The 144,179-nt window shown below is 46.6% G+C and overlaps 1 protein-coding gene and 3 long non-coding RNA genes across 10 annotated transcripts in view; 2 read left to right on the top strand and 2 right to left on the bottom strand.

Annotated features, from left to right (window-relative positions):
- Positions 1-23,452: 23,452 nt before the first annotated feature.
- On the top strand, positions 23,453-24,209 carry Gm34703 (predicted gene, 34703). Its single transcript, NR_166857.1, has 2 exons — positions 23,453-23,792; positions 23,898-24,209. It is a non-coding gene; the product is annotated as a predicted gene, 34703 (long non-coding RNA).
- Positions 24,210-38,239: 14,030 nt separating this feature from the next.
- Positions 38,240-127,973, bottom strand: Gfra2 (glial cell line derived neurotrophic factor family receptor alpha 2). 3 transcript variants are annotated; one of them, NM_008115.3, is made up of 9 exons: positions 127,186-127,973; positions 121,994-122,308; positions 116,508-116,591; positions 92,008-92,362; positions 51,764-51,873; positions 50,943-51,083; positions 49,664-49,836; positions 40,771-40,824; positions 38,240-39,706 (listed from the first exon to the last, which is right to left on the bottom strand). In NM_008115.3, the coding sequence occupies exons 1-9, from the start codon at positions 127,223-127,225 to the stop codon at positions 39,584-39,586; spliced, it is 1,395 nt and encodes a 464-aa protein (NP_032141.2). In that variant the 5' UTR covers positions 127,226-127,973; the 3' UTR covers positions 38,240-39,583. The 3 variants fall into 3 exon arrangements, with proteins under 3 accessions (NP_032141.2, NP_001289023.1, NP_001289024.1); NM_001302094.1 differs by lacking the exon at positions 121,994-122,308; NM_001302095.1 differs by lacking the exons at positions 116,508-116,591; positions 121,994-122,308.
- Gm34588 lies at positions 76,261-93,795 on the top strand. 5 transcript variants are annotated; one of them, XR_003950988.1, is made up of 5 exons: positions 76,261-76,439; positions 76,882-77,134; positions 77,428-77,558; positions 87,937-88,102; positions 93,357-93,795. It is a non-coding gene; the product is annotated as a predicted gene, 34588 (long non-coding RNA). The 5 variants fall into 5 exon arrangements; XR_001781333.2 differs by having other exon boundaries at positions 76,261-76,356; positions 76,882-77,558; XR_001781335.2 differs by lacking the exon at positions 76,882-77,134.
- A 16,152-nt stretch (positions 127,974-144,125) lies between the features above and the next one.
- The window catches only part of 2410012E07Rik (RIKEN cDNA 2410012E07 gene), a 21,022-nt gene continuing 20,968 nt past the window's right edge, over positions 144,126-144,179 (bottom strand). The window contains exon 4 of the long non-coding RNA NR_045939.1: positions 144,126-144,179. This exon is cut by the window's right edge and continues 959 nt beyond it. This is a non-coding gene — a long non-coding RNA (RIKEN cDNA 2410012E07 gene).

Raw genomic sequence — 144,179 nt, 5'->3', positions numbered from 1 at the left:
CCGCTTTACATTTTTAATAATAATATCTGGTGCCATAAAATGATCATTTGCAATAATTGCTAGAAGGAGTAGAAAACGATTAAAACAAAATAAAATGCCACAAAAACCACCCACACCTACTCAAGTATTCTGGAGAGCATGAAAAATAAGCACAAAATAAGAATCTAACGTCTAGGAATCTATTTGTAACAATCTAAGATGTAGACAAGGATGTATGAGCAGAGTCTTACTGCCATATTATCTATGAAAAATTAGAAATAACCTTCGTGTCCATAAACTGAGGACTGGCTGGGTAAGCCCACCGCACATCCACAAGGCAGACTACTGAAAGTGTCTAATCTCAATGACAGAGGGAAGGTCACAGAAGGTTCTTGTAGACAAGCATGGCAACAAGCACCTAAAACCTCGGCACTTGAGGGACAGGAGTATTATAGTTTCAAGGCTAGCCTGAGCTACATAGCAAGACTGCTTCAAAACAACAGCCATAATAATCTGAAATTCAAACAAAGCTACAAGTATAGACCCAGCAACAGGCACGAAATTCTGTAAGAAACGGATTGAACATGGAAACAGCTCTAGGAAGAATCTTCAAGGTATTAATAACACTTCCCCCTAGAGAGTACAATGGGGTTACTGAAATTGTTGTCTTTATACCAGTCTGCATTTTTCAAGTGTTCTATATTAAATAGATTTTTACTCTTTCAGTTAGAATTCAAAGCAACAAAACTTACTCACAAAAGTCCAGGAGAATCTGCTCCTGGTGTTTTACTAAAAGGACATGGTGTCAATCAAACTAATGGGCATGGTGTCAATCAAACTGCCTTCTAAATGCTTGCATCTATACCTGTAGTTACCATCTCAGCCTTGGTCCAGAAAAACTTATTTCTATAGTGGATGACAGTTAATGCAGAGATTCATTACTGTTCAAACACTAAGAGCTAGTGAATGTTGTTCAGCCCTATTTGGAACATTAACCCACTCCCTCCAAGGCCTAGGAATATGAAGGAAAAGGAGGCATAAAAGTTCCAAGAGCTGGAAGATAGGAGGAGCAGTATGAAATGTTCTTTTGGATATAATATGAGTAGCATTTGCAATCATAAACACACAGAAACTGGGGATACCTGCACATGACTTGTGCACATGTATGTGCATATGCGTGCACACACTCACACACTCACTCACTCACAATGTAGGAAGGAGGTTAGTTGGGAGAAAACACGATCAGACGAGGTAGAAAGCTCAGAGAAGGTAAAGAGAGCCAGTGTGATCACAATTCTTTGCATACATGTATGAAATTATCAAAAATTTAAAAGTGAAAAAAAAAAAAAAAAAAACCCCGATCCTCCACTATCCTGGGACAGGGAAATTGAAAGACTCTCTAGAAAGTGTGCTGTAGACTGCTAGCCCCTCTTTCTCCAGCACTAACCAGAGACAGCAGGATTATTCACACTGATGGCCACACTGCCACTCGCTCACCTGAGGGGACGTCCCGGCTGGGCTCCTCCTGCCTGAATAAATCACAACAGCCACACCAAGCCTCACTGGCTGCGTGTATCCGTGTACATGGCCTTGACTGGATGCTCATAATTGCTCTTCTCTACTCCCACATGTGTGTGAATGTGTATGCGCACACACATGCACCTGCTACCTCCTTGGATGTGGCCAGAATTCAGAGCACCTTTTTCTCAAATATTTCCAACCCAAACCCTCAGCCAGGCCCATCTCTCAGATCTGCATACACACCCATCCTGTTGCTGTGTTTCTTAGTCCCCCCCAACCCAACATTGTTCTTCTGACTGATATCACCCTGACTCCTGAATGCTAATTCCTCTCTTACTTTGATTACAAGCATCTTAACGGACCCCCTGAAAAGAACACCAGCATTGGGCATGGCCAAGGAGCACACCATGCAGAACCCCACTCATGGAGATAACAAGACCATTTGGACCAATGAGGAAGAAAGGGAATAGATTCTGGGCACTGTGGCGATGTAGCAAGGACTTCCTGGGAAATTTCTGGACAGCCTGAGCTCGGAAGAGACAGAAAGGTAGGAATCTACAAAGCAGTAAGAAGGTTTCCAAAAGGGGACGTTCTAAATGAAGGCAAAGGGACCTGGAGCAGCTGGTATAATGGGACTCCTAAGTGGTGAGCCAGCACTGAGTAGACACAAATAACCAGGGAAGGGACCAAAGAGGGAAAGGAGTTTGAGTGAAATTAGTCCATAAAGAACACTGTGTCTCCTACCAAAGTACTGGAAAGGACCACCAAGCCATGTCTACCCGAGCAGAGCCCCTGGGTCAGTTGGTTCTCAAACTTTCTCATGCTGTGACCCTTTAACACAGCTCCTGGTATGTTGTGACCCCCAGCGAGAAAATTATTTCATTGCTATTTCATAACTGTAATTTTGCTACTATTATAAATTGTGATGTAAATATCTAATATGCAACCCCAAAAGGGTCTCAACTCACAGCTTGAGAAACACTACCCTAGAGTCTCTGCTCGGGTTCTTTTTCTCAACCAGTGCCTACCTCCTTGGCTAACTCCTTCAAAACATCCTGTGGACAGACAGTAGTCTCCAGTTCACATCTGTCTGACTTGTGCCTTCCAGGTTTCTCTCCACCTCTGGATTCTGAACGCTGAGCCTGCATACATTCTCTGTGTCCTGGCCACCTCTCTGAACCTTCTCTAGTCAGACTATCATCCCTGCCTCTCCCAAGAGCATCCTCATCAATGCCACCAATGTTGTCAAGTCCAAGTTCAAATCCCAGTCTTCATTTTCAGTTGATGTGTCAGGGACAATTCCCTAGCGTGCTGACCCTTCTCCCTTACACACTTTCACTGAGAACCTTCTCAGACTTGGAGCCTTCCTCCACCTGGCCACCTTCCCTTCTGAAGTCTCCTTTCCTGGTTCTTCCTCAGCCAGAACTGTTAATACGGCCATGTCTGAGGACTCCGTATTTGGCTTCTTCTCAAATATCCCTTGCCTATTATGGCATGCTCATCCTAACTCCTGAGCTCCTAACTCATGCATCCAATCACCTGTGTGAAATTACTTGTGGCTGTCACATACTTATTCAAATGTAGGGCAACCTCAACTGAACACCCCTGCCTCCACCCCAAGCCTTCTCAGAATCCCTTGCCCTGTTTACCCCCTTTCACCTAATGTAGACTCCACCTTCCAGGTGCTCAATAAACGTTAGAGCTATAGAAAACCTTTGAACAGAGAACACAGTGCCACAGATTCAAGATCTTGGATCTCAGCAACAATTTTTTTAAACAAGATACAATACACTCTAACCTTATTGATCAAAATATAAACCAATACAAAAAAATGAAATGTAACTTAAATGGGAAATTATATTTCTGTGTGTGTGTGTGTGTGTGTGTGTGTATGAATGTAATACATAATTTCCAAAAGACATATCTAGAATATACAAGGAACTTTTAAACACTGGCAAGGCAGACAGCCAAAATGTTTAATGGAAAAAAGAAAAGGGAATATTTTTTAAACAAAGATAGACATAGAAACCGGTCAGTGCACATGAAAATCTAACAGATCTCCCCTTTTTGTTATCATGGAAACACTCATATAAAAACATTATGAGATGTTTCTGTGCACCCATTAGAAAAGTAAAAACAAAAAGAAACAATACCAAGTGTTAATCAGCATGTGAAAGAAACACAATGCCCATCTGCTCATAGCAAGATGCTAATGGCACTAACACTGAGACGGCTTAGCAGTAGCTATTACAGCAAAGCTAGAGCTGAGACTACGGTTATTCAGAGGGTTTATCTAACCTGCACATGATCTTGAGTTCTATCCCCTGCATAGCATGACAAAATAAAAAGTCAAACCACTTGTGTATCCTGTAACACTGTAGTTCCACACTTTAACATGTACCTATCAGTGTCTACATATATGTACAGTAAAGGAAACATACAAGGACATTTGAGGATGATCAATGACAACAGTTGAAACCTAGGAGCAATCTTGACTATCCACACAAGGTAATCCTATACAATGAAGAATGACTTGCTGATACATGCAAGATCATAAACAAATGTAATTTTAAGCAAATAAAACCGGATCAAAAAGAATACATGGTGTTTGAGTGCATTTACATTAAATTGCAATGGAGACAAGATTGATCTACATTGTTACAGCACAAATCAATGGCATCTGGGAATGATCCTGTAGACTTCTGGGAGTTGATCACATCTGATTTCTTGATCTAGATGGCAGCTTTGTGCATAGGTTATCTGTACAGTTCAGCATCTTCTATTTCTGAGATTGTGTCTCTCTAAGTTACTCAAGGTGTCTTTGAGCACACTCTGTAGCCCAGACACCTGAAGTTACAATGCTTTAGCCTCATGAGTAACTGGAACTAACAGGACTGGTTAACTTTTAGCATCTTCTCTGGGTTCCTTAAGGAGTGTAACTGAGAAACCATTCTGTGAGTGATTTACTGAGGGAGGTATACTCAGGACATGACAGAGGCAGGACAGGGGAAAGAGCCATGCAGGATGTGGTCTTCTTTGGGTGATTTATATATAAATCTCAAGATATACTGAGGGATGGTTTGAAGCCCACCTAGAGTTTTCTCCTTCCTACTTATAAACACTTCATCAGCAAAGGCTGACAGCCTTAAAAAGCTTGCAACTCGGGTGTCCCATTGTAAAAACTGCATTATTCACCTAATGTAATTGTCCTCTGGGAGGCTTACTGCCTCCTTTTGCTAACCTAGGCCAAGTCTTGGAAGCTTCTAGCCTCCATACAGTCTTATCTAGGTCTAGAATGGTTTCAGCCCGTAAGATTTACTGTTGAATAAGCTCACCCTTTCTAGTTCTTTCTGGACTCTGGCTGGCTGGTCAACTCAGCTGTTCTGGCTCAAACATCTCGCCAAGCTGATTGATTCAATCTGGCTTCTCTCAGCCTCTGAGTGAATTGATCTGCTTAGCCTCATACTAACTTTGGTGATATGTTCTAATCATCTGGCTTTTTCTGTTTTCACCTATGCCTAGCTTGTTGTCTCTTCAAACTCTCCCCTCTCCCCTGTCTCCTCTCCCCCCTTCTCCCTTCTCTCCTCTCTCCTCTTCTTCCTTCTCCCTCTCCCCTCTCTCCTCTCCTCCCCTCTCCTCCTCTCTCCTCCCCTCTTCCCTCTCTTGCATCTCTCGTTTCCCCTCCCCCCTCCTCTCTTAAGTCACCTCTTTCCTCTCTCTTCTTGTGAGAGTTGGGCATATCCTGTTCTGTCAAATCTTTCTCTGATTCATCACTTTGTCTGCCACCCAATTAGACATCACTTTCAAACATGGGTGCTTCCTTCTACAAACTAATTTTACCTTCATAGTTTGAGATTAAAAGTATGTACTCAAGGCATTAAAGGTGTGTGCTAAGGCTGAGCCACACCACAATTAGGAACAGCATTTTTCGGTAAACAACACAATCCCAGGATCCACAGTATGATCAAATACTCTGCAACACCCTATGGTATAGCCACTGCTTCTTTAGGCAGCTCACTGGGTTAGCTTCAGAAGGTGGTCTTCTAGGTGGCAGCAGCACAGGCAGAGTGCAGTTCAGATCCTGCCTCAGTCACTGTTAATGGTGCCATGCATCACTTCAGATGGAGAACCTTTCAGACTGAACAACAGGCTCTGCCCGTCACCTCTCCAGTGACCCCTCCTACTATTCTCCATGCAGCCACCCAGTTCTTCCCTTTGTCTTCTAGCAGCAGAGTGCCACTGCCAGTTCTCAGACATGTCATCTCTATTCCCCTATTTTACCCTGGCCTTTTTCTCCCTGTCAAGACCTCACCCCAGCCTCCCACAAATGGAAGCTATGCTTCCTTCCTCGAATCTTTCCTAGGATGTGTCATCCTCCTTGAGGCCCTGGCTTCTGAATTTGAACCTCTTCTTGTCACCATCCAGGGCCCCAGCTCCTCATCGTGGTATTTTTTTCTTCTGTAGCACTTACTATTCTCTGGATACAGATGGGTACACACACACACACACACACACACACACACACACACACACACACACACGTACCGCACATTTAAGAATGAACTACACAGTGCCTTACTCTGTTTTGTAATGTTGCTTTATGTCTCAAATCTCAGAGCCTCCTTGAGCTCTCATGATAACAGCTAACCAAAACCAAGACTCACTATTTGTTGACTAGGAAAGCAAAATCTTCTGCTCCTGGTTAAGTGTCTAAAGGTGTTCCTCCCATATGACTCTCTGTCCCCATAATCCTTGCTGAGACCATATGTGCATCCGCCATCTGCCATGGCAACCATTGGACTGGGTGCCTCCCCATTCATATAAGCGCCCTGACTGCATTGCTTAGTAGGCAACCCTTGGGTTCAAACCTCAGAGTGAGCAGCTAACACATCTCTCCTGACAGGCCCTAATTCAGTGCTGGGTGTAAAGTCAGAGCCCAGTGAGTACCTGTGGGAGAGATGGAGAAATTAATTTAATTTAAAAGGTATCCACAGCCATAACTTCAAATTGCCAATGAAGGTATATCTTCTTCACCATTAAAGCGATTCAGGAGATTTCAGGGGAGAAAAAAAAAATAAATCCCGTTCCCACTAGCGAGCATAGGTAGTCAGTAATAGCCATTAACTGTAGGCAATTCATTCTACTTTTAAAAGTTCATTCCATGCTTAAGGATGTTGGCCATAGATAACGAATAGTCTAGAGCAGAGGTCAGAGGTCAACAACCAGCTCTCAGGACAGGCAGAGGTGGCGGCCACCTTTCCGTGATGGATGGCAGCAACCTTCAGCTTCTAATTGCTTCAAAAGAACACGCATATGATGGCAGCCTGAAATCACACACATGGGGAGAAAGAGAAGGACAAGCAAGTGGGTCAGTCAGCAAAACCAGGCTGTCTTGAGAAATAGAAGACAACCACATCCCTACTTCCCTTCCCCACTGACTTCTTTAAGCATCTCTTTCCTAAGTCATTAATAACTAATTTCACAATCTCTGCATCATATGACAGTCGTAAAATATTGCCTGCACTTTTCCCAGCAACTTTTAGTATTGAGCCAATAATTGAATCCAAATTATCTATTAAGTTAATTCTTTGGTAGACAATATTTCACACTTGAGGTCATTTTTCACAAGTCCTCTGGAATGAAGTAAATGTACAGGCAGTGATGACGTTTCCTTTCCTGAACAAGGAAAAATAAAATTGCTGGGTTCCGCCTGGAGGGTGTCAAGCTGTTATAAATTCTTATTTTTTTCTTTTTGCTGATTAGAGCTAGCTCTGTGTCCTCAGACACCACCAGGATGCACATCGCTTCTGTGTGGTCTGTGTCCCAGCTGCAGCTGTCCTAGGCCGTTGAATCAGATGTCACCCTCTCCAGCCAGACTCCATGAAGACTTTCCTCTTTTTATTTTATTTATTTTAGATAAATATAGATTCCGATTGCCCTTGTAGAGTCCAGCCAATCCACATTTCCTTTTTAAAGGGCAAGCCTCCCCCTGACATGGTCCCTGGAGCCATGTTTATGCCAGTGGCCCCATTTCAACCCCCTCCCCTGCCACATGGCTAGCCAACACTGATTAGACTTGGAGGAACACCTGATGAAGACTGAGCAGTTCATCTTACAAGAATTAGAACTTGGGGCAATCAGCCAGATTGTGTGGGCTGCTTAAGTTAAGGATATAGAATATATATTGTGAATACAGAATATAATTGTGTGGACTTTGCTTGGGATAATTGCCTCACAGCTCTGGGGTTTCTTGGTCTAGAAGGGTTGGAAAGAGAAAAGGGGAAAGAGCGTGATCAAGTGAGAGGGATAAAGACAACACAGACATGTGAGCAGGTCCCCATGATGGGACACAGGGACCAGAGAAGAAGGGTTGGAAAGGGCACTAGGGACCGTGGGTCCAATAGATGCCTCCTTCTGCCTTCAGAGCCATTATACCAAGCATCTTTACATGGTCTGGAAGGAAAAGAAAAGAAAAGAGAGGGAGGATAGGAGAAAAGGAAGGAGAAGAGAGAGAAAACAAGAGTAAAGAGTGGGGAAAGGGGACGAGGGAGAAGGGAAGAGGGGAAGGGAAGAGGGAAGAAAAGGAGGGGTGAAGAGGAAAGGGGAGGAGAAAAGGGAGAGGGGGGAAGATATGGTGGTTTAAATAGGTATGCCCCATAGACTCATGTGTGAATGTTTGGATCATAGAGAGTGGCAGTATTAAGAGGTGTCGCCTCGTTGGAGAAGCGTGTCCCTGTAGTGACGGGACTGGGGTGGCTTTGAGGTCTCTTAAGCTCAAGTTCTGCCCAACGTGGGACAGTTTCCTTCTGCCGCCTTTGGATCAAAATGCAGTACTCTCAGCTCCTTCTCCAGCACCATGTCTGTCATGTTACCAGCCATGCTGTTAGTGGACTAAACCTCTGAAAGTGTAAGCCAGCCCCAGTTAAATGTTGAATTATGTGAGCACTGGGAGCAGAGGTGGACCCTACATACCTCTCAACAAAAGACTGAAAGATAAGAGAAATCGGAGCTAAACATTTTGCGGAGACAGAGCCCGAGGGCTGGGTTAACAGAAGAAACCTGCTTGCATGGTTTCAGGCATACTGTAGAACCATCACCTACATCTCCCAGGCGCCTGGTCTTTCTCCCTCTACCCAGCACATCCAGATGGATCCTAGCTCTCAAAGTACCACCAGCTTCTTCCCCACACCAGGAGCCACCTCAAAGCAAAACAAAGGGACTCTTCATTCATTCATTCATTCATTCATTCCACACAAGCTGAGCAAGTCCCACATGGTGCCCTGACTAGGCAAGCAGCTTCCTGTTCACCAGCAATTCACAGGCAAGACATAGCACACTATTAAAGGACACTCTTTAGAACATTCCACACAGTTGTATCTGTGATCAAGTTCCCATTGTTAACAGAGAGGTTTTGTCACAATCTGCCAAGAGAACTTCGCTCTTGCAGTCCACACATGCCTCAGTTGACCCACTCCTGTGTGGCATTTTCCAGTTAAAACAGTGATGCTGTTTCCCCAAGCCAGTTGGTGTTGGTTTAAGATGAGCAGTCTTTCAAGGAAGTCTCGTTTTACTTCTGGGTTCCTGAGAAATATATTATGATGATGGTTAATGCTACAAATGGATGTGGGATTTCCTCTGCTTGTTATTAGAATGGTTATACATAGGTGGTGAATGCTATCAAATTATTTTCTTTCCTTTGTTGTTGTTGTTGTTGTTTTGTTTTGTTTTGTTTTGTTTTCTTCTGTGTTTCAAGATAGTTTCCTTTTGGTTCATGAAGGTGGTAAATTGAGTGACTTCCAATGCAGTTAAATCAGCCCTGTGTTCTTCAGGTAAACCCACCAAAACAGTCATGGTGGGTCTTTTTTTTTTGCTTGTTTGCTTCCTTATTTGTGTGTTTGTGTGTGTGTGTGTGTGTGTGTGTGTGTGTGTGTGTGTGTGTGTAAGGTCATGTGCACCATGCAGATGCAGCAGTCCTCTGGAGGATGGCAGAGGGCATCAGATCTCCTTAAACTGAAGTTGTAAGCAGTTGTGAGCAGCCATGTGCGTGCTAGGAATGAAACCTAAGTCCTCTGAAAGAGCGGCAGCAAGAGTCTCTAACCACTTAGCCATCCCTCTAAGCCCAACAGTGATTATTTTCATAACCTTCTGGAGGGGGGTTAGATTTTTTTTTTTTAATCTGGGATTGTTCTTACTATATTAGAAAGTAAAAGGGATCTAAAAAAATTTTTTTTTCTGCCTTTGATTTCGAGTGACGATTACATTTACTCCACTAAAAGAATTGGTATTTTTAATTTTTTCTAATGAAGCTTCTCTGAGGTGAGGGTTATTTTCTCCCCCATGTGCTATGGACTCAGCTGTAACCCCAGGGACCCGGGTCTGAGAGAGGGGCAGGCTGGGATCTAGATTCTTTATGATCTGGGTGTTTTGCTCATTCTTTGCAACATTGGCATTTCTCAGCTTTACAGAGAGGTCATCTATGTTCTCCAATGTATTTGTGCTTCATGGGATGTTTCCCAAGTATTATTTTACTATTTTTTAAATCCATACTGTCATTTTCATGTCTTCTCTGGTTTTGGTTTTATTACATCATCTTTTTTTCCTGTCTCACTGTAGTTTATCTATCTTAGTAACCTGAAAAGATAGACCTACAGCCAGCGTTGCTTCTGAGCTTTCTTTGCTGTAATTTGCAAGTCACTCACTTCCACCTGTACAGTTAGTTAGTTATTCTGTCCTTCTTTTAAGTGTTTTGTACACTCTTTCAGCCTGTTGTTTTCATTCTCCAGACACGGGTCTCTGGTTGTGGAATGGAGGTTGGCAAGTAATAACTGCGTCTTCATGGGTACCATGTGATACTTGAGGCCTTTCAATGCTGTGCACTGACCAACTCGGGACACTTAAGCTTCTCTTCATCTTCATCATTTCTTTTTGAAAAGACTATTCAAAATCCTTGCTTCCAGCTATTGTAGTTTTGTTGTATTTTTGGTCAAAAACCTTTATATGATGTTGATCCTTCAGAATTTATCGAGGCTGCCTTTGTGCCATAATTTATGAGCATTTCTGTGAACATTCTACAAAAGGGTGTATTTTCTGTTAGCGTTAAGTCACATATTTGTGTGTAACAATACACTTATTTTCAAGCTTATTAAACAAGTTGTTCAAATCTTCTATATAGCTAATAAATTTGTCAGCTTGCTCTATAAACTTGTGAAGAGAATATGTTTAAAATATTCAAATAAAACGGTTGATTTATTTATTTCTCTCACTGTTTCTGCATCTACTTTTTATAAGTGCATGCATGTATATTAACTCAGCACACATAGACAGCTTTCTTACTAGGTGTGTGTGTGTGTGTGTACATATATATAGTTTTTATAGTGTGATCTTTGTGTTCCTTTTATTGGAATATAATTTTTTATTTCTCGTAGATTTTTCTTCTGGTTCACATTAGCTTTCTGCGTCTTCTGTTCTTTACAGCCCTTTTCATGTCTCTGACAGAAAGCTTAATCCTAAATCCCCTGTCCTGAATCCCTACTTAAGTCTCCAACTTTGTGTTTTGGTGTGTGTGTGTGTGTGTGTGTGTGTGTGTGTGTGTGTGCTTTTCTTGTTCTTTTTATTGATGTTTGCCTGTTTTATTATATTCTGGTTTATTTGACTTTTATTTCCTGTTTGTTTTCTGAAGAGAACAAAAGAAGGTGTGGAATTGGAATGGATGAGGAAGAAGGGAGGACCTGGGAGACAAGGGAAAGAAAACCTTGTTCACAGTATGAAAAAAAAATCTAGTTTCTATGATATATATCTGTAATTTGAAATTTAGGTCCAATCCATTTACATTATTGTAAATTCATGTTATATTAGAAGAAAGCTTGCTGTCTTCTTCCATGTTTTCCATTTCCTGCTCTTTTTCTCTGGACAGATAAATTTTCCCTCTGCTGATCCAAAAGTTCTAATCTCTCTTTTTATGGAATTAATTTTATCTAGTTCTTTGAACCAAAAACTGCTAACACCCTCTCCTGCCCCCAACCCCACCCTCACAGAAGGGACTCTGGCCAGCTGGAGCATGGTGAGCATGGCTCTGGCAGGCCTTGCCTTTCTCCCTCATTCCTCCTGCCTTGCTAAGAACCACTAGATTACATCCCTAAAGCTAGCCAGCACAGGCCACTCTCTTATTTGGCCATTTCCTCCTCCTGAGGCTAACTACCAAGGTCTAGCTATCAAAATATTGAAGTCAAAATCCCCCTTTGGCTCACCTAATGAACATGCCAAACTGAAATCAAACACCTCTTCCTAACACGGGGTCTCCCCATTGTACCTTTATAAACTGCCACTTTCCTATGTATCAAGTCTGTCTTCTCTCAATCCAGAGTCAGCCCTTTATCCCCCAGGACACATTCATGCCCTTTCCCCTCTCTCCTTTTCCCTTCTTCTTCCTCATCCTCTGTCTCCTGTGTTTGTCTCTTTCTCCTTGCCCTCTGTCCCTCTGGGGCAAATTAAATCTCCTTTGTGCTGAGAGTTTGGTCTTGGGGATCCTGGGCTGATATCTTTCCCTATACCTGCTGCCTTCAAAATCAAAGGACAGGGAGTTGGGCCAGAAAACTCCTTAAAACTCAAGGCTCACCCCCACTGGCTCCTCCCCCCCCCCACATCGTGACCTCACTTCTGAAAAGGTCCACACGTTTCCAAAAAGTGATACCATCTGAAGATGTGTGAGCTCAAACGTGTGAGTCTATTCAAACCATGAGGCTGACACTGACTAAATGCCACCCTTCTCTCCTCAATCCACAAAACTCTGTCTGCCATGGCCAGTGCTCATTAATACCACTACCATTACCTCTGTGTGAGAAAGTGTGTCTCAGCCCTGGCCTCTATCACCTCATGCATACTTCCCACAGGCTGATCTCAGCCAATAGTAGCTGAGTATAGCAAGGTCGCTAAGGCAAATCCAGGCTGGCAAGATGCAAGACTCACTTGGGGATGTCTCTGCTTCCCGGATTCCTCACTAGCCCTGACAGAGCCACTGTCTGAGGCTGTCCCACCTTCTGCTCCTTCCATGGGGAGCCAGATCCCTCATGGCATCTTCTCAGTAAGCCTTCATGGACCAGTGCCTCTGATTGGTCCACTAGTAGATTCTAACTACCTGGAGTTGCAGTAATGCTTAATCTGCAATCATCGGGGCTCAGTGAAAGCTAGTCTCACTCATGTTACAGTCTGTGGACCTAACATCCCCACCTCTAATCCAAGGGAGCTAAACAACATGCTACCCCAGCTCCTGGTAGCTCTGATTCACAGAATTTATTCCTCTGTTGGCTCCATCCTCCACCCCATTCTAGCAACTTGCTTTTCCTTAACCATTTCCTTGGGGTTCTTTGGATGAGAGACCAACAAAGCTAGAGCCTTCTCTGGCCTTGCATGTAAAAAACTTATTTCCTTGAAAACATTGTAAGACTTCAGTTTTGTCTCAGAGATGTTGGGGTTCTAAGGTGCCCACCTTCCTTTCTAAACACCATTACCATTGGCATAAGACGAGAAAAAAGAGCTGTGTGTGAGAAAGCCAGATGGTGGGAAGAGGAATCCCCCCAGCAGCAATCTCATGGACAGATGGGGACAATGACATCTCGACGGATACCAGCATGAACAGTTGATGCCAAAACCAGATGGGTCTGCCCCTCCTCCACCTTATACCTACAGTTCACATCGCAGCTCCCCAGATACCTAGAACACCGGGTATAAGGATAAACTAATGCAACACATCAGACTGAGAGAAGGGCAGAGCAGACTTGATCAGGAAGGAGCATCATGGGTCGAATGGACCACCATCCCACCATAGTGCCTAACTAAAAGATAGATAAAGAGTAGAAGTTTCCAGAAAAATGTCTCCCCGGGGTATGGTTTAGCAGCTGTCCAGATGCCCTGCTAGATTCTCATCTGGGTGCTATGACCAGGTCCTCTCAGCCTACAGCCTTTTTCAACTTAGACCCCATCACACCTCATTTCTTGGTCTTGGCCGTCTCAATGGCAACCTACAATCTCTGCCAATCAATCAGCATGAGCTTCTTCCCAGGGTGTGGTGCACAGCAACTCCAGTTCACTCTGGTGATGACAGGCAGGTGCTCTCCCTTTGCAGATTCCCTCCCTACCCCTCCCTGCACAGGAAACTCCTGCTTTCCTCATCCCACATACCATGCAGCAACCCAAGGGCCGTCTATGTCCCACCAGATCCAAAAGCCCATCCAAGACCTCAGGGACTGCCTTATCTGTCCTGTGACCTCTTTGTGTGGCTCTGCCAAACAGTAGTAGCACTATTCCATTCCCACCTTCCAGGCAAAGTCCCCCTCCATCCCCTTAATCCCCCCTCCCCCCGAGAATTACTGGGCACTTAGGGGAAGAGTGCTAATAGGAAACAGTAGGAGAACAAGCGTTGGTGCAGGCGCCTCGCTTCCTTTCCTTAATTTACAACAAACCACCTCTGTTTATTGAGCTAGTAACATATTTGAACACCGACTCATAAGAGGCCCTTCTCACAGACACCGTATATCTGGCAAGTAATTCCCCTTCCACTGAGGTGTGTGTAGAATTCAGTGCAGGCAATTTACAAGGCTGTGTGGGGAGACACTTGAGCTGTGAGCTGTTTGCACAGCAGCCAGAAGGCCTGTCCTGTAAAGGAGTGGCCGGCTCTGCGTGAGCTCTCATCCCCGGGGAAAGCCCTGTGTGCAGGCATCTAGGAAAGTGGATGTGCAGAGGGAGTCTTTCTAAGGGGATGCCTGGCCATCTTCTCCTAAGCCTCTTTCTGGCCTCTACTGACCACATGAAGCAGGCCACACAAGTATGGTCACCTCTATTATAGAACATGGCGAGGGAGTACCATGGCGGGCCCATGCCAAGGTGTACCCCGGAGAAATCACACCATGCAGCAGATCTTGTGTAAAGGGGATTTATTGGGGGAAAGGAGAGAAGAGTGAGGACCTGGGAAGGGGTAAAGACAGGTGAGCAGTGAGCTAGGAGAGCAGAGAGAGAGAGAGAGAGAGAGAGAGAGAGAGAGAGAGAGAGAGAGAGCACTCTGGGGGCAGTCCTTTTATATGCAACACACACCTGCTGCACCTGGCAGCCCCAGTAGGTGATGACATGACATGAGCTGTTGCTAGGTCCCTCAGCAAAGCCTGGTAGAATCACCTATACGTTGACAACCTCCATTTTACAGATAGGGAAGCCAAAGCTAGAGAAGCCAATAGTCCCTACATCTTCTGTTCATGGTTTGTCCCCGTCCCCGGGATAACATTCACACGCTCCTTCTCTTGATAGAACATGAAGGAGAAAACAGATAGTGGTGATCCCCTCTTTTCTCTGCCCCAGAGGATGGAAGAGGAGGCAGGCAAGTTGATCTGATGCGGGAGAGAATTTCTTATGAACAAGAAAGATATGACCAAAACTATCACACACACACATGCACACACACACACACATAGTTCCCATGACCCTAAAAAAACAACAAAACAAAAGAAAACTGGAGTGGTTACTATACTTCCCATTTTACATAACTTAAAGTTTAACTTAAAGTTAAACTCATGTTCCCAGTCTTTCCACTTCTTTCTAACCTGAGCCTGAGTTGGGGGCACTTGTGAGCAAGATGCTTTTTTTCCAGTGCCGCTGGCCAGTACAGCAGTGTTCACATTCAAGGTCAACTTTGGATATCTTTTGGGTTTACTCTGGAAGGCAGTAGGGGTGGGGTGGGGGCTATACAGTGCAAGGAACACCCAGAAAAGTAGGGACTGAAAACAACGTAACTACTTAATTTTCATTCTCTCTTCCTTGCGAAAATACAATAGCCCATCTTCTCTAAGGAGTCTGTTGTCCCAAGTCCAGATACCCCAATACCAGGACACTTGCAGACCTTATCCCTCTCCTTCGGACCATAAGACTCTCCAATAGTTCAACAAGCTCCTTTATGTAGGAAGAGAAGGGGCTCCAGCAGGCCCAAGCAGGCAAGCACGGCTCTGGCAGGCCTCCACCTTCCCCCATTCCTCTGCCTTCTAAAAAACCATTAGATTACATTCCCAAAGCTAGCCACCAAAGCGTCACCCCTTATCTGACCACTTCCTCCTCCCGAGGCTGACTACCAAGGTCCAGTTATCGAAATATTGAAGTCCAGCAGTCAAAAGCTCCCTTTTGGTTACCCTAATTACTATGCCCAATTAAAATTCACCAACTCATCCTAACACTGGGTTTCCTCTTTCCCTTTATGAACTGCCACTTGCTTGTGGGCCACCTCCATCTCCTCTCCATCTAGAGGCAGTCCTTCTTGGTCCCTCCCAGGCAAATATCCCTTCCCCCATCTCCCATGTTCCTTTGTCATCCTCCCTTATCTCTGTCTTCTGTCTTTGTCTCTTATTCCCCTGACCTTTGTTACTCTGGGGCAAATAAATCTCCACTGTACTGAGAACTTGGTCTTGGGGTGTCTTGTGCCAATACTGGTTCTTTCAGGGACCAGTGGTTGGGAAGGTATCTATTACAAACATCCAAATATTGATACATCTTTTCTATTCATTTATTGTCCAAATATTTAGATTCTGTGGGAAGACTGCTTCAGACAAAAAGAAAGAACACTGTGTGTCTCTTCTTCCAGAACTTGTTATGGTACCTGTGTTGGGGACTTAAAGCACTGATGTGATTGCTTTTAGAAAGTCAACTGTCCCCCATTTGACTGAAGTTTCTTGGAAGAAGAGCCACTGTTCCTAGGCCACTCCATCCCCAGTGTTCCTTGGCACACAAGTCATTCAACTGCCTGTTCTTGGGAGTGGGGACAGGTGATAGGGAACTCACACAATGAGGAACCTATTCTAGCAGATCTAAGGAACAAAATGAGGGTCAAAAGGAACAGAGCTCCTAAGAGGGCCAGAGCAAACTCACAGAAATGTACAGAAATTTCCAAAGGCATCCTTGGCTGCCCACAAAACTGTCTACTGTGAACAACAGTTACCTAAAATTACCTCCCAGGACAGTCAATCTAACTGTTTCCCCTTCCAAATATGAGGCCGTTCCTACATCCCTGCTTGATCCCTAACCCCACTCCCCACCTCTCCATCACTGGCCAAGTTGATGCTGAAGGAGGGAAAGGGAAAGAAACAGAAGTAAAAGAGGGTAAACAGGGCCCCATTGGCCCCCAGGGGTTGCTGAAAGGCCAAATACCCTCGGAAGTTAGAGCCTCAATCTCTCTGCATGTTTGGCTTTGGAAGCTGGGAGCACAGCCAAGAGGGGGCGGGTGGGTGGGGGCCCACAGGAAGTGGGCCTGCCTTCCTGCAAGCTTACATAAAAGAAACTGCAAAGTCTCCTTACAGATGGAGTTGAAGGTTGACACAGCCTTTTGTTCTGCCCAGGTGCTGATGGAGCAAAGTCAGACAGGACAGCCAGGCAGAGTGTGGCTGCAGTGGCCATGGGCCACGTTCTGCACTGGGCTTCCCAGTACCGGCTCTGCCCTGCAGCCTGTGCTCCATGATACAAGCACCCCAGGACAGCTGGAATATAAGGCACCCCAGCCCCAAAAGGCATCCTTCAGAAGCAACTACCATTACTTCATGGAGTTGAGAGCTGCTATATCCTATCTGAGGGCTCCCCATCACGCCAAAGCTTTCTAGAGAGAAGACACTGCCGTAGAAAGCAGGCAAGACTGAGTCCTGGCAGAAGAGCCTCTGGAGATATCCCAAGACATCTTCCATTTTACTAGGGGGAACTGAGGTCAACAGGGGAAAGGAGGACCACCCCAGGTCTTACAGCTCCTACTCCATCCTCCATAAGATGCCAGGGCAACAACAAAGTCAGCCAAGCAAGGGATGTCAGGGTTATGATCCAGGCCAGGCAGGGTGGCAGGGAGACAGGCTGTTCTTGCCAGTGCCTCCCACCAGATACCTACCGCAGCCTGGGGCTCGGCAAATCCCATCTGCCTCCCAATCTGGGCTGTTAACAACTTACTCCAAACTCCCAAGTCTTTCCAAGACAGATTCCCATGAGTCCTTCAGGACCTCCTGGAGAAGCAGGAAGGAAACAGACATTTTTCTCCCACGCAAAGAAGAAGCAAGCGACAATAACAATCAGGAAAGGCAAAGAAGAAGAGTATAGGCCAAAGGTCAGGCTCTAGGGGGTACAGAAAAGAAACTGCTCAGGACTCCACAAGCCTGACTGGAAGGTGCCTTGGCCTAGGCCTCTTCCTTGTCCTCTTGGCAAAGTGCTAAGCTTCTTAAGAATTTAAGGTGCTAATGCCTGATCCCAGGTCTCCTAATAGCATCTTGACTTCTAGATATGCTCTTTGAGACCAAGACCAGCCTCCTGCTCTCAGCCATGTGGAAAGTTCCCTGTCATGAACGTGAACAGAAACGAGCCTATGTGCATACATGTAGAGTCCAGGCTGACAAAGACTCAAAGCAGCGGATACAGCAGCTGCCACCCAACTATACCCAGGACAGAAAGAGTGGACCAAGAAAGGAGGAGAAGGGGAGTCACTGGAGCAAGAAATTTCCTTAGAGTCACAGGACTGGCCTGTCTGTACCTTAGCTGAGGGCCTGTGCTCCTGGGAGGGAGAGCAAGACAGAGAGGGCTCACTCTCCTGGAAGCCCCTACTGTTCACTCCTTCTGACCAAGGCCAAAGGTGAAAGCAGGATAGCTTTAGATGCAGGGAGAGATGTCTGCAAACCTCAAAAGAGGCCAGAGGAGGAGAGACGGGAGTTTTCCAAGGTAAATCTGGGGTTAAATACAGTTACACACTTAATAAAATGCATTGAATACCCTTCTCTTCCTGTACATCGAAGAAGATTAAAATCCTACAGAGTACACTGGCTTGCTAGAGACAGCCATCCCACAAGTTTCGTGTGTTCTGCAGATGGAGCCCGGCCCCTGGCAGTGCTGATGGACATCTAGGGGAGGGAGTAGGATGTTGCTATAGTTGTTCTGGAATGTTCCCCAGGCTTTTGTGCTAAAGGCTTGGCCCTCAGCTGAAGGCACTACGTGAAGGTAGTGGAACCTTTAGGAGGCATGCTCCAGTGGGAGGAAGTTAAAGCACTAGATTATGTCCTTGGAGGGGATATCAGGATGGGGGCCTTCATTCTGTCTTTGCTTCCAGGACTCTGTGAGGTAACCAGTGTTTCTCTGGCTGCCCTCTTCCTGGCAGCCATGACAGTCTGCCTCTCTACAGACTTCAAGCAAACATGAATTGAAACCTCAGATACCAAAAGCCATAGTAATTATTCTCTCCTTATAATTGATTTGCATGGGTATTTTGTCATGGTGAGAGAAAGCTCACAGATGTTCACACATCCATCCGGGATGTAGGATGCAAGTTGAAGGATCTTGGTGCTGAGAGAATGTCTTCTGTCTGGTTCCTTATGACTTAATGGGCCTCGAGCAATGAAGTTTCTTATGTTTTTCTGCACCTCTGTCAGATGGTAGCCCTGGGAAAATGCATGTTTGGACGACTATCACAACTGGGGCACTGGGACTCTGGATTAATTTCAGCAAGTTGCAAGTGTGGAGGTCAGGGGAAGACGTCAGGTGTCCCAATCCATCCCTCTTCTACTGATTCCCTTGAGCTGAGGTCTAACCTGGAGCTAAGCAGCCAGCAAGCCTGGCAATCGTCTCCTCTGCCCTTCCGTGGTACTGGGATTACAGGAGCAGGTCAACACCCAGACTTTTCTATGCCTGCTTTGAATCTAAACTCAGATCCTTATCCTTGCACAACAAGCACTAAGCCATCTCCCTGGTGGTTCTTGATGTGAATATAAATACAAATGTGTGCACATGGTAATATTTCTTCTCTTTATTTTATGAAGCCAGTGATGTAATTCACATGCTCCAGGTCAGTAGGTTCTCTCACCTAACAGAATACCCTGGAACTTCTTTTCTGCCTCTGCAGCATTTTCTAATCCTTCCAAATACTCTCATTCATCTATCCCCCGTCAACAGGACAGAAAGCTCCGGGAGTTCCAGTCTTCTGGGCTATGGGATGACTTTGTGTATGTGTGGCTTTACACCAGTGCAGCCAGACACAAGAGGATGGGTCCTCAGCAATGGAACCAGAGGGCAGACACATTTGTGGCACAGTAAACATTACTGCCATTCTCCCATAGCGAAGGGCCTTTGGTTTTACACTCATGCTGCAATAGAGGAGACTCATGCTCTCCAACTTTGCCAGCCTTGCATTTTGTCAAGATTTGGGGGGTTTGCCCACCGGAGAGGTAAGAAATGGAATCTCTCCGTGTGGTTTTGATTTGCATTTCTCTCATCATGAATGGGCTACTTGCGTATTCATGGGTAAAGGGCATTTGCATTTCTTTCTTTGCGATTTCAATGTTCATGTCCTTTGACCATTTTCCATTGGGTTATGGATCTTCTCAATTTCTAAATCTTTTTATACTAAAGGGATTAGTGCTTTGTGATATGAATTGCAAATACTTTTTCCTCACATTGTCAAATGCCTTTTGACTGGATATGGCGTCTCAGATATGGGCAGAATGTTTCAATATATATGCATGTATTCAAATATATCCATCATTTTTATGGCTTCTAGATTTACACCATACTTACAAAGGCTATCACCATCCGTGACCCCCCAAGTTTTCTCACACTGCTTTTACTTCTCTCGTTTCTACCACTTAAATCTTGGCTCCATTTGAGAGTTTTCAAAATGCACAGGGTAAAGTATGAAGGCAAACTATTTTTGTTCCTGAAATGGCTTCTCTACTGTCCCAAGATCATTGGTTAAGGTTCTCATTTGCAGGATCTGTGGTGAGGCAGAATAAAATGCCAGTCACACAGCATGAGGACCTGAATTTGGGTCTCCAGTACCCACATTTAAAAGCCAGAAGCTATAAACTTAGCGTTGGGAAGGTATGAAGAGGTAGATACAGGTGGATGCCTAGAACTCATTGACCAGCCAGCCTAGCTAAATCCACAGACTCCAGGTTTGAGAAGAGATCCTGTCTCAAAATCAAAACTGGCAAGCAATCTAGGAAGACATTCAACATCAACATCTGGCCTCCACATGCACGCAAGCATGCCTGTGCTCTCTCCCATCAGCACCATCCCCCACAACACACACTCAAATTTGCCACACTGACAAGGCATCATGTGTACCATTGTTTTCTCACACACTGTCCTAGTTAGGGTTTTACTGCTGTGAACAGACATTATGACCAAGGCAACTCTTATAAAGAACATCATTTAATTGCGGCTGGCTTACAAGTTGGTTCAGTCCATTATCATCAAGGCTGGAGATGGCAGCATTCTACATCTTCATCTGAAGGCTGCTAAGAGAATACTGGCCTCCAGGCAACTAGGTATTAAAGCCCACACCCATAGTGACACACCTACTCCAATAAGGCCACACCTCCAAATAGTGCCACTCCCTGGGCCAAGCATACACAAACCATCACACACATAAACTGGACTTATCTTGGTTCTGCTATTCAACCTCACCAGCCTACCTACCTGTCTGTGCTGATACCACTCTGCCTTAATGAGTAAGACTGCACCATGACGTCTGGTTGTCTCATCGGACTAGTCTCTCCACAGTCTTCTCTTTCTTTTTCACATATGTCTTGCATGTATTGCCTGGTTATTTTTCAGCACAAAGTTTAAAATGCTTTGCCCAGCTCTGAGAGGATGGAGCAACTGCGAGACAGACTTCTGTTGTTACGATTTACCCAGCCTGTATTGTTCTGCTATCGTAACAGAACAGGCTGGTCCATTCAGCGCTATAACAAAATACCATAAGCTAATTTATAAACAACAAATGTATTGTTCATTATTATAGAGGTCAAAAAGATGGCAACGGATGGCAGATTTGATGGGGTTTGACCTTCCTAAGAGTACTTTCTGTGTCTCCTCACATGGAAAGAGAACGTATAGAAGCATTAATATCAGGCCCCCATGATATTCCTCATGTAGTGGAACCATACATAACACTGATGTTGAAGTAAACATGATACCAAAATGGGCTTTGAGATTTAAAGGTTAGAGAGAGAGGTATTTCTGCATTGCAGAGTTGAGTTTCACTGCAATACTGAAGCCCATGGACTAAGTTTCTCCTTCTCTGTGCGTTTAAACTGTGACCCCCATCTGACAAGATCTTCCCCTGGCATCTAAGCCTAGGAACCATCAGATTCTAACTGCATGCCCAGAGTGGCAATTCCCTCAGCTCTCTGCACACTTGCCCATCACTTGTACCTGGTCTTTCTCTTGGCATGCCACACCTGCTGACCATCTCCTGCTTATTGGCCCAGCTTCGTATCCAGCACTCAACAAACTCAGGAAACTACTTGAGCCTTCCTCTTCACCAATATTCATTGACACTGAGCCGTTGGAATGATTGTTTTTATATTTCAACTTAACTAGGCTACAGAGCACTTAGTTATCTGTCTATGTCCATGAGGGTATCTCCAAACGCCCTTGGTGTTTAAGCCAACAAAGGAGAATTCTGCCCTTTTCAATATGATTTGGCATCATATGACCCACTGAGGACTCTAAAGACTAGAAAGATAGAGGAAGGTAGAGTGCACTCTATTGCTGAATGTCTGGAACGGGACCATCAAGGCTTTTCTGGTTATGAGCTCAGACATACTAAATGCTCATGGATTTCAAGCCTTTGGACATAAACTAAGATTACAACACTGGCTTTTCTGCTTGTCCAGCTGCCAGATGGCAGACCATGAGATTTAGCCCCCATGGTCATGTGAATAAATTCCTTATAATAAATTCCCGTTTCTGTGCTTCCTGTTGCTTGTTTCTCTGATGGACCCTAATTGGAGCACCTCATTGGAGCACCCAGAGCTGTGTACTGGGTCCTTCTCTTTGTATTCTATCTACATTGCCTTCATCAAAGGAGGTCTTCTCCATTAAACTCAGAGCTTCTCTGACACAGGCTTCATTTGTATTCTAATCGTGACATGTAGGAGATATACAATATATGTTTGTAAAAAAATAAACAAGCAATCAAACAGATGAGGAAAAGGCCCTGGTCGTAAATCTCTTCCTTCCAGCATGTATATTAATGCAACTAAGTGACGTTGGACATGGTGTTTGCTGTGGAACTCTGTTCTCTCTCCATGCCATGCCTATTGCTGACTTAAAAGCAAAACAATGATGGCTATTTGCATGGGATCCTCACAAGATCGGGCTCACTAACCTTCTACCAAGGAAACAGAGAGGACAGCTCGTGAGACAGTGCACACAGCCCTACATCCTCCGACATACAGTTGACGAATAATTGCTGAGTAGGGAAATCAATTCCTCTTGGGTGATGTAGCATCCCTTAAATTGCCCATGTTCCTGTAAGTAATCCTAATTAAACCCAATCGTTCACCAAACTAGACTTGGATGGAATCATTTCTTTATTCTCTTCTATGTGCCCTATTCAAGGTGAATAGATTTCTGTCCCCATCTCCCCACGAAAAGTTATCTGATGATATAAAACACGTTTCAGCCTCAGTTTCCATGCCTATACAATTCATATAATACTAAAACACCCTCCGCGCTATTTATACGATTAAATAAGAGAACACATGCTAAATGCCTGGCCTGCTATCTGGTGCCTGAAAAGCACTGAATTAATAGCTACTGCTATCACTGCCACTAATGATAGTTCAGTTAATAGAGTTCCAAGCTTGAGCATCATGTTCAACAAAAAGATATGCAACTGGGCTCAGGTGTCAGGGACATTTGCTACAGACAAGGGCAGGTAGGTACTTAGTGCTGTACTCTGCTCCTTTCCAACATATCATCCCCTCTCCAGCTGTGGCCCAAGCCAGATGTGCAGAGTTCCTGCCGCTGCAGACTCAGGGTTTCCTGGTGCACCACCCCTCCCCCTTTCCAGCAGGTGCCTGCTCACAGAGAGTCTGAGGACATCACAAAGCTTCTGCAGTGTGAGTTAGCACCCGGGCAGCCCTGGAAACCCCCACAGGGAAGAAACACCATCACAGAGAGCCAAGAACTTTCCAGAGCATTCATCAGAAATGCTTGCTGAACAGCAAACCCCAACTTCACATAAGGTCCCACCGGAAAACTGCTGACAAAGGCCTGGTTATGTAAGTGAGGCGGCGGGTAATTAGCACAACTGCTCCCCAGAAGAAGAGGAAGAAACAGCCCCTCGGGCCCCAGCTCTGTCGTCTAGAAGGAGACTGCGGCAGAGTTCCTGTGTTAGGCCAAGAATCAGGCAAGAATTTTGCTCCCTGGATTGTATGAAATTAGAAAGTGTCATGTCAGACGACTGCCTAACCCAAAGGAAAAAATGTCAGGGTTCAGGACTCTTCTGGGAGGTGAGTCCCTGTGCCGCTCCATTCTCTGGATAGGTGAGAAGGAAAAGCCAGTCTGTGGGTGTGGATAAAAGACTCTGAATAAATAAATATCTCCCTGTATCTCAGGCCAATAGGGAGTCTCAAAGGACCAGGAAGAAGTTGGCCATCAAGGTCTGAGGAGGGGTGGCAGGCAGGTCACCCCCAGCATTCTGTGTGCCCACCTGCCTCCTGAACTCAGGACCATCTTCCAGACCTCCTCTGTCCCAGAGCTCCAGGAGACCGAAACTTGCTGCATGGATGCAGCAAAAGATGATGCCTTCCTCCTAACTAGGAAGGGTGGGTGGCCAGCTCTCCGCCATGTGGAGTGAGTTACTGCTGGATAATAAACTGGTGAGTGCTTCATAAAGAGACGCTGAATAAATAGGCTGTGCTTTAAAAGCTCTTGAGTATGGGTTTAATTTTATACTGAGAGTCACAATTTGAAGGCTGATAAATGCCGTCGGTGCCTATGGCCAGGGTGGACTCGGGAGAGAGGGGAGGCGTGTGTGTGTGTGTGTGTGTGTGGACCCACTCAGGCTTCAGTCTTTCCTCTCTGCATCACTAATACAGTCTTTCTGCCCCTGCCTTGTTGGAGTCTCTGACTTTGAACGCAGCCTTGCAAACAAACCAAAGCCTTCAAAGTTGACCCGTAGTTTTCCCCTGGAGCCATCAGATCATGTCAGCCAAGGGCAAAGGTGCCTTCACCAGAAGAAAGTGAGGCCCTTTCAGCTCCTGCGGGCAGGACCAGTTGGGGTCAGACACAAACCATCTTAAAAGCAAGCAGCAGAGAGGCACCGCCTGCTCCGAATAATCCTTTGCACTGTTCCCCCAGACACAGGGTAGAGAGCACTGACCAGGCTCCAGGCTACAGTTCTTGTCCCAGCTCCACCACTGACTGCATGGAGGGAAAAAAAAACCCACCTCCATCCTAGTATTTAACCTTTCTGACTCTCAAGCTTCTCTCATATAATCCAGCTGCAAACAGCTGCCCAGTCAGTCTCACATCATCCCTGTAAGGATGAGATGAGATCAGACAGGAAAGTGCATTTTGAAAGCAGAGCTGCATATGGCTCATTAGTCTATCTACTCTCCAGACCTCGCTTGCTTCCCACCATTGCCTTTGCTGCTTCTGGGTAGGATCAGAAACCGCTACTGTGAGGACCAAGCCAGGCTCCATGTGCTGGATGAGGGTTTCTGCTGGTAGACAGGGCTGGCAACACAAAGGAGGAGAAACATGCTTGCCTAAAGCCAGGGGCCCTGAGTTGTAGGGCCAGCTGTGTCAGCTCAGCACCTCGCACACTAAGGGAGTCAAAGTCAGACCCGTCGTCATGTCATGGCTGCTACCACGGCTCTACTCTCCACGTCAGTAAGGAACACTCCTTGCCAGCACTGTTTCTTCTATAATCTGAAAACCAGATGCCAAAGGTTGCATACAAGGAGCAGCCTGACTCCAGGGAGCTGACATTTACATCAGGGTGCTGGGAACCCCAGGGCACCTCTCTGATAGAGACATTCTGTTCCATCGTAAAGAATCGCTGAGAACTTCCTAAGGCCCAAGTACTCTGTCTTCTACTCTCTTGTTTTTGCATCATCTTCTACCTGAGGAAAATATCATTATTGATATCTTATCAATCGATATCATCGAATAAATATCCATAAGTGTACTGAGCCCCATTGACTTGCTGGCTCGAAGCTGCCAAGAAGGTTTTGCACAAAAGATACATAGTTACCTCTTTCTGTAGACCACCACAACCCTATGGTATTAGTAACATTTCTTATTACTATGCAAAGATGTCTGACAAAAGTAAAATAAGGAGGATGGTTTATTTCTGTTCCTAGGAAGGTACAGTCCATCACAGTGGGGAGGACATGGTGTCAGGGGTGTGAGTGGTCATTCTGAATCTGCATTCCGTGCACACCGGTACGTTCCGGCACTACAGTCACTTTCTCCTATTGACTCATTCTTTTTGTTTGTTTGTTTTTGTTTTTGTTTTGAGACAGGGTTTTCTGTAGACCAGGCTGGCCTCGAACTCAGAGATCCGTCTGCCTTTGCCTCTGCCTCTGCCTCCCAAATGCTGGGATTAAAGGCCTGTGCCACCACTGCCCAGCTCCCCAGGCCACTGGATGGGGCTATCCACATTCAGAATTCCCTGTGGAATTTCCACTCCTGCCTGTTGAAGTCTTTGACTTCCGGACCCAGCCTTACAAACAAACCAATGCCTTCAAAGTTGGCCTGTCCGTAAATCCCCACAGGTTTTCTTCCTTAGGCGATTCTAAATCCTGCCAAGTCGACAAGATGAACCATCCTCCCTGAATAACTCCTAACAGCTTTAAAGTTGTGTTTATAATAGAAGGTAAGTACCTGTAGCTTCATGGTCCAGAAAGGGCTCTTGATCCTCCTGCCCTATCACATAAGTGCTAGAATAGCAGACATATGCCGTCATGCTGGGCACTACACTTATTATAAAAGATCAAAACCCACAGATGAAAAAGGAACGGAGAACTGTACGAGAAAGCTGAACTAAATGCATTCTTTAACTCTGTTCACTCAGACATCTCTTGATGCAGCAAGCACGCCTTGAGCATGTCACAAGTTTCAGATACTTCATGTTTTATGATGGTTGTCATAAGGTGGAAAACACAATCCCTAGCCTGGAGGAACCTAAAGGGGTGTGTGTGTGTGTGTGTGTGTGTGTGTGTGTGTGTGTGTGTGACAGAGAGATACAGAGAAAAAAGAAAGAAAGAAAAGAAAGAGAGAGAGAAAGAGAGAGAGAGAGAACAACAGAGACAGAGAGTTCTTTGTGTTGGAGGACAGAAAACAAAGCTATCAGCCTAATAGTGTTCAGTTTAGAGGTGAGCCTGGGTCATCCAAGGGCACTGAAGCAAGCCTCCCTCAGCCCTGGGGAATCAGAGGATATAGCTAGAAGGATGTGTGAAGAGAGGTTGGGTGGGGCATTATAGGTCTAGAACCAAAGTTTAATTTGAGTTTCCCAGCATCAACACACACAAGGGAAACACAGTCTGGTCCAAATTGGTCTCACATCAAATATGACGGCTTTTCCCATGCTAAGTGTACCATCACATACATCAGAATTGACGGGACACTACCTGGAAGAGAAAGTGTCCAACAGAATGAGTTTTCATGCAATGTGGCTTCCCAAGGAATTGCCATGATCTACAACATCTCCCAACAGGACCATGAGTGGGAGCTGGGATATTTGTAAGCCCACACTCATGGAGGGAGTTCAGTTAATACATCCCTGCTTGGCTTCCCAATGGTTGGACTTAACTCAGCAACTGAACAGAAGTGAAAGATTAAATGCCAAAGGAAATCAGAAGGGAAGCTATGTTTTAAGAGCCTGCTGTGCAGCAGGCCCTGCAGCTGGTACTGCACATATATTAGCTCATTTACATCCTAGCTCTTCAAAGTTCATGTCACGAGTAACAAATTGAGACCTTCAGGTCACTTAAAAACCGAGTTGGTCTATGTGGTGAGCTGACCAACCTCAGCTCTCATCCCTGCCATGCATTCCAATTTTCCTGAACTCTTTGTCCCAAAACACTTATTTGACAAAGGAGGAAACTGAGGCAGCCAAAAGTTCAGTGACCAGGACCTCGATTTCTTGAGCCCCTGGAAGATAACTCTCTCAGCAGGCTTTGTCTTGAAGGAGTGATGGCTCCTACGATTTCTACAAATGCTGCTTCTCTAGGGAACTTGTTAGGACCTATGCCTATCCCCGACTCAAAGACATGGCCGCTTCCAAACAGCTGAGGGCCATACCGAGAATGCTCCCCAAAGGATACATAGGCTCATCCTAGGTCCTATCTGAAGGGATGCAGAGTCTCCAGTCCTGTCCGAGTTTTATTAGAAGGTATCTGCAATGCGCAGGAGGGCGCTTGAAGCTGCAGGAGTAGGGAGGTGGTTAGGACCCTCCCTCAGGATGCTTCTGACTTTCCAGCCATTCTCCCTTTGATTTCTCTCCAAGTTCATGGTCAAGCAGTTAAGGACATTGTTTTAAAGCCAACAAGAGACTTAGCAAAATTCTCCACTAACTGCAGAGGCTATCAAGAGAGATGGCCCAGACCAGCAGGTTCTCTACTGTCCCAGAAGCAGGAAGACAAATACACAGCCCGCAGCATCAATCTTCAAAGTGGCTTCTCCTAACCTCTGCCAGATCCTATCGTGGTCATCATGGTCACCTCAGGCTACCAACAGCTGGGCCCGGTAGAGCAGGTCTGGGTTCTATGAGCTAGTCATTTCCCAGCCTGTTAGCCAATCAACTTTCCCCAAAGGAACTCAAGCTTTGGTTCAGAGAGCTGCAAAGGATTCTACCCACTCTCTGAGAGTTGCCACCAAAAGGCTTTTGACTTTTTGTATGTACATTCACACTGGTAAACACACAACCCCTCTCTCTTCCCTCAGTGCACACTCAATGTGCAAGAGGCTGAAAACAAAACTAAACAAAACCCTGTGGTAACCTGGACACCTTTCATGCTGTAGGAGGCAATACCTTTAGAATCCTCCTCCCTGGGTAAGGGACAACATGGTGTCATACACACACTGAACACATTCAAGAACATAGCTGTTAATGAATACAGGAGGCTACAGACCTAGAGCTTGCTCTCTTCTCCTTTGTCTCCAACACATGGAAAGAAGCCCCAGATTTCCTTTAGCTAACGTTTTGCCCCTTTGCCTCTGATTCCCAACCCTTGGCTCCAAAATGATACCTGTATGTCCCATTATAAACTGTCAGGAGCCATCATTATCATAAGGACACTGTTCACCCGAGGAAATCTATTTATGAAGTTTTGTTTGTTCACCGGGCACATTGAAATGCTTCATTTTGATCATCCTCAGGAGATAGTGTCTATTTCCTTTCCATTTCAAGAGGCAGCTGTTGATCTGTTATAATGGCCTGGTGACTTCTAACAAGCACCTCAGCCCTCTGTGATGGCCTTCCTCAGTCACACACCCTGACGGAGCAAGATGTGGTTTTTCCCTCCTGTTGTCATCAGTAAATAAAACCCAACTGTTTCCTTCTTCCCCAACTGGCAACTTAACCCTTGTAGGCCCAGGCGCATCACTAAGCTCCCAGTATATTTACTGAGTAAAGCGGCTGTGATTCAGGGCAGGCACACAAATAAATTCAAGAAATCAGAATGCACAGGGACATAAGGCCTTTGGCCTGGAACGTGATGTTGTTAGTTTGTTTGTTCATTTAGTAGGAAGGGGAGGCTAAGGCAGAGGGATGGGATAAAGGATTAGGGTGTCTGAGAGCCTGATAGGAATGTGGACTCTTGGCAGCAGAACTCAGCAGATCCTGCCTAAACATGTATCCAAGACTGAACCAGTGACCATCCTCCCACCCTGGAGAGTCTGCTCCAATCTTGTTCCTATCCTGAGTCTACACTTATGGGGCTTTGCTGGCGAGACTTAAACTTTCATCTTGTCCTATGTAGAAGAAAAGCTTCCTAAGCACATTAATCATTTTCTATGAGACTGCGTGGTTTCCTGCAGCTACCTACAAGGCAAAGCTATTTTCCAGGGCAAGAGAAAATATAAATTAGCTCCAGAGTCCTAGGTTAGCCCTGGTGTTAGCCTGCAGTGAGACAGAAGCTCTGGACTGGTGTCAGTTATAAGGAAAGGGCTAGTTCAGAATCCTTGGTCCTCTCAACACGCTACCTGAGCCCTGTGCTGGAATTCCCTGCCAGTCTGTACTAACCTTCTTTCAGTTGGTCAACAAATAGTAGCAGAAACCTCTCTCTCTCCTTAGAGCTCCCATTCCAGGAGCTAAGCATGAATCTTGAAAAGAAAAATTAAGAATGACCTCTTGGAATTTACATTCTAGTGAAAGAAGGAAAGAAGGTAAGGCAGAGAGAAAGAGAGAGAGAGAGAGAGAGAGACAGAGAGAGAGAGAGAGAGAGAGAGAGAGAGAGAGAGAGAGAGAGAGAGAGAGAAGTCATACACTGCATGGTGATTTTAGTCGATGATAGACTACATATGTGGTAATAAAGGTACCATGAGACTCCACTGAGCTGGGGAAGTCCTGCCTCCTATTCATAACAGCTGTCATGATGCCAGAGGGCAGTGCACTGCTCCTGTCTGTGGTTGAGATATAAACAAACCCACATAAAAATGCAAAGCATACAATTGTGCACAGTACATAACATTTGATAAATAAGACTAAACAACTGTTCCTGCCTTATGTGTCTGCTGTCCTTTTATTGCTAGTTTAGAGTCTATCCCTCTGATAAACAAACGGTTGACTATGAATCAGCATGCCCTGTTGCTTCAGCAAAAGCCTCCCTCAGCAACCAATTAAGTGCACCTCTTGATTGTGTCAAGAGGTCATGATCACCAGTAACCCAGACTGTGTAGAGTTAGTGTCAGCATTTGGTGACATTCACACAAAAAAAATGGCCTCTCAATGCATATCTTGGAGCATAACCCCTATCATTAAATAGTGCATGTCTGCATGTAAACACGTTTGCATACATGGTCTGTCAAAAGGTGGTTAGTATTCAAGAGAATAATTAGGAATAAGAAGTCCTGAAAAGGAGAAACGAGAGAGGTATCCTGGACAGACAAGGTCTCTTAAGTAGCTGACATTGAGTGAGTAGCCCCAGGAAGTGAGGGGGAGGGGGTCACTGTCATGAAGAGTATACTACCTGAATGGCATAGCCACAGCAAAGGCCAGGAGGTGACATCCCCAGCTTGTGCAGGAACCAGTACAGAGACAGCAATGGCTGGAGCAGAGTGTACAGGGAAGGCAGCTGTCAAAGAGGTCAGCAAGGTCACACCGGAGCCAGAGCAAAGAGGGCTTCATGGTAGGCTGTGAGGTTCGCTCTCCCGTCAGAGATCATTTTATTCTTTAAGTGAGCCTCCCTTAAAACTTTCCAATTAATTCAAGTTAAATTTGTGAAGTTTTGCCCCAGCTTTTAGCTTGGGTGCAAATGCTGTGTGGCTCTCTAAGTGGAGCCCATCACAAGGTGCAACCTCAATGAGGCATACCTAAGGGATATGGACTTACTGACCTGCCAGCTAAGACCCAAAGAGGCACAAGTTCACAGGACTCACTGTACCCAACTTTCCATTTGTAACAAGACCTTCTAAAGAGGGTGGCTGTGTACAAACACTCCTTGGATTGCCTGGGCGTTTTCTGTCTCTGCTCCAGACCCACACAGTAAGATGCAGAAAGGTAAGTTTAAGAAGCTAAATAAGGTGTCGTCACTGTTATAATCAAACAATATCCCTGGACCACTTCAAGCTGCCAAAAAGGTCAAGCCTCCATTGCAAAGAGAGCATCAGTTGGTCAAGTGCCTGGATGCTATACACACTTCCCAGAGGCAGGGCTGTACCTTGATCCCTTGCTGCAGTGGTGACGCCATCACCAGCTTTCTAACAAAATGAGAATTGTGAGTAATTTCAGGTCACTGGGTCTCTCAAAAAGCCCTTTCATCTTTCTTGGTGGATAAATGTGAAGGATGGATGGAGCCAGCAGGTGTCATCCCACGAGATCTGTTCAACCAACCAGGCTGGATGTGGGCTTTCAGACAGAACGGAGGTGAAAGCAGGTCTTTCATTGTCAGCCTCCTGTGGATTGTGAGCAAGGAGAAGGAAGGCTGAAGACAAAGCAAAGGAGTTTTTTCCTGGAAGCCTCCCTTGGGTGGCAGGTGCTCCAATGCCTTGAGTCACACTCAGATCCTCCTCCGTGGTTGTGCAAACTCCTGCCCAGAGAAATGTATCAGGGGCTTGATCATTCTCTGTCTGAGTGGGCCACAGCCAGAGACTTTGTGACCTCTGACTATTAGGAAGTTTACAAGCCAAGGTACACACGCAAGTGTCTACTCCCCCTGGTAAAGAAGCCCCAGCAGCCTCTGGAGGATCTCAGCTCCAATGAGACGCCAGCATCCGCCTCCTTAGACAAAGCCATCTTGAAGGAGGAGGGAGAAGTCATCGAGGGAAGTACACAATTTGTCACCTATACCTACAGTGAATACTGGGACAGCCGTCCAGAGCTCAAGACTCGTGGAATAAAAATTGACACAGCCAAGCGGAGTGTCACTGTTTACGGAAAAAAAGATGAATTCTGTCTCCTTGCAAGTCGTTCTGCAGTAGACCAATGAGTTCAGCAGCTGGCAGCATAGATTCAGAGCCCTATTGCGGAAGAAACCTGGTAAACACTTGTACCCTCTGCCCTCTCCTTTTGCAGACCAGGAAGGTGGGGTCCAGGGGGTGACTTGCTGAGAGCCTTGCAGACATACCCAAACATCTCTGACCATCTTCTCCCCTCTAGTCCCTAACTGGCAGCTGTTCTTGCTGGAGGCAGCCATTCTTATGCCAGCACACACAGAAGCCTCTGTGCCAACTGAGAAATGATGAGCTTGCTATCATGAAGCCCAGAGCAGGTGCACAGATGGATGAGTTGAGTGTGGCTGGATCTTAGCCCCATTCACACTGATGGACCAATGTTCCAAGATAGGGGCACAACCTCACAGGGCTGTGCTCAGCCAGCCCCCATGTGCCTATTCTTTCACTTGCATCCCTTGCCCCACTACAGCACCACTCCTCCTTGCTTTCTCCATTACCAGAAAACCAGTGAATTCACATCCCTTCCCATGCTAGCTGACCCACCACATCTCTTCCTCCACCCCATTCCCAGGCTTATGTCAGCCCCATTGATTGTTCACCACTACTTGCCACCAGGGAGTGGTGTTCCAGCTGCTTTGCATTGAGAGCTTGCATTCTGAGAATGTATTGAGATTGAATGGGCAAACTACATTCCATGGGCCAAAGGGAGCCTGTGTCTGTTTTTGTAAATAAAGTTTTATTGGCACATAGCCTAGTCTGGTTTTGATACCGTGCCTGTGACAGCTGTTGGGCTACAGCAGCAGAGCTGACAAAATAGCATGGCCCACAGAGTCTGTTATGTTTCCTTTCTGGCCCAACATAGAAAAAAAATTGCTAGTCAAGCTTGGTGGTGTGAACCAGTAACCCCAGCCCCTTGGGAAGATGAGGTGGATAGAAAGTTTAGGGTCAACCTAAGCAATTTAGTGAGTCCCTAACCTGGTTCAAATAATTTTAGTTAAATATAACTTGGTGGTACAGTGCCTGCCTATAATGCATTAGTCCCTAGTTTCAATCCCCAGTGCAAAAATAAATAAATAAAATAAAATGTAAAAATTAACTTATTTATCACAATCTAAAGAAACTATTAAGGGACCCAAAAGCTCACTGGCTAAGCTAATGTCACCAGCCAATAGATGCCAAGATTTGATACAAGATTGAATCTAGAACATCCTAGATTCCCAAAGGACAAAATATCCTTTGATATTTTATGTATTTAGGCCTTCCCTTCTTGCCAGACTTGGAGAAGGGCACACAGACAAGCCCCAAGAAGCCGGATTTAAAAGCCCAGGGCTCCCTCCTTGCAGAAGCTCCTGAAAGCCCACAGTCTTGTAAAGACTTCTCTGTTCTTGCCTTAGGCCCAATGAGGTACCACATGGCAGTCAGCCTCCAGTAGGCACTGATTTTCCCAGTAGCTCATTTCTGTTCTAATCGGTGCTTCCTGTTCTCAGTTCTAAGCTGGTACACTTGCCCAGGGAGTATGCCCTCTGCCTACATGCTTGGAGAAGGACCAGCCAATCAAAGGACTCAAGAGAATGTGACATTTGGATGCTCTGTAGCCACTGTCCCTAGTGACTCTCAGATCAAATCAACTGTAATTTACAAATAACACAAGCATGTCTGCTCTCTGCTCTCTGCTTTCCCCACTCTCCCTGCCCTCCCAACTCCAGTTGGCAGGGCTTCCAAGAGCAGTTCCCTGGAGCATAATGACAGTCATGTCCCTGTCTATTCCAGGGAAATCATAAAAAGCTTCTTAGTATGTAGAAAGGAAGGAAGGAAGGAAGGAAGGAAGGAAGGGAGGAAGGAAGGAAGGAAGGAAAAGAAAGAAAGAAAGAAAGAAAGAAAGAAAGAAAGAAAGAAAGAAAGAAAGAAAGAAAGAAAGAAAGAAAAGAAAGAACAGAGAAAGAAAGAAAGAAAGAAAGAAAGAAAGAAAGAAAGAAAGAAAGAAAGAAAGAAAGAAAGAACAGAGAGAGAAAGAAAGAAAGAAAGAGGAGAGGCTCCAAAGGTGATCTCAAGCAATGAGCCTAGACATCAAGGTAGATGCTGAGGGAATCAGAGAGGTCAATGATATTGGCTCCCAGGTGAGATAGTGCATGACATAGAGGCCATTATATGCCAGGCACACAGAGTATCCCTAGCAATCTTGACCATTTCTAGAAAGCCAGCTTGATATCATGATTTCCTAGATGAGTCAAATCAAGGATGTGGGACAAGATATCCTAGTTGGTTGGTGGCAGGTTTAAAATTCAAAGCACATCTCTCTAGTCCCAAATTCAGTCTCTCTCCTCTTAAGCATCAGCCCTCAAGACATGAACAATCTAAGGTCAAGAAAGCAGGATCTCCGTCCATCAATTTCTTTCCTAAAGGGTCTGTCTTCCCACAAAATACATTTCCCATCAAGGCCATTAATCTATTCCAGGAAATCTGAGATGGTGATACTGACGTGGATTACCCATCTCCACTCTCACCCCCAAAGGCCTTAAGCCAAGGTCCTTTACTACTGAGTAAAAGCCACCTTCCCCTTCTCTTTTCTTTCAAGTATACATCATGCTTGATTTTATGATGTTTGTAGTACTCCCTCCCCATTGCCCTGCAGGCTCCTTAAGGTATACTCAGCCCTGTCTTCTGATGATCTGGTACCCATAGCTATGCAAATGATGAGGATGGTGGAAAGGGAGAGAAGGATGCAGCAACAAGCCCCTAGAAATGACTGTCCCTAGCTAGGAAGCTATGGGCCAGCATGAGCAGGTCATCTATACAGTGATTCAATTCAAGCTGACTGCCTGGTGGGACAGTTGAAGCACACTTCTGGTGCTAGCCACTGATTTTGAGCCTGAGTCCTGCCACTCATCTTCAATATCTGAGACATGGTAGAAACATCTCTAATTCAGTATATATAACAGGGACACAGCATCAACCTGCCTGAGTCCTGATGGATGGAGGGATAAGTTTCCACAGTTCCAAAATAGCATCTTGCCCAGGAATACATGAGCATTTGTAAAATCTTAGATATGCATATTTCAAAGCCTCCTCGTTGTGTTGGGTTTTGTTTTCAATAATCCTATTATGATCCTTTCAAAATGCAAGAGTGTCTTTTCCTGCCATGGAAGATACAGCATAAAATCTTATTTCGCCTTAAAAACAGAATATGCCAAACAACATTCTCTTGAATTGATGTTCTGCACAGCTTGTATTTTGTTATATTATGTGTAGGTAGTACGTTTGTGTGTGTTCACATGTACACATGTGTACGTGTGTGGAGGTCATAGGTCAATGTGGGGTCTTCTTTGATCACTTTCCATCTTATCTTTTCAGACAAAGTCTCTCACTATCCTTAGTGTCTTACTGATTGGTCAAAGTGGCCGACCAACAAGCCCTAGGAACCCACCTGTCTTCTTAACCTCAACACTGTGCTACTGATTAACACCATCACAAACAGTTAATGTGGGTGCTGGAGATCCAAACTCAGGTTCTTATGTGTGCATGGCTACCATTATACCAGTGAGCCATCTCTCTAATGAGCATCGCCCCTTGCTAATGTCTTTATTAAGAAGATTGCAAAGCTATATTTATTTGTAGGAGATGCTCAACGTAGCAAGACTGGGTTTTCCGATCAACATTTAAAAGTTTCAAGCCATCAGGTGGTGGTGGCACATGCCTTTATTTCAGCACTTGGGAGCTAGACGAAGGTAGATCTCCAAGTTTGAGGCCAGCCTGGTCTACAGAGTAAGTACCAGGACAGCCAGGGCTACACAGAGAAACTCTGTCTCAGAAAAAAAAAAAATAAGCCATTCCTCAGTAAACTGGTCATACTGTCCATGTCCAGAATATTGGAAGTGTGTCTAAGGAGTGGTAGACACACTGTTCAGAAAACTGATTGCTTAATGTCAACCTGAGCGTTGGCTTCTCCACTGCTTCCCATTGCTGTGTCTTTCTTTCTTTCAGAGCTCATTTAGAGTCATGAAGTACAACCCGCGTGCTTGTCTAATAGAACTTTGTAGGTGAGGCTACCAAGGTTGAACAGGATGACAAGATTTCCCATAAGTGACCTACCACAATGAATACCATCTGTCTTATTTGTCACTTTTCATTCCAAATGGCTTTGACTTTTTCCTTAAAATTTTAATCATTTTTAGAAGATAAACACCAACCCCCATGGAGACTCATAAGAGTGGGAAACAGCCCATGAATACGTTTACTTGTATTAACATGGAGTGTGTGGTTTGATCCTCTGGCATCCTAGCCCACTTGGTAGGGCTTGAAAAATTCTGGACCAAGAATTTCTCCAGCCAGGAGGCAACCCTGAAACTTTGCTCTTCTGGAAGCAAAGGAAAATCTACCTCGTTTGGACATTGGCAGTCCATAGCTAAAAACCAAAATACATACATGCATACACACACATGCACACACACAAAGAAGCAGCTTTGGAATAAAGTCAGACTATAGCAAGTGGCATAGCAATTGCCAGGGATCAGCAGGCATGGCACTGGGCAGCTGAAGCAAACCAGGGGACTCTTAGTGGGATCCTGGTGATGATATAAGGCCACCACCCTGGCTTGCCAGTATCAGGAGGGTCTTTTGGACACATCATAGCCTGAATATCATGTGCAAAGCTTGTTTCTAGGAAGCAACAGTAAAATCAGGTTTGAGGCCATCCCTGGGAAACCTGTTCTATTTTTCCTTGCAAAGGCAGGGTTTGGGGACTTGGGAATGAAAACAATTCCCCTGTGACTAGTTTCAGCATAAGGTAGAGATCTGGCTGTGAAGATCACAAGGTCAGAATAAGACAAGCAGCCTTGCTCCATGATGCCTAGAACACCGAGCACATGAACACTGACTTCCTCAAACCCCCACTGCAGGCTTCTTAGACCTTCAGCCTAGTCTGGTACTGCAAGAACGGAGGCCTGATGAGTCCAGAGCCAACAGAAAGCTGAGATCCAGGCTCTCGTCTGAGTATAACCATCCATGACAGATGTTTCCCCAGCAATCGGGGAAGCATTGAGCTGCTGCTTCAGATTTGCCATGGTCTTGGCACAGAGAACATGAGCTGCGGTAACCTTGCTGACAGACACATTCTCTGGATGAGGAGTGTTCAGGAACCAGTAGCTAAGAAAGCTAATGTCATAATGTCTGGTGACTTCGGTAAGCACCCAGGGATCTAGGACACCAGATAACCTCAAAGCAACTTAAAATTGCCCTCTGGGTCCTTCTGCCTGTTCCTGGTCCCAGCCTCTATCTCAGTGCCCAGGCTCCAGCATTCTTTAGATGTTCTCTGCTTTCTGCTCCAACCTTCTTTGGATCACCTTACAATTTTGTGAGCCCCCATCTTCCAGGGCCTTCAGGATATCCCTTGTAAACCTTTTTAGTCTTTGCTGTTTACAAGAACCATGTAGTCTCAACTGGCCATCATAGTAAGGCAGAGGTGGCTGGGATGAGGGCTGGTTGGCCCATTGTCCTTCCTCTAGGCTGAAACTGGAGCATAACATGCCAGTGTCACCATTGGGAACAGATGTTACTAACATGGTACAATCAATAAGAGTCACTTGAGCAGAACCAGGACTGAGAAACTGAAAAATGATGTCACCCAACAGGGTGACAAGGCAGGATCACAGGCAGTCCTGAAGACATAGGCTAGACTTTCTGTGTCCATCCTACTGAGCACACACACACACACACACACACACACACACACACACACACACAGAATCCCAGTATCCAACTAGGATCCATATGGCAAATGGAAAAAGATGGACAAAAGGGATAGAAAAAAGTGAGGGAACCTGCTTGCTCTTTTGTACCCCAATCCCCAAACACTAAGAATCTTTCTGTGGTAAGATTCAAGGATTAAAGTTCCAGTCACACATTTCAGGTTAGACCAGAAATCCTAAGGATATACCACTCCATTATATATAAAGTAGACAGGACCACCCAGGCTCCTTAAAAATAGACACATAACACAAGACTGATGTCAGGGTCTCCCCTTCAATTCTCCCACCCCACATCTATCCCTACTCTCTTCCAATCACCCAGCCACAAACATCAGTGTTGACTGGGAGGGTGAGACCCCACAGACTCAATACAACCACGGACCTCAGACCCACCAAGCAAAAGAAATCTCTTATGTGAGTCCCATCCACCATTAACACCCTGACATGTGGGCCAGACACACCAGTGCATACACACATGCCAGCACACACATACACATATAATAAAACATTCCCCCAGCTGAGCAAGGCCCTCAGGTAAGTGTTCAGTAGGTGGTGCTGGGCCAAGAACAAAGCATAGGCAAAGACACACGGGAGTGAAGCACGGGGCAACTCGCTTCCTAGTACGTTTATTGGAGCTTGGTTAAGAGTGAATGCAATCGGGAGTCCCCGGCCACAGCCCCATCAGCCCAACTGGACCAGAGCTCAGGGGTCCTGGTACCTTTCTTCCCATCATAGACAACATTATTAAAAAAAATAAACTTTACAATAATACATTTTCGCTCATCTGTAGGGTATTATTTCCATAGTTTTGTTTCTTTTTTTTAAAAAAATGAAAGAAAAATCACAGGATATATGTATATGGATATACACATATGTTGAGAAAAGAGATCCAGTATGTACAGACAGTGCATGAATGTCTCAGAAATGAGGAGAGAGAAAGCAGAAACAAGGAGAAGAGAGAAGGGGCAAGCTTGGGAGCCCACCAGAGTGTTCTGTACACACGTCCAGCTAGGGTGTCCCCAGCCCCGCTCAACAGCCCTTCTCCCCAAGAGAGACCCGCCAAATGGACCCACAAAAAAATTCAAAAACAAACAAACAAAAAAAGCCAACAGAGGATCATCTCTTTTTGACTTCAAGATTCCTGGCATGAAGGAGGAAAGAGCATCTTGGAGCTGGTACCCAACCAAGGCTTGCTTGTTCCCCAAAGAAGCTTCGTCCTGTAACAGCTCCCAACCCCACCATGCTGCAGGCACCTCGGCCTGGAGCAACCCTGGGGGTCCCTACCCCAGACTCAGATCCACTAGGCCCCATAAGGGATAGGGATGGCAGCAAACCGTTTCCATCTTTGAAGCCAAGAGGAAGAGGTGACAAGGTCCTTGTGGCTAGCCCTGCTCCTTGCTGACTGAAACTCTCTGCGAACCCTTGGGCAGGTCCCCAGAGTGGGCAGCCGCAATTGTCCTTTCCCCAGTCCACACCAGGCACAGCAACGTTCCTTCCACAGCAGGGTCTCATCTGGTCCAGAGAGAAAACACCAGTGAAGAGAAAAAAGTCTCTCAAGAGCCTTGAGCCCTCGGTGCTGGATGTCCCTTGTAGGGGACCTCTGGGCAGGCTTCTGACTGCCCGCCTGCTTGTCTGTTTGGTTTAGAAAAACTTCTCCAGAGAAGAAATTTGGGAGGAGAAAGGTTCAGAGGCAATGTAGGGAAAAAAAGTGTTTTTGCAAGGGGAGTGTGTGTGTGTGTGTGTGTGAGAGAGAGAGAGAGAGAGAGAGAGAGAGAGAGAGAGAGAGAGAGAGAGAATATGTCTGTGTGTGTGTGTCTGTGTGTGTGTGTGTGTGTGTGTGTGTGTGTGTGTGTGTGTGTGTGTGCATGTTTCCATTTTGTCAGGCGGGAGTTCGTATCTGGGTTGCTTGAAGAACTTTCGTGCTGGGTTCCAAAGGCCTACTGGGCCAAGGTCACCATCAGGAGTGGGAGGGCAGTCAAGGCAGTCGACAGTCTGGCTCTGCAGGAGCCTGAGTAAAGTTTGATCACCTTTTTACTCCCTGGGCTGATATTTGTCGTGAGCTGATCCATGGCAGGCAGAGGAGGAGACACAAACAAAGAAAACAGAAACCTATCAGTAGGGCTGTGGTCAAACAAAATAAAAAAAACACACCAGAAAACAGCTCTGAGCCTGCCTCTCTAGCCACACAGAGACCCTCCCTTGCTTCTCCCTGGCACTCCGAGGACAGGGCTGTATCTATGGGTAACTGGGCAAGACAGGAGCAATTGTTGGATTCTGTCTCTTCTAAGCCTTAAAGCAATGGGCAGCCATCTCAGTAAATGGATTGGCACGCACACACACACACATACACACACACACACACACACACATTGGGGATAGGGGTGTGTGCCCAAGGGAAAAATAAGAAAATAGGCATGGTGGCATGGTGACTTGTAATCCCAGCATTCAGGAAATGGGGATAGGAAAATCATAAGTTCAAGGCTAGCCTTGGGTACAAAGTGAGTTCAATGCACCAGTAAAGGACCATAAGATAAAATCATATTTCAAAGTCATTAAATGAACAAAAAAGATTCCAGAGAGATAACCGGGCCCTTCAAGGTCCAGTCCATAAGGGCCTGATTGTTGACAGAGGAGAAGGTCACCTTCACCCTGCTCCTGATTGCTAGGATGCTCTTCCTCTACAATTCCCCTACCCTGCACATCTGACAGCTTCTCCCTTACCCTCCTGCAGAATCTTGTACCACCCTTCTCTCACCTAAGTTACCCTGGCCTATGAGTCACTCCTATACCCTGGGCAAGGGGCTCCTTCAAGCATCTGGGTCTTTCTCTACTTCTATGCCCTATAACCATCACAGAACTAGGGTAAATCAAATACTCAACCCATTTGTCTTGGAGGAAACTGGGGATGGGGGACAGTTTAGAGTAGCTACTTGTTACCCACAAGGAGACACCCACACCACCCCAGAAGAGTGAGTTCTCATTCGGGCCCGAGTGGGGTCAGAAGTTCAGCTGACCCAAGGGCTCTAATTCAAAGTTCTCCTAAATAACAGTTCCTCTAGGCCAGCCTCAAGTACCCATCCACCACCACCACCACCATCACCCCCACCCTTGTGCCCCTACTCACCTCTGTGAAACACATGCTTAACTCTTTGGAGTTGTTGGCCTTCAGCCCTTGCTCCTAGGGAAAGAAAGCAGGACAGCTTAGCAGGCTGTTTGGGTCCAAGTTTTATCCAGTGTTGTCATTTACTGCTGGCACCCTTAAGCATGGAGTTCATACCAGATGGTGATGACTGGGTCCCATGTAGCACAAAGCACCCTGCTCACTCTGAAACACTCCACGTTTTTATCCTGGCTCCTATGGGCTCCTGGAGAAAACTTCAGTCTCCAGTTTGTAGGATGCTGTGGTCACCCATTCACATCTCTGAATACTACTCACTGCTGCCCAAAGACAGAGAGCATGCCTTTGCCTTGCACGAAGCAGTGTTTGGCTCCTTACAGCGACTCGGCAAATGTTTTATTAAGTGCATGCAAGTGCACATGAATAAATGCCACAGAGAAAAACTGGCTGCCGGATGCCAGCTCGTCACTTGCCATGGCTGCTGGAGAGCTGTGGTGGAAAAGATTATGAGTTCAGGAGCGAACAGAGCTGTGATTGATTAGTGATGCCTGTCACTAATGTTAGGGATCTGGCAACTGTGCTTCGTCATTTCCACCCCAAACAGATGTGTACACCTGGGCAATATGCAGATGAGGGGAGGGATGAGAAGGAAAGCAGGTTTGGTAATGCTCCAAAATTCTCTACCTTGACCTAACGACTTGGCCTCAGGACCAAAGGATATTCCCAATCAACAGTTCTCTGTTACCAACACTGAGAGATAGAGACCCATGAGAACAAACTGAGGACATGGAGCATCCTTTTGGCTTCAAAAATCTTGGTTCTCACAGTGTGGGGACACTCTGGCCACTAGAAGTACCTAGGAAGCCCAGGAAATTATGCAGAAGTCACTGTTGTTGGCCAGAATTATCAATAATCCCTTGGACACCATAAGCAGCTGATCACTCTGGGCATCTGGTCAATCGAGTACAGCCCCAGCTGTCACTTAAACCCAAGCCAAGAAAGTGTGGTGATAATCCAGACTGGAGAACCAAGGGTACCAGACCCAGGAAAAGTCTGCTTAAGATCACAGTAGCAGGCTCCCCAGGTAACAAGATCTGGTTCAGTCAAGCCACCAACTGCTGCTCTCTTTAGAGGTCTCTGGTCTCTAGGTCCTTGAATCCCCAAAGACGGGCTTCTCCTCTTCAAGGCCAATGCCATGCTAGCCATGCTCTGGGCAGCCACTGCAGGGAGAACATGTCATCTCATCTCCAAAACCATGTACTGTCTTCACAGTCACCCACCTGGCACCTTCCCCTACTCTAATCATTACCATATCACATCTGCCCTTTTGGTGTACCACCAGGAATTCACTTGCACCCCGCATCACTTTCTACTTTAATTATTACCAGGTGTGGCAAGCCTGGCCTGTCTTCAGGGGTTCCCTGGCAGTCCTGTGTCCTCTCCCCCCTTTCTTTTTTTTTTTCCATTTTTTATTAGGTATTTAGCTCATTTACATTTCCAATGCTATACCAAAAGTCCCCCATACCCACCCACCCCCACTCCCCTACCCACCTACTTCCCCTTTTTGGCCCTGGCGTTCCCCTGTACTGGGGCATATAAAGTTTGCGTGTCCAATGGGCCTCTCTTTCCAGTGATGGCCGACTAGGCCATCTTTTGATACATATGCAGCTAGAGTCAAGAGCTCCGGGGTACTGGTTAGTTCGTCAATAAGACAAAAAGACCACCAACAGATTGGAAAAGGATCTTTACCTATCCTAAATCAGATAGGGGACTAATATCCAACATATATAAAGAACTCAAGAAGGTGGACTTCAGAAAATCAAATAACCCCATTAAAAATGGGGCTCAGAACTGAACAAAGAATTCTTACCTGAGGAATACCGAATGGCAAAGAAGCACCTGAAAAAATGTTCAACATCCTTAATCATCAGGAAAATGCAAATCAAAACAACCCTGAGATTCCACCTCACACCAGTCAGAATGGCTAAGATCAAAAATTCAGGTGACAGCAGATGCTGGCGTGGATGTGGAGAAAGAGGAACACTCCTCCATTGTTGGTGGGATTGCAGGCTTGTACAACCACTCTGTAAATCAGTCTGGCGGTTCCTCAGAAAATTGGACATAGTACTACCGGAGGATCCAGCAATACCTCTCATGGGCATATATCCAGAAGATGCCCCAACTGGTAAGAAGGACACATGCTCCACTATGTTCATAGCAGCCTTATTTATAATAGCCAGAAGCTGGAAAGAACCTAGATGCCCCTCAACAGAGGAATGGATACAGAAAATGTGGTACATCTACACAATGGAGTACTACTCAGCTATTAAAAAGAATGAATTTATGAAATTCCTAGCCAAATGGATGGACCTGGAGGGCATCATCCTGAGTGAGGTAACACATTCACAAAGGAAGTCACACAATATGTACTCACTGATAAGTGGATACTAGCCCAAAACCTAGGATACCCAAGATATAAGATACAATTTCCTAAACACATGAAACTCAAGAAAAATGAAGACTGAAGTGTGGACACTATGCCCCTCCTTAGAAGTGGGAACAAAACACCCTTGGAAGGAGTTACAGAGACAAAGTTTGGAGCTGAGATGAAAGGATGGACCATGTAGAGACTGCCATATCCAGGGATCCACCCCATAATCAGCATCCAAACGCTGACACCATTGCATACACAAGCAAGATTTTATCGAAAGGACACAGATGTAGCTGTCTCTTGTGAGACTATGCCGGGGCCTAGCAAACACAGAAGTGGATGCTCACAGTCAGCTAATGGATGGATCACAGGGCTCCCAATGGAGGAGCTAGAGAAAGTACCCAAGGAGCTAAAGGGATCTGCAACCCTATAGGTGGAACAACATTATGAACTCTCCCCCCTTTCAATGTTTACTAAATATGGAACCCATATAAATCCGAGTCAGCCAGCTTCATGGGATTCAAGGCCCTTGTCTTATTCCAACTAAAGAAAGGCATCCCATGTTTGTTTCATTAATGTATTTTAGAATTACACATAAAATTGTTTTAAAATTTTCTATTTCTAAATGTTTCTATTACTTTAAGAAAAATAAAATCTGAGAGAACAACTCAACTAAACAATTACTGAAGGTGGTACGGTCACAATACTGTGACTAGACAGATGCTCCAGTAGCTCACACAGGCTCTTAGACTTGAACACTGGTGACCATACAGGATTCTACACCAAGACCAAGCCACAAAGAAAAGGCAAAAATGTTCCCAAGCCTCAAGCCAGAACCCTGTTCTCCAGCTTTCCAAAGATGAAGAGATAGGATTTAAACATACATGCTTTCTAGGGCCCCTGACCTAAGCCTATATCCCTCCCCAGAGTAACTAAGGCCTAACAAATTACCCCAAACAAAGAGAAAAATCATTCAAAACTTAGGACAGTAGACTCCAGCGTTGTGAGAGGCCACACCCATGAAGTGAGGATTACCTGAAAGATCTGCCCACACTGCCCATGTGCTATAAGACTTAGCTCTAGAACTCTCTACCTGCCTAGTCCCATTCATTGTCTACACTTCAGGACCTAAATCCTTGGTCCAGGGTAGTCTGGAACAGAAGAGGACATAGGGACCCAAGAAGACAGAACCTTGAGCTCAAGAATTGGTTGCTCATAGTCCAAAGAAATTTACTGAGTCCAGTTTTGCCAGCTATAAAATGATCTAGACATGTGTACACATCTCACTAATCTACGGTGGTGTGCATGTGAGATAAGTGAGGCACGCGTGGGTACCCCGCAGATCACAAGAGTGCCTGTTTGTAGCACAAAGCATGAAGCAGAACAAAGGAGTTTTGTACCCAGAAGCAGAACCCAAGAGCCAAGTGCCCAAGTGACAGGGAAGAAGCCTTAAGGGCAGCAGGTGCAACCAAATAAGCCTGCAGTCTGGAGTCACTTAGCAATGGGTAGCTCAGAGCAGCATCTTGCTCTCTCCAAGAACTCCTCTACCCTCTCCACACAATGACAATGCTGGAGGCAAAAGGCTAGAAAACCTCTACCTTCCTGATTCCAGAAAACAGTAGAGAGCAAGTGGCTGCAGTGGCCTCCAACAGCTAACCCAAGGCCCAGTTACCCAGTTCTAGTCACACAAAACAGCAGCGGGGAGGGTCCCAGCCTGACTTTTCTAAAAGTGGCACATGGGTGGGGAGGAGTGGAGAGATAGAAGCTCTATTACCTAACACCAGAACACAGAGGCTCAGATTCACTGTCTCCCTCCCTAACTGGATGTGGCTGCTCCCTTCTCTTTTTAAGGCTCTCAGCCCCGGGGCTGACGAGATGCTTCAGCAGGTAAGGGCGCTTGCCACAAAGTCTAATAACCTGAGTTTGATTCCCCCCCAAACCCCACAGTAGAAAGAGAGAACTGACTCTTACAAGTTGTTCTCTGATGTCTACATTTGTGGCATGGCATGGATACATACAGGTAGAATAAATAAAGGCAAATAAAAGAGAATATCATCTCTGCCTCAAGGGGCTTATACAGAATCAGAAAAATAAGCTTATATACAAGGGTTTTTGGGGAGCCTTAACTCCAAGAGGGGCCCCCATCTCCCACCCCCAATCCTGCTCGTACTCTCGGTCTCTCTTTCCTCTCTCTCTCTCTCTCTCTCTCTCTCTCTCTCTCTCTCACACACACACACACACACACACACACACACACACACACATGCACGCACACATGCACATGCACACCATTGTGCTGTCCACTGAGGCTGCTCTGAGTCCTGCTCCTGCCCTGCTCAGAACCTCTCATAGGGCAGGATCAGGGCCTGTGGATGTTGATATCTCAGAGGATACAGGCCCAGGCTGCTAGGACAAGCAGATATAGCACTTTCAATAACTACCCTTATTACATGAAAGTGAGGCAGAGGGGCTTTGTGGGAAAAGCTAACTCCTGAAGGCCACCAGAAGCATGGGGGGGGGGTCAGGGAGGGGCACAAAGCAGGTGTCAGTGACAGAGGGAAGGAGTCACACACGTGCAAGTTTCATCCTTCTAGAACTTTCTCCCAGGGAGGTCCTTTTTGCCCAGGAAGTCCCCAGGATACCTCCCAAAGCCAAGTCTTGAAGTCCCATGAGTCCCTCTGGTTTGGCCCAGATACTGGTGACTAAGGCCCAGTGTTAGCCTGCTGGACAAACAGAGACAGCCAGCTCTCTCCTGTACCCCTACTCCTGTTCTAGGCCCCACCCCCAACCTCAAACCCTTGTCCTTCTCTCTCTCACTTACACACTCTCTCTTTTCAAGCCTGTGAATAAGAGTGTATCACAAGAATCTTCCAGCAGGCCTCCCTGACTCTCTGCATCCCTCCCTTACCAAATGATCCACCCAGGGTCAGATTAACTCCTGTGATCTTGGCTCCGAGCAGATCCCACACACCCCCATGGCCCAAGTCTGTCAAGATCTCACTGTTCAACACTTTCTGCCTAGTCTATGTGCACAGGACCCACCCCTTCCAACACAGAACTTCCTGTCCTGACAAACCGTAATTCTTTGAGCTCAAAGCCATGGGTCTGTAAATGTTTTCAGTAAAGGGTCAGTGGCAACCATTTTTGGCTTTGCAGCCAGAATAACTGCCACAACTTCCTACAATGCTGCCTATGACACAGGGACAATATGCAAACACCCTAAGTCAGCAGCTCAGCTCTTCCCTCGGCCTGCCACACCCTTGTTTACTCCAAACTATGGACTCAATGCCCATCTAATTTCTTCAGCCCTGGCAGGGGGTTTTCCCTTGCTGGCTCGTCCCCAGCTTTCACAGCCACACAAGGCAAGCCCTCCAACACTAAACCCAAGTAGATCAATCTTTTGAATGGGACTCCAGTCTATCCCACTGTTTTGAGGAACAGGGAACTGGCTGATTAAAGTTCTCAGTCTCAGGTGTCAGTATAGTTAGAGTTTCTAATGAACAAATGAAGACATGTGCTAATGGGTTCCCCAGTCCCAAGCTCCAGTACCAGTGGGCCTGGGGAAGAGAGCCATACAGTAAGAGTATAGGATGAGTAAAGACAGAAATGTGATACTTTGCAAGGCCCACTTCAGGCATCAGGTGAAGGTCTTACAACAATCCTTTAGTCCTCTTTTCAGCTGTCCAAGATAGGGCACCCTCCCTGCCTCAGACTTCAGAAACAAAGACCTTGGTTATCTAAGACTGACCTGCCTCCCAGCCAGAGACCAGTGGAGTAGGGGAGGAAAGACAAGGACATTCACACAAGGTTCAAATATGGACAGATATCGAGGCTTGAGACCTCCTCAGAACATATAAGAAGCTCTCAAAGTTCCAGACCAGAGAGCCATATAAAGGGGGCCAGAGTTGGGCTGTTTCTAAGAATGAACCTGAGGCTACATCAAAGACATAGGACAAAGGACCAACTCAGGACTCCCTATGCTGTGTAACATTCCTGCATCCCCTCCAGCAGGCCTTCAATTAGAATAAGAAACCTCAACCCCACATCCACTTTTTGTGCAGAGCAGACTTGAAAGGGAAGAAGCTGAAGGCAACTAGAGGCCCAGAGGTCCTATCCCTGCTCAACCACCAAGTGGCTATGAGGTCGCCAACAGGTTATTGTGTACCCTAGGACCTCCCCACCCCCACCCCGTTTGGGGAAGAAATATTAAAGGATCCATGAAGACTTAACACCTAGACACACCTTAGGTTCTTATCAGGCTGCTATCTCTAGGGGCCCCTTGAATTTCCCCCAAGGAAGGAAAGATATATGAAGGGAGATAGGAAATATAATCTTGCCTCTTCCAAGCTGTATTTTGGAATATATAGGATCCCAACCCTAACCTGAGCTTCCTGCTCTGCCCCCATTCAGGGACTCTTTCTATAATCATATATTACTGAACTCCCAAGTTCATCAAGACCACCATAGAGTCATAGATCAAAGATATCGTACATTAGCAGAGTGATGGACATTAGATGGGTGTAGAATGGGAAGAATTAAAGTCCCCAGGCCAGCCCCTAGCTGAGGCAGGACAAAGCAGCCTGGCATGGGTGGAAGGGGTTCCCTAAAATAGATAGTAATCAGTGATTCAGAGGTGCCCCCCCTTGCATTTCTAAGCAGGAATTTAGGGAGAGATCGTATGCAGGTGTCTCCTAAGTACCTGATTTTCTTCTTTGTCTTCTAGAATGACTGTCCCTAGTATTCTGTTCAGTGACTTAAGTCAATGAGTGCCAGGATGACAAGCCCTGGGGCTATGCCTGAAAGAATGCCTGCTAATGAGCCTCCCACCCCTACCCCAGCCCCAGAGCTTCCTAATCCTTGTCTTTGGGCAGCAAGCCTCCATATACAATGCATTTTCACATCATCTCCCAAACAGCTTGTCCATCATCTCCTCTGGAATGAAATCAGGATTAAGACAAGGCCCCCCAGACTAGAACCTGGTGAAAGCCCAGGTTTTAGGTGGAAAAAAAAATAAGTAAGGATGCTTTGCAACCTAATACACCCCCCCCCAAAAAAAACAATGAATGGGGGTCCATAAGATGGAAGAGTCAATACAGGTGTAAGCCTAGCAACCTGAGTTAGAGCACCAAAAATCCACACAGTGGTGGAAGAAGAGCATTTACTCTACAAAGTTGTCCTCTGACCTTTACATATGTGCTATGGCATGTGCACCTGTGTATATACATCATACACAAACAGGTTACAGATAACAATAATTGATTGATTGATTGATCGATATGTAAAGAATTAATTTTTTTCTAAAAAGAAATAATGAGATATGGAGTTTTTAGGCACTGAAGAGTCTTGGGTGAGGGCTCATGCCGCAGCACTAAACTTCTCCTACTTAGGGTCACCCTCTTTAGCAGATAGGCTATTACCGTGAAGGATGTCACTGCTTGGCCATCAAAGCCATAAAGACTGTCTGTCTTAGTTAAGAATTCCTATAGCTGTGATGAAACAGCATAACCAAAAAGCAAGTTGAGGAGCAGAGTTGATTTGGCTTAAACGTCCACATTGTAGTCCATCAAGCCAGGACAGGAACAGGAACTCAAGCAGGCCAGGAACGTGGAAGCAGGAACTGATGCAGAAGCCATGAAAGAGTACTGCTTTTTGGCTTGCTCCTTGTGACTTACTCAGCCCGCTTTTATAAAGAACCCAGAACCACCAGCCCAGGGGTGGTACCACCCACAATGGGCTAAGCCATCCTCCATTAATCACTAATTAAGAAAATGCTCCACAACCTGATCTTATGTAAGCATTTTCTCAAAAGAGGTTTCTTCTTCTTAGATGACTATAGTTTGGGTCAAGTTGACATAAATCTAGCCAGTACACAAGACAACACAAACTGTATTAACCTCACTCACCAATGTTTCCCTATAAGCTCATATAAGACCTAGTATGTTATGGGTCTATGAGCTACATTGCATGGATGGATGGAAGAATGGATGGACAGAGGAACACTGTAAGTCTTAGAGTCAGATGAAGGTTTGAAAATTCAGGTCACCAACAGTCAGCACAGGTATATTCACCTAAGACCTCTGGATCATTTTCCTGAATATTGAATAGGAATGTTGTCACCTCATTGTGAATTCAATGAGATGAGAATTATCAGCGTACTAGTTGATAGTTACCAGACAGGAGCTTTATGGTAACTATTACATTTCTCTTATGCCCCAGTATATCTGATAAAATACTGTTAGGTAACAGGTGTTTTCATATTATCGAAGAATATGCCTAAATTAACAAAGAGGTGAGAAAAGTTCATTCCTAACTCCCTACCCCTTGGGCTCCTAAACTCAAGGAACCTTCAATGCTCCTTTGGTGGCCCCGGTTGAATGGTTTCCCATAACATGTCTGACACCATGATGTTTTCTGGATCTTAAGCCACCCCAAGCTCCAGCTCCCAAGCTTCAGAGGCACACCCCTCACCTGGATAGATGTGCAGGTGGTGATGACACTGGTCCCCAGGCTGGTGCTATCACTGAGGTCATCTGGCAGTGAAGGAGTTTTCTCTACCCGAGGGGCCTGGGTAGCTGAAAATGTGGGGCCTTTGGGAGACATGTTCACATCTGTGCCATTGCCAAAGGCTTGAATGGCATTCCCTGGAGAGAGGACAGATAGAAACAGCAAAATCAGAACCCACTTCCATCATGCCTGGTTGAACTTATTCCGAACCACTGCCCTCCCAAAAGGGCCCAGAAACTGAAGGCAAAATGGTAGGATATTAGAATTTGACTTTGCTAAGGCTCCCGTCAGACTTAAAATGATCTCCCAGTTGGTGAGAAAAATAGAAGAGGAGAGCTAGACCAGGCTCTCTGCTCTGCAGTCTCCTCAGTCTAAGTTCTTCTAAGGACACCTGGGACCCTGTCACAGTAGAACATCTGCTGTTCCTTGCCATTTCAGCTGACCCAACTATCCTCAAGAGATACAGCCTCTGAGAAGCCTTGAGCCCTCCCTTGTCCAGGAGGACATGGGTGTCTGAACTCTGACACCACAGAGAACTACATCCTACAACTTCCATCTGTGCTGGGGTCACACGTGACTCCGCAGTTTACCTCCATCTAGCTACACGTCCTTTAATGACAAGCACTGGGATCTATCTCGGAATTCCTGAATAGACAGGAAAGGGAAAAAAGACAGATGAACAGAAGGAAGAAAGGAGAGAAGTGAAGGGGGAGGGGGAGATGTACAGATGGAATTATCAGCAAGGGATATCAGACTGTAAAGACCAAAGGCAGGCTGCATTTGACTGGGACCTCTTCTCCATGCAACCTTTTGATCAGTAGTTAAAAGACCTTTTTTTTTTAAGTCCTCAGTTCCAATAGGTAAGAGCCAGTACATGGAGAGGGTGCCTGTGGTCCTCAGGAGAAGACCCAGTCTCCAAGAGAAACTGGATGCTGCTGTCAGAGCAGCAAACTAAAGTCCTTTTGCATTGACCTTCCATGGGCTTAGGGACTCTGATGGTAGACTTGTCATGGGCAGCCCACTGACAGTTCTAGTATGAAATCTCTAAGAACTCAAACCTTCAGGTCTGTGGAGAAAGCCCTATATGATGCAGAAGCCACATAGGTATCACTGGCCATCCTAACAAAATAAGAGGAAAACAACCAGGGCAGACCACTCTAGGTTTCCTCCCAGGAAGCAGAAATGTTTCCTGGGTAGGGAACAGAAGGGACATAGAGGTATGGGAAAGTTTTCTCAGACTTACGGAGGCATGGGTTTTCTGTGAAGTCCTTGAGGAACTTCTCACACTCTTCTTCCATGTTCCCACTGCCACGACAATTGCACCAGGGAGACACCACGATGCCCGTGGGGTTGGAGTCCACATAGTTCGGTGTCATATCAAACCCTGGGAATGATGATGCATAGGCACAATAGGACAGTTTTTCACCTGCCCCCCCCCCGAAAACTTGTGCTTGTGACACCCTAACTTACAATCCTAACTCTGAGCACATTTACCTCTGGTGACTATGAGGTCACCAGGAACAGAAAGGACAAAGGCCCAGAGAACCACCAGACTCTGTGTCATCAGAAGGGCAGGAAAGACCCCATTAGCTCCCACCCTATCTTCAGTCTTCCTTGCTTTCTACCTTGAAAACATGCAGAGTGATTCTTCTAGAGTCAAGGAGTCAAAGGCTCCTGTTCTGGGTTGGATCTCAGTGCTAGCATTTGCCAACTAAATGAACCTGGTCAAGGAACTCAATTATCTCTTAAGCATCAGTTGCCTTGCCTGGAAAATAGAAACATCAACCACTCTTTAGTGGAAGCTCTACACTTACTCATTAGCAATCCCTAGAAGGCTGTAGCTTAATTTCCAAAGCCTTGTAACAAAGGCACGGGGTCCCTCCTGATAAGGAGGTAGCCTCCCTTCCCCCTAGATGCTCTGTCTGAATCTGCCACAGGCAAGGTTATGCTGTCAATCTCCCAACAGCCTTGGGCTGGACTGCAGCAACCCCCACCCCAGTGAGACCAGGGGTGGGGCTGAGGGAAGAAACTACTTAAAGTACAGAAAATGTAAGCAGGGCTTACCAATCATGCCAGCATAGGAGCCCAGACATGCCTGGTAGTTGTCCGCAGGGCAGCTGGTGATTGTCCGGTAGGAGGCTCGACAGTTGGCGTGGAAGTCTGCCAGGCGGGACCTGGTGTTGGGAAAAGACCCAAGGAGGAAACAGTTTAGTCTGGCAGCCTGCTCCAGCCTCCTCCACACTGCCTGGGGCTCCACACTGCAGATCCTAGAACCTGAGGAAGCCAGGAAAGGGGGGAGTAGAAAGTGAAGGGAGGCCTATGGAGCTGGGCATAGTGCAATTTAAAAGCCCAAGCCGTGCACCTGTCATACCTGCACTTAGAGGTCTAAAGCGGGAGGGTTTGAGGCCAAACTGGGCCACATAGTGAGTTCCAGGCCAGCCTGGAACATAGTGTGAGACCTGTCTCAAAAAAGAGCAAAACTAAAGAACCATTCTCTAAATGGTCCTTGTTAGCAGAAAAACAGAGGGGGCAGGGCTGTGCTGGTAGACAGTATCCAGACCTGGGACAGGGTACAAGTTTCTACTTCCTGACAACTAAAACCTTGAAGAATGTTGTCCATATCCTGGAACACATTGCTCTTCCCAACCCAAAGTGGACCTAATGATCCCCACCCTACTAGCCTGTAGCTCGAAGAAGCCAGAACTCAGAGAGAGGGAAGGCAGGGTCTCCTTAGGGTGAGGCATCTCCTCATTGTCACCTGGACTCTTCTGCATCGTCCCAGAGCAGGCCAATAGGTAGCCCCTCTCCCTACCTCCCCAGCTCACCAGACATAGCCCACCTTTTAAATGTTTCTCTTCATGACCTAGCATGCCATCACCCATTGTCATCAGTACCTGTGACATGGCTTTGTAACCACCTGTGCTGTACAGCTCAGTCACACTCAGCCAGGAGCAGGTCCAGGCCTGTTCTCATTACCCCGCCACAGAGTTGAATGTGGCACAAAGTCACACCCTTGGCTAGCTCCCTTCTTTTTCCCTCTTCTCCTAGTACTCTGGCCACAGAAGTTTCCATCAGCCTGGATTACGGAAGCTTCCCCCTTATCCTGTCTAAGGCAACCATCACCCCCTAGAGGGGAGTGTCCTGCCCATGTGACCCCATTCATCAGCCCCTCTCAGTCTCTGACAGCACAAAGCAAGCATGGTCCCACTGACACTTCAACCTCAGACTTATGACTTCAACTATAAGAGAGTCTGTTTCTGCCATAAGCTACCTGGTCTCTGATACTCAGGTACATCCTTGGGGGACACTATGGGGTTTTCAAATACTCCATTTTGGCCAAATCTCCCCCCAGACAGAAGCAACAGGAGAACATAAAGGCAGAATGGAGGTCCTGTAGAATCCTATATCGTGAGCAACCACTGTTTACCATCTTCTCTATGAAGCTGTTTAAACATCTTCTCTACGGGTTATTTAAACACACCCTCTAACTGAAATGCAAGAGTCCATTTCAATTCCATGTGGGCATGTATGGACTCTATCTCCTACTTCCTGCATCCCCAAAGCCACCGAAACCTTCAACACAGAGGTTCTTTTTCCATGATCATGTTGGATTTGTCCTTTTTCTCAGTGCAACCACACAGAAAGCCTAGACCAGGCAACTCAACAGCACAGAGACTTGCTGACATTGCTTTGTTTGATCTTCCCAATAAGAACATCCACTGCTAATATTATTATTTACGTATTTCTTCATCCACATCCTCTAAGGCCCTGTTAATAGTCATGGATGGTAGCTATCCCTCATCTTTGCTCCAACTAGGAGCAGATCCCCTGGCCTGTGTCTGACAGAGTGACGATGGGAATGGTAAGCACATCAATATGGAATCAGAAGGGAACCCCATGACATGTTCAAGGCTCTCCACCCCTCTGATTACGGCACAGGGCTTTGGTGAAATGCTACTATCCTCTCAGTTCCTTACAAATAACATCATCTGCCCAGAACTGAGCTGAGGGTTCCAGCTAGACCTGTAGCTGTTGGAAGCCTCTTGAACTGCTCCCATTGACACCAGCATCCAGAACGGCCTTGTCCTCTCTCAAAAGTTTGACTCCAAGATCACACGACACTAGGAACACCGCATATATTTGTCTGGCTTCGAAGTGCCAGGAACCTCTCAAAACCACCAACTCAAAGGCTGGAGAAGTGGAAATATACATGGGAGGAAATGAAAAATGTCACTTGAGAGATATCTAGGACATTTCACCAGCAAAGGAGAGATCAGCCTGGCTCTATAGGAGAAGTGGGGGTGACGGTGCAAGCCAGAGAACAGAAGGTGAAAGAGTACAGACCCCTCCAAGGATTGTAGCCAGAGGGGTTCCTGAGCTGGCAAGAAGGATACTGGTCCAGCTGCTGGGAGAGCCATCTGTCACATGATGGTGCGCAAGCTCTTGTTCTATTGTGTGACCTGAGGCTCACTGGCTATGTCTCTGGTACTCAGTGTCCCCACTTAAGTAGAAAGCTACGCTTGCCCAGAGCTTCAATAAAGCGGTGAGAGATACTGTACAAAGCAGCTCCCAATGTAGATAGGAATCATCATCTTTACCGCTTTCTCCCTCAGCGCTCTGCCTGGCAATCGCAAACAGGAAATGACTATTCATGACCCACAGAGAACAGAAACACACCACTTTATCCTGTGTGGGCAATGTGAGCATGTCATGAGAAGGGAGGGCTCCAAAGGCCTGCTTGGTGGATCCCAGGAAGACCCTGCCCTCCTGAATCCACTGATCCTTCCCATGCCACGATGAACGCAGGGAAAAAAGCAGGGGCTCTGGAAACTTAGGAACCGTGCGCAGAGCCCCCGCAGCCAGGCCCCCAGGGTAATGTAAAGTGAAAACACCATCTCAGTATCATCTCAGTGTGGCTCCAGCCTACTGCCCTCAAAGAAGTCTGGTGGTTAGTGTCAGGAACCCCAGACGTGATACTGTTCAAAAGTAAAGGATGTGGATTTGGTTGGTGAGGGGACGGGAAGGGAGGGAAGCAGCTAGGCCTTCTGCTGTCATCTTAGCCACTCTCAGCATCAAGGCAGCTTGGCAAGCAAAGGGGACAAATGGGGCCATTTAGAAGGTTGCCAAGTCCAAGTCTCCAGGAGGCCTTTGATTGCTCAAGTTTCTCTCTGCCTCTCAATCTGTGATAAACCCACAGCAGCGAGCTTCCTCTGCCAGAACAAGAGACCAAGTGGAGTCAATTTCCTTCAGGCCCTTTACATACTCCAACTCCAGCACAAGGAGAATCAACCACACGAGCACTCCAGCCCAAACCATTATATGTGGGGTGCCAATTGGTGATCGCCACCTCCTCTAGGCAAAATGCCACTCATCCCCCAGACCCTGAGATATCACTGGTCTCTTGGATTCTGTTTCTGCTGCCAAGAGCTGATCTTTCCCGGATCAGTCCCCCACTTCAGATTTAAGGTCCCCCCTCCTGCCCTCCAGAAAAGAGGTGGGGTAAAGAAATCACTGAGAGGAAAAAACAGGCAGATAAGCAGAGAGAAAAGAGCAGAGAGCCATCAAGAGAGTGGAAATGCACACAAACTAAATTCCTCTCAGCTGAGCTCAGGGGAGCAGGTGGATTGCCCCAAAATCACGAGCCCTCTCTGGGCCTGGTTCATCAACAGCTGTGGCCTATTCAATCACAGGGAAGCAGCAGGAGAGAGACACTTGACCCTAATTTGATGAAAAGGTGGTCATATTAGATGCAGCATGTTCATCTCATTTGAATTTCAGATAAATTTTGTTATTATTACTATTACTATGATTATTATTATTATTATTTTACATCTCAGACATATTTATACTAGAAAAAAGTTTTTTGAATCTGGAATTCAAATTTTACTTGGCATCCTACCTCTTTTTTTTCTATTTGATATTTTTATTGGATATTTTCTTTATTTACATTTCAATTGTTATCCCTTTTCCCAGTTCTGCCCCCTCCCCTCTGAAACCTCCTATCCTATCCTCCCTCCCCCTGCTTCTATGAGGGTATTCCTCCACCCACCTACCCACTCTTACCTCCCTGCCCTCAATTGCCCTACCCTGGGGCATGCTATCTCTTTAATCTGCTGCCACAGGTGCCCTGATCAAAGGAGAAAGAACAGAGCTGGTAAGCAGAAAGCAAGCCACATAACACCCTTCTCAAAGTGTAGTAAACAGACTACCAGCACTGTCATTGGCCAGAAATTGCTAGGCATGCAAATTCTCTAGGCTCCGCCCCAAACATACACTGCCTAAAATTGCTGCATCAAAGCTGGTAATCTCACTACCAAGCCTTCAGATGCTGGAATGGCAGGCTCTGAGTCTCAAGTGTGGCAATCTGCACAAGCTGCTGAGTTGGGCTTGTGGGTGCCCTTCAGATCCTGCCTTCTGGCTTCAGCTTTAAATACTCCTGCTTTATGCCCCAGACTTGGAAGAAAAAAAGCCCTAGGAAAATTGTGGTAGCATGCTTCTATACACATGTATATATGTGTGCATGCACACACACACACACACACATACACACACACACACACACACACGCACACACTCCTGCGTCCAAAGAAACACATAGTACATAGTTATAGGGACATGCCCTTATGACTGCTTTGTATGTGGTATTATCCAAAAGAAAAGGACACAGGTTCCTGTCTTTTATTAGTGACATTCTGACTTGGCCCAGGCTACCACACCTTTACAAGTCTGCTTAGGAGAGCTACATTTGGATCTGAAGGGTCCCCACAGGCCTGTGTGTGGAATGCATGTTCTCCAGCTACTGGTGCTATCTAAAGGGACTGTGGAGCCTTAGGATAAAACACATGGAACTCAAGAAGAAGGAAGACCAAAGTGTAGATACTTTGATCCTTCTTAGAAGGGGGAACAAAATACCCATGGAAGGAGTTACAGAGACAAAGTGTGGAGCAGAGACTGAAGGAATGGCCATCCAGAAACTGCCCCACTTGGGATCCATCCCATATATATCCACCAAACCCAGACACTATTGCAGATACCAACAAGAGCTTGTTGACAGGAGCCTGATATAGCTGTCTCCTGAGAGGCTCTGCCTGTGCCTGCAAATGCAGAAGTGGATGCTCACCGCCATCCATTGGACTGAGCACAGGGTTCCCAATGAAAGAGCTAGAGAAAGTACCCAAGGAGTTGAACAGGTTTGCAGCCCCATAGGAGGAACAACAATATGAACTAACCAGTATCCCCAGAGCTCCCAGGGACTAAACCACCAACCAAAGAAAACACATCAACCATTTCTAACAGGTATTTTGTCTGAGTAGCACAGAGAAATTGACACAGGAGGTGAATTTCTCAGTCAGATCCCCAGACTGTTCCAATGCTGGCCCATGCAAGGCTTCTGGTTTGCACATCTTTCGACTATCAAGTTGCAGCTCCCACGTGGCTAGAATGGAAGCCAACAAGTCCCAGTTTGTCGTTGTACGCCATGGCCAGGAGCCTGCCAATCAGAATGGTATCATCACCAGCACCGGTAACTGCCAATGACAGCACACTGGAACATTTCATGAAAGGGTAAAGTGTTCCCAAGAAGAGAAAATGGCTCAGGATAGACTGTGTGAACAACACCTTCTGGAACCTGAAGATGCCTGGCCCAGATTGGATCAAGTGTTTCTTGGCCATCATGGTCCAACAGGGGGTCCTGACTAAGCTTCTCCTGATGAAGCAGGCAAGAAAGAACATTTGCTTCTGGTTATCCCGGCTTGGGCACAAACATACCAGGTCTACAGTGTTGTTAAGAACACTTACATAGCAATCTGAATAAAGAAATGGAGGAGGAGAGGGGGGTGGACACGGAGGAATGGAGAGAAGAGAGAAAGGAGAGAGGAAGAGGGGGAAGGTTTCCTCCCTTGCTCCCTAGGATACACTATAGCTTCTATGCTTTCATTTTATAAACCAATCACTTTATTTTTAACCTAGCTGGGTCTCGGATAGTTAAAATTAAAAACAAAACAACAAAAAAAAACAAAACAAAAAAAAACAAACAAACAAAAAAAACCAAATGACTACTACTTAACTTCATTCTCTGATATTAAAAGGCTTTCTCTAGCCAAGCTTGAAACAATCAGGGGGGGGGGGGGAAGCACACTATGAAAAGGTTACACAGAAGCCCACGGACATGGCTCAGTGGACAAAGTGCTAGCCTCACAAAGGAAGACCTGCTTTGAATCCCCAGCACACACACACACACAACTAAGCATGATGTCACCTGCTTATAGTTCTAGGACTGAGGAGACAGAGGCAGGAGGATTCCCAGAGCTCACTGGACAGCCAAGCCTAATAGAGAAGCTCCAGGCCAATGAGAGCCCCTTTCTCAGATGAAGAGAACAGCATCCCTGAGAATGACACCTGAGCTCATCCACTGACTCCCACATGTACACATATGCTCCACTCATAGCCACCCCCAAACACATGTGCTCCACCCCAGACACCTCCAAGCACACGTGCTTCTCCTCCAGCTAACCCCCCGCCCCCGTATACATGCCGCCACCACCCCCAAGACACACATTTAAAGTAATATTAATTAATAAATTTTTAAAACCTGCCCTGGGACCCCATTCCTGCCAAACTACCACACATAGCCCCAGCCTGCCATACCAGGCTGGCAACACCTCAACCCCAGATACCTGCAACTATTCCTCAGGAGCATCTCTCCAACCCAACATTCAAATACAGCCCAGCTTAAAGCTGATGGAAGGCAGCTTTACCCCTCCCCCATCCAAGAAGCCTCCTCCAACAGAACTTACTACAAAGGGTACGACCCAGCAGGAGTCCAGACACACAGCTCCCCACCCCTGCAACTGTGTAGAACTGCTATCACCTGCTTAAAGTACTCTACAACTGAGCCAACACACACTGGCCTGGCCTGACCTGACACCGATCCAGATGTCAAGTATACCCCCAGCTGACCAGCTATAAGCAACTCAACCTGGCACAGACCAGTGAAGCACACCCCCATCTTATTACCTGCCTCTTCACTGTCTCCTCCAAGTTCCCCCAGTCCTCCGCCCACCTCCAGGCTCCAGCTTTGTGGCTAAAAAAACACTTAGCAAGACACATCCAACAACCTAAATTCAGATGTCCAGGTCTCATCCAAAAAACACAAGCAATGAAATGAAATTAAAAAGCAAAACAGTCCGCAAGGAGAATTATTTAGATGAAATTGAAGACACGGAATTCAAAAGAACAATTATAAATAACTTCAAAGAGGTCAGAGAATTTAAAGAGATTGCAAACAGCTGAATGAACTCAAAAACAGAACTAAACTGAACGCACTCCAAGTAAATACAAGGAAATATCTTAATGAAACAAGGAAGTTCATGCAGAATGTGAAAACAGAAGTCAACGAAGAAGCTGAAATGACCAAAGAAAAGTCAACCTGAAATAAAGCTAGAAATGAAATTCTCAACTCGTGCAATGAAAAGCTCAGTGGATAGTTTCACAGACCAGATGGATCGCCTGGGAGATAGAATATCAGGACTTAAAGACAAATTAGAGGAACTGAACCATTCAACCAAAGAAAATGGAAAAATCAAATTTTAATGCACAAACAGACCATGCAGGGTCAGTGAGACACCATTAAAGACCAAATCTATTAATTATAGGTATACAAAAAAAAAAGAGAGAGAATTCCAGGTCAAAGGCTTGGAAAGTATTTTCAATAAAATATAGAATAAAATTTTCCAACCTTGAGAAAATATGTCCATACAGGTATAAGAAGCCCAGAGAACTCCAAATAGGCAGGACCAGAAAAGAATATTTATCCACATGTGATGGTTAAATTTTTTTTAAAAAAAACACCTCTAACATTGCAAACTTTATATGCCCCAGTACAGGGAAATGCCAGGGCCAAGAAGCAGGAGTGGGTGGGTAGGGGAGCAGGGCAGAGGGAGGGTATAGGGAACTTTCGGGATAGCATTTGAAATGTATATAAAGAAAATATCTAATTAAAAAATGCAAAAAAAAAAACCCACCACCACTAACAACAACAATAAAAGGACATTGAAAGCTCCAAGAAAGGTCAAGTCACATAAAAGATAAAGCCCATTTGAATAACACCTGATTACTCATAGAAACTTTTAAAGTCAGAAGATCTAGGGAAGATATAGTCTGAGCTCTGAAAGATCATAACTGCCAACTCAGAATATTAAACTCAGAAAAGCTATCTTTTATAAGTAAAGGAGAATAAAAACTTTCTGTGATAAAAACAAACTAAAGGAATTTATGACCATTAAGCCTACTCTACAGAGGACGCTGGGAAGAACACTTGAGACTGAAGAGGAAAATAAATACATCCAAGAGAAAAATATACAATACCAGGACAATTCATCACAGAAACTAAGAAAACATCACAAAGTCATCAAAACTACAGAAATTAATATACACCTTTCAGTAATAACTCTGAATATTAATGGCCTCAGCTCCCCAATAAAAAAAAAAGTGCAGACTAGCAAACTGGATTAAAACCCAAGATCCATCTTTTTTTTTCTGCTCCAAGAAACATACTTTATTATCAAGGGAGACATCACTTGGAATAAAGTTATTGAATGGAAAAGGGCACTACAAGAAAATGGAGCTAGGGAACAAGCAAACAGTTACTCCAATATCTTAGAAAATAGACTTCAAACCAAAGCTGGTCAAAAGGAATAGAGAAAGACATTGCATACTCACTAAGGGGGCAATCAATTCATTATGAGAATATCAATTCTAAGACTATATGCACTAAATACAGGTGCACCAAATTTTATAAAACAGGGGCTACTAGATGTAAAGCCACAAATTAACCCAGCATGATAACTGTGGGGAATTGGATACCACAATCTCATCAACAGACAGGTCACTCAAACAAAACTTAGATACATAAACATTGGAATTAAGAGACACTATAGTCAGCCGGGCGTGGTGGCGCACGCCTTTAATCCCAGCACTCGGGAGGCAGAGGCAGGTGGATTTCTGAGTTGGAGGCCAGCCTGGTCTACAAAGTGAGTTCCAGGACAGCCAGGGCTATACAGAGAAACCCTGTCTTGAAAAGAAAAAAGAAAAAAAAAGAAAGAGAGAGAGAGAGAGACTATAATAAAATGGACCTGGTAGGCTTCTCTAAGACATTCCACCAAAACAGCAACTAATACACCTTCTTAGTGGCACATAGAATGGTCTCTAAAACAGACCACAATTTAGGACACAAAGCAAGCCTTAACAAATATAAGAAAATATAAGAAAATGGAAATAACTTCCTGTATTCTGTCAGAACACAATGGAATAAGTCTAGACATGAAGAGCAAGAAAACTGGACCAAGTACATAGACACAGGAGACTAAACAAGACCCTATTGAATGATAATTGGGTCATTAAAAAAAATAGCAAGGAGAAAACACACACTTTCCTAAAATTCAATGAAAAGGAAATCACAGCATACCAAAACCTCTGAGACATAATGAAGGCCATCCTAAAGGGAAAGTTTATAGTGCTAGATGACTGTATCAAAAATTCTAAACAATTTCAAATGAAATAAAACTTAATGGTGTGGTATAAGGCCTTGGAAAAATAAGAGTAAACAAAATCCACAAGTAGTAAACAGGAGAAAATAATTAAGATTGAAGCAAAAAAAAAATTGATGAAATAGAAATTATATAAGCAGTATAAAAATGAGAAAAAAAGAGCTGGCTCTTTTAAAAGATAAACAAGACTAACAAATCATTAGCTAAATTAACTAAAGGAACAAGTGGAATGCCCAAATTAATAAAACTGAGATGAAGGAGACATAACAGATACCAATGAAATTCAGAAAAATCATAAGGCATATCTTAAAAACATATATTCCACAATATATATTCTACTTTTGTGTTGAAAAATATCAAAGAGATGAATGAATTTCTAGGTGCATATGATCTACCAAAATTACACCAAGTTGAAGTAAAGAATTTAAAGAGACCTATAACCAACAATAAACCGAAGTAGTGACAAACACAAAGTCCCCAGGATTTCTCCCTTGTTAATACAGATGCAAAAAAATCTCAATAAAATGCTAGCAAACTGAATTCACTGCAGAATTCTACCAGACCTCTGAAAAAGATCTACAGCCAATGCTATTCAAATTATTCCACAAAACAGGAAAGGAGAAAATTCTTCTAAACTCTTTTTATAAAGCCATCATTGACCTAATATCAAACCAGACAAAGACACAATGATAAACAATAGAGTTCACTTTCCCTCATAAACACAGTTGCAAAAATTCTCAATAAAATAATCAAAAACAGAATTCCAGATCACTCCAAAAGGAACACCCATCATGACTGAGTTGAGTTCGTTCCAATAATGCAGAGATAGGTCAGCAGCCCTAAGTCAATAAATATGAATTCACACTGGTACTGCAAACCAAAACTATGACTGGCGCTCTTGGGCCCCAAGGAAGAATCCACTGAGGCCCCAGGGAAGAATCCACTGATACTTAGCTAGACTGACATAGCAGCAAATCATCTTCTAAATGAATGCCTTTGCATCCACAGTCACAGGATACTCTTGTCCTTATCGGAGAAGCCTTCCTTTGCAATGAATGGAGGTGAATGCAGAGACCCTTGGCTGCACACAATGGTGATAATCAAAGATGGTTAAGGGCTCAGCCCTAAAGGAGAATCTAATTCTCTCTTGGTTAACCTTAATTTTTAACTTCACATAGCCTAGAGTCACCTGACAGAGAGAGACTCAATTGAGGGATTGACCAGATCAGATTGGCCTGTGGACTCTCTGGTCAACTTACTCAGGGAAGAGCTACCCAGAAAGCCCTGAATACTGAGGAAAGATGCATCACTATCAAAAATGACCAGGATGTGAGTTGTGTCTGTATCTAAAATTTTAAATATGAAATCATGTTAAGGGATTAAAAAGCAACAGCCAGCATGGTTTATGCCCCCTGGTTACAAACAGGGAAAATGTTACCCTGAACACTGAGGAAACTCATAAGGAAGTTTCAAAAGACACTATTCTTTGTGTTCTCTTTTAGCAAACTTGCTTAGAAGTTGTAATAATTTCTTGAAGTTTAATTGAACGAAGCCTTGGGAACCCTGCTTTATTATAAACAATAATTTTTCTAGGCCTTTTATTAGAGAAAATGTCCTCAATTCTGAAAGTATCAGCAAACTCAGCCCATTCAATCTTGTGATGAAGAGGCAGAGAGAAGCCCCAGTTCCTGGGAGTGGCCGTGTTGGGGAGAGACTTGGTGCTGGCCTTCGAAAGGCTGCCAACCCATTCTGAACATGAGCTGCCAAGAACCTCCCTCCTCTCCTCTAGATTGTCCGTGGAAGAATCCAGTCAAGCACCCAGTCTCTGCCATGACCCAGCTGCTGGGTTTGAACCTTGGCTCAGCTTGGTCTGAATGACCTACTCAGGTCATTCCATGAGGTCCTGTCTTCCTCGCCTGCTAAATGGAGGTAGCAATGGCACTGGGCTTATGTGGCCCTTAGGAGGATTCAGTGAGCTATCTGATGTGGGGTGGAAGCATCTGGACTGACTCTGGCATAGCGGGTACCCTGCCAGGATGGGTTCTTATGAGGATGAATATGACAGGTGCCACTAAGCTCCAAACCCAGTAAGTGTTTTCCTTGCTGTGCAGGTCAGAACTCTCCCACGTTTCTCAGACCCTCACTTCTACCTTATGACAGACAGTCTCAAGCCATGGAAACATAGTTCTCTTCTGGGGCCAAACCAGAAAAGAACTAGGCGCCACCATCCTCCTTTCCCATCATACAGTCTTGAGTGAGCACCATCTCTCCTCCAGGTTAGCCAAGACGGTGCCCATGGCAAATAATGACCTGGAAATGGTTGTGGTGACAGCCACTGGACCCTAACTAACCAGAAGCAATCAATCAGACCTAGGCTACCACCAGAGAACCTGTATGCCAACCCCAGAGAAGGACCCATACCTTCTCGTGGAAAGAGCCAGCAGGACCAAGGTAGGGCAAAGCCCACCTGGATCTCCACATGGGGATACCCAGGTACAGCTCTCAAGCTACTTTTTTCTCCAAGATATTGTCACTGGACACACCCTTTTATGTCCTCCAAAAACAAATCCTTGTTTTTCCGCTTCTTCTCCATCCCTTCACCTGTGTTCCAAATCTATTATTCCTGGGTAAGAGGAGAAAGGAATTAAATGTATGCATCATTTGATTTTAATTGAAGGACTGTTCTATTTCATTGAACTGCTAAGTAAGCTGAACAGGAGATTGTGTTTACATAAGCAAACCCCAAGTCACTATAGACTTGCTGTCACATTAAGTCAATACTTATGAAGGCTCTCTATTTAATTATTCAGTGAGGATTGACTTATTATTGTGTTAAGAGTGTGGTTAGCCTTGAGCTAGGTAGCCAGCCAGCTGAAAGATTTCTTTCAACTTTCTCTGAATGCTGATATGGTTCTTGCTAGTGGTGTGAGCTTAGGTTTCTTCCTTTCTCCCTCCCCACCCCTGCCTCCCTCCAGCCTCAGAGCAAGGCACTTCAAGTCCACCTCTCTTCAGTTGGGGGCAGCAGGTGATCCTGCGTGGTTGACCTTTCAAATGGTCTTTCTAGGATGGGTAATTTGCCCTAAGAACTAAACATTGGAATTCTCACCCAATCAATTCCTCTCTCCTTAGTACAGTAATCCCAGCCTTTATTCTTCATGTTTCTGACTCTGAGGGCCTCCTCCTAAAAGCCCCAAAGCCTTCACCTGCCTTGTTATTCCCAGCGTTATCCGTCCCTCAGAACATGTTTCTCCATTTTTACATCCCAAACAAATGCCATCTCTCCACAGCATCCCAAACAACATCCACAGCATATTGTCTTAAAGGGATGAAGATGCAGACATGTTCTTATAGCAAACTTAACATTGGAAGGCAAACCCAGAGTGGAAACTTCACCTCAACTTCAGACCAACAAGAGACACAGAATGATACAGTAACTAGGAGCAGGTTGAAGCCAAGTCACCTTGGTTCAGATCCCAGGTGTCAGTCACAAAGGTACATCCTTGGATTCTGCACTCATACACCTTCCAGTAAGCACCACATCCATGAAAGGATGCTAGTGAATTCTGGGAAGAATAACAGAGATTACCACAGAGCAACTAGGACTATCATGCTGGCCCTAGCTTTTAAGAGTAGCCCTCTGTGTATTGAGAGTAACGTCCCCATATAGGAGAAACCTCTGGACTTCTATAGCCCACCATGTACCACTCTGACTCCCAATCATAACTGGAGTAATCTCCATCACCTTATCTATCCTCAACTCCGCCCTCCCACTCCAAAGCCAAGCAGCAACATAGTGGTCCATTTCCCAACCTTGTTTCATAAATCTCCTTTATCACTCCACTTGCTAAAAATACCTTCCTCTAGCCATGTCCTCCTTTAAAACTCTACTAGTTCCAAAAAATTCTAAATTCAGGTCAGTCACATATCATCTCTTCCAGAAAGCCTGAATATCTTTATCTATCTCTGAACATGTTCCATAAACTCCAGTCATGGCTTCTACCATCTATCGTAATTTACATTTTTTCCTATGTACCCAAGGCTGCCCTCAAACTCCTAACTCTCCTGCCTCTACTTCACAAGTAAAAGCCCTTTTTTGCCATGTTTCACTTACTAAACTATGAGTTCTTTCCGAACAGAAACTGTCTCATCCATGTTTGAATCTTCAGTGCCCAGAGGTATAACTGCTGCACAATGATGACACATTAGCCACTGGATGGAGGGCTAGATGAAATAATGAATGGATGAATGGGTAGACAGAAGGATGGGTAGGTAGGTAATATAGATGTGAGTGGACAGATGGTGGGTAAGTGAGTCGGTGCAAGATGGATTGATTAATGAGGGCTATGCTTGAAAGAATGGAGAGCTTTCCTCTAAGCAGCAAGAAACCTGAGAACCCTGCTTCCCTTGAGAAATAAAGTTGCAGGCAGATCCTGTCAACATCACAAAGTGTGTCAATTCTGCATTTACTTGGGTACCAGCATAGCTTAGGTCCCAAACACTCCCTACACTGAGTTTTGTCTTTTCACCTTCCTGTGATCCTGCCTGGTGGTTGTTAAGACTCAGAAATGTCTCTGCCATATCTGGTAATAGCCATCCACTAAAGGAGACCCCGGTGGCCTACAAGAATTAACACGCATCCTTAAGCACCACTTTTAACATGAAGAAGTGCCTTGGGGACCTACAGAAGAGAAGCCAATGTGTCCCTGTGGGAAAGAAAGGCTAGTTAAAGTCTCCATTCTCCAACGAGCAGAAGAGCTAAGGGGCCACTGATGGAGCAGAGTATTAGGGTCAAACACCTGCGCTTACATACCACAAACCCGCAAAGCATTACTGCACCCTCTTAGTGCCTGGTAGCTGTAACACAAATACCCAGAAGATACACTAGAGGACAAGACACAACCATATACTAAAGTACTTCTACAAAGTGAAATGTACTGTGTACACACGGGTTCCACTTTCCTTCTAGGAGCAGTAAAAAGGGAACATTCAGTTCAATTCTCCTCTTAGCCTAGCTGGACAGACAAGATCCCTGAGCAGGAGCCTGAGGGAGGGGAAGGGACAGGTGAGGGCAGAGCCTAGGAGAAGCCGGTGTGCTGTAGCATGGAGCCACCAGGAAACAGGAAAGGACAGGTATGGCTGGGGTCTGCTCCGAGAAAGTACAGGAACCCTTAGACCTTCAGCCCCCTCCTCTTGGACCTCCATTCAGGCCTTTTAAAATGGACTGAATAAACAAATATTTTCCAATCAGGCAAATATCCGGGCAGCTATGCCACCGCTAGGCGTCCTTCTCATTATATAGACTAATGAGAACACTGTGCTTCTCGGGAACAATTTATCAAGGCTACATCCATTATAAATGACATTTTTTTTCCTGAACTAACAAAGGATACGAGGCTAGAGAAACTGGTTAAAAGGAAATGTTTAGCTGATTCCAGAAACCATTTAGAAATTAATTACCAGTCCCTTTGCTGGCCGGTGCTTTCTCCTCTCTGTACCGTTTTTTCTGCCTTGGGCCCCCTACCCTGTCCACCCACCTCCAGGCACCTAAGCCAGGAGCCTGGCAAAGGGAGTGTTGTTCCCTCCTGGGAAAGTGCTGCCTTTGGGGAGGGCAAAGTCTTAAGCAGTAGCTCTGGAGCATAGAAGACCAGATTATCTGTGGTCCCAACTTGCTGATGCAAGAAGAAAAATACAGCAAACTGGCGTTGCTGAACTCAGCTTTTTTTTTTTCCTTTTTCTTCCTTCTTTATCCTTCGCTGAGGTTAGTGTTTTCCAAAGGGGGGGGGGCTTTGAAACAAAAATAAAATCTATAAACTAGGTGTTTCCAACCTGTCAACATAAGGTCAGCACACAGACATTCAGGATAGAGTACAGGCCCTTCGACTTACCTGCACACAGGAGGTGCTCTCTCCCCCCCCCCTCTCTCTCTCTGTGTGTGTGTGTGTGTGTGTGTGTGTGTGTGTGTGTGTGTACCAGAGAAAGAGAGAGAGGCACACATGCAACACATGCCCTGCTACCAACCCCTTAGCTTCATCTAAGAAGGCTTCAACCAAAGATGTTGACAGCTGTGTGATAACATAACACATGCAAGGCAGAGCAAGGAGGCCATTCCTTAGCCCATTAAATATCTTCATACATTTATCTTAAATGCCTTCACACTCAAGTACCACAAAAACTCCTCATGTCTACTGATGTCCCTCAGCCATGCCACATGGGACCCTGGCATGGCAAAGGCTCAAGGGATAGACGCAGGACACATGAACAAGGTACAAATGAAAGAAAATCCAGAGTGGAAACTGAGGCACGAGTGGGAGTGGGACCCCAGCACTAGAGAGTGTTGGGAATGAATCAGGCAGTGAGCAAGCATGGTTGAGTGGGTCCTGAAAGGGAAACTGGAAGATACCTTAGAGTATCAGGATGCAGAAGCCTTTCCAGGACAGCGAGGCTCCTGGACATAGGGAAGAAGGAAGCCCCTGAGTGCCCACCACCAGCCTATCATTTTCTTCGAAAACCTAAGTAGTAGGGAATGTCCGGGCCAACTTGAAAAGCCTTAGGCCCCAATAGAAACTTTCACTCAGAACGTACATCCCAAACCTGCACCCTCCATGCTCTTCTCTGTCATCTGACAAATGACCAAGCCTTGATACTAAACGGACATTTGACACTTCCTGTAAACAAAGCGGTTCCTTCATCTCTGAAAAGGGATCTGAGATAAGAAATGGCATCTTAGTGTGTAATTGAGGGTGAAGTCCCTGACAGGGGACAAAAGGCAGAAGGGGCTGACTCAACAAACATCACCAGCAGAGAATGCCAAACAAGGCAGAAGAACCATAGGTGGGTGGAGCAAGATGGGTAGAAAGCCAGAAACCACAGCCCAGACCTGGGAAATGAGAGGGTGGCCTACTCAGATGGACTACATCCTCAGCATCACAGGGGAAGGGGGTGGGTGCAGGGAGTTAAGTCCTGCTGATAACCTCTGACCTCAGGCCCCAGGGGAGAATCCTCCTACCTCCTACACAGGAAGTGAGCCTGACCCTGCAGATGGTCCTCAAAGTTCCCTCTTACTGCCCCTGACTAAGCCTTCTGTGCATGTTCTTATAGGAAGTCTACATTTACACAGATATTTCTGGAAGTGCTCGTGTAGGAAAGCAAGAGTAGAACTGAGCCATCTTCATTCTGGCTTGGAGGGCAATGACCTCTGATATGCAAAAATCTACTGCCAAGAGGAAGAAAGCCAGCCATGTGGCCAACAGGAGGGCTAGCCTTTGAATAGCTGATCCAATCCTCTGCAGCAGTGGTCCGTCTGCAAATAATGGGCTGGTGACCATATTACCGGAAGCCTTAAACAGAACCCTTCTGAACTGTAAGAAAAACCTAGCATGACATGTCAAGACCAGGTAGCTGCTGGTCTGCAGGAAAAGGATCTGTAAGGGGTTGGTTGGCCTGGTGTCAACGTGGATCTATGTGAACAGAAAGGAACATAAATGAAATCAAGAATAATAGTGTCTGGGCACTTAGGAATTGCTAAGTCTGGTTACCCTCTCTGAAAATACAACTCTAACTGTGACTCAAACACTAATGGATATATTATAGCATCAGAGAGAGAGAGAGGAGAGAGAGAAAAAGAGAGAGAGAGAGACTGACTGATTGACTGACTGACTGACTGACTGACTGACTGACTGACTGGCTGACTGTAGGATACTTTCTATGGCTCAACAAGGCTATGATGACACCGCATGGCCCAAGCATAATCCTAGACATTGGCTTTTCAAAATAAGATTTGATCCCACTTAAGTCTGTATTGGGTACTTTTCCTATTGCTGTGGTAAGATGGCCCCAAGAAAGCAACTTAAAGAAGAGTTTGTTTTGGCCCACAATTCCAGGGTACAGTCCATCTTGATGAGAAAGTTATGGCTGCATGAGCTTAAGGCAGTTGGTCACACCGCATCCATGTCAGGAAACATGGGTGGCATTGGTAATGGATGCTGTGCTGAACTCATGCTCTCCTTTTTGTACAGCCCAAGATTTAATCCCAGGAGCCAATGCCCCTCTCAATGAGTGGGTCTTCCTGCCTCAATTAACCTAATCAAGATAATCTCCCCCATCAGGCATGTCCAGAGGCCTGCCTCCCGGGGGCCATAGATTTCAAGATGAAAATGGAGAGTATTGATACCATATTGTCATACCTCAAACCTCTGAAAATGTATCATTCCTGACTGGTTCTACTCCAAAAGAGAACAGAGGAGGGGCTGTGCATCCAATAGCTTGACCAGCCAGTCTAAAGATTTCAGAGAGATAGAGATGAGTATCCACCAATAGCCAAGAAAATTCTACAGTTCCTCCCAAAATTCAGCTCTGACTAAACACCAATGGGCTGCTGGCAGAGTGGCTTCAAAAGAGAAGGAAGGCAGACTAGAAGCCCTACAGGGAAGCCCAGTGCCCAGAGCCAGGCAGAGGGACAGGGACAGGCGGAGCCAGCCCAGGTACTTGAACTAAAACCTGTACTTAGCACACTGACACTTTTATGCTGTTTGTGTTTTCTATAATTATTTCTTTTTAGCCTTGCCTTTGCATTCCCTGAGAAACCTACCAGACTAATAATAAATAATCATAGCTAACAATTTTGAGTGTTTACTATGTTCTCCTAAGCACTTCTAAAAGCATTAATATGTTTAATACTAGGAGACACCCTGAGATGGACAGGTGTTGCAAAGTGCCCCAGTTGACAGAGAGGAAAGGTGGAACTCGACATTGCTCACTGATTCACAGCTCCACTGCAAAGGGCTGGAGCTGGACAAGAACCCTGGCCTATGAGCTGAGCAGGGGCAAGGTTGTTTGCTCCTGCAGATGGATGGGCAGGGTTGCCTGCTGTTCAGGATCCATTGAGCATTGCCTTTGAGGTAGGGAACAGGGTAGTGGTAACAGAATCCTCCTGAGATATCAGGATGGGTCTAAGAGTCACAAAGTCAGAACCACAGCTGCCTGACCTTGAACATCACAGCCCTTCCCTTGGGCCACATCAGAACTCCACCCAGGGGCTTCTGAGACTTTCTTATCACAAAGAAAATGACTTATAGTGACAGCCTACACACATTCTCTAGATCTCTGCCCTCAAAAATGATGCCTCCTCTAGCCATTTCCTCCACCTAGGATACTCCAAGAGGAATCCCTCCTCTCCAGCACCTCTTAATGGCAAAGCCTTCCCCAGCTCTCTTGCAGCACCTACCCTCATCTACACCCATCCTGTGAGCCCCTCAGAGCCATATTTGTTACTAGGTCTGCCATGTTCTATCTTAAGGGAAAGAAAACCCAATGACAACGCTCACTATTCTCTGGCTGGTGACTCCCATGAAGTATGGGAGTGCCCCACTGTATTACCTTCCTTGAATGAACCTAAATATGACCATGAAGTATGTCAACATACAACAGGATACCTTCACCCTAACTGATTCTGTCTAAAAGGTTTGACTACAGATAAGGCAAGTTCTGAAGTTCTGGGTAGATATGAACTTGGGGAGAGGCTACCCAACCTGATTCCTTCATGGATCCCCTCCTAATCCCAGCAGACCTTTGACATCCTACTCCCAACCCATCTTGAATCGAATCTATCAGGACCAGATTTTCAATTCTCCAAGGGTCCCAGTCTCTAGTACTCATTTGTGATGGGGCCACCTTATCAGTTCTAGGTGACATCCTGGGGAGTGAATTCTACTTTGACCCCCCACTTCTCTGAGCTCTTCCGGGAAGACTGTGTGAGAATCTGGCCTTTGGACTCCCTACACAACACCTAAAGACTCAGGGCAAAAAGGAACTATGTATAGTTCTCATGTTCCTACACTCCTGTCCTAACTCCCTAAGGTTATGAGTGTTTGTTCCCACACAGGACAAGGGTAATGGTCAGCCAGGGGAGAAAGGCAGATATTGCTAAGGCCTGCCTGGCCACAGACTGAAGCCTCCAAGCTGGCTCTTGCTCAGTCTTTGAGAAGCCATCTGTTCTGATCCCAACACAGTTAATCGCAGTGACATTCCATTTCCAAGGTCTGTCTAGACTCACAGAAAATATTTTGATTTGTTTTCCCAGGGATATGCTAACGAGATTATTTGAACAATAAGAAAAAAACTCAAACTGGATGATTAAAACATGTCTGGATAGTGCATAAAGGTAGATGGTGGGTAAATCTGGGCCACGCTGCAACCCAGGTACACTTCATCTACCATGGACAGACTTGAAGAAAATTCAGACGTGATGGAATTAATCACAAGCAAGATCAAGGGAAGTGAACTAGCTTGCTGGGTTCCCTAACTCAGTGGGAACTTCCATCCCACCCTGGGTAAAGAACTGAGGTAAAGAGCAAGGCCTGGAACCTATAATGTTCTCAACACTCTTCAAAAAAGAAAATTGTCCAGAAAGTATGAGGGAAAAAATGGGTCCCTAAGCTCCACAACCCAAGACTGTTTCCATACGTTTTAGGAAAAACTGAAATCAGGGCTTTATTAAGCTCTGCAGCTGACTGGTGTGAAAAGTCAATGGACTTTATCTAGGGAAACAGTAAAGCTTATGAGAATCTTCAGCCTGTTCAGATTTCTTTTCCACCTTGTAACTATGTACCTAGAGGGTGGTCAGTAGCCAGCTGGAAGACTCCCCACATTACCCAGCACTTGGAGCAGATCAAGACCCAAAGTGTAGATCTGCCATCCCCAGGGAGCAAGCCAAACCTTCTGACAGGGCCGGATCGGGATATGGTGGTCACTTTCTGTTTATCACCTCATCTCCTGCACCTTGATATAGCAATAAATTAGCCTCTTCGCCTATTCTGGTTAAACTCTGGGGCATTTTGGACAGGCACTCCTTCATAGATACCTCCAAGCTAAGGGGAACCAGGGTTGCCCCTCGACTTCAGATCTCTGGGGAGTTCCCATGGTTATCCGTAAGCAATCCTTAAGTTGGGGGAAGATCCTAGAATATAAAACTGGGGTCTAAGAAACCACTCCCCATATGCCTCCTTCCAGATTGTCTGTTTCTATAACCAAAGAGGCCCACTGCTTCAGTATAGAGATGCACTTTATTGTAATGTTTGAGTCAACACTTGACAGCACTTAATCCCAACAAGATTCCATTACATCATAGCATCTTTGTCTGCATGACTGTGCTCCAAGATGTTCACATGACAACAAAATTGCCTGGTGCCACACTTTTCAAGAATATTCTCACCATTAAGTGGAATGTGAGTGTGATTATTAAATACATGGCCATTTCCTTACAGGTAATACCTATAATTCATAGACACTTTGGGAAGACATACTGGCAAATCTACAGACATGCTTGTACAGATAACCTCCTCATGAACTCTACACTCTGGTTCACTCAGGACAGTGACCTCACAATGGGCTTCATGAATGTAAGTGGGATCACCAGAAAACCTCCCTCTGACCTTCCAGCCCTAAAGCCTTAGGACCGCATCTCTCCCTAACCTTCGCAGTCCTATGTTTCAGGGTGTACACAGAAGGTGGCCCCAGTACCTGCTGTTAAACATGTAAAATCTAGTTAACGCAGAGATGCAAAACCGAGGATACCCTAGAAAGGTTATCTGTCATGATTAAGTTACCCCCAGAAAGTCTAAAGAAAAGGAGGAGCCACAGATACAGCCCCAGCCCAAGACAGATGGGGTACAAAGGAGTTTCCTGGGGTCCTCAGTGTTTCAGCTAAAAGGGGACATATGAGATCAGATAGCCCAGTCCCTCACCCCATTAATGAAGAAGCTATGTCCAGAAGGGAAGTAGGCAAGCCAAGGTCTCCTTTGCAGTTCTGCCCTGCACTTGAGTCAGAGAGAGAAAGACATGAGCCTGCATTAAAGCTGAGTAAGAAGTCTTTTCCTCAGTCTGTCCCCTGAAGCACTGTCCCCATATTCATGTCTCCCTTGGTGTTTCAGGAGCACACACACACACACACACACACACATTGACATACATGCACACACATACACACACACAAACACACACATCGACATACATGCACACACACAGACACACAAATATACACACAGACACACAGATACACACACACACAAAGACATACATACATGCACACACATATGCACTCAGACACACAAATGCACACATATACATACTCACAAAGACACACACACAGTACTGACAAATGCACACATATACATACACAGACATACACACAGTACTCACAAATGCATACATATACATACACAGACACACAAATACACACATATACACACTCAGACACATAGACACACAAATACACACATATACATACACAGACACACACAGACATACACACAGAGAGACAGACACACACACAGTACTCACAAGTACATGCCATCCACAGCGTCCTACACAAACACCCAGAATCACAAAGCACACAGAATGGCAATGAGATGCAGAAGTCCTCACTTTTTGACCTGACTGGGTAGGAAGAAAAAAAAAACTTATTACTTAAGTTCTAAACCCATGATTCTCCTCAAATCCTAAGATGATTAACCATCAATCTTCATTGACTTGCCTGGCTTGAGAATCACCTGGGAATTTCATAAATTCATTCTTTTTAATAGCTGAGTAGTACTCCATTGTGTAAATGCACCACATTTTCTGTATCCATCCTCTGTTGAGGGGCATCTGGGTTCTTTCCAGCTTCTGGCTATTATAAATAAGGCTGCTATGAACATAGTGGAGCATGTGTCCTTCTTACCAGTTGGGGCATCTTCTGGATATATGCCCAGGAGAGGTATTGCTGGATCCTCCGGTAGTACTATGTCCAATTTTCTGAGGAACCGCCAGACTCTAGCTGCATATGTATCAAAAGATGGCCTAGTCGGCCATCACTGGAAAGAGAGGCCCATTGGACATGCAAACTTTATATGCCCCAGTACAGGGGAAAGCCAGGGCCAAAAAGGGGGAGTGGGTGAGTAGGGGAGTGGGGGTGGGTGGGTATGGGGGACTTTTGGTATAGCATTGGAAATGTAAATGAGCTAAATACCTAATAAAAAATGGGAAAAAAAAGAGAGAATCACCTGGGAGACACACCTCTGGATTTAACTGGAGGCGCCATCCCATGATATGGGATTCCAGACTGAATAAGGAAGGGGAAAGGAGAAAGTCAATGAACACCAGTGTTCTCTTTATTCTCTGTCCTGATCCACCAAGATGTGAGGAGCCCCATCCTCGTGTTGACTGATTCCACCATGCCTTTCCCTCCATGGTGGGCATTGCTCTCTCAAGCCATGAACCCAAATAAACCCTCATCCTATAAGTTGCTTTGGGCTAGCTATTTAGTCACAGAAATGAGACGGGTGATACAGACCCTATGTTCACTCACTCGCCCTCCCAAATTTCCATAAATAAGGCAAGTCTTTATTCAGGAGACACCGAATATGTATTATCTGATTCCAATTCTCTGTTGTTAAACAAGGACTGAGAGGCTTGGAAGATATCACGTCAAGTGGGTCCAGGTAGTCTCAGAAAGAAACAAACTGCATGCTCTCTCAACATATTCAGAATCTAGCCAACATTATAACTATATAGTTAAACAAATGTACATGTGAGTACAGCAGAACATGAAGAAAACAAACCAAAAGAGGCTAAAAGTAAGTAGATGAAGAAAGACGGGATGCAGGTAATGGATATGACTTATAAAGAGAATATAAGCTGCTTGTTTTTCTTGTTCTAATTCTGTCATGGGGTTTTTGTTCTGGGTAATAGCAAAGTACATAAAATATATTCAACACTGGAAGTGTAAAATTTAACGTGACCCTCCACAACTTCCACTCAGAAAGCCTATTCTAACTGCAGAGAAGGTCAATAAGTCGCAAAGACTTTGGGTCTGATTAATTTTGGTCTGTGATATTCTCATTTATTTAAAAAACATAATAAAAGTGCATTTAAAATATTTTGAGGCTTCAGATGGTCAGGACTAGGCTCAGGGAGGACCCGACAGTTCTGGTCCAGCCTCTTCCCTTCCAGTGCTGCCAGCCCTCCCTCTGCCCACTGCTGCCATCGTAATGGGAAGTTTCACGGTGCAGCATCCCTGCTTGACACCCTGGTACCCTGGGTCTGATAGTTGTTATCATCACCATCACCAACAAACAGCCCAGGCATCATTTGGCAAGGCAACCATCAATGATCTGTGCTGATGTCACCATTTCACACAATGAAATCAAAAATATCCTCACTATGACTCCTGGACCCACAGAGGATGAGCAAAGAACAGAGTAAATTATTCTAGTACTGGCCATCTGGGGACACTAAGGACAATGTCATCCAACAGAGACATGAAAGGAATCTGAGGGGTCCACTAACCTGATCCATCTTAATGGTCAAATCTGCTTCCCTCCCACAAGCCTTCCAGGGATCTCTCTAACCCTGTTTCCAAAGTCATCATAAAATATGTTTTTTAATCGAAAAGGGCTCTACCGTGGGCTCTGCCGTACAGCACATTTGTAGGTCACTCATCTGGCAGCTTTCCAAGTACAAGGAAGTCGCCTGGATAGGCAAGATGAAGTTTGTTCACTAAAAGAGATCTTTTGCTCCTAAGAAAATTGGTTCTCCCTCCACTGAAATTCTCCAGCCCCCAGTGTATACTCAATTCCCACACCCTCCGTTATCTGGTTCTCTGTTCCTTGGAAAATGTACAGAGGGGAAAGGTGACAGAAGGAAGCATGAAGCGGGTGACAAAACCTCCAGCAAAAATGGTGACAAGCACAAAAAGAGATCAACAGAAAAGCAAACAACTGAGAAACTCCAGCTCTGGCAATAATCAGAGTAACCTCTAATATGCAATATGTAATCTATAATATGCTTATAATAATCTATAGACATCAGATGTACCAAATACACCAGTCACCATCCACACACCTTACCCAGTCACCCAGGCTGATCCCATGTAGTCAGGAAAAGCTTAGGATGCCTGCTGCAGGTCTCTAATTTAGGAAACAGAGCACTGAAGAGCTCCGTGGGTGTTCACCACACCCATGTCACAATAGGCCACCAGGCCACCATGCCACCTGGTCCAGAGCTCTCAGTGACACCATAAGGAGAATTCCATGTGGGCAGACAACATGGCAAAAACAGTTGGCTCTTCCCATCCTGGTACAGCAGAGGGAGGAGTGTGGGAAAAAACAATTTTCCTTTCTTCCCATCCCTGTCCCACCCCAACATAGCCATTTCAGGAGGTATGTAGGATTTTGAGACTAGAAGGCTTGCGTGTCCATAAGGCTAAAACAGAATAATTTTTTTTGAAGACTCCAAGAAGGCAGGTTAAAAGCTAGAGATAATCAGGGCTTGCTAAGTGGACTGATTGGTCTTCCAAGTGGGACGGGAAGCTCAAGGCTGTACTGTCCTGAGTCCCACTGCCTTAGGATACAGATGAAAGGGTACTACAGCACAGGGGGCTTGTGATCCTGAGGGTACTCCCTAGGGGAGAGGTAGAAGGGACTATCCCTAGGCAAATTTGATGCCAGTAGTTGTCACAGCCATGGCACATTGAAGCACTTAGGGCAGAATACTCAACAAATACTGACAGTTCCATAGTGGGGCGGGGATGGGGATGGGGGGCACATGAGGCTGGCCAGAGGAGCAGAAGCACAGACTGAAATCTGACTCCTATCTATAAAGGTTCTGCAGGACCCAGACTCACAGTTTCAGCATATGGGTCTGCACTCCTACAGGAGGCAGAAGAGTGAGCCAGCTGCAGGAGAGTCAAAAAACACCAGGAAACATGAGCTGTCCCCGGAGAACTGCAGAGCAAAGTCCACACACTCAACAACTGTGAAGTCTCTAAGAACAGCTCTGAAGGGGACCCGAGCACATCAGTGCAAGAAACAGAGAAGGCAACTTCCTGGAAAAGACAGAGATGCACAAAGAGGAGGTGACCATAAAGAACCTCTAATCTGATTAGGCACATCTTCCTGCACCAGCAGGGCATCCAGACAAGGGGTCCCGCACCTGCAAGAGCCCTGAGACAGGAAAAATGAGGCGGGTTACATATTCAGGGAGAAACAGACAGCAGCAGGCATGAGGGGCTGCCAGGGCCCTGATTCTTCTGGAACTTGCTTTGAAGGCCCCGGGACTGGAGCATGGCGGGGGAGTGAAAATCCATTCAACAAACATGGCCAATGGTTGCTCACTGCCAGACTATGTAATTGCAAAATCCATTTCCAGATGGCATGCTTGTCTGGGACACTATAGGCACCATGCACCCTGCAGGAGCCCTGGTGCTCCCATCCCAGGTGCCAGCTTCCTAGACTGGACCCAGCCTGTAAATCATACCTGATCCACCAGGCTCCCCACAGGTAAGCAGGTACTCCAGTGTACCCTCCCCCAACCTCTCGGAAGCCCAGAATCCTGCAGGGGGAGGCTGTTTTCCATCCAACTGGGCATTATCACGACTTTCCACACCTACCCACTATATCTCATTAATACAGAGAGTGGGAGTATATAGTGTCACCCATGAGGCCTCCATCCACTGCCCCCCATCCTGAGGATCTACTCATCTGAATCTCCAAGGCGTGGGGGTGGGGGTGGGGAGGAGACTGATCAAGAAACAGCAGAGCCATGCCTGCATTTTGTGCACCTGGCAGGTTATCCCAGGTCCAGCAGGGCCCACAGCCGAGCTTGGGCCCACTGGAAACCGTGCTCTAGTTAAAATACATCTATCTGCAGCATTCAGAAAATAGCCATCCACAGTATTGCTTTCAGCTATAATGGAAAACTGATGGCTTTTATCTCCCCAACTTTATGACTATTGATGGGATAGAGGCTGAGGTTTGATGACCATTTAATAGCCGACCCTGCGCAGTTAGAGGAGCATCAGAAAGCAATGAAAGTGCTGCGATGATTGTCTGGCAGAGAATTCGCCACTGAGGTCCAGGAAGCAAAACAACCGCCCTCCCCAGGCTCCGACACGAGAAGGGAAAAATCAAAGTCATAATCATTTCGCTTCCCCCCCCCCCACCTTCTGCCATTGACCTCTGGAGTTTGATCCAAAGGGGAGAGGAATGGGTAGGGAGTAAAGAAGGCCTGAGCCCTCATGGCCAAAGGAAGGGGACTGAGGGCTGGAGACCCCCGGATGATGGGTTCCTTAACATCTCCAGGTCTCCCCACCCAGTTTTCAGCACCCCTATGGGTTAGGTAGCTTCTAGCAGTATTATGGGGACTCGGAAAGGTCTGTCAGATTCACTTAGCGAAAGGAGAAAGAAGAGGTTTCCCCAAAGCCTGCCTCAGGCTGACCTGAGGTCCAATTGGCCTTCGACCTTCTGTCCACAGCTAAAAAGACAAATGCCACCTCAAGAGCTCTGTGTGTAGCCACACACCAAGCTTTCCCTGCCTTTCTACTCTGCCCTCTTCTACCCAACCCGCTGGCCTCTGCAGCGCCCCCTCCCACTCCCACTAGGACAGAGCAGGGTCTGCAGGCCAGCAGTAGGGCTGGGCACTTTGCATTCTTCAACTCTGCAGCATCCTAACCTGGAGAGTCGGCTCCGTGAGTGCTCACTGTACACGGGTGAGGACCAGAATTGGGATCCACAGCACACAAGTAGAAGGCAGGGATGCTGAGTAACCACAGAAATAGGAAGGTAAAGGGACCCAGGGGGTGGGGCACTGCAGAGCAGAATAGCAGGATACACGAGATCTGAATCAGGAAATGGGCAAAATGAGGGAGTGCTGTAATTTGGAAGATGCTACATAAGCTTCCTAGGGAGGATAGCAACTGATAAGCACTTCCCAGCTATAATACCTATGACAACAATGACCAGTGAAGCCTGACAACCCTTAGGGTACAATGATGGCACTCGTAACTTGGCAGAGACCAACAGCTCTGTAATTACACTTAAGAGCCACTCAATAGGAGGGAAATCATGCCTTGGACTAGAAAACATAGCCAGCTCCTGGGGTTGGTGAGGCCATGGAGCTGAAAGTAGAACTTACCCCACCCACTACACTAAACCAGCATAATCCGTAACCGCATCCTAATCCATATCCTCACACCCATAGAGAAGTGTAGCTCTCACCTCTCATAAGAGACACTTCTCTTTACAACAGGAGATCATTACAGAAAACCACAACTACTCCAAGAGCCTAAAACAAATGGTTGTGAGGTACAGGGCCCCAGTCGACACACACCTGCAGCACAACTTCTACACCTAAAGCTCAGGGAACATAGCAGAATATGGGGCAGAAAGATTTTAAGAGCCAGAGGACCAAGAAATCTGCAGTGGGAATGTAGCTCCTAGAAATGACGGGGGAGCTCCATTCATACCTCAACAATATGGCTGCCTAGGCAAAAACCAAACAATGATATCATCAATAGACATGCTAACAGGGAAGAGGGGAAACTCATGAGATATCACCCGTATGCAAAGAAATACAGGCTAAGGAGCAATGTTGAGAGACCGGGGGAAACGGTCTTCCTCAGGTCTGTGCCACCTGGCTGATTATACAATACCAAAGGGGCAGAATTGAAATAATGCACACACAAGTAATATTAATGGACTGAGCAAGTTCTATTTGTGTATTTAGACATATATGTGTATGTGTGTGTGTATATATAACATTAAAGAAAAAGACACCATGAGTTTTGAGAGGGAGCAAGGAGGGTACAGGGAAGGGATGGGGCGCGGGAAAGGGGAAGCCATAGCTTAATAACTACAGCTCTTTCCTGGAGCCTTCCAGGCTCAGGACTTATCATGCTTCATGCCTACTACTTGTTGGTGTCTTGGGGATTTCAAATTGTCCCCAAAACAGGCAATCATCCTTACTCATTTGAAATTCCCCCTATGTAGGTGATGAAGGGGTGAGGGACACAGGGACCTCAGAACCATAATTTTAACACTTGGAGAGCTGAAGCAGGAGTAGTGCCATGAGTTCAAGGCTCACCTGGACCACAAGTATATTCCAGGTTAGCTTGGGTTGCAAAGTGAGACATTCAAATGGCATTATTATTGTTGTTATTATTATTATAAAATAAATAAGACACCCACAGAAAAGCAAAATCCTTAAAGAAACAGAGCCCAAAAAGTGTATACCTCAGCCCTCAGAAACTCAGTATAATCAACATGCTCTCATATCTTTTTCTACGTCTCTCAACAGCCCCTTTTCTGACACAACTAGCCAGTTGGTGATTTAGAGATATCAACACACAGATATATTTCTCAGCTATTCTGCTTTGGGCATCATCTTTCCTAAAGTCTCGGGATGACGGCTAAGAAGGTCTCCGCATCTTTCTAAAGATGCTCAGGCCAGTCCTGGTAGAGCACTGGGGTAGTCAGAGGGAAGCAAGCTCTGCCCTCCGTAATGACCACTCAGCAGAGAGCAGTCCCAGCAACAAACAGGAAAACCTCCTGCCTGCTGTAGTGACAATAGCAGCTGCTTAATTCTGGCTTACAGCTCCCCTTCACCTAGGGAAAATAGCACACCAGTCCCAAGAATTCTCTGAGGATATTCTGAGCATCCTCTCTCCCCAGAGGACCTAGAATATGGCTGTCCCCTACTGTCTAACCCAGATACACATTCCTTAGATGCTAGCAGTGTACAAACAAGGAGACAGGCAAGCTGTGAAAGCCATTCATGGAGACACAGTTCACATGGGAAAAACAGCATACTGTACCGACTAGGGAAAATGTGGACCACATATTTAGAGAACACAAAATAGCTTACAGAACAGCACACGTGACATCATTTTTCTTTTTTAATGTATGAACATCCTTTTAAGAATAGTCTGAGAGTGTACATTCTCCCAAAGTGACATCCAAAGTTTATTTCAGGGCATTTGTATTATGGATAATTTATACCTGTGTCTGGCCTGAATGACCTTTCACGAGGATGATGATGATGATGATGATGATGATGATGATGATGACGATGACGATGACGATGATGATATGATTGTTTCTGTTGTTTGTTTGTCTGCTTGTTATTTTTGGCTTTGAGACAAGATCTCTAGATAGTCCACACTACCTGGCCTGGAACTCTTGATCCTCCTGCCTCCACCACTTTAAGAGCTGGATTTACAGATGTTAGCCACCACACCCAGTTTTCAATCATTCCTTACAACGAATTCAGAGTACTTTTTTAAAAAAAAAAGAAAAAGAAAAGAAAAAAAACTAACTGAATCTCCTTTTGAGAATTAAACAGAAAAAAAAATAGGTAAGAGGGAGAAACAGGCATCACACTGGGACACACAGCTGGCTCCTTGCCACTGCCCAGAAAGACAGAAGATGGGAGTCTTACAGACTACCTTGGAAAGGACTAAAACATATCTCTGACCCCACAGTCAGTCATCTAAAACCAAGAGGGGCATCTGCATCTCTGAGGACGAACTGAACAGCAAAAAAAGCTACCTATTTTCATTTCTCACACACACACACACACACACACACACACACACACATACACCACACACGCACACACTAGTCACGCCCTTCTTCCACATGAAGCCCCTCTCTCACTGAAGCCTCTACCATAAGGCAGCCTCCCTCCTTCCTGTCCCTGCTATTGGACCCACTCTCCTCAGCACCCGCCCTCCTTGGCTCTCCAGGGCTTGCCTGCAGCATGCAGTTTAATCCTCACAACTCTTAATTAAACCAGGCCTCCTCTTCATGGCTGCTGGTTCACAGGGTTAGCCCTGCCTCCCCAAATGAGCTTAGAGCTCTTTGAAGGAGCTCATGTTCTCTACGTGCCCATGCGCCAAGCTGCTGCTCACAGCCTTTCATGAGTTATTTCCCTTAATCCCACCATCTCCACCCAAGCGCTTGCCTCTCCACTGAACTCCCAGATAACAAATACCTTTTGTATTTGACATTGACACTTGCACATTCAAAGGTTTTCAAACAACAGCTCTGAGACCTAAACACCCTCCCTGCCCTGTGCCATCTCTTAGCAAACTCCTTTTTCTCTTCTTCCATTCTCAAGGCTTGACCAGCTAGTCAACTGTCATACTAGAGACCTTGATAGCCTCCTGGATTCCCTTTTACTGTCTGCCTCCAGTGAGTCCTCAGAAACTGGCCCTCAAAGGACCCCATGTCATCCCTTTGACCAGTTTCTCTTTGTTCAACAACCTGCCTTTCCAGTGTCACAAGCCCACTACAGTAAGGCCTCCTATTGGACTCTATGTCTCCAGCCTCCAACTATTTTATCCACAGAAGCATCTTTCTAAAATAGCAGTTCAGGTCATGTTGTCCTCCTGCTTAACTACTTCATGACTCCTCAATGTCTTCCAGAGAAAATCAAACTTGCTAGCAAAGTACAGATGGGCTGGGATCAGCTGGTCCCCTTGCCTCTTCTGCACTAGACCTCTATGATACATTCCCTCTGCGAGAAACAGAAGGGTCACCTCAGAATACAAAACTACTTCTCCTTCAAGGGTAAATTACTTCCAAGAGGGCTTCTCTAGTGACCCTGCCAGCTGTGAGGGCTAGCCTTCCACCTATAGCCCTAACAAGCCTGGTGGCACCTTTGAATACCCAGAGAGAAATCTAAATCCTCAAATCCATTTCCTAAATGGGCTACCAAGCCACTGTACTTACAAACAGAGGCTCTTCAATCAGTGTAAAAAGTAATGTCTGCATACTCATGTGGCTCATGATCAAGACCCAGGGCTGTCTGACCCACTCATGATACAGCTCCCTGATTCTTTTCTGAAACACATCTTGGTGCCCAAAGTCCAGCCCCCAAGAACAGAAAGAAGTACTCACTGGCTCAGGAAGACCTGAGCCAAGCAAGATAGGGGAGGGTATTTCAAACGTCTCTATATGAGCAGCCATACGAATGGGGACTCATATAGATTCATATAGAGTCCCAATTTCTCAGTAGGTGGGTGGGCGTCACTAGCAGCCTAAGCTATTCAGAACCTTCCATAGTAGCACTACTGTGAAAGGCCTCTGAGTCTTGCAAGAAGGGCCTTAAAAAGATTCTATCATGGTTTGAATCTGAAACTACTTCCACAGGCCTGTGTTTTTTTTAAAGCTTTTTCACCAATTGCTAGTGTTATTTTGGGAGGCTCTGGGTCACGTGGGGTAGGCCATTGAGGGTAATATTATATTCCCTGGTTCCTGCCACACTCTGCTTCTTGGATTACCATGAGGTAAGCAGCCTGTGCCACATGTTTCTACTGCCATGAACTAGTCTGTCGTGCCATCCTCACATTGGTAGACCATGAGCCAAAGAAATCATTCTCCTGTTTCTGTCAGGTATTACATCATGACTATGTGAAAGCAACTGACAGGCCATGAAGCCAGCATGTAGCTCAAGGACAATAGGGCTCACAGTACTCATGAGGTGAAGGCTACCTCAACTCTACTGAACAGTAAGGCAAAGCCCCCGATGTTGGGCACAGGGGAGTCCTTGGAGAACATTCCATCACAGGAGCCCCCAAACAGCCCTCAAACCCCTTCAATAAAGCACTAAATGCCTCCTTGTGGAAGACTAGAAGAGCTGAAAAGTAGAGACTGACTCCTACGCTGCTCCTAAAGCCGTGACTCAGACATGGATGTCTTCCACAGTTGAATGACTTGGGCCTAGAGCTGGAGAGGTAAAGGCATCGATGACCATATCAAGAGCCAGGTGGGGTTGAACCAGAGTCCAAATTGTAACATGTGTGCTCTTCAACTGAAAATGCAGTCATATCCCCATAAGCCTCACCAATGGAAATATTCGAACCATATTTCCAACCATATCCTTGGTTCCTCTTCTCCCACCAGAGTCTTCCCAGGAAGAACTCATTATCCCTCAGTTTAAATACCACCACCCTGCTAATGAGACCCACCACCACCCCCCAAAAAAATTTACAAACCCACTCAGGTACCAGAGCCGTCCTGAAACACCAAAGTATTACTGTGTCCCAAATAGAATTCCTGATCAACCCAGGATCTTACCCAACTGAAAAAGTGGCTCCACGCCAATGCATAGATGTACCCCTTGAGTCATCTCAAGAGTGTCTCCATCACACTCCCAAACCCATCTCTAAAATCTCCCTACCTACCTTATCCACTTATCACCCTGCTCACTGTAAGTATACTATTAAGGTTGGCTATACCTTATCCAAAATGCCTGGGACCAGAAGTGGCTCAGCTTTCAGATCTGAGAATATTTGCATGTAAATACTAAGAGATAATGAGGAAGGGACTCGAGTCCAAAAGGGAAATTCGTTTTTTGTTTCATGTACATGTTAAACAGACATCCTGGAGATATTTTGTGTAGTATTTTTAGCACACTTATGTTTGGACTGCAGCCCATCTCCTGAGGTCAAGGATGGAATGTTCTGCTTGTAGAGTTGCATTGCTATTCAGAGAGGTCTCAATTATGGAGCATCTGGCAATTCAGATTTCCAGATATGGGATGCTCAACCTGGATAAACCTGTGCTTACTCATCCACTGTCTCCTCCATCAGACTGTCCCAAGGAGGTGAGGTCATCCCTACTGTGATCTCCAAGGTACCTCCAGTGTCGAGCACCGTGTCTAGTGCCTGGGACAGAGTAGGGGCACCACACACACTCGTTAAATAAGTAAACTGACACAGTGGTGGCATAAGGATATAAAAGGGGGCCTCATCAAGAAGGAACACACCAAGTACCAAGTGAAGGGTACAGAGAAGCTCAAGACAAAACCCACACAAGGAGCCAGCTGCCAGAAGAGGGTTAAGAGGAGCAGATGAGACAGGCTTGGCAAAGAGTGAGTTGACGTGCAAACTCTAAACCTCAATGTGCACTTTGCAGAGGGAGCTGTTGGGGGATGAGTAGTTTTAGAAGTCATGATTAGTCATGTTAGAAGCAGTGGGCACTGCTCATGATAGGATTAGTGATCTAGGAGAAAAGAAAATTCTCTGTCTCTCTGTCTCTGTCATATACACATACACACACACACATACACATACACACACACACACACACACACACACACACACACACACACCAAGGAAGAGACTACAGGAGAACACAACCAAGAAGACTGTCTCACACTGGCATCCTGATCAGAGACTTCCAACTTCCCAAACAGGTAGAAAACAGCATAGTTTAAGTCATGTAGTCTGTAGTACTCTGATAACATCCAAAAGTGACTAAAACACCAGGCAGGGTGCTCCTCACATCAAATGAGAGTAGAAACAATCATAGATACAATGGAAACAACTTGAAGACAAGCTAGCTAAAGGCTGTCTGGCCCACTGTGTATAGACACAGATAGGCACATACACATGCACGCACGCGCACACACACACCAATAGGAGAAGCATATGGACTTATATCCTCCCACTCCCTGCATCACTAGCATCCCCAAGTGGACCCTCTTCCTCTACCCGCAAAGATGAGGCAGAGCCTTAATCACAGCTCTTCAGTGGGAGCCTTCCCCTACCAGGGACCATACCTCATCAGTGCTGGGTGTGAGTTCTGTGGGGCCCAGGTGTCTGGAATAGGGGATGGGATGGATAGGGAAGGTTAAAGATGCCCCCTCCTCAATGCTGCTCTGCCTAAAGCAGCCACAGCAGGAAGTCACACAGACTCTATCATATAATCTAGGTATCTAAGCCGGAGCATCTGTGAGTTGATGTCCCCAGGCCTTTGGAAAGTAATAGTCAACATTTCTTCCCTGTGTCAACACATCAGAGGAAGTTCCAGGAAGAGCCCTTCCCTTGACCCAGAATGAAGAAGAGCAGGGGCTCCATGGGAGCGACATGGGTCATGTGGGAGCAAAGCTGCTGGGCCAAGGAGACACACACCCTGTGGGCCCACAGCTCCTCCCTCCTCAGGAATCTCAGCAGCGAAGCCTTTCTCTGATCCAGGCCAGGAAGGCCCTCAAAGGAGGCTAGATCCCACCTTCCCTAAGAAAGATGCTCTCCAGTACCACCAGAGTGGACCTATGAGGTGGCAGCAAAAAAACAGGGGCTTCCAGAAAAGCCTAGTGAGAAGTGCCTTCATCTAAGGATGAAGGTCCCCACTGTTTCTACAGAGTCAGCCAATACAGTGGCTCCATGCGACTCCAAAGACCTCCGATTCCCTGGTCATGAGCTCTCCAACGCTAACACAATGCCAGGCCCACATAGATGATCAACAGAGTATAATAAAGTGAACATAGACTGTTCACAAGACCCCCGGTCTCCCTTCTAGAGGCAATTGATTGCCTTAAGAACGACTGATTGGGTTCCAGCCAAGACCTATCGTAACTTCCCAGGCCAGTGGCAGACATTGCTAGTCAGTAACAGCTCTCTGTACTATCAAGGGAGAAACTCGGTGTCCGTCCCCAGGGAATTGACGGTGTTACCAGAGAAGACAGAGATTCTTAAGCATTAGGAGACCCAAGAACCTTTCCAGAATGTAATGAACACAGTAAGGTTCTCTCTAAAATGTGCACCCAAAACTTGGTATATCATATCAAGATACACCAGGGCTTCTTTAAAAAAAAAAAAAAAAAAGTAAAAGTTTGGAAGTCCTTAGCCTCCTGATCACTTTGGAAATAAGTCTTTTGTTATTGGTTAGAGATGGTCTGCTGAGAACACCAGCCAACAAATCCTACAGAGTCAAAGAGATGCACATGCTCAGAGGTCAACACTCAAACCCCAGTTCAGGACAGCCTGAGAAAAGGAGGCTACGTTCCCTCCACTCCTTATCCCAGCCAGCTTCTCCTTTAGGACAAAGACAGCAACCACAGCACGAGTGGCCCAGGACTACTGGGATAGCCCCAGGCTGGAGTCTATTTGTGTACATCCTCAGCACCCAGAGGTTAAATCACAGCTCTGTAGATGGCATGGGTCCAGCAAGAGGTTATTTATAGTCTGTTGGCAGACCAGGAGGAACAAAGAACTCCAGGAGCCATTTCCAAATGCAGCCAGCCAGAGATAGTTAGTAAAACAGCAGTTGTTCTTCCCACAACTTCACAGCCACTACAACACACACACACACACACACACACACAGAGAGAGAGAGAGAGAGAGAGAGAGAGAGAGAGAGAGAGAGCCACCACACCATGCACACATACACACCACTCACACACATACACACGCACACACACAAACCCACGCACATGCACACACATGCACACACATAAGTGCATGCATACACCCACAAATGCATGCACACAGGCATGCATCCATTGGATGCAAGCTGAGAAGATATAAACAGTTGTGTTAGAAAATGTAAAAGTAGCTCATGACCCACTGGAACCTGGAAACAATCCAGTCAGATTCCACAGACCTGTTCCAAAAAGCTCCCAGCTCTAGGCTCCCTATCAGATGCTTCTAAAGGAAATATCTTCCCTGCTCATCCTCAGATTTTCAGTTAGCTTAAGTCCACAGCCCTGAGGCCTAGGGTGGGAATGGGACAAAAGCAGAGCCTGGAGTCTTAAGGAAGAACTGCCAGCCAGATAGACTATGAGTATAGCGGGAAGTTTTGACTCACAGAAGGTCCAACTACCCAGGTCAGAAGAGCAGCCAGATAGACTGTGAGTATAGCGAAAAGTTTCGATTCACAGACAGTCCATCTACCCAGGTCAGAAGAGCAGCAGGAGGATTCCGAAGCACATCCAATGAGTCCAAGGTCAAGCTAGCAGATAGCCCTGATTAGCCAATGCTTCTCCAAATGCTAGATCAAACGCCACACTGGTAGTGACATTTAACAAGACAGTCCAGCATGATCTACCGTACCTCACCCAGGTAAAACAGACTAACTCTCATGCCATGCCACCTAGACTTTGGCAAAGCTGCTTCCTTCCACTCTGAAACTCCTGGTCCAAGACTCTGACTCAGCAAGAAGTCTCAAGATACATGGGCCCCCTCCACAGAAGAAGAGGCAGGACTGGCTAAGTCGGGACTGAATGCTACGGAAACGGAGCATGGCGGAAGTGGATCTCCAAGGTAGGCTGCAGGGAATTCCTAAGGATGGAAACTCCTCTCCCAAAGATTCAATCCCCAAACATGGTTTTCCATTGTCCCCATCTACCCAGCTTAATTAACATACCCAAGAAAGAGAGGGTCTTCACTTCCTGTCCCAAACCCCCCATGACATTTGTCACCACTATCTTCATAAGATTCCTACCTGTGTGCCCATTCTGGAAGGCAGAAACCTGGAAAAGGCCAAGCCAGAGGAAGGGCACACAATGCCTGCCTGGGCACAGTGCAGAGTCAAAGTCCAACTTGATGGTCTCCAGATGACCTTTCAAGCCATCTTTAACCTCACAGAGCTGAGATTGGCACCGACAGGACCACCAGGGACTGCTGGGCAGTGGGTCAGGGGTCAGATCTGTGGGAGCTACATAGAAGATAGTACCCTCTTTTCTTCTAGGCCCATCCTGGGAAGACCATGGGTCGAAAGCCCTTGAGGCTGGTCCCAGGAGCCTGAAAACCAACTGGAAAGACTTTATCCCACAGATCCAGGCAATAAGATAAGATCCCAAGAGATGTCATGAATAAGTGTCTTTGTTTGATCGGCATGGAAACCAAGAGCCCAGGAAAAGACAGAGCCCACTGGATAGCTAGTCAGAAGACCACACACAGGTCTCCAACTTGGAGTGAATGCCATCCACCACCTGCCTGTCATTCCACATCTCTGTCTCTGGGTTCTTCTCAGCACAAGCTTCCCCGCACACATAAAGCTCTGACTTGAGGGCCAAGTCCCATGCAGGGAAATTGACTGTGCTCTGACATCCCCCCAACTGCTCTGTCAGACTCATCCAAGATGCAGGGGTTTTTTTCCTCATTCCTTCCCTTCTTTCTCTGGGAGCCCATGTGACATCTGCATACTAGAGGAGATGGTAATGGGACAGGCAAAGGTGGGCTCAAGAAACATCCTGGTTGGAAAAGGGAACTCGCATAACCTCATCTTGGGGGCAAGATGAACTTCCTACCCAAAGTCTGACAAATCAGGCCATGTCCCCTAAGTCAATAATTTTGATGCAGTGTTGTCTATGGATCCCTATAGATAGTGGTCCTTGAAGTCCGCATCCCAATGCAAGCGGCTCATTTTCTTGGTCAGTCTTTCATTCCTCAGAGTCCTCCATCTGGACCTTCACAATGCCTAATGGTGTCTAAACATCTGTTCTGACTCCATAGTGCGGTATTTCCCACAGAATTCTCCTGATCATGGATGCCCCATCTCCAGAAAAATAAGCAAACAATCTTTTGGTTTTGTTTGGAGCCACTAAAACACTCCAGTCACACATGACTTCAGCCACTGGAGCCAAATATCGTGTGGATATCCATCCTTCCTCAAAAACAAACAAACAAACAAACAAACAAACAAGCAAACTGGTAAGTGGGCACAATGGCATTTGTCTGCTGGGGACTCCTAACTTGAGACATCTGAGTAGCTTGACCCTAAACACCTACCTGCATAGGAACACTACAGCCTGCTGGTATTGTAGATGTACCTGGCACACCTGTAAGCACAGAATCCCGAGCCTGGACTCATGCTGCTCTGACCAGCTCTTTCAAGGCTCTGCTGTTCATCTGCTCTGTTGTTAAAAGTTGCTGTGTATGTCGGAGTCTGGCAAGCTTAGGTTAGCATTTAGCCCACAGGGGAGACTATGTCTCCACTCAAGAATTAGCACGCTCTCTTCCATGGTGTTTTAGGAATTATATGGTCCATCCAACTCCCCCATAATCCAAGTCACCAGGAAGCTCAGAACCCATGTTCAGAGCTCTGCCAGCCTATGCAGTGAAGGTTTTTGCTAGCTCCTGCCTTCAAGGGCTCTCAGTTGCCACTGCCAACCCCTCTGTTGTAGTAGGCACAGGCCTATTTCAAGTTGCTTTCATTGGTTGTATCTAAATGCATGCTTTTTTAAAAAGCAGATGCAAAAAGTCCATTTCTTCACAAGGCTTTCCCTGAGCCTACAGCCAGTTCTATGGTTCAATCCCTTCTCTAGACACTGTGAAAGCTTGTTTTCCAAACCAAACAAAAACAGAGTCTCCCGTTCCAGCTGTACACTGGCCCAGATCTCCAGGATCCAAAAGAAACTCTCTTCCATCCTATATCCTCCTGAAGACTCTGGCTTCAGCCCTCTGCCTTCTGAATAAAACAGTTTGGACCCAGTGCCTCTTCTTCTAGCTCTTCACCAAGCCTGGGCCACAGCATTTGACTTTCAACATACACAGACACATGCATGCACACAATCTGAGGCCCTTGGCTTGGCAGATTCCACCCTCTTGAACCCCCTTCCTTCTGGATTCTGAGTCACTGCTTCCTCATTTTCCTGTAACTTCCTCAGCCTCCCTGTCTTCTGCTGTATTCTTTGTTCCTCTCTTGGGTATGCATGGGTGTTCCCTGTAGAGTCAAGCCTGTTCCCCATACCAATAGCTCCACTTTTCTACTGACCATTGAGGATGCTCCAGTCAGCCGGCACCTCCAGCCTGAGCTCCTTCCTGAGCCCCATTAACCCTCCTCATTACATGACTGGGCTTTAATCATGACCAAGCACCCAAGAACACCTATATCCATCTCTTCTATCCAGCTTCATGACTGAGTTCAGTAGTCATCAGTGGAAATACCCCAGATGCTGCCAGGACTAGAAGGTAATGGTCACCCTGGTCCCTCAAACACTGCATTTACAACACCATCCCCACAGGATAATTACAATGTCTCATCATTATTCAACTAGGAAACAAGCAATTGCCAACCACACAGCCATCCAATTAGTGTGTTGTTGAGTATTCCCCATGGGCACATTCTGAATGCAGGAAGAGGTACAGAGGCAAGTCTTCTTACCACCTCTAATGAAACAATCCACCTTATCCCTACAGCCACTACCTTAGTCCAAGGTGATATGCCTGCTGTCATATCAGGCCGCACACTTTAACAGCCAAAGTAGCAAGATGGAGTCTAATAACAATCACAGCTCTAAAATGCCTGTGTCATACGACCTAGGGCAAGAGTCTTTCTTCCTAAGTCTGTTTCCTTCCCTTCAAAAATGGCAGCAATGCCTACATCAGAGACTTTCTGTAGGGTTACTGGATTACAAGCCTAAAGCCTTCAGAACAGTGCCCAGAACACAGTAGACAATGAGACAACAGCAATCACCCCTTCTCCAGCAGCCCTCTCTCACCAACTGCTGAATTTCTCATAAGCCCAAACTCTCCCTCAAGCCTCTCCTGAGTGACTCAGGCCTGGACCCTCTCCTCAGTTCTCAAGCCTCCATCAACTCAGTAACCACCCTCAGGACTTCCTCAGGCACATGGCCCGCCCCTGTTCTCCCTTTTCTGGAAGCCCCAGCCATGTTCCCCTGAACTGAGTCCACATCTCCTTAAAGATACACAGCTTGTAAGTGTCAAAGTCAGGATTTGAACCTAGCACTGTCAGACTCCAGAACCTAGTCCTCACTCAACACTAGCTTGGCCTTGCACTCAGCGAGCAATGAACTGGCTCTCAGGTCACATCCCTCTGATGGGACAAAGGCACAGACCTCCCTTAAAATTGGAACAAAAACCTCTAACAGTTCTTTCCTCCTGTTAGAAATCGCAGATTTGAAATTGTAAGATCCTTGGGTGCTCTGTTTTGTCTTCCCTTGAATTACTTAGCATAAAGCTGGGCACAGTAGACAAATAATAAACCCATTCTGAATGGAATAACTGGGTGAGGGACAGAAAAATGCATGCACTGTAAATGTACGGGTAAATGGATACATGGAATTATTTTGCCTATTATCAATCAATGTTAACCCTTTCAGCACCTTCTGCTGGGCTCACTTGTGGTCATAATCCAAGTGACCTTGTAACATAGGCCAACCACATGAGCACGCCCCAGCATCCGTAGCTTCAGCAGCTCTTACCGGCACAAGTGGTCTGTACGACACAGGCTGCGCAGGTCCAAGCAATTGGGCTTCTCTTTGTCCTCATAGGAACAGCTGGGCAGGATGGTTTGCCGGCGACGCTCGGCGCATGCCTGGTCCTGACAGGAGCAGAAGAGCATGCGGTAGGTATACTCGCTGGGCACACGGTCGAAGAACTGGCGCAGGGCCTTGTGGCACTTGCGGCGGTTGCAGCGTTCGGTGGGAGAGATCTCGCGGTTGCAGATGGAGATGTAGGAGGAGCGGAGCTTCTTGCAGTTGTCGTTCAGGTTGCAGGCCTTGGCGGCATCCAGGCAGTGGTTGCTCTTGGCACTGACCACCGGGTCTGCCCCTGTCCCTGGAAGGCAAAGGGGAACACGAGTCAAAGATACACATGGACACAGGGAATGGACACATGTGACCACTCAAGATTGGTATGCTCCCATATGCCCACTCTGTGCCTCGGTTTCCTCGGTTTCCTTGTCTTGGAATAAGGATCATTTCCAAGAACAGATGACTGCCGGGACCACTGAAGATGTTAATTATATGCCCAACGTGCATGAGAGTTACAGGCAAGGGGTTCGTGGCAAGGACAAGGAGAGATTCAGAAGGAGACTCTCGATCCAGAGTCTTAAACTAACCTCAGCTTCATACACTTGGAAGTGGCTGTTTGCTTCAAAAAACACGGAAGCAGGAGTCATGGCCCTGTTTGGAGGATGAGGGTAAAGAAATAATGTGTCTGGCTCTGAGTCACATAACTTGGAGCCCCTGTCACTTGTCCCCCGGAAATTCAGCAGGACTTCGGGGAAGTGGCACCACTGGCATTTGGAGTGAGGAACATTCATCATTGAGCGTTGTCAACAAGGATGCTCCCCCACCCCTGTAACCACCAAAACTGTTCTTCTGTATCCTGAGGGGATATACCTGGCACTGCCACTGTCACTGCCACTGCCACTGCCACTTAAAGGGAAGCATAGTCCTCTAAGTGTGAAGGGAAGGCTACCCCAAGTTGAACTCTGACCCCGCAGGATGGACGACCAACCATGAGACAGACAGGCTGGGTCTCTTGCCCTAGTGTTTTGGATTTGTGAGGCATTGTCTGAGGTACACAGTAGGAATCACAAGGTACCTCTACAGTGGCTGTCCCAACCCCACAGATCTTAGCTGTACCATGGTGATACCTATCACAGACACCATCTGACTCCATAGCCAACCAGTTCCCACCTAGACAGATTCTCTTGTCCCTCTGATAGTGGGCATAGGGAAGGGTAAGGCTCCAATCTGCGCATGCCCATCTGAGATCTTCTGAGGAGCCAGGTAGGTGATCATCCAACCTAACCTGTATTTTACAGATTTTTTTTAAAAAAATGAATTCTGGACGAGTCCCAGCGCTGCCACCGTCATCCAGAGCACTGACAGAACACTAGAGCCAGAAGCCGGGTATGCAGCACCATCATATGCCAGGCAGAACAATCAGCCCAGGCCAGAGGTGATCTCTTCCTCCCCACACCCCCGTCCATGTTCAATCCTCCCTGTGTATCTCTCTAAATGCAAGAACTTGCCATGGGGTGCAGAAGAATCAAAGTCAGACTTGTAGACACTATGACCCCTCCATGGCTATCCCTGGTGACTCCATATGCAGTCCCTGGTCCTCAGATGCGTGTTCATTAAACATCTATAGATTCCCAGCTCTGTGGAGTCCTCTGCTGGGTGCCATGCTATATATCAAAAGTACTAAGAAGAAGCCCCAACTAAAGAGCTGACCACTCCAGAGAGGAAAGCAAGAGACAGAACCAGGCCAAGGACTAGGCTTTGTAGAATTGAGCCTGCTTTCAAAGTCCTGGCTCAGCTACTCATCAGGTGTGTGGACAAACCTTTTTTTTTTTTTTTTTTTTTTTTTTTTTTTGTCTCAGTTTCCTTATCTGCAAGGTAGGACCTATCAACATGCAACTTTGCAAACATGAGAATTTTCCTTATAGGTTTCTGGCCTTTGCATCATGACTTTGCCCTGTCTGCTAGAACATTCCCATTGGCCATATGAGTGGGTATTGTTAATTGGGGGGTCTCCTCATGGTCATATTATTCCCTTAAGCAGCTGCCCCATTTTCTGTTCCCCTTTAAAACAAACCACTATTTTTCTCCTTCATCTGGGTCTTGTTCTGCATTTTCTCTCAGAACTACATTAGCCTGGCAGCTACTCTTCTCCCTCGTCACTGATAGGAACCCACAGGCCTAGCCTTTCCCAGCATCTCACTCTGTCTACCTGAACCTCCCTCCTCACTTGTGTTCACTCTGGCCTCCCTGGTACATCCTTGCTCAGGTTGTTCTGTTGGTTCTTGTCTGTGTTCTTCAGAACCCAGCCCTCCTCTCTGGGGACCTGAGGCTATCATCTCATCTCAGGCCATTAAAAACCAACAAACAGCTTCTGTATCCTGAGACCTCTCTTGAAAACCCCAGACCCATATGTTTGCCTCTACTTAACACAACTACCTGAAAACCCAACACCCTTGTGTCAAACCCAGACCCCAATGGCTCAACTGACAGTCAACTTAATCCTTCTGTAAGAAGCCATACAATGCAGCTCCATCCTTGACTCCTGTCTCATTCACAAAGCACATTAGGAAAACCAGGAAATCTATGTTCCAAACATGCCCAGAATACATTTCTCACTGCCACTACCAGCTTCCTCCAAGTTGTCAGCACCATGCCCAGCCCCCCAGTTTTCATAGCACCCCACAATAATCTTCTCTCATCATACAGCTGGTGTGAATTTTAAGAACCTAAAGTACAGAGATGTAATACCAGTGTTCCAGGATACCCACTGGCTTCACTCGGTGGCTTTAGCATGAGCACTGTCCAGAATGACAGCCATTGGACATTGATGAACTGGAAGGTTAGGAAAGCCACACCAGATTCTAAAAGCTTATTAAGCAAAATATGTATCTCAGTAATAATTCCTTTGCTTTGATTACATGTTGAATGAATAATATTTTGGATATGAAGTGTTAAACATAGTATCAAAATTAATTTCACCTGTCTCCTTTTTTCTTTTAATGTGGGTACCGGAACACTCAGAATTCTATGTGCACAGCATGTTAGGTTTCTTTTAAGCAGCATTTCTCTGTCTAACCTTGTTCCTCCTCTTCTTCCTCCTCCTCCTCCTCCTCCTCCTCCTCCTCCTCCTCCTCCTCCTCCCCCTTCCCACCCCACTGTCACTCTACTCCAGTACTAGCCGCCTTGATCTTCCTGGGACAGGCCAATGGTGGCCTGGCCTTGGGACCTCTATACTTGGTATGTCCTTGATCTACAAGGGTCTCCTCTCAATAATCATAGAGCAATATGGATTAGTTTGTTCAGGTCTCTGCTCAAAGGGTTAGCTGAGCTGTGAGTTCTCACCTACCAGTCCAAAGCACTCCTTATACTACATTTACACCCAAAATGACCTGCTTTCCATACAGCACACATCGGCAGAAGCCACAGTGCAGATACTTAACTCATTCTTTGTATCAAATTAAAGCAGACACCATTAGCCTCCATTTATCAAAAGTTTGTTACATGAATACTCAGTAAGGATTCCATATAAGGATCAAATATAGCAAGAACGATGCTCACTTTACAGTAAATGCTTGAAAGTTTGTTTATATTTTGAAGGAATCAAAGCTGGCATAAACCAGGTAACAGTGGACAAGACTGCATTTAGTCAAGTCTTAATGATGGCCTGGGCAAGAAGGGATCAGAAGACCAGAGTGGAAGAGCTCACGGGTGAACCATCCACAAAACACTGCTTTGCCATGAGCAACCTTGTAATACTGGGAAGAGCAATGTTCCCTCTCTTCCTGGTGAAATAAAGAGGAAGGGAGTACAGGCAACAGAAGATTATTTGGTGATAAAAGGAAATGAGCTGTCACACCATGAGAAACTCACGAAAGCAGCAGGGCATAAGATACCGGGAACATGACATTTTGGGAGAAAGAAAACAATAGAGACCGCAAAAAGATCAGTGGCTATCAAAAGTTGGGGGAGGGAGCAATGAGTAGGCAAAACACGGGATATTTTCAAGGCAATGAAATACTCTACATGATACTGCAATGGTCAGCAGGTACAACGCATGCAATCCAAACCCAAGGGATATATCAAGAGTGGATCCTGAGAGCAGCAGCTATAAACTCAGGTGGTATCAGTATCTATCACTGCTGTTGGCTGTAACAGAGCAAGCATCACCTGGCGTAGGATGCTGGCAGTGGGGAAGGTGAGGAGCAGGGGATCTGGGGTCCTCATGTCTTCCCACAATCATGCCTGAGGGTGAACCCGCCCTACAAACATTGATTCTCTTTAAGATGGAAACTGAAACAAGATTTGATGGCTCACTTCTGTAGTCTCAACACTCAGAAGGTTGAGGCAGGATGACTGCCATGAGTTTAAGGTCAACCTCAGCTGTGAGTCCCATACAGAGGGACACTCTGTCTCAAAAAACAAAACAAAACAAAACAAAAAGGTGTGGGATGGGGAGAAGGAAGAAAAAGAAGAGATAAAAAGAGAGAAAGAGAAAAGAGACAGGTTGCAGTAAACTTGAGGCAGAAAGGAATCATGATTCATTTTCCTATTTTATTCCCCCACCCCCACCCCAAGAAAACCAGCTTTTGGCTGAGGAGATACAGATAAAATAGGTAAAGTATCTGCTACACAAACATGAAGACCTAGTTTGGATGCTCAGGACCCCTGGAGGAAGGTAGGAGGAAGGGAGGGCCCTGAAGCACATTGCCAGACAGTCTAAATAGGCTCCAGAGTCCAAGGGAAATCTTGCCTTAAAAAATAAAGTGGAGAAGTGATTGAGGAAGACTCAGGATGTTGATCTGGCCTTTATAGACACATCCACTTGTGTATCCATGTGTACGCGCACATAAAAAGAACATATATACCACTCATACACATATACTACATATAAATCTAAATAAATTCATACATAGTATGTACAGGCACACAAACATATAGACAGACAGATGACAGGCAGACAGACAGACGGACAGACCAGGTACTTCCCCAGCCAATAGCTGGGGACAGAAGTGCCATCCATCTGTGTAAGTGCTAATGCCGAGTTCTTCTGGAAGGGGCTAGAGTGCAGAGGAAAAGACCCATCTGGAGTTGGGGGGACATGGTCACACTGATTTTCTTTACCAAAACTGACAAAGTATGTCAGAGGAAGTAGGAAATGGGGTTCCAGGCAGAGGGAACAGTTAAACAAGGCTGAGCGAAAAGAAGAAAACGTGCCTAGAAATGGGAAAAGGAGCAAGGAAACAGGAGTAGGGGTGCGGTCAGCCGAGCAGTGGCCTTAGCCAGGCTGGAGCCTTGACCTCTGCAGCAGTCCTCTAAGCTGCTATTCAACCATTCAGCAGTCTGTGCAAGGACCCAAGGCTGCCTGTCAGCACAAAGGCTGGTGTGGCTTGCCTCTGTGGGGGTGTTCTCCTGTACCAGACAGTCCTCCCTGCACTTGTTAGATGCCTGCTGGCTGGCAGGAGCAAAGAGAGAGTGTGGCCTGGGGCCAGGGAGGAGGGGGAAGGGGGGTCGCTGCAGAGAAGCAGTTGACAACTGCTAACAGAGCAACAGCTAATTTAGGCCTGTGGCTGCATCTAGGTTCCCCCCAGGTGCTCTGTTCCCCTCCTCGCAGCAGTGTTCATAGCTAATGCCAGTGTAATTATAGCCCCAGTGGCTTCCATTTGGAGCTTGAATAGTCAAAGTGTTTGCTATGGGGTAGGACATGTAAACCCCTGGGCCTCAACTTGGTAAATTTCCTAGAAAAGAAAAAAAAAATCAAGAAATGCAGCAGTGTGAACAACAACTGCCTGGATGTGAGGAAGATGCCCCCCCCCAAGTCCACAGGGGGCAAAGGGATGGGGGGGTGCTCCACTGTAGAGAAAGCCACCCCCTCAGAACTAGCCTAGCCACCTACTTGAGTATCTGTCGTGCACAGCAAAGAATGGGGCTCAGCACACAGCCAGGTGCATGCTGGCCTAGGTGACAGGTTTGTGGCACAGGCTGCCTCTTTCCTGCCTACTATATTTCATCCCGCCCCATGGCCTCTCTCCTAGCGCCTGGAAACTTAAGTCCCCAGTGAGGAAGCAGTGGAAGGATTCCACACACAAATTTCTTCCTCTGGAGTCCCTTAACCTCAGCCTACAGCTAAAAAAGAAGAAGAAAAGAAAAGAAAAGAATAGAATAGAAAACTTACAGTAGACAGAAATGAAGATTCTGGAAGCTTAGGTCCTCTCAGTCTCCACCCAGTTCCACTGTGCAGATAGCATAGACCACACAGATCTCAACACAGACCAGGAAACTAAAAATGGATACCAGGCCCCCAGACCCAGGACTGCCCATCCCTGACAGATGTTGCCATGCATGTCTTATATGGGTCCCCTGGGCCTGTAGAGAGAGGGCAGAGATGGGCCAAGATGTCCATGGTGCCCAGCTGCCCAGGGGAGAGGGGGGCAGGATTCAATTGCACTTGGCACTTTCCAAAACCTCAATAAATCTCTCCTACAGCAACTTGGGCCCACCAGAGACTTAGCTTGGCTTCTTTATTCCTTTCCTTTATCCCTTGGCAAGGGAGGAGAAAAGATGGGTAATGAACCTCACAGCAAAAGATCTGACACCAGCCTCCCACACCCCAGCCTTGGTTCTCTTTCCTTGCCAGGAGCACTCACTTGAGCTGGTCTATCTGCAGCACCAGGCTGTCCCCTGATATCACAGCACCCTTCATGTCATGCCACTGGCATTCCCTAAATAGCTGCTCTGTATTTAATATAGAATTGAGTTTGCCAAACCAGTCACCCAGCCCACCAAATTTTAGCCCTGTTGACAGTATAGCTTCAGTGAATATTTAATTATATTTTTCCTTAAGGGTGTATGTGGGGAGGGGGGAGGTATGGTGGGTTGAGTAAGTGTTCTACCACTAAGCTACTCCACCAGCCATTTTCACTAAGTTATTCAACCTGGCTTTGAACTCGTTTTATGGTCCAGAGACCCCTTGAACATGTGATCCTTCTGCCTCAGCCTCCCACACGGTTGGGATTACAGTCCTAAAGTACTAAACCTGCCTAACTCCCTTAATTCTTAAATAAAATTTTTAACTTTGTCTTTAATTGGCTCAATCTTTAAAGTCTTCAATACTTACAGATATATCTTACATGGTACTGTCTCTACTAGTTCTGGAGCTGACATAGTAAAGCCACTACTTTTCCATTTTAATTGTGCATCCTACACAAGTCATATTCTAGCGACACCATGTATGTGTTCAGAAAAAGGAGACTAGCTATGAGCAGAGGTACTCAGACTTCATAATATCCAAAGACCCACTGAGCCACGGGCTTTATGGCTGGCACTTAGATTTTGTACTTACCCCATGACTCTTAAGCTGCTTTCCAAAGTTTGAGCCCAACCTAGAGACAAGGCCCAGGGGCTAGTGACCACTAGCACCAAAAACACATTCACGGGCATGCAGACACACACACCTGGTACTCCTAGAGTACCACTGAGCAGTGCTATCTGAGCAGAAGGTAGCCTGGAGCTCTGTTGTCACCTGAGGATGATTCTCAGATATGTTTTGTTTCTCCTCTCTCCTCCCTACACCCAACCATCAAGGCAGTCTTTCCAACCACAAACAGGTGGCAGAAACAAGAGTCACAGCCTTCTGGAATATTACAAGTCACAGGGACCTAGATACTTCAACTTCCCTTCTTGCCCAGGGGTCATTTGGGCCCAGCTTTGTGTGCACACAAAGACCCTCCACCAACAGCACCATGGCCTGACTATCAGCAGTCACTCAAACAAACAAATATTTTCAGGAACTGACTATACATCAAGGCCTTGAAGATGGAGTCCCTGTTCTCCAGAGATTTTCGTTCTAGTGACAGGAAAACTGGCAAAAAGACACAAACACATAAAACAATTTAATGGATTGGAGAGGGTAGTGAAGGAAAAAGGAAACTTCGGGAAAGAATGATAAGGAGATGGGATGCAGAATGTTTGTTCGCCTGGAGGTGACATTAATTTGAGGACAATGACCAGGAGGAGCAGTGCACATGAAAATCCAAGGTCAGAGAGTTACAAGCAAAAGGAAGGTCACATGCCTGGAGACAGGGATGGGTTTGGCATGTTCCCAATTTAGAAAAAAAGAAAGAAAGAAAGAAAGAAAGAAAGAAAGAAAGAAAGAAAGAAAGAAAGAAAGAAAGAAAGAAAGAAAGAAAGAAAGAAAGAATGGGGTGACTGAAGCTTCGTGTAGAACAGGGTAAGAACTTCAGGCTTTCCTCTAATGATAAGCACTGGAAGGAGAAGACACAATAACTCATTTGTCAATACATGGAGTGAGCTATACTAAGTATACTTTTGGTATACTAAGAAAGGACATGGATGAAACCAGCTAAAGAGGTGAGCTCCAGGCTGCTTGTGCCACACTCCAGAGAGGGGAAGGCTTGGGAGGGTAGTCACTGTAGCCCATTTTCACTCTGCACATTAAGTGGAGATAACAGCAAAACAGGACTGGCTGGATTTCAAGTGGGAAGAGGGAGAAGATTAGCGTTTTCAGGTCAATAGAGATGATTCATTAGACAAAGAATACTAGGGAGAAAGGAGGGGAGCAGAATTAATTATTTCAGAGTGAAACCTGGTTCGTATGAGAGAATTCATAAGTGCCCAAATGGAAGTGGTGACAAAACAGAAAGATCAGAGAGGCATCTGTGTTAGACACCAAACCAGTCATAACTAACACAGGGGTAGCCTAACTCAACAAGACTGCCTAGGTTGAGCATAAAAATAGTGATTAAAGCAGAAGTGGGCAGAACCATAGATGCCCATGTTTACTACGGGCTGAGAAGCAATGGCACCTGAGTTGGAAGAAATCAAGAGGGTCTCATTGCATGAAATCAAGAGTTTCAAACTTGAAGGAGATGAAGGAGAGTCAAGTGGATGATCAACAGACCTCAAGCAAGTAGCATTGTAGACTAACAAGGAGATAAAGAATAAACAAACTCTACCAGAGTGGGATGATTGACTGGAAAGACAGAGGGGGAAGGAGAGGGACAGGAGAATGGACAGAAGTGGGGATCCCGTGCTATAACCTAACTATCATCTCTTGTCCTCAAGAGGCCACCCAACTGCAGCTTTAGTTTTGTAGCCATTAGTCTCTGAACTCTCTCCTACCGCAGGTCAAGGTCTGCTGGAGCCATACCAATACTAATCTGTGAAGGCTCCCAGTTGCCTGGAGCTCAAAGTCTAGAGCAGAAGACATGAGGACCATAGACAGACAAAAGCTTTCCTTGGCTTGCTAGGCTTCATTGTCTGTCTCTGGTTGTTGTTAAGAGTGGACATTCTGGCTCAGAAGTAGTGTGGGAGGTGAAACTATCTAGACATTGGCTACTGGCTAGCAGAAAAACTGTGTAGAGGTTACAGGAAACTCTCTGTACCTCATTTATCTCATCTGCAAGATGGGTCCAAAATGTTCATCCTTTATACATCCAGGTAATATCCAAGGTAAAACAGAATGATAACAATTAAAATATCCACTGTGGTTTGAATTAATTTGCATGTCCTGTATGGGCCGATTGGTTGAAATTTTGGTTAATCCCCTGCTACTAGGAGATGGCAGAACCTTTGGAGGTGGGGATTACTGGGCGGTTTCTTCTTTGTTGAGTACACGCTTTTGGAAGGTAGCACACATGGATTAGTGGTTCTAGAGAGAGGGAGGATTGTCATAAAAGTCTGAGTTTGGCATCAGCTTTTCTACTCAGGTTCAAGATGTAACCATTTGTTCCCACACTTGCCCCTCATAAAGAACTACTGCTGTCCGCTCTCCAGTCTTAGACTTAGACCCACCCAAACTCTGCGCTAAATGAGTTTTTCCTTGTATAATCATCTGCCGCTAGTGCTTTTCTTATAATAATGAAAAGCTCATTACTAATGGCCCTCGGAGTCTCTGATTCATAGCATATAAGCAACAAGAGCCTGCTTAAAAATAAGATGCCCAGCTGGAAAGGACTTCTTCCCTTCTCTCCATTTTGGCAACGTCCATCACACCTTGCCAATGGAAAAGGTCAGATCCATGTGCTCCTGCTCTTATACACTGTGCTCAAAGAAAAGAAGGTCCCTCAGTCTCCTGCTCCATGAACAAAAGGCCATCTCCAGAGCTCCTCTCCTCCATACAGAAAAATCTGCCAAAGCAGGACCTCAGACCCTTTCTCATGTCTGTCCCCCACTCCTGAAGCTCCTAATTAACCTACAGAAAATGGTGCCTTAGTTTCCCCCCAAGAGACAACAGGACCAATTCTAATATTTCCAACATGCCCAACATACCACCTCCCACTCCTTTCAGTTGTCATCCAAAGTCCAGAGGCCTGAGATGACCTGAATCCCCATCCTCCCCGACTCTGTATGTCCAGAGCACAGCCCTCCCCAGACAGCCCTGGGAGTCCTAACGCAAGCCCAGTGATCCCAACGCAAAACCATGACTACCTGAGCACTCTTCAGAGGAGGCAGACAGTTTGAAATCAGGCCAGCCCACCAGAAGTCAACTTGATTAACGGCAAAAAGAAGCAGTGGAAATCAACAAGGAGAATCTATTTGAATGCTTTGGAATATCATCTTGCCTCTTCCCCACTCCTCTGCTCCCCACTGCCACAGTCATGCCCCAGGCTTGTTTTGACTGATATCCATACCAACATCCCAACCTTGTGCCACCTTCTTCCCACCTCCACAGCTTTCTCAGGAATTCCTCTTCTAGCAAAATTTGTCACCTTCCCTGAAACTTGGTCACTGTCCTGCCAACCCTGTCCACCATCGTACCACATCCTCAAACATTCCTTTTGCAGGCTGAACTTCCAGGGCAAACACATTGCCTCATCGGCTCCTCCTCCAACACACTAATCTGGAAGGGAGCAAAGCCACCTTCCATCTCCATGCTGGCTCGGCGGCCAAGTGTCATTCAGAGACACACCATGCAAAATGACTATTCTCACTTGAAATTCCTGTACTCAAGTCTCAAATAGCCTATTTTAAAAATCTATCTCACAGCGTCTCCTGACTCAGTCTTTCTGGGCTGTTGTTTCTTCTCTTTTTGTTCTAATCTGACAACGCTGTTTTTGTCTCTTTTTTTGTGCTGCTACCGGAAAAAAAAATACAGGTAAGGTAGCCAGTAAGTAACAGAATTCCCCTCTGGAGACTGGGAAGTCTAAGCTGTCTAGCGAGCACTCAGTTTCAGCTCACAGACAATCATATCTCCCTATGCCCTTGTTTGTCCAATGGCACAAGGGAGTTCTCTGGGCAATCTTCTACAAGAGCATTAGTTCCAGTCAAGGGGACCTACCCCTCATTACCCCGTTCCTCTGGAATCCTATGACCTCTTCCAGCTTCAACGGGTACCTTCACACACATGGTGCACATAAACTCATGCAGACACACATACACACAAACATAAAATACAAAGTGAAAGCCCTCTTGTTACCATCACTTTCAGAATTAATATTTCAGCGCATGACCTGGGTGGAAGATGGGGTATACTCGAACATTCAGAAGATAGAACATTGCTTCCCATTTTTTAAGGAAACAAAAGAGCTGAACAGAAAGTCCCTCGATGTCCTTCCCTGGCAACAACCAGCCTATTTCACCTGCAGCCCAGATTTGCCTTCTGTTACTATAGAGGCAGAAATGTCCCTGCCAGAGGCCACCTGGCTTCCTGTGCTCCTGTGTGCCATGTGGCTCACATCCCTCCTCACTGCTCAAGGACATCCCTCTTGCCCCCACTCCCCTCTTGTGCCCTCCAAGTTCTCCCTGTATATCCCATCCAGCTCAGAGAACAAACACATGACCATTGCTACCTGTCCCCAAACAGAACAAAACCTCACTTTGGCCCACCAGTCCCCTTCTCTAGCTGTTCTTCTTCACAGTAAAGCCTGAGAGGGTGATGTCCCCTGTACTGGCTAGTTTTGTGTCAACTTGACACAGCTGGTGTTATCACAGAGAAAGGAGCTTCAGTTGAGGAAATGCCTCCAAGAGATACAACTCTAAGGCATTTTCTCAATTAGTGATCAAGGGGGAAAGGCCCCTTGTGGGTGGGATCATCTCTGGGCTGGTAGTCTTGGGTTCTATAAGAGAGCAGGCTGAGCAAGCCAGGAGAGGCAAGCCAGTAAAGAACATCCCTCCATGGCCTCTGCATCAGCTCCTGCTCCCTGACCTGTTTGAGTTCCAGTCCTGACTTCCTTTGGTGATGAACAGCAGCATGGAAGTGTAAGCCGAATAAACCCTTTCCTCCCTAACTTGTTTCTTGGTCATAATGTTTGTGCAGGAATAGAAACCCTGACTAAGACATCCCCCAAATCCATCTACCCATCACACAGGCTCTGCAGAAGATTGGAGTAGCTCCACAAGGTCAAGGGAGGTGATCATGTCTCCAAGCCTGTCTTGCTTGACTTTGGCTACACCTGATAAATTTCACTTCCTTTCTCTAACCAGCTCCCACCCCATCCCTGACTCCCAGATGGTTCTCTTCCTCCATAGCCTGTATCTTAGCCCTCTGCTTTTTAGATCCTAGCCTCCCCACCCTACCCCCACATCTCTCTCAGACTATAAACTTTTTCCTTCCACCATTCCAAATGCCATCTCTATACCACCATCTCTGTACACATTGCCCCTGACTTTGGCATTTCCCGGTGCAGGTTAACCTGACATCTCAATCCTAACAAAGACTAAACCGAATTCTTGATTTCTACCCACTCTATCCCACTCTGTCCTTTCCTTCATCATTACCATCCTAATAAATGACAGCATCACTGATGTACAAGCCCCAAATGTGATTGAGCCATAATTCTGACTCCATATACCTATGTAATCTAATGCAAGCCCATGTGTTTGCTCCATTCTCCTCTGACTGTCCTGGATCTGGACGATTGCAGAAACCTCTTGACTTTGGTCCCACGATTGCCCACAGCCCTGCTTCCTCATCATCATCCACTCTACCATTGAGCAAGAGTAACTTTCAAATGCATGTATCGTAATGTGTTGCTCAGGCATCTAAAATCCTCCCAATGGCTCCCCATCACTTTTCAATTAAAACTCCAACTCCTAACTACCTGATCGGCTGACTTACAGTGCCACCTACTACAGCATTTCCCTCCCATAACACCACTCTCCACCACACTCAGGGCTGTAGCTACATGGTCTTTTGAAGGTACCACCCCGACACATATTCCTCACTGGGGTCTTTTCCTACCTGTATCAAACCTGCCATCCCCCTGATCTACCATGCTAGGTTCTTTCTGGGAGTCATAACTGGGTGTTCATAATAATCTCATTCAACATCTGACTTTAGTGTCAGCTTAGCAATTGTCACAATAATATTTTTCCTGTTACTTTGCTCCTTGGCCTGTTTCTGGTTTTCCATATCTGTAGTACCTCAGTTCCATAAGTACAGAGAATCTTTGGTTCAAGTTATTGGTGCATCCTCTACACCTAAATAAGGACATTCGACACCAGGGGTTTCTGGAAATATTTGGGAACAAATGCTTCCAGAAGAGGGCCAATGGAAACAGTCCCCAGGTGAGAATGCCCCAAGTTATATACACTCTTAAGACTAGTTTTTTTTTCTTCTTTGTTTTGTTTGTTTGTTTGTTTGTTTGTTTGTGGACCAGACCAAAATGCCTTCCTATCTTCTAAATCTCTCCAGTGTTCATCCCTAAACCATGTTCTCAGAACTTTTCAGAAAGACAGGAAAGGTGGCTGGGGTTGCTCCCTAAGGGGCAGCAGTTTGGATTCTGCTCTGACCTGGGGAGAGCCATGTCTCCAGCCTCTATCTTTCTACCACCCTGGCTCTGGCCCATCCCTCTTCTTCCTTTTCTATTTACAGGCAGAAAGCCACTGCCCCAAATTCACAGTCACTCCCACACACACCACTACACACATACTGACACACCATGTTAAACATATCCAACACCCCATACACATCACCACACAAACACATAAGACACAATTATACTATCCACATAAAACCACATAAACAACCCAACATATTAACTCACATGTATACAGCTATACACATTAAACACACTCTATACACATAAATGCACACAACCTACTTACTACACATACACACACATGCTAGCATACATTCCATGTATGCCACCCCACATACACAAGGCAGTCCACGTACCACATCTACATTCTAACTTACACAGCCAATACACATATACAGTAAACATATACATAAGCAATCCCATAAATAAACACATATTACCACACATACACATCACCACATACACAAACCACACCATAAACACATATCACCACACATTCTCATACACTCACATGTAACTGTACACACTTACATACACATACCCACTAGATACATGCCATTTGTGCATCCTGACACACATATCTATATACATACAAAAGGCTAATACACGCACACACCACCCCACAAACCCACTCACATACACACACCACCTGAATCAATATACATCAGCCCAGATACACTACTTCATGTATGTACACATACATACACATGTATGCCACACACACTTACAATACCCCTGTTCTCACTCCATCCTGTGTCTCCACATGGACCTCTCCCCCTGCTGTGGTCCTTTCTCTGTACACCCTGTTGGGCCCGGATCATATGGATGGATGGATGGATGCATGCATGCATGGATGTGGTGGGGAGGAGTGTATCCAGTGTGGGAACTCACATCACTCACACCTGACTTTTATCAGGATAAAATGGCTGAAGCAGGGGCCAACTGCAGTGTACAGAATCCCAAGAGAGCCAGCTCAGGAGCTGATGATGGCAGAAAGTGTCCAGCCAAGAGCCACCTCACATGCCAGCAGAACCCATCATGCACAAAAGAAGCAATCCGGTGGCTGCCTACGCAATGAAAGAGCCAAAAGAAAACTACCTTCGCCTGCAAAAAAAAGACCTACCCAAGCCAGAGCACCTGAAGGTCTACCATTAAAAAGCATGCCTTTAGGTTCAATTTCTTCTCTGATGCTGCTCCTTTTTTTTCTTCCTTGAACACAAAGGCAACCAGAGATGAAGTCACCAACATCCTGATCACACCTCAGTGCCAACAAATCCTCTCACCCACTGATGGGAGACTGAAGTCACCCTCCTTTTACAGAAATGAGAAAATGGAGAGGGAAGAGACGTGTAAGGATCTCCAGAGCCCCATAGGTGGAGAGGCTGACTCTCTGATGGTCCCAGCCATGCATCAGCATGGCCACAGCCATGGGTCACTGGCCCTCACCAAGCCACCCCTCCTCTCCCTGGCCAGCATACTTCTCTGTAAAAGTGTGGGGGACAGAAGGGGTGACAGAGCTGCGGCTAAAGCCCAATTTCCATTGACACTCAGAGTCGCTGACAGCTGTTAGAAGAAGAATGGGATTTTGAAATTTAAATAACACACTTCTGCATTCGGCTCAGGAAGACAACCTGAGGATAAGCAGTTTATCGCCTGAGCCACCATGAAGGGGGTGGGAGGGGCTACGCTCTTCCAGCTCCTCCAGCCCACCCACCTGCTGACATCCTCCATTCTGTGGCTGTCTCACAGGAGGCTGGCTGCTGGACAAGACAGCTGAGCCTTTCATCACTCTGCATAGCCCAGACTGTAAGGCCCATGCACACCTGCACAGTGGTCCAAAAAACTAGAAGAAGCAGGCTGGCATGACAGGGTCTTTCCCAAGCATACAGCAGGGCCCAACCTTCCCTCCAGAGCTGCTGGGGTGCTCTTCAAAGTGAATTGACTCTGAAGCCTAGGGATAAATCCCTTCTCCCAAGGAGAGCCCAACCCACCTCCCTAGGGCTGAGCCTTCTTGCCCAAGCAGCTACCTTGAGTACCGCTATGCCATAACAGTCAGTAACCAATGTTCTCTGAGCTCACGGGCCCTGTGCACAAGCTTAGCCAGGCTTCCCAGCCATGATGCTGTCAGAAATGTCAGAGCTAGAGAGAAAAACCCATCAGCAATTCTTACTACACAAGCAAGAGGACCTGCGTTCAAACCACAGGACAACTGTGAAAAAACCCAGGTATAATGGCACATTTTTGTAATCCCAGTGCAAGAGGAGGCACAGATGAGCAGATCATTGGCTCCGAAGCCTTACCTACTCAACAAGCTCCAGGACAATGAGAGACCCGATCTCAAAAAGCTAGGTCCTTAGCCAGGCAGTGGTGGCACACGCCTTTAATCCCAGCACTTGGGAGGCAGAGGCAGGTGGATATCTGAGTTCAAAGTCAGCCTGATCTATAGAGTGAGTTCCAGGACAGCCAGGGATACACAGAGAAACCCTGTCTCAAAAAACAAACAAACAAACAAACAAACCAAAAAAAAAACTAAGCAAGATCCTTATACCTATGGAACAACACTTGAGGTTGGCCTTGATACACAGGTATACACAAGGTATGAATAACACACACAAGAAAGAAAGAAAGAAAGAAAGAAAGAAAGAAAGAAAGAAAGAAAGAAAGAAAGAAAGAAAGAAAGAAAGAAGGAAGGAAGGAAGGAAGGAAGGAAGGAAGGAAGGAAGGAAGGAAGGAAGAAATAAATGTCACTCCCAGGTTCCCCAGTCCTCTTTCTCATCTACTAAGACTTCCCTGAGAGCCCCTGGCACTGCTGATTTCTGCTTCCCCTGAAATCCTGGAACAGCATTTAGTTTGAACCACATGGACAATGAACTACCTATAGGGTGCCGCAGCTGAATGTACATTCCCTTGTACACTGAGGGCACAGGTCTCACCTTGTGCAGCAGTGGACTCCATGTCTCTCCAGGACACACTCCACATGGACTGAATTAAATGATATTAATTTCATGGCCCACCTCCACCCCACCTTCTCTGTGAACATTTCTTGTGCCCTAGCAAGGCATACCTCATCTCTGCACCTCTGAACTCATAAAATCCATCACACATGGAACATCTCAGAGTTGTTTGGAAACCTCAGTTACCTGTTCCTGGGCAGATCTAACACTCAGACTAAATCATTTTCCCCCTCTAGTACCCAGACAGTGATCCCAATGGTCACCATCTAGGGTACTCCAGTGTGCCACATACCACATGAGAAGCTGACCTTATGTCATTACACAAGTCAACTGACCTATCCTATCTACAGATGAGAAAGATGAGATTCAAGAGCGCCAAGTAGCCCAGAGGTCACACAGCTAGTAGAGCAAGGCCAGGATTCCATGCTAACACTAGCAGACCTCAAAGTCTTCATTCTAGGCTCTCAAGGGTTGTGTAGTTGGGGTGAAGCGCAGAAGTATATACCCAGGAGGTATGAAGAAGAATGCACACACAGGAGACAGACATGCACAACTGCTTGAAACCAAAGGACGAGCACCATGATGAAGCACTGTGCCATGGAAGCAACAACAGAGCAGTTGTTTGTTCCCTCTCAGAAGCCATACGCAAGGCTTCCTGGGCACAAGTTCACTCCTATTCCACAACCACAAAAAGGAGGCCATGAGGCTCACCCACAAGACCGTCCCTAGCCCTCTCTGTGATCTATTCAAGCTAGATGACCTGTTAGAGTAGAACGGCCAACCTTCTATCCTCAAGCCACAGAAAACCCCTGAACTCAGGTCCCTCACAAGCCACTACCTATCCCAACTAGTTACTGGGAGGTGATCATTGAATAAGACTTCAACTAAGCCTTAGGGTGCCACTGTCCTCTAAAAAAAAATCACCCTGTCACCTCCATTCTCCAGCCCCCACAAACTCTGTTTGCTGTTATAGGTAACACTAAGTCAACCAGAGGTCCACAGCCATTTCTCAGATGTTATCTAGACTGACCCTACCACCATCTGACCTTGGAGAAGTCCCTCCCTGATCATTTCTAAATAGCTAACATATTTCCATGCAACCCTCCCGGCAAAGTGCTTACCTACATTGTCTTATTTGGTCCTTATCCTAGAAGATGGGTGTTTCTGCTGGCCCATGCACATTTCTCAGGAGATGCTAGGCAGAGCTCAAAGTGGAACTTGAACCCTAGTCTATGTCCATCCCTTCTCCTGGAACCTCAATTTTCTTTACAGAAAACAGAGTGTGGCTGATTGGCAAATATGCTTTGAACCTATGTTTTAAGCAATGCTTTGATGGGATGTAGACCCTGGAGACTCCCTCCAGGGACCTCACTCAGAATGCAGAGGCAGAGGCTAATGACATAGCACCATCTACCTATCTCTTCTCCGTGTTCCTTAGTCATGGCCCCTTAGCTGTCAAAGACACCCTTGCCTGCCCAAACCAGTCCTCCTTGTTCACTGATACCCAGCCACATCCTTCACCCTCCATTGGACCCACACACTTGCTAGCTCCAGGTCATCTTCTTAGAATCTTTTTCAGAGGAAATCTCTGCTTAAAAGCTTTTGCTTTTTTCTCTACCTTTTCTACCCCCAGCTGCATTTGGGGAGGTCACAGAAGCCTGAGACAAAATAGATGATCAATTAATTTCAGCACCCTGCATCCTGTCTAAACAACCTCTTACCCCCATTGCCCGGATCCAGATGAGAGAAGATGACCAACTAGCAAGCCCAACTCAGTCTCAGTGTGTAAAAGCTACATCCCCTAACCCATTCTCACTAAAGCCTCTTTTCCATCCCTGAAGGTATACAGCATAAGCCCAGTTTACAGATGTAGCCACCTCAGCGCAAAAAAAAGACCATACTAAGGCCCAAGAACACACAGTCTCTTAAAAGCCCTCCAAAATCCCAGATGTTGAGTCTCCAGCTGATGATGATGCTTTGGAGCTAATAGAACCTTGAGATGATGGAGCCCAGATGGAGGAAGTCAGGCCAGAGAGCATGTCCATAGAGTGGGTATTAGGACTGTGGCCCTTTCCAGCTATCATCAGGCAAGGAGCTCCTCTCCACCACACACTTCCACCATGGTGTGTTACTGTTTACCACAGGCCCAATGTAACAAGGTCAAGCAACCATGGACTGAAACCATGTGCCCAAATAAACTTTCCCTCCATCCAAATTGTTTACCTCAGGTCTTTTGTCTCAAGGATAGAACACTGATTAACACATTCAGCAACCAAGACAGGATTTGTTCCCAGGATTATTGGCCCATGACCCCTATGCCAGACACCTCTTCAAATGCTCTGGTGTATGTTTTCAAGGACAGTTTGAATTCAAAGAACAAAGCAAGCCCAACTTCTTCATGAAATTTCCCTTCCCATGTTAAAGTAAAGGCTTCCAACATTAGATGCTTCAACATCTCTATTGGTATTGAGCAGTCAGTCACAGCCACACTGCTCCTAGCTGGCCTTAGGATGGGACTGGCTAGCCCATCATTGAACCCAGGAAGGGTTGAGTAAGACTATGAAGAAAGGGGGAGAGGGATTAGGCTGTGCCCTCCCCAAGGCCTCAGGCATACAGAGGGTGTGGTAAGAATCTGGCAGCCTTCCTTGTCAACTGAATCCCAGAAGGACTTTCCAAGAACCCCAAGAGAGATGAAGGGTTCATGCTCCCTGTAACAAGCACAGCCTCAAACCTCAGAGAGGAAACGATAAAAAGATAAAGGCAAGAGGACCTCTAACATACATCAGCCTCCCAGTTTCCACAGGCCCCAGTTGGTAGTAGTAGTAAATCAAGAAGGGGTCACCCAGAGCTGGTAATCCCCAACACAGGCTCCTCAGAAAAATGGTAGAGGGACTTCACACAGCCAGGCAAAGACATGTGGAAGTGGGGAGCCACTTCCTGTCAACTACATGTCATTCTACAGGGCAGCACCCACTAAGACCCAGTGCTTAGGTACAGGATCTCAGGTCACCCTGCCCAAAGACACCAATCCATGGAGAGTCAGGCAGGGACCTAAGACAGCCAGAGGTCCAAGCTTGTGGGACAAAAGATGAGGGAGCTCAAACTTGAGTCTTCGTCTCTTGGGGCGGTGGGGAGGGCGGTGGGGAGCGGGGAGGGGGGGAATCTCAGATCTGGAGCTGGGAAGCCATGTGTACAAAGCCTTATGGGGGATTTGGAGCACATCACACAAGCATGTGGCTTCCTGATTCTGCTTCCCACCTTCTTTCTGCTGAACGCCCCATAAGGGCTTCCTTGGTCGTTTGGAATAGGGCCAGTATTGAGTAGGGTCTTCTCACCAGGGCCTCCCCCTTTCTAGCTGTCTCTCCAGAGAGTGCTACTCCCTCAAACAACTTCAGGGTTGGTCTCAGTGAACCTTCCTCAAGGGTATTGACAAGACAAATGAGGAGGTCAACGGCTGTGCAGCTTACAGAGCTAGCATCTTGCCACCTGCTGCTCAGGAATAACTGGGCCAGATACGGCTCTAGAGCTCTGTGTCACAGTCCACTGTCTGCCAGAAGAGTCAATAGGACTATGCATTAGTTTCTTGACAGAAGCCATGCAAAGGAAGACAGGTTTCTTTTAGCTTGTGGTTCAAAGGGGTGCAATCCATCTTGGTAGGAAATGGATGGGGGCTTGAGTAGGTTGGTCTGTGAAAATGGAAGCTTGAAGGAACCTGTTCCACATAGCATGGGTCAAGAAGCTTGTGCTGGAAGCAGGGCTAAGTTTTAAGGTCTAGTTAGAGTAACCTGCCTACACCAGGTAACCCCACCCCCACACCCACCCCCGTAAAAAATCACCACCAAGCTTCAAACACATTATCCTACAGGGATCGTGTCACACCCAAATGAAAATGTCTCTATGCCTGTTCCTGATGGTGGGCAGTGGACTGGAACACAGAGTTCCAGAGCCACCCATGACTCAGTTATCACTAAGCATTAGAGAGTGTTTGGCTCTGTAAGCTGCAATTCAGTGATCTTCTCATTTGTCTTGTCAACAGCCTTGTCCCACAGAGTGCCAAGTGTCTATTACATAAAGATCTGTCTGCTAGAAGACACTTATGGTTTGAATCCAGGAAGCAACAGGAGCTGGAGTTATGGTGAGGACCACAGACCTCCAGCATTCACAGAGCAAACCCAAAGGCACCTGTCTACACTGGAGAAATCGGCTGGCATCTGACCAATGTGTAACAGGTACGTTGGATGCACTTGGACCCCCCCCCGTGTGCCCCTACTTCAGCAGACCTAGGTCAACAATGTCCTCATCCTGCATGTGAACCTCAGAGCACAGCCTCAGAAGGACCAACTCATGGAGGAGCTATACTCCAAACTAATCAGAAACGGAGATTTAGAATGCCAGTTGGAAGGGGTTTTGGTCAGTCGGTCATATAATCCAGCCTCAGAGGATGGGCAAAATTATAAGACACTATCACTATCACCCACAGTCAGAGCCAGAAGGAAGCCTGCTCTAAACCCAAAGCTACTGATAGGAGCCTGTAGCAGTGGGAACTCAAGGCAGGGTAATGTAACTGGCCAGCTTTAAGATCCCCATCTACTTCTACCATCCCCCCACCACCACAAGGACTCAAGGCCATGTCCAGATGGCCACTCTCTAGCTACTACAGCTTGAATAGTTTGTTTTGTTTTGTTGAGATGGATCTTAATCTGTTAGCCCAGGATGTCCTTAAACCTACTGTGTAGATCAGGCTGTCCCCAAACTAGCAATTCTTCTGCCTCCATTTTCTGAGTGTTAGGATTAAAGGCATGTGCCACTGTGCCTAGCTCTATAGATTTTTAACCTTAAATAGCCCCAAATGCTCATATATGAAGGTCATGGTCCCCAGATTGACACCATGAGAAAGACTGGAAACTTTATGAGCTGGAACCTAGGGGAGGTCTTTAGATCATTGAGAGTGTGCCCTCAGAGAGACTATGGGGTCCTGATCTCTTTCTCTTCTATCTCATTTCCCAGGCATGACAGGAGCACTTTGGCTCCATGCCACAGCCACATGCATCCCAACATACTATAATGGGTGCCCCACCCCAAGTGAGCCAGTTGTGATCTAGAACCTGTGAGCTGGAGTGAAGCTTTCCTCTGTGAACTAGTGACATCAGTATTTTTTACAGTGATAGGACTCAACCAAGACACCTGCTAGGACCTCCCTTCCTCTGAGAATCCAGGATCTCTCCCACCAGGAGCACAGATACCACTCTCAGGATCATCTAAAGGAGGCATCTTCAGGGGAAGGCATGTCAAAGCAGAATAACTTGGTCCTTGGATGAACAAAAATAAATGGGCATTCCAAGTGGCTGGTAGTCATCCAAAACTCAATCCTGTGACACAAGTTAATTCCTCTACCTGAAGGAATTATTCTTGCCTCCTTAGAGAGATAGCAATAAAGATAATTGAGAAGCACTGATCTAGAGACTAGGAAACCTTGCCTGACAGTTTGGAGCAATGCTTCTCAACAAGCAGTGGCTCTGCCCCACAGGGAACATTTGACAGTGTCTGAAGACATTTGTGCTTCTCACACCTTGGGGACATATAAGTGAATCCGTAGACAACTCTGGAGACAATGCTAAACATCCTACAATGCACAAGAAGATGCTGGCCAAGCCAAAATGTCCCTATTGCTGCTACTAAAAACCAGAGTGTAGAGTAAGAAGAACCTTAGAAGGTTCCAAAGCCTGGAGCCCAGACCCTTGCGTTCAGCAACTCAGAGAACAAGCTCTAGGCTGACCACTGGAGCCTGTAAGAGCTATCTCTCTCTCTCTCTCTCTCTCTCACACACACACACACAGAGAGAGAGAGAGAGAGACAGAGACAGAGACAGAGACAGACAGAGACAGACAGAGACAGACAGACAGACAGACAGAGAAAGACAGAGAGAGACAGAGAGAGAGACAGAGAGAGACAGAGAAACAGAGACAGACATATAGAGACAAACACAGAGACAGCCTATGAGAACTGAGCTGAACACATACACACAATCGCATACACATATACAGACTGTAAGAGCTGACCACACAGAGAGAGGGGGGGGAAGGGAGGGGGAGGGGAGAGAAGAAGGAGGAGGAGGAGGAGGAGAAGGAGAAGGAAAGAAAAGGGGAGGAGGAAGGGAAAGAGAAGGAGTGAGGGAGGGAAGAATGGAGGGAGGGAGAGAACCTGTAAGAACAGAACACACATAATCACACTTATACACATACACTCTCCCATACATACACACACATATACAATCACACAGAGAGACAGAGACAGAGAATACAATTCTAAGATAGACCATGCCAGCCCCAGTGCCTACCAAATGCCCAAGGGAATATCAAGAAGAAAGAGTCACAACCCCATAGAGCTCTTTTCTAATATTTTTAATGTGTATGTACGCACACGGACATTTGTGTATGTACAGGTGTGTGCATGTGTGTTCATGTATGTCCACATATGTGTGCATATAGAGCCCAGAGGATAACATTAGACAACATCCTCAGGAATCCTAACTGCCTTCTTGGGGACGGAGTGAGACAGGGTCTCCTATGGGCTGGAGCTCACCAAGCAGGCGAGGCCATCAAACCCCAGGGATTCCCCTGCCTCCATCTCCCCAGCGCTGGGATTAGAAGTTTGCACAGCCATGCTCAGCAGTTTCACATGGGGGCTGGGAATCAAACATGGGCCCTCATGCTTGCAAAGACAGTGCTTTATTGGCTGAGTCTCTGCTCACATTCCTAAGCATGGACCCAACAGGGTAAAGTGAGAGCCCAGAAGGTCTTTCTCATTCCTGAAGGGAATCACCCAGGAGATTCCTACCTCTGGTGGCTCAAGCAATGGAAAGAAAACCCAGTGCAAACTGGATGGTGGTAACACAAAAATAGCAGAGGATCCCTTATCTGAGCTGCTAAGGACCAAGCATGCTCAGTATTTCCAATGGTCACCAGTTTGGGGATTTTTGCTTATGCATAATGAGATGTCATAGAGATGGGACCCAAACACAAAATGATACTGTTTCATGCATATTTGATACACACAATCTCAAGGGACACTTACATTATAACTTCAGTACACCTGCCTTTTCACTATGTCCCATCTCATCTGGTCAGTTGTAGAGTTTACCCCTGTGGCACTGTCTCAGTACTCAACATACTTAAAATTTTAAAGCATTCTGGATTTGGATATTTAAGATGAAACACCCAAAATCTCCACTAACCAACACGACCAGTATTTCCAGAACACGAGTCCTTCCACCTGCCACGTGCTTTATAGTCTGCTGACTCACTGCTAACCCACGCACATGAGGGCTTCCTCACCTCACAAAGGGGGAAACTGAGGCACAAAGAGGATGGTGAGCAACATGGCTGATCAAAGTGCCAAACCGAGGATCCAGAGAAGCAGAAACTGAAGCAAGGGTGAGAAGGACCACAAGCCATCAAAACAGCACTGGGTTTCAGATTCAAGACCTATCCATGACCACCAAGGAACCAGGCAAACACTTAACTCCAGGCACCGCTGCAGGAAGAAAACCACACGGCTTCTGAGAAGCCAAGAGCTAAAGCTCAAAATATGGTGAGGAGCAGGCAGGTGAAGCATAGAGCCAACGAAAGACCAGGAAAAGCACCTGAGTCCAAGAGATGAGTGGGCCACACCCCAGGGGTGAGAGGAAACGGAACACGTACCAGCAAGGGTCACTTACCTGAGAAGATTGAAGCGAGCCTGAAGATGTCCGAGAGGCGGGAGGTCACAGGCTCATAGGGCGAAGCTTCGTAGAACTCCTCACCTGGAAGAAAGGTGGATGTGAGATGCAGGCTTCCCTCAGGCAAAGCACTCCCATTAGACAGCAACAGTCCCATTAACACACCCCAGGATGTGGACGAGGGCAGCCCTTGCCAAGGTGGAAAATGCTGTGCTGACAAGGTAGGGGTGAGAGCTCATTTTGTAGAGACAAGTTATTTCTCACCAGCTAGAGCAGGTGTGCCTAGTGGCACTGCCTGTCACGTGACCTCCCTGCAGGACCAACCCTCTTTAAAGGAGTCCGGGAAGAACAATGGCCCTCAGAAGGTCAAGTACACATCACAGGATCTGGAGACAGGGGTCTTACTAAGATTTTTTTAGTTCAATTTCCTTGTTTCACAAGAGAGGGCTCTGGGGTAGCCCAGCAATGTTTACCTGGGTGTGGGGGTGTCCCACAGCTTCGTGTGGCAGACCCAGGACTAAACTGGTCTCCTGGGGATCCACACTCAGAATTTCCCCCTTGGCCTCACCTCATGTAATCACAGAGAGTCTACCTGGGAACATTAAATGTCACTAGGTAAAGGGTCTGACCCCATGCTCCTATCTGCCTGGCCTCCGACACACAAGCTTCCAATCTCTCCTCTACCTATTAGCTCCTGTGCCTCCTCAGAGCTTCAGAGGACATCGGAGGCTTGGAGTAGAGAAGCAAGTGAATGACAGGAAATAAATGGCCCCGGGATACCCAGGAGACCCTCACCACATTATCAAGAATCCCATGCCCTCTGCAAACACCTTGCAAGAAAGAGGCACATCCTCGGGAGACCTGACCAGTGAGGAAAAATCAATGCAAACTCACTCAGACTGTGTGTGTGGTGACGGGGAGGGGCAGACAGGGAGTGACCCACGGCCTCTCACATTGATTTCCTATCCGGCAGGACCTGGCGCCACAGATAGGCACCCTTGCCTACAGAGACCCTGAGTGAGCAGTATCTATGCAGGATGTCCCTACCAGAGGGAACAGATACTACCTCTGCAAGAGGTTCCTCCATCTAACCCAAGAGGCCACAGAGAGCCAGGACTGGAAGTCCAGCTAGCTCTGGGATGCTTCATAGCTGCTAAATACTTTCCTCACTGCAGAAGGGGGCTGCAACCTTGGCCACAGACACCCAAAGCACTTGGAAGAAGCTCGCTTCCTCCTGTTAAGAGGGATTCTAGCCTGCATCTTGCCACATGGGAAATGCTGTGTGCCAGGCAGCACCCAGCATACACAGTATGTGCCCCAGTAGAATCGAAACTTGATCCATTACCTCTCAAGGTCTAAGTGCCTGTCCTTTGTACCCACTGAGACTTATCTTACTCCCCCCTGGGAGAGTCCTAGGGGCAGGGCCCCCAGGCACTGCCTTGTATTAAAGCCAAACAATCTAAGAACTTGGGAGTTCTTGTAGGGAGAAAAAAAATAAAGTTGTGCTGCACTTTCTGCACACCAAACATACTTCAGACACACTAACTTACTCTCTTCTTCACCACTTTGCGAGCTAGACACTATTGCTCACCTACTGTGCTGACAAGGAGCAGGGAGCACAGAGTAAGTCACTTGCTCCAAAGTGATTTAGTTTCATCACCTAGTAAGCAGCAGAGCCTGGCTTTAAACCCAGGGTGGCAGCCCTAGAGCACAGCGCTCTCTCACCATATGCCACTCCCCAAGATATTGTGTGGCTCTTCAATAGACCCTATGGTCAGAGCTCTGCTGCCCCTGGATTGTTCCCCAGCACTGTCCAACTGCCACCTTGCCCAACTACAGGAAGCACAGCCTTGTGTCTGGTCTGTAGGGCAGCCCACACCATTGGCTAACCAGGGGTTCCTCCTCTCTAAACCCACTGTCATTTAATTGGTCTGGTCCTGCAGCTGGGTGTACCAGGAAATGTCAGGCCTGGGCCACTGAAGCGAGAATCAGGATGCAGATTCTGGGAACTGTCACTTGGGGCGGGCCTTTGCTCTTTGTGGACCCTGAACTTCAGAGTCACCTTTGGAGCAGCCATTGGTGGTATCCACCATGGCCATACACAGTTGTGATAATGGAGAAAAGAGACCCCACATCACTGTCCTGGCTATGGGATCACCCTCAGCACAACTGAAAGAAACCTTGATATAGTGTAAGGCCCCTGAACTCAGTCACCAACTTGCTGTATACCCTGAACAGCCATTCTACCCCTGTGCCTCAGTTTTCCCTACCGCCAAGGTTAATGTATTACATTTCTGAGTCCCTAAACTCAGTGGCCACCTCTCCAGAGGCCATTATGCCTGACCCACTGGCTCCCCTTCCTCCAGTGCAACCTCAGCTCCTACTACCGGTGGAGGTCCTGGCCTTAGGTGGAGGAAGCAAAAGCCTGGGCAAGTCCCATCCACCTCAGGGTCAGAGAGAAACCAAGAATCAGAGGAAGATCCCTCCAATCATCTCTCCCATCTCCTCTCCTCTTTCAATGGTTCTTGCCCTCCTCTTGGCCCCAGACCCAGCCCAACTACTAAGTATTATTAACGTTCAGGGAGAAAGTCTCTACAGCCTCCTCTAGGGAAATGGCTCAACCTTACCATCACTCATAGGTTCAAAGGCCTCCTGGCTTCTCCTGATGGAGAATATGCAGGCCTGAGATCTAGACGTAATCTTTTACAAAGAAAAAGCACACTTCTGTAGAAAGGGACGAGATGGGATGTATTTCTGGAACTCTCATTGGAAAGCATAGGTACTCCCGTTTCTGTGGAGCCAGTACCCTCTGAGGTAGACAGTAAGTAGTGTTAACAGGTGGTCATTGATAGAATTAACTCAAAAAATATCTCAAGACATAGAACCAGAGAGAGAGAGAGGTACGGTGAAGGACCCCAAGTCCCAAGGGGCCTTGAAGATCACTTGGTAGTGACAACCAAATATATAAGCACTGTGCTCGCTGCTGCCACCACAGAGAAATGCCTCATCTCTCCTGCTTCTGATCACAGGTTGTCCTGAGCAACTCCACCAAGGTTTTGTTCCTGCTAAGAAAGTCGATCAGCCTGGGGCACCTCTAGACAGCTCTTCTATCACCTGCCCTGTCTCCTGCTATGCAGTCCAAGCTAGCCCACTCCTACTGACTGTCTGAAGACCTAAGTTCAGTTCCCTGCAGGCTCACAACTGTCTGAAACTCTTTTAACTCCGGAGAATCTGGCTTCCATAGGCACCTGTACTCATGTGCTCATAACCATATGCAGACATACACACCTGCACATAATTAAAAATAATAACAAAATAATTACTTCTTAAAAGCTCTGCAAATGAAAAACAAAAGGCAGAACCATCCATTTCCAGAAGCAGGAGACTTCCCGACGTGCACACCGGAAGCAGACCATTCGGTGAATGGTTCCTCGTGTCACGTATGGAGAAGTACACATGTGTTAGGATAGCCTTACCTTCCTCGGTGCCTTTTAGCTATCAGAACGAAGTTGCTAGGGAGAAGTGGCCACCTAAAGCCACAAAACTACTCTGATCTTGATGACAGTAATACTATTACTAAATGCACGCACTTCTTATTTATGTTCAGAGCATATCTGAGCTGCCTTGGTAACTGCTGGAGAACCCTCTCTCGGGACTCTACTCCTTCCTTTCATCCTTCCCTTCTGGTACTCTGCAAGGAAACTCTCATCTTAGGTTAGTGGCCCAGCTCTGGTCCTGGACCCAGCCCTGTTCCTCATCCCCAGAGGCACGAATGCACAGCGAACCTTCCTGTGTCTTCCCCTAGCCTCTCCATCCATCCTCCTTTGGGATTTAGATGTCTTTAAAAGAGAAAATAGGTCATTCCTTCTGTCCTCTTCACAAAATATTCTGAGAAAAATTATCTGTGTTCATCATGTCCAATCCCTGCTTCCATTCTTTCCCTAGCCAACACCCTGCTCCTAGAAGCCACCTAGGAGGCTTACCCAAGTGGCAGCAGTGGTCCAGGAGACACTTCCATGGCCCACTGCTCTGTGACTGTACCCACTGTCTTAGCTCCAGGTTCCACACATGGGCTGACGTACACCCCAGAATCTCTCTAGAACCATATCCTCCTCTGAGCTCTGTGCCTGCATGTCTGCAGGGCTTGACCAAGGGCAGGTAGGGAGCCCCAGAGAAACATCAAGCCCCCTGCCGCCTTCTACTTTGCAGGCACTGGAAGTCTCTCCCTTCCTGTCTCATTGGCAGTAGCTGCCAAAGACCTGTTGATTCTACCCTGTTAAGAAGCACTCAGATCCATCTTCCCCTTGGTTGCCCTGTCCTGTACCTGCCACCATTACTCCTGCCTGGGGTCACAATCCCCACAACTGACTGATGCCCCCAGAACTACATGGATAATCTTCTGAAGCATCAGTCTGATCAGATCCCTTGAACTCTGAATTAAAACCATCCAGGTTTCCTATTGCCCACCAGATCTCTTTCCTCCCAGCCTCCCATCCTTCCAATCCATGCTCTAGATTGTCCAGTTTCCTACAGTTCTTCATGAAGATTCAACTCTCAGGCCTGACCCTGATGTGTCTCACTCTCCATCTGCCCACTCTTAGTGTGTCCCTCCCCTGGGTAGTGTGATTTCATCCCAGCCTAGAGACAGCATCTCCCCACCTCCCCTCCAACCCCGAAAGGCTCTTTAGACTTTTTAACAAGGACTTGGATGTTCCTCTGAGGTGTCCCTACTATGCCTTTCCATCATAACATGTATGCCTTCAAATGGCAAGTGCCACCTTACTTACTGAACCCCTACCCCAGGCTTTAAGTTCCATAAAGGCAACGGCTACACCAGATCCTAGACTATTCCAGGAACGCACAGCATCAGTGCACTCTCAACGCATATTTGCTGAATTAGTAAATGAGCATCTTGCCAAGCTGACCAATCATCCTGAAGTCTCTGCAATCTCAAGCCCCTGTCTGGACTGAGGAGTGCTGAAGAGGTATCATTGAGGAGGGGGGGAGCTCTCAGGTTCTGCCTTGGGCAGGCTTCAAGAGAGCTTGCCTAGAGTCATAGAACCTGTTGCTCATGTCCAGTCTTGAGCTCCTTAAGCGCTATATAAAGTGCCTAGGCCAGCCATTGTGTCAGCCAGAGACCACATGAAGGAAGAAAGACTTGACTCTGGGCTCTGCTCCAGGGAACAGGGCATTAGAGTGGCAGGGGCTGATACCTCCTGTTCTCCCTTAAATGTCTGCCTGGTGTCTCTTTCCTCTCGTGGGCACAGTTTCGCTGCCCTTGCTTGCAGCCCGTCATCCAGTTCATCCTCTACCCTGTCATCTCCCTTTCTCTATCACCATTGACCTCCTAGGAGGGGGTAGCTAAATTCCCCAGATTCAAATCAGGTCACCCTTTTACCAAGTTCTTCCTTCCTTCTGGATCCCTGGCCAGATCCATCCACCCCCTTCCCCATCGCCGCCCTCCCGTGGAGCCCACCCGAGCTTACCCTCCGTCAGCCCCAGATGGATGCTCCAATAGATCTGCAGACACTGCAGCTCCTTCTTCATGCCCCGCTTGCAGCGGCAGTCATACAATGGGCTTTCCTGCAAGACCTCCAGGGCCGCCTGGCACTCCTTATTGGCCAGCATGGTATTGCGATCCCGGCCTGCCAGGCACTGCCGAAGGGTGCGGTACCTGGAGCTGCAGTTGGATTCAGCCGCACACAGCTCATTGGCCCGGACACAGTCCACTTGGGGGCGCCAGCCGTGGAGCTCAGAGCCCTGCGGAGAGGAAGGGCTGGCCAAAGAGCGGAGGGTTTCGTCTGGGTAGTGGGGAGGGAAGACAAGCGTGAATGAGGGTCATCATAGTCTCTGACCCCAATGTAGGCCTAAGGTTTGAAGGAACTTCTTACCCTCTCCATACCAAAGTACACCAAGACCAAGGTCAACGTAGACCCAACCTAGTCAGCCATGCTCCCCTACAACCATGGTTCACATTCATTTTCTCCTGAGCGCAATCCTAGGTGGTGGAACACAGCATGCTAAATCCAGGAAGGCCTTCACTGAAACTGCCAGTAGGCTAAGATGCCAATAGTCCAGACAGAATGACATGGCCTCAACATGGAGTGGCAAGGGTTATGCAAAGGGATCTTGTCTCGACTCCCAGTGGACAAACCTCCGCTCCATCCAAGGCTCCAAAAGTCAGTTAACCCTCAGAGCCTGTCTGAAACTTAGGAAGAACTCAATCAACATCAAATTCCAGGGAAGCTCGGGTCCAACTCAAGGTCACACACAGAGAAGCAGCAAGCCCCCTCCAGCCCCTCAGTCTCGTCATTTCTGTTATCATTAGGCCTTTAGAAGACAACCAGAGACAAGCCTAACTCAATCCAGGAGGCCCAGCAGAGAGAAGCAAAGACCCCTTTCGGGCCTTGCCTTTCTGTATCTGCCAACTTCACACCAGACAGAGGCCTGGCAAAGTGTCTGCACGGGCCAAGTTCTTCCCCAGCTCCCTGCAAGAGAGACCTCATTAACCAGAGCACAGGGGCAAACCCACTCCCCGTGCTGCTTCCCCATCATGACCTCTCCCATCTCTATCTCCCATCATCTCCTGTTTCCTGTCTCCCAAGGGTTCTGTTCTCAACCGACCTCACCACCTTTTCCTTTTAAATGTGCTCTCTCTCTCTCTCTCTCTCTCTCTCTCTCTCTCTTTCCTTTCCTTCATACACTATTCTGAAATCCTGTCTTTTTTATATATCCTTCCTAAAGCAAATTAATAAATCAACTCTAGAAAGAAAAGACTTCTCCTCCTTTGGGCCCTGCCTTCCAGCCTGAGTATGGCTTCAGCCCACTCCCTCTTATCTGCCTCCCACAGTGTCCCCAGAAGGGAGGGGCCTGAGGACTGGACATGAAGGGCAGAGAGAAGCTGGCCGGACCCTTTCAAAGCCAAGCTTCCAAAATGGTTTCCTCCAGACACAGGCGGCATCTTCCTGTCTCCCTGTCCTTCCTAAAGCCCTAACTCCAGACCCTGCCCCCTCAAAAAGCCACATCTCTCTGCCAGAGCAAAGACTGCCTTCTGCAGGACCCAAAGAATAATTTGAGAGGCTTTCTCCACTCCCTCCCACCCAAAAGAGAATAAAACTCTAGGTCAGTCATCCCTTCCTCAGAATACTGCAGAATCCCCCTACTCCATCCTCATTCAGAGCTGCCACGCTCAGGCCTTCTCCCTAGGAGGCCCTGCTCATGGGGGAGCTACTGCAGGGAGACAGCGACACCTACAGGTAGAGCTGCACACAGCAAGCCTGTCACTCCCCAGAGCTGGGAGGGGCGGGGGGGGGGGGTGAGGGGGATCATTCCCAGTTGGAAACAGCAAAGGAGATGAAAGGGAGTTGGCCTCCCGATGGAGGAGGCTCCAATTACAGCAAAGGAAAATTTCTTCTCTTGCTGACCAAAACCCTGGCCCAGAACAGAAAGAGCGGAAGGATGTAACCACACTGAAACAAGACAAGTCGTAGAAACCCCCATACAAAGTGGAAGTTGCTGAAAGCAAGGTCTGCCCAGGCACTAGCCTGAGATGTGTCCTCCACTACAGCTGAGGTAGCAGCTTTCTTTCAAGGCTTCAGCAGATTCCTGCATCCCTTTACAGGACTCTAGTGCCTCTGGGCCACCCAGGAACAGCTGAACTACCACGCCCCCAACTCGCACCTGTCAGCTGCTCTCAGGCAGCCAGCCAGCTCTGCATTCTCTCTGACTTTGTCCCGGGGTTCCATAGGACTTCACCTTCCACCTGATTGAGCTAAAGGTTTAACTGCCCAAGCGGAACACAGAATGGGACATGCTGGCACTCTGGCTGGGTCTTCTATGGGCTCAGAACTTACACGAGTTTAAAGTCAGTCTTGGCCTGCCCTGCAGCTGAAGCCAAAATCTCCCTTGATATCCTTAACACAAGCCTTTACTGGCTCCCACACCAGTCTCAAAGGGCTTCCTCATCCTGTCAACTGATGTTCATGAAGGGCAAGAATAGTTTCTGCAGAGGACCAGGACATCCTTTTGATCATTGTCCCTATCTCTGGGACTCGGCTTCAGAACTCCCAGAATCAACCAAGCCCAAGCAGAGAAGGGAAACACAGTAACCGGGAGAGGCTAGCCAAGAATCAGAAGAAAAGGCTACCTTCGTGGCCTGGAGGAAGAAAACCTGGAATTATCAAGAATAGACAGTGTGGACCAGTTCCAGGGAGTGCCAGGGAGGGGAAGGCAGAGGTCCACATTGCCCTCCTGTGTCTACAGTCCCCTCAACAGCCAGAATGTGCTAGAATACCACGGGGGGCCTGGTGCTCTGCCCACTCTGTTTCCTCTCTCCATGGCATCCTATGCCAACCTTGGAAATCTGGATGGTTGGGTTTAAAAGCCCTTTCTCTATAAGGTAAGTCCTCTGACATTAGGTCTCACTCAGAACCTTTGAGAAAGGCATCTGAAGGGGGCGGGACATGGCCCCAGCCAAACTGCTGATTTGAGACTGAAATCCCAAACTGCTAAGGAACCGCCACACTAAACAGACTTTCCAAGTGGTTCCCAACTATATAGTCATCTAGCCAGGAAAAGGCTTTTGGATTTAAGTTTCCTTCACACCATTCATCCCAGCCTGTCAGAGCTTTTCAGACTCCCCTGGCCTGCCATTCCCTTGAACCCTTTGCCCTGATTTGGAGAGGGACTTTTTGAGGGATAGGGGACTGAAGGGGCATAACTCAAGGAGGCATCAGGCAACCCCCTCCTCCTCCACTTTCCATTTCAGCCCTTGGGGAGCAGGCAGTGGCGGACATCTCTGCTCTCGGCTCATAATCTCTACACACATACGTGCAAATACGTGTACACACCCATTATGGGCAGGACGCCCATTGCCACATCTGAGGAGAACTGACTCCTCAGCTAGGATCACCCAATGTGCAACATGGGGTCTGATACTGGAGGGTATTGTGCTCATATACCACTGCCCCTCAGAGGGGGGCCCCTATACTTGGAAGCATGCATCCTTTATGAGGGAGGGGTGTAACTCAACAGCAGGCAATCTGGCCACTTTTTACCTGAAATGCAATGCTTTCTTCTTCGCTCTGATCATTCTAAGACCCTAGAAAGCTACGTTTTCAGACCATTAATGAAGATAAGGTCAAATTTTGTGACAGTTCATTCAGAATGAGAGTTCACTTCCCCCAAGGCTGCTGGAAAGGGATGAAAGTGAGCCCAGAGCATCTTCTACCCTCCTACCCTGTCCCTCCCACCCACAGGGTTACTGACATGTGGAGAAAGCAAGTATGGTGAAGGCCACACCCCAGGGCAGGGCTATGTCCCCTGGGAATGCATAGCTGGGAGGTAGAAAGTCTGTGAGCAAGCAAAGATACAGCCAATATCTATTCACCCTGACTACAAATCCCCTACAATCTGGAGGGCACTTCTTAGACCATGCATATCTTCCATAAGCAAAGGCTACCTCCCTGTCTGGGCTATCCAGAGCCCTTTTCTGCTGAAGGTAAAGGTGATTTCTTGATCCCTGCTTGGTAGCCAGTTCATTCTGGTCTACCAACAAGCAGAACAGCACCTGGACTAAAAGCAGATGTCACACACACACACACACACACACACACACACACAAACACACACATTTTCCAGAATTCCCTACCAGTAACCTTGCCTGGGAACCCTGGGTCCACACATAGCCTTTAGCTTTGAAAGCATCTTTTCTTTACCTGTAAACTATTCCTAGACCTTGCTTCCCAAGCAGCTGAGATTTTACAAAGTATAAGGGGAGGTGGGGAGGCGCCTGCTGGAGCTCAGAACCACTGGGCAGCCGCTCCTCCCTGTCACAGAGGGAGGGGGCTTATGGGGTGAGCAGTAAGTGGTCTTTGTTAAGATCTGTTTTCTCCCTTTTCCTGCATTCCCCCGCACCATCTTCTTTCCAAGGAGCAAACTTTGGCCTCCTCTTTCCCGTGTCACATGCCCTAGGCCCCTGGGTTGTTGCTCTTGAAGGCCTTGAACACCCATTTGCAAGCCTGAGCTCCACCTACCCATCTGGCTTGGAAAGGGAGGCCGTGGGTAGGGAGAAACTTGCAAAGTGCTACAGAGAGTGGAGAGATAGGGTGCGTTCCTGAGACTGATTGGCAAGTAGGAGGTGACTACAAGGACTCCCCGCAAACGTCCAAACCAAGACCTCCTGCCGAAACCCACTGACTCTGAGAGCCTTCCAGAAAGGAGGGGCAGGCTTGATAGCGTCCCGCCAGCCTCTCCCCATCCTTCCTTTCATTCACACCAACAGTTGCATTTTTTTCCTTCCTAAGTTGTTGCAAATTGAACCCATTATTTTGAGGGAAATGAGCGCTATCACGGCCTGCAAGTAAGAGTGTGTGTCGGGGTGTGTGCGCGCGCGCGGCACGGGAGTGCGTGCGGAGATGGTTTGAATGTTGGAAGTCTCCTTCTCGGTCCTCCGCGCAACCAGCTAGCCGCTGCACAGCTCCCTCCTCTAGAGCCTCCCAGGCAGTTCGGCTCCCCGGAGCCCCAGGCCCGGGCTCCCAGCCTGGCGCGATCTCCCGGTGTCTCCCACGGCGCCCTGCTTGCAGCCCCCAAGCCCACCCCCGCATGCCCAGCTTCCAGTGGGCGACTGAACGCGCGCAGCCCCTTGTGACCCCCAGACTCGCCACCTGCAGGTACTCACCTAAAAAGAAGAAGAGGCAGAAGGCGTTTGCCAAGATCATGTTAAATAAATCCCACAGTTTTGTGTGTATGTGTCTTTCTCCCTTAGGTTTAAAAAATAAAAATAAAATAACAACGGTAATAATAACAGCCAAGCAATGATAACGACCCCCAAATCCAATGCGGAGATCCCGCCAGGCGGCCGCCGGTTGAAGATCCCGAGTCCAGGGATTCTCGCTGCTGGCTGGAGGGGGAGGGGTGGGAGGCGGGCGGTGGGCTGCCTCTCGACGTCCCCCCCTTGCCACTGAAATCAAACACACGTAGCTATGTGTCTGGCTGCCTTCTAAGCCAACAGCCTGGTCCTGAGGTCAGCCCAGCCCTTCGCTCTCGCGGCCGGGAAGGCGCGAGTCCCCGTGGGTCCAATTCCCCTGCACTTCCCAGGAGGGGACTGGAGAGGTGGGGGCGAGGCGATCTGAAAGTGAAGGACTGGAAGAAAGCAGCGAGGGAGGGGGGTCAGAATAAATGCAAATAGGAAAGAAATCCACCGACGGATGGGAGCAATCCAGTAGAGCTTCTAGGACGGGAGACCAGAGTCGCTTCTTTGGCACCAAGACGAAGAAAAAGATTCAAAATAAAAAAAAAAAAATCTTCTCCCGCTATCCCTTGCTTCGGCTCACTTTTTCTAATGGAATTCCAGTGCCGGTGTGCCTGTGCTTGCGTGTGTCTTTCCTCCCTTCCTCTCTCCCTCTCCTCTCCTCTCCTCTCCTCTCCCTCGCTCTCGCTCTTTGCTCTCGATCTCCGCTCTCCCTCACTCTCCCTCTCTCTCTCTCTTCCCCTCCCTACTCCCTCTCTCCCTGCTCCTCCCTCCGCCCGCCTGCTCCCTCCCTCCCCCTTCGCGGCTTCCTCGCCTAGGCTCTCGCGCCTCGCCCCTCTCCTCTGCTCGGGGCTCAGCGCCCCGGCTCCCTGGCGGCTGGCGGCGCAGCGCGCGGGAGCGCGGCGGAGCAGCTACACTCTGCAGCAGCAGTGGTAGCGACTCGGCGGTGATGGAAGCTACACCGGAGTGGCGCTGGCGCCCAGGAACACTGGCCTAGGGGTGAGCTCCACCGCTGGCTCCCTCGGCTCAACTGCCCGCCCTTGGGACCAGCCTGCTGCCTTGGCCGGAAAACCGACTAGATCCCCCGGCCAGTGTCCACGCTCAAACCAACGAAGCCTCCCGCCCCCTCCTCTCCATGCAATGTCTCATCCTGGCTAGGTGAAGGCTTGCGTTCTCCAAGTGCTCCTGCCCCTGCACTGGACCCCCAGAGCCATGAGGTTTCGGAAGCCTGAACGAGGTTAGGGAGACACTGAGGCCCGGGTGCTGGAGCCATCCTAGAGGCATGGGGGCAGGGCAGTAGAAAAACCCAGGCGTGGTGGTCCAGGTCTGAAAAAGAGAGCACCACTCTGCAAGCTGATGTATTCCTTGTGGGGAGCCGTTCTGAGAGTCTTCCCAAAAGCACTAGGGAACCCAAAGACGCCCTTGTAGGCCAACCCTATCTCCCTGGGTCTAACCCCGCGCTCCTATTCGTGTGTTCTGCATGCAGAGCTCAAGAACTTTTACCGCACACTAGTGACTCGCTTGCCACCCCACCCCGCGCGCGCTCCCCAACACACAGGCACACACACCAGCTCTGCAGCCATTCCAGACACCTCTTCCCCAGTTGGTCTCTCCTCCCCTGGACCAGAGAGAAGATTGTCTAGGGGTCCCAACTTCCTCCTCCAAGGCCAGTGAACCAGCCAGAACTGCGCGGGAAAAATCCAGCCCGGGTTGACACCCCACCCTACTGGGGAGCCCCAAAACAAGGGACACTCAGGCCTCTGCTTCACACCCCCTCCCCGCACACAGAGATCTCCTGGACTCCCTAGAGCTAGTCGGGGAACTAAGGCCACTCCCGGTTCCCGAAGCTGAGGGTGGAGACCCTTCCGGATGGAGACTCCTCCCCAAGCCGGGAAGGGGGACAATTTATCCATCTGTCTTTGGCCCCAGCTCACCGGCGTAATTTAGTCATAGAATTTACAATAAAAGCCCAGAAGCCCCGAAAAAAGAAGCGTCTGGCTGGAGAAGGGTTGAAGGCGAAGTGAGGTTGCTGACCGAGGTGGCAGGGCGGCAGACAGGCAGTACACATGTCTCAGCGCCCTCGGGATCATACAGCCCACGCACACCCGGCACCCTAGTTCCACGCTTTTCTCTGACACACCTTCGGCTGCCCTGGCATTTCGCACTCCTATGTCTTGCATGCGACTCCCGGAGCCAGGTTTAGGCGATGCTTCGTCAACTTTCCACGTTGCCAAAAAAAAAAAAAAAAAAAAAAAAAAAGCTGTCACCATCTCAAGCTTATTTGGGAGTGTCTTCTAAAATACATTGTTAAATATTAAGGCGGTGGAATAAAGGAAGTGGTAGTGTGTTTAGTGTGAAGAGAGGGGGTCACTCACAAAACCAGCAGCCTTAGCTGCTAGTGGGAAAGCTAGAGGGAGCAACTTCCATCTTGTGGATTTAGGCGGGAAGGCACAGAACAGGCGTTTCATCTGGCCATTGGGAGACAACGATCCTAGACCCTACACCCAAAAATAACACCACTGTGACAGCTGGGTAGGGGAGAGTTCCAACGAAAAGTGCCTAAGCAGCAGCAGGGGAGCGTTGGCTTCTCTCGTCAATCCTCCATCCCTCTGCTGTTTTTTACTTCCCAGAGTCCCCTAGGTTCTTTTCAAACATTGGGGAACTTACACATCTGATGTAGGTTAGAAGATGAAAAGCAGTGAGATATACCTCTAGAAACTCTTAGCCCAGAAGCCAGAGGCTGGATGCTTCACCACTAAATATATTAAGCCTCTTCCACTCACTCACCTACTTCCTGGCCCTTCTGTAGATCCAGGTGTTACCCCACCTCCCTTAAAGGCCTCTCCTTCAAAATTAATGCTAAGCAATCCCGCCATTACTCAGACCTTACCTTCGGTTAGCCTTAGTTGAGTACTAGGGGGAGAGGGTTCTGGGAGAAAAAAAAAAAAAAAAAGCTAAGTGGGCTGAGAAAGCCATAGAAGACAGCCAAGGATATGCTCTGCTGAGTTCCCATGGGAACAGAGTCAGGGGATTCTGGTAGTAGGAGGTGAGTGACTTGTGATGCTTCAGGCCTTCAGGACCACCCAGGCCTCACAAAGGACAATGGGAAATATTCGCTACCCCCTGTTGACACTATGGGACATATTTACCTTGAACCCTCTTCCCTCCTATCCGCACCAAGATCCACCACCCTCTGCCAACTGTCAGTCTAAGCTACTGTTCGATGGATAGGGCACACACTGTCTGTTTGCCAAGATCTGCTGAGAAGAACCTACTAGGCAGAGGGCAATTTAATTTAATCTCTCTGGGCCTCAATTAGCTCATGCAGAAAATGGGGGATGTTTCTTAAAACCTGATTTGTAGAGATTAGACAGCACACTGCACCCAAAGCTGCTGACAGAATGCCTGGCTCACCCCTTTCCTCCTGGGCCCAGAGTGTGAATGAGGTTACAGGAGGCTACAGGAGCTAAGAGCAATGAGAAGCAGAGATTGGACAATAGCGAGGTTTCAAGGGAAGCAGAAAGTGCTCTCTAGAAAATGGGAGAAGCTCTTGTAAGAGTAAGTTATGGGGGAATGTGGTGCCCTTTGGGAGATGGGACATGATGCACTTTCACACCTAAGATACCCTGTGTTCTTTTCTGCTCTCGTGGACCTCACCTTGCTGCATCTCTGCTCACACAGGGCCCACCCCCTGAACACAGACGGAGCAGAGCATCAGAGCATCATAACGATTGAGGGTGGGGGGAGGGCACATGAAACTTTGTGCCTTCTCTCCTTTGTCTTGTGGAGAAGGTTCCCTCAAGAGCAAGGAGGAAGGGGAGGCACAGAGTAACCATCACACAGAGTCCAAAGTCTCTTCATTTGCTATGAGGAAGAGGGGGCTCCCTTGTCCTCCAGAGGAAAACCAGTCAAGACTTTACTTTAAATATATATATATAGAGAGAGAGAGAGAGACAGACAGACAGACAGACAGACAGACAGACAGAGAGAGAGACAGAGAGAGACAGAGACAGAGACAGAGAGAGACAGAGAGACAGAGATAGAGATATATAGGTATATATATATATATATATATATAGAGAGAGAGAGAGAGAGAGAGAGAGAGAGAGAGCACCCCATCATGCTAAGACACACAAGGAACCACAGAACGGTACTCCACAGGACAGAAGCCTAAGCCAGGATGTTCACCATCAGCCATCCAGAACAAGCTTACCTTATCCATTCTCAGAACTGTCCCAAAGGCTGTGGGAATAGACCTGGGTTGTCTACCAGGGAAGCATGTGGAGATGGAGTTAGTCATGCCTCTATGACAAGAAAGGGAACAAGCCAAAGGCAGCCAGGATCCCAGTGAGGGGAGGAAAGAAAGTGTCACTGGATTTTGGGAGTGCTATCCAAAGGGATGTCACTGTTCACAGAAGTGGAATTCCCTCTGGAGACTCGAACAGATTTGGCTAAGGACATTTTGGACATGGGGGTTATGTGGGAGACTACTGTGATAAGGAAGAACTGAGACACCCAGTCACTGAGAGGAACCAAGGGCATAAGTGGAAGAAGCCCCTGTGGGAGGAGATCTAATAGATCCAATTGGCAGATATGGAAGAGGACCAAATACCCCAGGCTTTAGACCTGAGCCCCCTGGGAGGCACTAAAGGGCTGAGCAGGTAGGTGACATCATAATTTTAGTGATACTGATATGACAAGTGTATGGAAGATGGAGACCAGTTGGGAGGCAGTTGTGACAGTCTTGGCCTGAGGTAATAAGGGTCTCTAACAGGAGATGGCAGTGGGCAAGGACAGGAGATGGCTGTCAGAGACAGTGTACTCTAAGATGAATCAGCAGGATGTTGCTAACAGCTTGGACTGTGGTGGAGGGGAGGAGGGGAATTCCCATCTACCCAAGAATCGCCAGGCTGGAATAAAGACAACAGCTCTCATTTTGTGGGCTCTGTTGTGGGAAGAAAAAAAAAAAAGAAATTAGTAGTTAACTTGATGGCGCGATACAACTTAACACTCTGTTAATTCTTATGATAAATCCATGGGTCAGGCTCGTGGCTTAACTCATGCAAAGTCCTATACAGAGTGGGATAAAGTCAGGCAGCTAGGATCTAGGGTCCTGCATTAGTCAATCCGGGTTAGCATATGAATAAACAAAATGACAGCAGCTCTGGGTCTGTAGATTCTGTGCCTGCATTAAGGACATCTGAGATAATCCTTTTCTCTCTGCCCTGTCTGGAAAAAAAGAATCATGAGAATGAAAATCCTTTTTTGTTATTTATACTTTGGACTTGTCTGGCTTCATCCTTGGAGCGTGAGGCTAGGAGGGACCTGTCCAGGTAAAACAGCTCTTTGTCCTGTGTCCTGTGCCTGGATTATCCCTGAGTTTGCCCGGCTCTCTTCCAGCCCCTGTTGCTCTCTAATGATGACAGAATCTCAACTAATATCCCAAGGCACAGCCCAAAAAAAAAAAAAAAAAAAAAAAGGTGCTAGCCTGGGGTTAACTAAACCTTCCAGTTCTCTCAGCCTGAGCAAAGCTTCACAGCAGGGTGAAGGAGACCAGACTAGGAAGAGAGAGAGGCATACTGCACTCCTGGGCATTGATTTCCCTAATTGATGTCAGCCAGTGTTCTCTGTGCTTCACATTCCTGGTAGAAGAAGGATCTTTTGCAAGAGCTGGGATCTCCCTACTAAGCCTCTTCCCCAGACCCAGGAACTGCTCTGTGACCTCACCTGGCCCAGCGAGCTCCTCAGGCTCCAGGCTAGCCCATTAGAGAAAGAAGAACCTGCCTGCTTGGAGGGAGAGGGGGCAGGATGAAGCTGCAGCCTCAATCCATGTACCCTCTGATGGAGATACAGTGCCTCACAAGACACAAACACCTGCCCAATCCAGATCGGAAGGAAGACATGACCAAAACTAGCCTCCTTCAAAACGGATCACCTTGGTTTTAAGAGTGTCCACAACGTAGCTAAGAAAGATCATGGTCCACAAAAGGTCATGACATAAGCCAGCAAGCTTCACATCTGAGACCAGAAAAAAGCAGGTCCTTCTCACCCTATGGCAAAGAGTGAGCTCTCACTAAAGAAAACAAAACAAAACAGCCTGCTGATGTACTACATCATTCAAATTTTTTTTCAGGACAGGTGGCTGTTGGGGGAAGTGGACACAGGAAAAGTACTCAAAGCACTTTGGGACATGGCTTTATGTCATCTGAGACAAGCTGGGCACAGCTGGTGTTGATCTGAACTCCTTTCACCAGACTTCCGAAAAAGGGCTGCACCCCAGTCCTTCCTTACTGCATGCTTACCCATCACAGCGTAAATAAGCCAGTCAACCGCCCTTCTGCAGAGCCATGGCAAGACAAAACCCCAGACATCGCCTCGCCTTGCCTGCTGCCTTCACTGCTCTGCTGCCTGTGGATGGCATGTATTCACCACACCCAGCCTTGTGCTGGGACCAATGCTGTATTTGACAGCCCCCAGCTGTCTAGAACAGCCCCTCGGCCTCTCTCTCAGGCACTGGCCATCTGCCAGGCTACTCAGCTAAGACAGATAGGGGCAGTAGCTGCTTCTGCCAAGACTCTTGAACAGTTTCTGCTTCCTGGCACCCCCAGGAGAGCTCTCAACCCCAGTGGCTCCCCACTGGGACCAGGTCTTTATTTAGCTGAGCCTGGCAAGGTAGGTGGAGCATCAGCACTAGGTCTAGGATGGGCTGTCACTCAAAGGCCCTAGCTCTGTATCCAGGGTCTGAAAAGTAGCTCACAAGGGCTTTTGGACACGAAATGAGAACAGGAGCACTGTTTTCTAAACAGAAGTGTCTTCCCTCTGTCCTGAGTGGAGGTTCATCAAATGTGCGTGTGCATCTATCTGCATATCCATCCTATTGCCCTGGTCTCTTGTTCTGAGGGTTTCTTTTCCCGTTATCCAGACTTTCTCTCCTTATGCCACTATTTCTCTGAACTAGTGTTTTCCTGCTATCTTATTGGGTTTCCTGTGGTAGAGAAACGTGAGAAAGAGTTTTAAACACAAAAGATTGAGTCATTAATAGCAGAACCATGACTATCACATACTCTCAGGCCCAAAGCTCTTAAGGTTATAAGGAGCAAGAATAATATCCACCGTGATCAGGAGACTATGAAAGGCATCCCTCAGATTATATATACACACCTGTGGCAGCCAGCTACCTGGGTGCCTGGCTGTTGTACATACCGTTTGTTTTCAACAAAGGCTGCCTCGTCACCTCCCATTCCAGGGTGTAGTCACTATAAGGAAGCTACCACATTCATCAGGTAGGCCCCAGGGTGGCAATGTCAGCACTATAAGAGTCCCACTGCTGTGCCCCTACTCCTAGAAGAGGGAAGAGACTGGCTGAGCCGTGGCCTTCACTCTGAAATGGAAGCTCAGCATACTGCAGTCTACCAAGTAAAAATGCTCCTTCATGCTGAGTTGGCTCCAGCCCTTTTCTTTTTTTTCTTTTTTTTTTAATTAGGTATTTTCCTCGTTTACATTTTCAATACTATTCCAAAAGTCCCCCATACCCACCCACCCCCAATCCCCTACCCACCCACTCCCCCTTTTTGGCCCTGGGGTTCCCCTGTACTGGGGCATATAAAGTTTGCAAGTCCAATGGGCCTCTCTTTGCAGTGATGGCCAACTAGGCCATCTTTTGATACATATGCAGCTAGAGACAAGAGCTCCGGGGTACTGGTTAGTTCATATTGTTGTTCCACCTATAGGGTTGCAGTTCCCTTTAGCTCCTTGGGTACTTCCTCTGTCACACGGCCCCCAATGGAGGAGCTAGAGGAAGTACCCTTTTCTTGCTGGCCTGAGATAACACCTAGCCAGCTGGTGAGGCATCATAGAAAGTCCCAATTTAAGGCCTGAGTTCTCCCTTGATGCCAGCTCAGAGACGAGGCTGGGACTGCGTAAGGGCAGCATAGCAAGTGATACGGTGAGTCCTCAGAAGGATTTCCCAGGAAAAGGAGGGGGTGAGACTGAAATATTCCCTTCAGGTCTATATGTTTGAGCACCTAGTCCCCTACAAGTGGCTCTATTTGGGGAGGTGGTAGAACCTTAAGACTGTCATCTAAGGAGCAGAAATGTGTGGGCACGGGCTCCAGAGACATGCACCTGTGGTTCTAGCACAGCGCCCTCTACTTCTTGACCCAGCAAGATGCAAGCAAGATTTACCGCAAGCGACTCCCACCACAGCCAACCCGACCCCAAACACACCTCTCCCCTCCATAATGGACTGACACCCTCCCCTGAAACCCAAGAGCTGTAGGGAATCCTTCCCTGTCCCATCGCGTTGTTTCAGTCACAGCAATAGAGGAGGGTTTGTGTACCGAGAACCTCTGTCCTCTTGCCTATCTGTGCAGCATCTTGGGGCCCTCCATTCACCTTCCATCTAATTCACCGGTGAAATGAGCCAGCAAAGTATATCAGCAGCCAACTCTGTTCCCAGCTGACCATGTGACCTTAGGTCCTCTGGGATTGCAGTTGGCTACCCTGTCAACCTAAGGCAGGATGATCAAGGGAGATGCTGAACACCCGACATCACTTTGAAATGTATGAGACACCCTGCAGGGGCAAGCAACTGTGAAGGATTTTTGGTTTTTTGGTTTTTGGTGTTTTTTTTTCTTAGGCAGCCCACATCTTTGAGCAGTGAGTCCTGGGGCTCACCTTCCAGCATCTGTTTCAGAAATGTGTTTCCCATGCCCGCTGCACATGCGTCTCAGCGGAAAAGAAGAGACTCTCTTTTCACAGGTGGAGAGACAGAGGCTTTCTGGTCCCACTGTGGGTGACACCCTCTTAGCACTCACCACAGCATGTTGAAAAGGTTCATAGTTTTGTCTGTCCCTCTTCAAACCGAAGCTCAATGTAGACAGAACCTGTATCTTCATCATCAGCATGCCCTCAGAGGCTGGTACATAAATACTCAAAAAGTGCTAGATGTATGGTCCGGCAGACAGATGGACAGAGGGATGGATGGACAAATGATGCCTCTTCTGGGCCTGGTGCCACTTCCTATTTCCTGTCCTAGGAGTCTCTGGGGTCTAAGTGACTCCTAATACTAGCTGTATTTGCTTCCTCCTGGTTTTTTTTTCCATAAGAAAAAAATGATAAACCTGACCAGAGGATTTCTTTTTTCCTTTTACTGTTTAAATTCTTTTAACTCCAACTAGATTGGCTTATGCTCTTGAGTTTAAAGTCTAATTCTATAAAGATTTAGCACATTAATGGGAGTCAAACCCTTTAGAATTCCTGCTTGACCCAGTGAGCCTCCTCCTTCTTACACGTTAGTGGGTATAATCCTCCAACCTCTGTGCTCTGACCCAGGGACCTCAATAATTGTTTTTTAAGTTGGAAGAAGGAAAGAGAAGCTGCAATGTCAATTCTGGGCCCAAGAGAGCCCCACCCCCTCCAACCCGGATGAGAAGGATACAGGACACAGAAAACTAGCAATAAGAAAATTGCAGAGAACTCTTGTTCCCTATAAAAGAATCACACACACACACACACACACACACACACACACACACACACACACACTGCTGAGTGACCACAGCAACCAGGCAGAAGAGAAACAAGAGTTAATAGAGTCAGTATCTCCCTCCATTCATCTCATGGCCCCCTGGTGACCTCATTGCAGGGACAACTTGGCCAGGAGCATCTTGAGTGTATACCTTCTGTCACACTGATCACTGCCTATTTCTTCTCTGCCAGCTGCAGCTTTGCAAGTGAACCTGGTAAACAGATCCTAAGCAAAGGGATAATCTATTTAGTTCAAGTTGCCCATGCGGTGTATGTGCCAGAACCTGCAAAGCTGATCAGGGCTTTTTTTTTTTTTTTTTTTTTTTTTTTGGCCATCAATAGCAATCAATCACTGGATTCCTCAATGCCTTCTTATTACTTCTCTCCCTGAAACATGTGCACTTGGAAGAAATGTTAACGGAGTCAGAGCCTTAATGCAAGCTAATGGCTCTCTCGCAGGCAGAGTCAGTCACCAGAAGAAGAGGGTTGGAATGAGAGGAAGAAGTGAATCCACAGCCTTCTTGGGCCACTCCCTCACTTACCACACACTTCAGGTTCATTGATCAAGCTGAGACTGCTCGTAGCAGCTCATAAAACAGCTGAATTAGGCACTTGGAGCTTTCTTCGTTCACTTTCTTTGTCTGAGTGCCAGATCCACGAATCCTGGGTCGCCATCCATCCAGGACTTGCTGTGAGGTGACTGTACAGCAGTTCCCCGCATCCTTCGAATGGTACTCAAGTTAACCTGCATTGTGCCTGCCCATCTACATGAACAGTGAGGTTCTGCAATGCAGTTCAGAAGGGAGACACTTTCCCACATCCTTAGGGATAGGAGGTAGGGGGTTTCTGGGCAGAGACCACCCCTACTGGACTCTCACTACCCATTAAAAGAAATCCCTGCTAAGAAGTTTTGAGGGAGCAACTGTTTCCTCACAAGGTTGTCACTCGGGGCTCTGGTCACAATGTTCCACTATTCTGTTGAACTCAGATAAGGAACTGAGATCTTTCCTCTGACCACAGGGAACAGCCAGAAGTGGAAGGCAGGAAGTCCCGTTGACTGATACTATACTTCTGATCTGCATTCTGGGAGTGCTTAAGTAGACCACACAGGTGTGCAGGAAGCCTCCTTGAACAATGTCACCTGTTTAGTAGCCAGCCCAGCTTTACTATTATTGTAGAGCTCCAAGACAGACAGAGTAGGCAATCCACAGACCTTAGGAGATCCAGAGACCTTAGGAAGGGCAGAAAGGGGACCTGGGTGTGTTCTTCACTGCCAGCCACCTCCTTCTCAGTTCCCTCAGAGTTCAACGTAAAGCCTCCCTCCCCTCCCCTCTGTCCTGCCCCATGCTCTCCTCTAAGTGTATTCCATGGAACAATGTACTGTCTACTTGCTCGACTCCAGACACACTGAGAGACAAAACCTGTAAGACATTGCCTCTATGTTCAATATGACAGGCCACGGCGGCTTGGAAAGGAGATGCAGACAGACAGACAAATAAGTTCAGTTCAACGTGTAAGCTTCTGTGCTTGAACCAGGATCCAGCAAGGAAAGAAGCTGAGGAGAGAATGGCTAGACAGAGAAAGGAACGCTCTAGAGACATCTTTTTATAAACAAACAAACCTTACTAATCTCTACCCTTAGGGGACATTTTGGTTTTAAAATTAATTATTCTGAACACAGAAAAAGATAAGGGTGTGAAACTACTCTATAATAAGCTGAAGAGAGGTATAACAGAACAAAGTATTTGTGGTGGTTTGAATACATAGGGTCCCCATAGACTCATGTATTTGAATGCTTGGCCATAGGGAATGGCACTATTAAGAGGTGTGGCCCTGTTGGAGTTGGTGTGACCTACTAAACACAGAAATGTACTTTCTTTGTGTCCCTGTGGAGGCAGGCTTTGAAGTCTCCTGGGCTCAAGCTAAGCTCAATGTGGCACACAGTCTTTCCCTTCTGCTGCCTATGGATCAAGATGTAGAACTCTCAGCTCCAGCACCGTGTCTGCCTGCACGCTGCCATTTCTCCCACCATAATGATAATGGACTAAACATCTGAAACTATAAGCTATCCCCAATTAAATGTTTTTCTTCATAGAGGTGGCATGGTCATAATGTCTCTTCACAGCAATAAAACCCTAACTAAGACAGTACTCATGTAAAATGACTATCTCTGGCCAAGTTGTTAGGTTGGTTATGCTAATTTAGGTTAGGTTTGTCATAGCAAATGTGTGCACAGTCTCGGGGTTTTCTACATGTGTATCATGTTCAGTGTATATTGGCAGACTCCTCTAAGCCAGGTAGTCACTCAAACATTTAGACTGACTTATGCATGGTCACGAGTGCTCATCTGCAGAAGTACACGGACTCCTCAATCACTGAGGCAGAGAAGGGCAAGCTAGGGGACACACAGTAGGCCAGAGGTGGTACGTATGTTTGACATGAGATAAACCATTAATCATGACCCACTACATAGGCCCACCCAGTAATATCAGGACCTGTAGATGTGAGGACATGGGAGGATATCTAATGGGGAGACCATCACAAAGGACCAGAGAAGAGTATTCCATGACCTGCAGAACTTGGGTATTTGATTAAGCAGAGGAACCTTTAAGGGCATCTGACTCTGACTCTCCTGGGGCCAAAAGCTGCTGGGACCTGGGACTGAATACACACATCCTTGCTAACTCCAGAGCAACTGATTATGGCAGAGAACTGAAGAGGAACCACCAGACTCCACTTACTGCTGAGAGTTATCGCAGTAATCATAACTAACATTGATTGAGCATTTACTGTGCCAAACCCATATCACCTGTATTTGTTCATTTTAGCCTCATAATAGCCTAGGAAGACCAATAATGTAGTGGAGACAGACAGACAGATCTGTGGAGATACTGGAAGGCAAGTGTCAGGTTCATCATAGGCTTCAGTTAGAAAAAAAAAATATATATATATATGCATCATAGTCTTCAATTAGCATATATATACACACATATATATACATATATACAAATACATATATGAGTTTCTATACAGAAATACTGTTGCCAAAAACATATCCATTTTGCCACCAAGTCATGCTATTCTCCATGGAACTGGTTCACTAATTACACACAGTTTACAAATGCAAGATCTCAACCTGGATCTGTCACAAGTCATGACCTTGTGTAAGTCATGTTACCTCCCTAAACCTAAATTTCCTCATCCACTAAACTGACTTGAAATGTCTATTATTCATTCCCTTTGCTGGCTTATAAGAAAAAAGTTTTGTTGCTTAAACTCCCGTGCTATTTATTACATGCACAAAAACTATACCTGTGGAGCACATATCCCCTAGAGAAGAGGCAAGGATCTGAAGGCCTGTCAACACCTGTTACTTAGGAATCAAGGCAGGGTCTGGTCTCCTGAGACACACCTGAATGGACCCCTGCCCTCTTGGCCTCCACCTGTCTGTTTTCCCTAAAGGGGTTTTTACAGCATCTCTCAGAGGGACAGCTATATCAATAAATTCCAGCATACTATGGGTGATGCTGAAGAGAGAAGTGCCCAGCCTGAGCCTGAGGCCGAGGCTTCCAGTCTCTCTCATTCCTTCTCACTCTCCTATCCCTGCAGTCTGACCCTTGGTACCACTTCCAGAACTTGCTCCTTTCATTCAGCTTTTTAATTACATTCTGCAGCACAACCTCAACCCAATCTGCCTAGTCCATAGATCTATCCCAAAAGTGACCATCACCTTCCTTAGGTTCCCATAATGCTTCACTTGGGACCTCTTCCCACCTAGGATAGCCTCCCATTACCTTTATCTGTCAAAACCCTCCCCAGGCACACATGGCAATGTCAACAGCAGTTATCTGAGGGTGATAGGATTATAGATTATCTCTGTCTCCTTCTTTCCAATTTCCCCTTTTTGCAGAACTGGGGAGATGAGCACATGTTATATCTATTATCAGAAAAAAAAATACAATGAAGTCATGCTTTAAGTCCATGCCCTCCTGTGAGCCCCTCCCCCTCCCCCCAGCTGACAGTCCTCTTTCTTCTGAGAAACGCTAAAGCTACCAGCCCCATCATTGACTGCTTTACACTGTGTGGAACTGAGAAGATGATTCCATCAGTAAAATGCTTGCACACAAATATGAATACTTGAGTTCAAATTCTCAGAACCCACATTAAAAGATAGCTACAGTCCTAGCCCAAGGGAGTCAAAGGCAAAGAGATCCCTAGGGCTTTCAGGCCAAGTAGATTTGCCAAATCAATGAATTCCAGCTCAATGAGAGACCACATCTCAAAAAGCAAATTGGGAAGCAATCAACAATGTCTTTATTCACACCCTCAGTAGTCTTCATAGCACATTCCGGAGCAACAACACATTACTTTGGAGAAAAAAAAAAACCTGTTTGCAAGGGACCAGGGAGATAGCTCAGTCAGTAACATGCTTGTCTTGCAAGCATGAGACTTGAGTTCAATCCATAGAACTCACATTAAAAACAAGCTGGGTGTGGTGGGATGTACTTGCTATCCCAGGGATGATAGGATAAAGGCAACAATTTTATCCAGCTGTGAATCCAACAAGACCAGTCTGCCAGGCAAGATGTACCCATTGCGCTATTGTAATAGTGGTGCTGTTGTTATGTGAGTAACCAACCACTCTGAGTTTGGATCTGAGGCCTATTCCACAGGAAAGAACTTGTGCCTGCTACTGTAACCTAGTCGAAAGACAATGGTTTGGAAGTCACAGATCTGAGAAGGCAACCAACTGAACACTCTTTTTGGCTAAAATGAGAGCATTGAGCTGCCTTCTAAGTACTTAGTTTATACTCACAGACAAACGCTACTCTCAGACTTAATCAGCCAACTTTCTCTTTCCAGTGAATGGTGTTGAATGCAGTGGCTGCAACAAGATGCTAAGAATGAGTGACAGATGAGTGACCAGCCCTAAACAAGACATTTATACCACTCATCTAGGCTCAAGGAAAGCTATGAAAGAGAGGGAAGAGAGGATATAAGAGCTGGGAGATCAGTAGAAATATAGCCCTTACAATCATGAACACAGAGCTGTGGAGTCCTAGATTGGGTATACACAAGATTTGGGCTGTTATCAGCCAGGAGTGGGTGGAGGAGGATCTCGGGGATCCTATCCCTCACTCCTGGACTATTTGCTACTGATAGATGCAGGGAGAGGGGGAGCCTTCAGTTGTGTACCCACCAGTGACCCTACCAGACACCAATGGATAGTTTTAATTTAGTGGTCACATCGATGGGTCACACAACAAAAGTCACACATCTGGAAAAGAGACAGGTTGGGAGAAGAAGGGATTGATAGGGGTTGAGGGACAGGAACCAGAATGTGTACAATAAATAAATAAACAAACAAACTGAGAAAGGACAAATTCAGGCACACTGGCACTCACTTGTAATCCCAGTGCTCAGGAGATGAAGAAAACAGAAGCTCACTGATCAGCCAACCTAGCTAATGAGTGAGCCCTAGCCAGTGAGAGACCATTTCTCAAAAGAACAAACAAGGGCTGCTGAGATGGCACAGCAGGTAAAGGGGTTTGCCACCAAATCTGACAACCTAAGTTTGATCCTCAGAACCTATAAGGTGGAAGAAAATTGCCAACTCCCAAAAGTTGTCCTCTGACTTCCACACATAATGCCATGGCACAAACATGCTCATATTCATATACACACAGAGACACACAGAGACACACACACATTTACATATACATGCACACACATGTTTACATATACATACACATACACACACATATATACACATACACACACATATATACATATACAGACACATATATACACATATACACACATACATACACATACACACACATATATACATACACATATACACACATATATATATACATACATATATACACACACACATATACACATACATACACATATATATCTATACATATACATATATACATACATATACACACATATACACATACATACACATATATATACATACACACACATATATACACATACACACATATATATACACATATACACACATATATATACACATACACACAAAACACACACATGTATATTATTAAACACATATATGTTTATATATAAACCTGTATTATATATATTATATATATATGTAATAAACCCTGTATTAAACACACACATATACATATATGGTAAATGGCTCCTGAGGAATAACTCTCAAGGCCCAATGTGCACATATGCACTCACATGAACACACATATACACATATACGCACATATATCATACACACACATATACATCACATCACATCATATTACATCACATGCACACATTTGATCTGTAGTCTTTCAAAATCAATGAATGTAGAAGCCAAGGACATAAAGGTCTGACTACGCTTGCCAGATGGAGAGTTATGGTGATGGCTCAGAAATAGCATACAGTGGGCTGAGGACTTTGGGTTATATAATCCAATGTTCTACATTCATACAGACTGTTCCTGACACTTCATTTACCCACTAATTGAGTTTTATTAGCCCGACTGCATGAGCAGTCAAATAAGAACTGGGAAGGGAAAGTTTCTTGGCCCAAGAGACCAGAACCCACATCGCCTGTCGCCCTGCCCAGTACCTTAACCACTAAACCACAACTGCCACTCCAAGACCTTATTAATAGCCATTTCTCTCCCCAGTCAGAGGCTGGACATGGCTTGCCAGGTTAATAATTTGTTTATTAGGTGTCTAATGAATTACTTGTTAATTGCTAACTTGATGAACAGCCAGCAGTCCCCATCTGCCTGCAAAGGCAGCAACAAATAACCGCAGAAGGGCCAGCCAAGCCCCAGCGACTGCACAGCAGCAGAGGGCGGCTGCTCCCTAGAATGGAAGTCTGTCGTTGAGTCTCCTGGTGCATGGCCAAGTGCCCTAGGGTGGGCATTTTCCAGGAAGCCACCGCTTACTGGGATTACACTGCCTTGAAACCTGAGTCCCCCTGGTCCTCTGACCTCTCTTCACCAGCTCTGCCCCTTCCATGGTCTTTGACTTATATTTTCCCTAAGCTTCCATTTGAAATCAAGACTACTCTATGCAATATAAAGTCATCTTGTATTACACATGGACACATAATTAGGGGCCATCCTCTTTCATTATGGTACTAATCCCAGCCCCACATCTAGAAGGAAGCTGCTGTCTTCCCTGGACTCCAGGCTTCCTGAGGACAGAAACCACATCATTCTGTATGTCCTTGACCCTTCTATGTCCTAAATAGTTACTAGAGGAGCAAAGGAGACGTTCATACTTTCCCATATATCTATATTAGTCTACCCAAACTGCCAAAACAAAATAATACCACAAACTGCAAGGTTTAAACGATAAGCATTTATTTTCTTGAACTTCTGGAGACTAGAAGTCTAAGATTCA

This window comes from Mus musculus, chromosome 14, assembly GCF_000001635.26.
Source record: "Mus musculus strain C57BL/6J chromosome 14, GRCm38.p6 C57BL/6J".
In the NCBI taxonomy this organism is placed as follows: Eukaryota; Metazoa; Chordata; class Mammalia; order Rodentia; family Muridae; genus Mus; species Mus musculus.
This window is presented reverse-complemented; position numbering and strand designations above follow the sequence as displayed.

Bases quoted from the DNA above. Each gene is read 5' to 3' on its own strand.
- Gfra2 (NM_008115.3), bottom strand. From the start codon at position 127,225: ATGATCTTGGCAAACGCCTTCTGCCTCTTCTTCTTTTTAG. The intron at 116,592-121,993 runs GTAAGCTCGGGT...CCTTTCTTCCAG, and splicing joins CCATCTGGGGCTGACGGAGG to GTGAGGAGTTCTACGAAGCT. The intron at 40,825-49,663 runs GTGAGGGGTGTG...TTCTTTCCCTAG, and splicing joins CCACCTGCACATCTATCCAG to GAGCAAGGGCTGAAGGCCAA.